This window comes from Sabethes cyaneus, chromosome 2 (genome assembly GCF_943734655.1).
Source record: "Sabethes cyaneus chromosome 2, idSabCyanKW18_F2, whole genome shotgun sequence".
Lineage (NCBI taxonomy): Eukaryota > Metazoa > Arthropoda > Insecta > Diptera > Culicidae > Sabethes > Sabethes cyaneus.
The window spans coordinates 104381161-104525339 of record NC_071354.1 but is presented as its reverse complement, the minus strand read 5'-3'; the positions used below and the strand labels follow the sequence as shown (position 1 = coordinate 104525339).

Here is a 144179-nt window from a genome sequence, read left to right as displayed (position 1 = left end):
GTGAGTAGCTGTCGTACGTTTCGGGGTTCTAACTGATTCAGCAACACCATGTCGCCACCAACGAAATTTGGCGAGCTGCAGTTCCAGGTACCAAGTTTCCATTTCCAAACAGTCCGCCGCCAATTTACAAAAGCCCGCCGAAATCGGGGGCAAAGCCCAAAAAGGGAAGCCCTCCGAGAACGGGGGCAATACCGAAGAAAAAGTCGACTCCACCAAAGTCTGACACTCCAGTTAGAACGCCGGTGGCTACTGCTGCTACTGTGTTACCTGACTCACTGCGAATATGCGTTGTGTTCGCGGGATCGTGTTGGTTCGAAAGCTTTCGAAAAATATCGCCCTTGTATCGAAAGTATCATTAATTTTGATCACTAAAAATAACGTACTTAAACATTATATTTCAAGTGCGAGTAGTACGCAATAATTGTATTGTGAAACTGAATTGTTATTTATGCAACTTTTTACAAATTAAATGCTATAACAAAAGCACAACCTATAAAAAATCGTTTGTTATCGATATTAACTGCATATGCGTTATAAACGAATAGTAGAATCAGGCCATTCGATGTCAAAGTGACTTTAGCATGGGTTTATTCTCTGGCCCCTCATCACCCTTCCTTCATGCTGAGTTCTACATTATCCCGAAGACGCTTCTTATGGTTAGTATACTGGTATGAGGACCTAATGAGGTAATGGTTTTGAACCTCAGGAGGACCAGTGCTAACTATAACGAGGCGAAACAGGTTTGGTGTAGTAGAACATGCAACGAAGCATGGGTAAAACCCTCAACACATAAGCACGCATAAAAAAATATAAGCTTATCGTTTACTCAATAACGATAAAGCACAGAAATGCAGTGCAGAATACAGCATACACCCGGGCAACATTACAATAGATCAATAATGTTGTGGTCAAAGTGATAAGTCCATACAAAAAAAAACGAATAAAACGTATGGTTACGTATTATTTCAATAATACGCATATTCGCAGTGAGTCAGGTAAAACAGTAGGTCAGCCAAGAAGGCGGGCGACAGCGGTAGAAAAAATCGACTGAGGACTTGGTGCATCGTCTTGCAGCGGGAGAGGACGAGTTATACGCGTTCGTCAACTCGAGGTCTAATGTCCATCTCGACAATGAAAAGCGGTGGGCCTGCGCTCTACCGTCATAGCTGCCGAGGTGGAGAGGCAGGAGCTTCTGCAGCGATACGAGATCGCTGAAGCTTTGTTCATAGCCGCTAAGGCTGTTGCCATGCCTAGTCGGGCGCGTACGCCGCTTGCCAAGTGCAAGGCGGCTACGCCCGATCATGGACCAACGCTAGTGGCCAAGAGGCAGCAGACTTCGGACCGCGCCTCTACCAACAAACACGCGGAGGCGGTCCCGGATGGTGCTGCCGGGACCGGAGATGACGACTGGCGGGTGGTTAGGCGTAAACCGCCTAAACCGAAACCGAGCGAGGCTGCGGCTGCAAAGCCAACGCCGAGGCGTGTCCATAAGGGCGACGCCTTAGTAGTGAAGCTGACAGGTAAATTGTCGTACGCTGACCTACTTCGCAAGGAAGCTGCAGGGTCTTAAGGCCAAAGTGGTGAAGACCCGCCGGGCCGGTGATATGCTCTTCGAGCTCAAAAAGGACCCAACGGTCCAGAGCTCGAACTACAGGGAACTGGTTGAGCAGTCCCTGGGCGAAGCTGGCCAGGTCAAGGCGCTGTCGCAGCGTGTTCTTGTCGAGTGTAAAAACCTCGACGAGATTACGACGGCAGTTGACCTGAAGGATGATCTGCGGGATCAGCTTAATGTTGATGTGTCACCCGCAGACATCCGGTTGCGGAAGGCATATGGCGATATGTAAACCGTAAACGTGCCAGAGGTCATCGCCAACAAAATGTTGGTGTCTGGCAAAATTAATGTAGGCTGGTCAGTCTATACACTTGCGTCCAAACGGCGTATCGAACGCGGTTTCAGGTGTATAGGCTTCGGCCATCGAGCAGGCAAGTGCAAGGCCCCCGATCGGTCTAAGCTGTGCAGGCGGTGCGGCGAAGACGGCCACTTTGCCAGGGGATATATCAATCCCCCCAGGTGCTTGCTCTGCACAGCCGAAGCGAGAAATTAGCATGCCACAGATGGCCCACTGTGTGTGGCTTATAGGAGGGCTTTCCAACGATGGGTACCCCATCCAGGAGGTGGTTTCGTCCGGTTCGTGATTGCTGTGGTCGATGGCGTCTGCAGCTGTAGTTGTTACCCTCCACCTAGGTGGTCGACCGAGAAGTTTGACCGGATGCTAGACGTGCTCACCGGTGAGCTCATGGGCCGCAAGCCCGTTGTCATTGGAGGAGACTTCAATACTTGGTAGGGATGGGCGAACGGCTCACGAGCCGTTCAAATGAACCGGTTCATAAACGTGAGCGAATGAGCGAACGGTTCACATCCTTGAGCCGCGGCTACCGTAACGTCAACAAACGAGATTCAAAAATCAGAGGGGTTGTGTACAAGACACGACCGCATATATAGGTGACGCAGGACTACGTAAGTCTCTTTGTAGTGATAGTAGCATGTATTCATGCGTGTAATCATTTGATTCTTCATGTATACATGCTATATGCAACATATATATATGCTACATGCGTTGTATGTAACATTTATCAAAGTAGTAATATTGCATACGTTCGATTCTGAAAATATTGTGCATTTGAAAACAATTTAACAAAATTAAGAACACAAACTATTGCTTTCCTGCTACCTTACTGAAATTAAAGATTGTTTTTATTACCCATGGTTTCCCACGATGAAAGGATTTTACCAATTCAATCCTATTTTATCAAAAGCACATCTTTTCACTACACTTGTAATGAAACGGCATCGGCAAGCATGCGTATTCATACAGAGTCGTATTATAACCGAACACTACAGCTGTAGCATATTTTTCCAACACAGATATCAAATTCGCCGAGGTTTAATCGTCTCGCAGTACAGAATTTGCGATCTGTTGGGACAATGAAGTTGTGTCATTTTTTCTGGTACACTTCCCTAACACAGGCATCAAATTGGACTAGGTTTAATCACGTTCGTAAGAAATCTGTTGGCACGAGGGGGCTTTGTCACTTTTTCTGGCGTACATCCCAAGCAAGGACATCAAAATGGTCTAGGTTTAACCGCGGTGTTAAGAAATCTTGTTGAAATGAGGAAGCTTTGTCACTTGTTTTGGCGTACTTCCCAAGCACAGATATCAAATTGGTATAGGTTTAAATCATCGTAAAGAATCTTCCAACCAATCACGAAGCGAGAATTCTGGTAAAACATAGGTTCATTATTTTGAATTTTTCAATAGTTCAACATCAAGAATCCATACTTTTCTTCATTTGGGTCAATTGTTAGAAGATTTACCGATCGATTGGTGTAAGAATATTGAAAATCGAAAACCGCTGAGCTATTAGCGTTCAAAACCTTTCATTTTTCGTGACGCTCGCATTTTTCGATTTTTTGGAATGACACCCTATCTCAAAACTTGCCGTAAGACGTAGTCCTACGTCAAAAACTCATCTCGTTCTATCACTTTATCTAGTTCCTTCACTTTACTGAACGAAGGTTCACAGCTCGCACCGTTCACACAGTATGGTGGTTCTTCCAACAGTTCGCTATCCACGATTGCTTTCGAGTTCGAAAGCTCACGAACGAAAAATAGCAGCGGCTGCCAAAATCTCTAATTATTTGATGCGACGGGAAAATTTCTTACACGGCGTGGCATGTTTAAGTTTTGCACCACGCAGCGTGGCGAAGTGTGACGCGATAACATTTTACAAGACTTTAGGAATGAAATCTGACAAAATCTAGCATAATATCTAAAATCCCGAAGATCTTAAGATTTATCTGCTTCCTGGTAGCTGGTATACGGTATTGAAAAAGCGGGAATTACGATTTTTCTGGCGTAATGGCAACCGTGCTCCGACCATATTACATCGATTACATCTTGATGAATGACATTTTGTTGACAAATATGTGCAAGTGTCAATTGCGATTGCGACCGCGAGTGCAAGCTTTAGTATCTCTTGTCTCAACTCTCAAGGTGTTAAAGTGAAAAGTGCATAAACTGACGGTTATAAAACTAAGTTCACCGCGGAATATAAATTGTTATTAGCGATAGCGTTTGTAAAAGATTACTAAGAGATAACACGCGACGTGAAGTTAGCTAAGTGCATCATAGAGTTCGTGGTTACTTTCGACTTTTTGTTGCTCTTAAAGCCAGTAAGCATCCGTGTTCCGCATCCCTTTGCTTTTTTTTGATTTCGCGTCAAGGTCCTGGCCACGTTCAGCTGGCATAATTTTGGGCAGCGACAAAAAGTTTATCGGTCTGTTACTGTTACGGTTCCATGTACGCTTGCTTGTGTTATTCAACGGAAAATTAAAGAACGATACCGTTAAGCGACCGTGGTTGCTGTTTCGCTGATTTTTGGATGCGAAGAAAAGTATTTGTTAACCGGTTTACCAAGTTTCGAAGTTATTTCGATTTATTAACGTAAGTTTTCTATTTATTATCTTTGCTATGTAAATAAAAAACTAACTGGGAACACGGTTATGGCTTAACTGTTTTTTTAAACTCCTTGTTAATTGGGTATTTTAATTTCCCCAAAAAAGTGGATTTTTTCACCTTATTTGATAGCTCGTCGTTTTCTGCATCTAACAGTTCTTTTTTTATTTCAACTAGGTCAATATTTAATAAAAAAATTAATAAAAATCAAAAATAGAATGATTTGCTGTTTGATAGATATCAATCAAGCTGATTGATTGAAATGATGTCAGAAGTTCTCTCCCTCCCTTCTATCTTTCTGATAGAGCTCATTTTGACCGAGCTTTTGACAGCTCCCGTATGAAACCTGTATCGTCCGATGACCATAGTTTATCTATTCACTGTGTTGTCTGAGGTGAGCTGAGAAGAAAAGTGGGTTACTTTTCAGCTATCGTCTTATCCCAAAAAAATTTTTAAATTAAAAAAATGCTATTTTTATTACATTCACTCGTCAAATTTGAAAAAGTCTTCATGTGACGATACAGTGACATCATATGTTACCATAATATGTGAAAATTTATATACCGCTAAAATACCCAATTGCAAATTAATTAGTGTTTACACGGATTTATTTGTATTTTTTGCGATCTGGCCTGTGGCCTAGTAAATTTGAGCTGAAATAATAGTGTTATATTTGTTCGGCGGTACCAGTTTCCAACAGGATTGAGGAATATTCTGAGTGAATTTCTAGTTCGTGCAAACCAAAGCTGGCGGTGCCAGCGGTCACCAGTAGGGCATTTGAACAATACCTATCTGAGTGATGACGTCTGTGATATGCTGTGCTCGCACCTCGAAGATAACAAACGAGAATGATCGTGTATATTGCTTCGGATGTGACAGAATATTGCACGTAAAGTGCTCGGATTTAAAGTATTCGGCTATTACTGCGCTTAACGAGAATGTTTCACTGAAATTTTTTTGCTTCAGTTGCCGTAAGAAACAACTCAGCTTGAGTGATATTCAAACTAAGTGCAATGAAATGCTCGACGTCCTGAATAGTTCCCATGGATTAAACGATAATTTTACTCGACAATTTTCTGCTAGCATTGTGCAAGAAACATCGAATCTGCTTGAGAACAAATTAAAACTCTTTGAACGCAGAATCATTGATCAGCTTACCGACAGTGTGAATACAATTCTCAAAAATGCTATTGTTATAACTGACGAAACTAACGTTAAACCGTCGCAGCGCTCGTATGCTTCCGTTGCTCGCTCACAGTTAAACAGTCCCTCGACGTCATCGAAACGAAAAGCTGATTGCACACCCGCTTCTAACCAGCCGAATAAGAAAAAACCAAATCACGGATCTACCACACACATCGAAGGAGGTTTGCTCCGCTCAGGTAAACGTCGCATCGTCAGCGCAGCCGATCTAGAAAAACAGTTAAATAATAATGAATCAGATCTGCAAGAGTGCCCAGTTTCGCTTGCCACTAAACCTAAACTTGTTGCTAAAATTGAACAATCAGTGCGCATTGAACCAAAAGCGACTCAGAACGTGGAGATTACTCGACGTGATATTTTTGATAAACTCGATCCAGTTTCACTTGCGATAAAGGAGGTTTACTTCAAACCAAATGGCGAAGCGGTACTCACTTGCAATTCACCAGCCTCGTCTGCGAAACTCTTAGAAATTGCTAATAAATCACTTGGCGATTGTTATGATTCTGAAATGCAAAAAGCATTAGAACCGAGGATAAAAATTTTTGGTTACACTGAAAAAACTGATGAAACGGATCTAGTAACTAAACTGCGGAAACAAAATGATCTGCCGAACGAAGCTGAACTAAAAGTAATTCGATCAAATTCAGGTTCTGTCATTATTGAGACGGACACCAAAACGTTCCACAAGCTGATTAATTTGCGTCGTGTTAACATCGGTTGGGAGAAATGCAGTGTTCGAGAATATATTGATGTGCTTCGCTGCTATCGTTGTTCCGAATACGGCCACATTACTTCCTCATGTTCAAAGCCTATATGCTGCCCTAAATGCGCTGAGGAGCATGAACGAAAAGACTGTTCTTCCGTTTTTGATAAATGTGTCAATTGCATTATTGCAAATTTAGCAAAATCGGAAAATAACGAAGTGCTGCTTAACATTAACCACCCTACCTGGAGCTCACAATGTCCGATTCACCAGCTAAGAATAAAAAAGAAGCGACAACTTATTGATTACTCATCGTAGCAACGAGCACTTAATTGTCCAGTGCAAGCCACAATCAATCGATGTACGTCCACTTCCCAGCCTGAAATCGGCCTTACTCTCGAGGGTGTTAACGGATTACTAGAGTCAGTGACAACTCCTGCTCAGTCAGGTAAAAATGCTTACAGTATATGTCCTGTTGAAGTTAGGAAAGATACCGCACCCGTTGTCAAAATCTTCGATTTCCAGTTTGGCTACATCGCATTAACAAATCAACAAATCGACGCACCTCTCCCCCCGCACCACTCGACAGGCGATCAGCCGGCGATAATTGTTGGAGAAACTGAGCCAGATGAATTCCCTGCTCTGTCAGGTAATGATTTGCATAGTATATGCCCTGTCGAAGTGAGGCAGGATTCTGCACCTGTTCTCAAAGATGTCAATTTCCAGTCCAATATTGCCGGTGAGCTACCAGATGCTATCGCCCCGATTGTCCATCCGCCGTCTGAGATACGGCATACTGAGCCCGATCGTGTTATTAGTCTGCTGTATCAAAATGTGAGAGGATTACGTACTAAAGTCGACGATTTTTACGTGGCGGTTGCAGATTCTACTTACGACGTTATCATACTTACTGAAACTTGGCTTAATGATTGCTTCCATTCTGCACAACTGTTTGGAACGGCTTATAATGTTTATAGAAACGATCGCAACCCATACAGCACGGGAAAGAGACGAGGAGGCGGCGTTTTGATAGCAGTGGCAAGTCAACTAAATTCATACATCTCTACGGTTCGAATTTCGGACGCTGTAGAACAGCTTAAGGTTAAAATAGTTGGCATGGATAGAACTATTTGTGTTGGAGTCGTTTACATAAGCCCTGACCATTCCACTGATATACTGTCAGTCGAATCTCACATTGATTCCGTCTTTCGGCAGTCAAATGCTTTACAACCCAACGATATGCACAATGTTTTTGGGGATTACAATCAGCCACACTTGTCTTGGATCAGATGCTCGAATGGAGCGGCATTCCCCGATCCTAGTTCGTCAACTTTTTCTCTCATCAGTGCTGCGCTGGTCGATGGATTCGCTCTTTTGAATATGAGGCAAATGAACACGATTGTTAATACAGGGTGTCGATTATCCAACTAAAATAAAATTCCCTGACTTTTCCAGGTGTATTTCGAAAATTTCCAGACGCAAAATATCTGCTTAATTTCACTTATCAAAGTGTTTATTTGGCTTAATTGGTTGTTTACATTTGAATTATCATTTCCTAATGATGTCAATTTTCCTTTTGAATTCAAATTCATCTTTTTATGCAAAATTTCTAAGTGTAAAATTAAAATTAATTCGACCTTATTAACGCACATCGAAATTAAAGAATCAAGCTAAATTGAAATTGCAAGATGTCTTTCCCAAAAAAAATGAAATAGTCTGCTGGTTTATCTGGTTGCCAAAGGGTTGTGGAATGAGCCATTTTGCCTGTTAGATCACATGTAATGAATGGATACAAATCGCTTCAAACATTTAACTATGCAAAACAATAAACATAAAGTTGGTCTTTAGTTTAGAACATAATTTAAAGATATTTTCTGACACTTAATAGTTCCTCAGGAATATAAAAATTTTTGAAACCAAATGACTCAACGAGCATAGCAGCAACGTTGTATTATTTACCTGACCTTCTGTTTTCATTCGACCTACTTGTAGCCAGCTTTTGATATTCAGGAAAACTTCGGATTTACGACTCTATCAACCCTCCGCTCGCAGTCGAATTTCGAGGATATGACTGATTTGTTAAACTAAATCGGAATTTTCTAGCTGAGATGGTCTTTCATTCGAATACGCATTAAGAGTAGGTTTTCACTAGTGATCCACATGAGAATATAAATTGAGGTCCGGGTTCTGGCCCGCTCAGGTAGAACATCGTAGTAAATTTTCAAAGGCTGATCTTGGTTTAGTTTGATTAGTCCTCGTTCCAGTTACAGTCCCATCTCGGTCCGGAAGTATGGAATCATCTGGTATGGCCTTTTTATACCACTTTCCGTACAAAATAAGCAAATTTTCTATCCACAATTTTTGATCTAAATATCCAAATAATATCAAAAAATCCAAAAGATATCGAAAATGATCGATTGGGTTATGAGTACTTCCCTTTGAAACCAGAATCGATCAAATCGGTTCTACCGTTGTTGAGGTTTAAAGCAGATCAGTCGCACTTTCATGAAATTCGAAATTTCGAAACTTGGAAATTTGCGCACAGCAGATTGGTTGTGTACGTAAGTAAAAATAACGTCTCATAAATCTATTTAATTTAGGCATACGAGAAGACCTTGAATGAAATGGTGCCAGATATTTGAAGTAAATGTTATTCTTGCGAAGTCTTAACTTTTCCGTTATATTTTCTTCCCTTGTCAAAAATCCCTGACTTCAAATGAAATTCCCTGACATTCCCTGACTTTTCCAGGTTGAAACAAATTTCCCTGACATTTCCAGGTTTTCCCTGATTTTCCAGGTAATCGACACCCTGTAATAGACCAAATCAAGGTGACGTCATCTGGCAGATACTGGCGCCCTTGTTTACAAACAGACCGCAGAGTCCAAAAAAGTTTCAGCTGTTTAAACGGCAAATTTGTTGTTTAAACCGAGTTTAAAGGGCATTAGGACTAAATTTAAAAGCCATTATGCCTGTAAAATGTTAAAAAAACACGCTACATTCGCTATAAGCGGAAAGGAAAGTTTTCCAAAATGTAAACAAGGGCGCCAGTATCTGTCAATTGACGGTATGATGATTTGGTCTATAGTATACGTCGCACGTTAGACTTGGTTTTTGTGAATGACGAAGCAGGCGATGCCTGCACTGTGTCTGAAGCACATGAGCCTATTATCGAAGCGGACCCTTTTCATCCCCCGTTTCTAGTTACACTTCGTATCTCACTGCCCGCAACCTTCGAATCTGTTGCAACAACTAACGATTTCAACTTCAGTAAAACTGATTTTGTTGCCTTAAAGGAATCTCGCGTCACTTTTCATTTCGTCCAATGTAACAAATGTAAACAAATCCGGTTTATCACAACAAATTATTGCTCTTTTTAAACTCTATGTTATACAAAAACACCTGCCCAAATAGAATTATTTTGAGGTGAAAAAATTAGCATTATCAAAATGTCCAATGTGCACATTCGAATTACGAATGACTGACTGTTACTTCGGTCGTTCTCATCTGATGTCCAAAGTGCAAAAAAAAATCAAAACAAACCCAATCTGTACATTGGACGTTTAGCAAGTGGAAGTTTTTTGACGTAGGACTACGTCTTACGGCAAGTTTTGAGATAGGGTGTCATTCCAAAAAATCGAAAAATGCGTGCGTCACGAAAAATGAAAGGTTTTGAGCGCTAATAGCTCAGCGCTTTTCCGATCGATTTTCAATATTCTTACACCAATCGATCGGAAAATCTTCTAAGAATTGACCCAAATGAAGAAAAGTATGGGTTCTTGATGTTGAACTATTGAAAAATTGAAAATAATGAACCTATGTTTTACCAGAATTCTCGCTTCGTGATTGGTTGGAAGATTCTTTACGATGATCTAAACCTATACCAATTTGATATCTGTGCTTGGGAAGTAAGCCAAATTAAGTGACGAAAATTTCTTAACACCACGGTTCAACCTAGACCATTTTGATGTCCTTGCTTGGGAAGTACGCCAGAGAGAGTAACAAAGCCCCCTCCTGCCAACAGATTTCTTATTAACGCTATTAAACCTAGTCCAATTTGATGTCTGTGTTAGGAAAGTGTGCCAGAAAAAATGACACAAGTTCGTTGTCCCAACAGATCGCAAATTCTTGACTGCGAGACGATTAAACCTCGGCGACTTGATATCTGTGTTGGAAAAATGTGCTACAGCTGTACTGTTCGGTTATAATACGACTCTGTATGAATACGCATGCTTGCCGTTTCATTAGAAGTGTAGTGAAACGATGTACTGTTGATAAAATAGGATTGAATTGGTAAAATCCCTTCAACGTGGCGAACCATGGGTAATAAAAACAATCTTTATTTTCTGTAAGGTAGCAGGAAAGCAATAGTTTGTGTTCTTAATTTTGTTAAATTGTTTCCAAATGCACATAAAAATAACTCTGAAATCTTTTGAGGATTGAACGTATGCAATGTTACTACTTTGATAAATGTTACATACAACGCATGTAGCATGTATATATGTTGCATATAGCATGTATACATGATGAATCGAATGATTACAAGCATGAATACATGCCACTATCACTACAAAGAGACTTACGTAGTCCTGCGTTACCTATATATGCGGTCGTGTCTTGTATACAACCCCTCTGATTTTTTCGCATTATTTATGCATTTTAAGTGAAACAAGCGGTCTAATATTGAAAAATAACCTCGAAAATAGCGTAGCACGGCAACGCACGTATTTTACGGTGATTTCGCTTAATTTATGTGCAATAGCCTGGAAAAATCAAACCGTCCAAAGTACAGCATGAGATGGTAAACAGTCCAATGTAACTTTTTCCATAATAAACCAAAACTGCTTAGTTTTAATTAGATTTTTAAAATCTCCGTTAAATATTGAATGTTATTATTTATCAACCACGTTGAGTGAATGACTGAAAATTATTTCATTTTGAAACAATTTAAAATTCAATTCGAAGAACTTCGATCTCGTTTTTCTCAATATGGTGGAATTGTTACATTGGACGAAATCAAAAGTGACGCGAGGAATCACTGCATAACGTGGACTGGACAGAACTTAACAATTTGGCTGATGTGGACTTAGCTGTTGACTATTTTGACGCGACACTTAATAGCTTATTTCGTATTCACGTACCGGCACCGCGACCGCATGCTAAACCTCCCTGGTCTAATTCCAGACTACGACATTTGAAGCGGAAATGATCTGCTGCTTTAAGAAAGTATACGAATAGGCGCAATCCCGTGACCAAGCATGATTTTTGCCAAATAAGTAATGAGTATCGGACTTATAATCGTCATCTTTATTCTTGCTATGTGAGGCGTATGCAAGACGATCTAAGAAAGAACCCGAAAAGATTTTGGTCTTTCGTTAATGAAAAGCGCAAACAAACTGGACTACCATCTAACATGTTTCTGGGAAATTTAACTTCCGACAATCAACAAACTACCTGTGACCTGTTCGCGAGACACTTTTCCAGTGTTTTTAATTCAACCACTGCCTCTACTGCTCAAGTTCACGATGCGATGCGCAATGTTCCTGAAAATATGTTTGATCTCGGTTCTGTTCGTTTCTGCGAAGCCGACATTAACACTGGTCTCTCGAAATTGAAAAATTCGTCAAGTGCTGGCCCGGATGGTATACCATCAATCGTTTTAAAAAAATGTGCTGGAGAACTATGTACATCCTTATTAAAGATCTGCAACATGTCCCTTCAACAACTTAAGTTCCCAGAGTCCTGGAAAAGGTCGCATGTTTTCCCGGTGTTTAAAAAAGGTGATAAATGCAACATAGAAAATTACCGTGGAATTACATCTCTATGGGCATGTTCGAAATTGCTGGAGATCATTGTCTGTGAGCTTTTGTTCAGCAAAGTAAAATCATACATTTCGATGGAACAGCATGGATTTTTTCCAAAGCGCTCCATAAGTACAAATTTATTACTGTTCAGTTCCTTTTGCCTCCGACATATGGAATGTGCTGCCCAGGTTGATACGGTATATACTGATCTTAAAGCTGCCTTTGATCGCATTGACCATCAAATTCTGCTGCGGAAGTTGTGCCGATTAGGAGCATCAAATGACTTCGTCTGCTGGCTTCAAACTTACTTAACGAATCGTAATCTCTCTGTAAAGCTTGGTTCGACCGAATCAAGCAGCTTCTGCAACATGTCCGGAGTTCCCCAAGGAAGTAATTTGGGACCATTACTGTTTCTTATCTACTTTAACGACGTGTGCTTTGTAATACCCCACCTGGATGCAAGTTATTATATGCGGACGACCTAAAAATATTCCTTGACATAAGATCAGTGGAGGATTGCAAACAGCTGCAAGATTTGGTAAACTGATTTGCTGATTGGTGTCATAGAAACAACCTCACTATAAGCGTGCCCAAATGTTCAGTCATCTCGTTTACCAGAAGCAAAACTCCAATCTTATTTGCATACAGGATTAATGGATCTATTCTGGAACGTGTGACGAATATCAAAGATTTAGGAGTGGAACTGGACTCCAAGCTTACTTTCCAGAACCACTTTTCCAGCATTATAGCGAAAGCAAACTTGGGATTCATAATGCGCATAGCTAAAGACTTTCGTGATCCTTACTGTTTGCGAGCCCTTTACTTCTCGTTAGTACGGTCCATTCTTGACACAGCCTCTGTAGTGTGGAGCCCGTACACACAAATCTGGATATCTAGAACTGAAGCCGTGCAGCGCAGATTCATTAGACACGCGTTAAGGTCTCTCCCTTGGTCTGATCCGATAAATCTGCCACCTTACGAAGACAGATGTAAACTGCTAAATGTCGACACCCTGGTTAAAAGAAGAAATGCTTCTAGAGCCATTTTCATCGCCAAATTGCTGAAGTGGGAAATCGATGCGCCGGATATTCTCGCTCTACTGAACATTAACATCGCGCCTCGAAACCTAAGAGCTCGAGATTTCTTCCGACTCGCATTTCATCGCACCTTATACGGAAACAACGAAATTCAAGCAATGTGCCGTACCTTTAATCGTGTTCACCATCTCTTCGACTTCACACTCTCAACTGACAAATTTAAAAATAGAATTTTGAACTGTGATATATTAGGTTAAGCACGATATTGTAAATTTGTTTTGTACTTTAAAATGTATTGTGTGATTATTATTTATGTAACTAAAAGTGCGTGAAAAAAGATGGGTTTTTATGCCAATTTGAGAATGATTGCAATGGTGTCAACTCAAATTGGCTTTTCCCATTCATCGGCTTCAATGAGAGGTAATCAGTTGAAGTTAAAACAATGAATAAATAAATAAAAAATAAATAAATAAAATTCATTTATATTACAGGTAATACAGCAAAGGTGTAGAAAATTTAAGCGGAAAATCGAGACCGCGTTCATAAAATTTAATTACCATTTTGGCTTTTTTTTGAAGATCCCATCATTTTGGTAAGTGAAAAATGGAACTTTGAATTCTTGTGTTGTTACTAAATAACCTACCTATAACCTATAGGTTACTTTATAACCTATTTAATCTTGCCTATCAAATATTTGTGTTTGATGTTAACTTATTCAACCGTTATGCATCAAATATCAAAAATGCTGGCTAGGTAACCGTACGACAAAAGTTCTCTTTTAAATTTTGTTTTTGAATAAAAAAGTTCCCACTGAATAATGTGACGCAATTACAGCTTCTGGAGAGTTTTGATCGTGATAAATCACCTCCTATTGAAAAACTGCATATATTCTATCACGTGCTTAGGCTGGAAACATAAAAGCTAAACAAAGTAAAACTTAGATGCTGCATTCCGAATTCGAAACTTGACCTTTTGTTTTGATACTACCTATTTCGTAGCCAGTTTTTAGAATACGTTGCGAGGCTGGTCCTATTGATTCTTCTCCCAGTCGATATTCGAACATGTGACGGCTGGCTTGTTAGACCAGTGTCGTACCTCGAGGTCAACTGGGACGAGGCCGAAAACATATTGAAGTTTAAATTGACTCCATCAACCAACATAGTTTCAATTATTGATTGAATTAAAGAGTATTCTAGCTTTATAGGCATGAGAAATGAGTAAATTAAAGTACAGTACAGCATATAGCATTTGAATATAGTATCATGAGTGTTTTACAAAGTATATAGATAATTAAAAGATGTATGAATGGATCAATAATGGGTCTTTACGTAGTTCAGATAAGTTTTTTCAACCTAGACGAATAAGTACCCAGGTAACCAATAAGCATTAATATAAGCAGTAAATCAATCGTTTATTAGCATCCCTGGCGTTTTATACTGCAGGTTGCTGTTTATCAGCCTTTTGACTGCATAACTGTTGTAAATTGGCATCCACAATTCTATTTAAATTCCTCTTGTCGGTAACTAGCTGCAAATAAGCATTGTCAGCACTATAAGAGGGCTAGCAGTAATGTAGCCGCATATTTTGCCAAAATAGCATTTAAGTAGCTGTTGCAACACCGCAGTAGCATATCTGGTAACACTGCGCTGCGGTACGTCAAATGAGTGCTGCCGTTAAGATAGAGATAGAAAGAAGATGTAAATAAACAAGAAGATGGAGTATGTGTAGATGTAGTAGTAGTAGTAATGCAATACGGTCCAGAAGGTGAGCATAAAATCGCCATCGCAAATGCTACTAAAAGTATACAAACTGTAGTTTGCTAAAAGTGAAATTTAAAAAGCCTTTTTTTTCGATTAAATAGTATTGAGCTTGGTTGTAGGAGGGACAAAATCGTTCCGTAATCCTGTGTCGAGACCTGAACGGTGAATCACGGTGTAAACCTGTAAAGGAAAATTATCGCCAAAAAGTTCCAAAGCTATAGGAATTTAGATTCGACAGCAAGATACCAAACGAAGGAGAAATACATAGAGATCCAAAGTTAGGGTAGCTGAGCCGAAGTTGGGCAACCAAGCAATTTCAAACAAATCGATTAAGAGCAAATAAAAGTTGAAAAGTTAAAGGAAGTTTAAAGTGGGAGAAGAAACCACTTTATTGTAAGTAGTAAGTAAAACTAAAGAAAATGTATACTAACGAAAATAAATTACAGTTTGAACGTCGTTAACAAAAATAGTTGACTGCTTCAGAAAGTTTGGTTCCGTCCCGGAACATTCTCAAAAATAAAGTGACACGTGAGGTGTACAGTGAGAAGTTCGGACCTTCCCCACGAAATGCCTTCCGACATCGAAAGTGAAACGGAGAAGAGCGTCGACTTGACGCAAACTCCATGTGAAATATGCGGTCCATCGACATGCGACGAGCCGATGATCGGATGCGATGGATGCTTCCTCTGGTTCCATTGCCGTTGTGTGGAAATCCAGGTAGAGCATGCCCCGAAAAAGTGGTACTGTCAAAACAAGGATTGTCAGGAGAAAGCCCAGCAGATGAAGGATGCCAAGAAGTCGTCTCGAAGTCGGAAAACAACCGAAGAGTCGGACAAATCGAAGAAGGGATCCTCTCTCGTAGATGCGAGGGTGAAAGCACTGGAAGAGAAGCAGAAGAAACAGCTTCAGGAGCTAGAGGCGGAAATAACGCTAAAGAGGAAGGAGAAACAGTTGCAGCGCGCGTTTGAACAGAAGAAGATGGAGATGGAGTTGAAAATGCGCGCCGAAGAAGAAGAACAGCAGATGGTGTTCCAGGAGGAAATGCTTCGGAAAAAGCAAGAGCAGATCGATCGAATGAAGGCGAACCAAAGGGCGTTCGAAAAGAAGATGGCGGATCTGGATAAAGAGTTGGCGAAGTTGTCGACAAGCAAGGTGCCGAAATCCACGCCGAAGAAGGCCGATGAAGGTAAAGCACGATCGTCCGGTGCAGGAAACAAGTCGTTGAAGCTGACCAAAGCAAACGTAAAGAAGCTTGCCGAAGAATTCGAGAACGGTGGTGCAGGCGGTGCGGACAGTGAAGAGGACGGGGAGCAGAGTGAAACCGAGGACGAGGAAGATGCTGATAGCGAAGAAGACGATGAAGAGGAGGACGAAGAGTCTGAAGTGTCCAGTCCGTCGGTGAAGAGCAAACCGACAAAGAAGAAAAGTGGGAAAGAAGTGAGTCAACAGCGGGTAGGACCGACAAAGGCTCAGCTAGCTGCGAGAAAGGGGTTGACCTTTAAACTTCCGAAGTTCTCGGGCAAACCTTCGCAATGGCCTCTTTTCTATGCGGCCTACAAAACGTCAAACGAGACCTGTGGCTATATGAACCACGAGAACCTAATGAGATTGCAGGAATCCCTCGAAGGCGAAGCTCTCGAATTGGTATCCGGTCAACTACTCCTCCCTGAGTCGATTCCGCGAGTTATCGAGAAGCTGCGTCGCCATTACGGTCGTCCGGAACAACTACTACAGAATCTTCTGGACAAAGTTAACCAACTGGAGCCACCTAAGCCAGATAATCTGCGTAGTTTCGTTCCTTTCGGGAATGCCGTGGAACAACTTTGCGGACACTTAGAAGCCGCGGATCTTCGGCAACATCTCATCAACCCGTTGCTCATCAAGTCTTTGGTCGCCAAGCTTCCTGATCGGGAAAAACGAGAGTGGGTGCGTTACCGGAAGACCAAAGGAGAGCCGACGCTTCGCACTCTGACGGATTTCCTTATGGAGATTGTCGAAGATGCCTGTGAGGCAGATGTCGACGTAAATCTCATGCCAGCGTACCAGTCCAAAACCGGGTCGTCGTCATTCGCAAAGAAAAAACCGAAGGAAAAGGGTGCGCTGTACTGCCATGCAGAGGAGAATCCAGCGCCCAGTCCCAGCGATCAAAAGAGGTTGAAGCCATGCAAAATGTGCCAAAACACAGGACACCGTCTTCGTCATTGTGCCGATTTCAAGAAGCTGTCGTACGCGGATCGGTTGAAGATAGTGACCCGTGATAAACTGTGCCACGTCTGCCTCAACGAGCACAGCGGTACCTGTAGGTTCAAAATTCGCTGTAGTGTCGGAGATTGTAGGGAGCACCACAACTCTCTAATGCATCCCGTCGGAAACACAGTCGGCTTGAGTGCACACATCCGATCTAATTGTACTGCTATGTTTCGGATGGTACCGGTACAGCTTCATTGCGGTGGAACCTCGATCACAGTACTGGCATTCCTTGACGAGGGTGCCTCTGTAACGCTGTTGGAGCGGAAGCTAGCCGACCGACTAGGTGTCGTTGGCGTACAAGAGCGACTGACGATTAGGTGGACGGCCGATGTCACACGCGAGGAAAGGGAATCTCGGCGAATGAATGTTTGGGCGTCGGGAGTCAGTGGCGGTACCAACGGTAAGCTGTTACTGCACAGTGTCCGGACAGTTGGAAAATTGATGCTTCCCCATCAAAGACTGGATGTCCAGGACCTTGCCGCGCAATATCCTCATATGCGGGACCTGCCAATCGAGTCATACGACGGTCAGCCGGAATTGTTAATCGGATTGAACAATATCCACTCGTTTGCTCCGATAGAAGCCAAGGTAGGGGCACCAGTTGAACCTATTGCGGTTCGCTGCAAACTTGGGTGGACCGTATACGGCCCACGGCACTCTACTACGGTTGGAACTGGCAATTTCATCGGCCATCACCAAGCCATAACGAACGAGGACCTACATGAGCTCCTCAAAAGCCACTACGCTCTGGAACAGTCGGTGGTAGAGATACCACAGGAATCATCGGAGGACAGGCGTGCCCGGGAGATCCTCGAGCGGACAACCAAACGAATAGGTGACCGTTTCGAAACCGGCCTACTGTTCAAATCAGATGAACCCCGATTCCCGGACAGTTATCCCATGGCTGTCAAGAGAATGAAGCAACTGGAAAAGCGACTACAGAAGAACCCGGAGCTGCAGAATAACGTGAGTAAGCAAATCGACGAGTATCAGGAGAAGGGGTACGCTCATTTGGCTACAGTGGAAGAGCTGACCGGATTTTCACCCGACGAGGTCTGGTATCTGCCACTCAATGTTGTACAAAACCCGAAAAAACCTGATAAGGTACGCTTGGTGTGGGATGCCGCAGCCACTGTGTTAGGAGTTTCGCTGAACTCGCTGCTGCTGAAAGGGCCAGACATGCTTGTACCGTTGGTAAAGGTTCTCTGTGGTTTCCGAGAATGGCGACTCGCTTTCGGCGGAGATGTGAAGGAAATGTTCCACCAGATGAAGATTCGCGTCGAGGACAGACAAAAGCAACGGTTTCTCTATAGGAAGGATCCAAACGATCCACCGAGTATTTACGTCATGGACGTAGCAACCTTTGGGTCGACATGTTCCCCATGTTCGGCCCAATTCGTAAAAAACAAAAACGCAGACGAGTTCGCTGGTCGATACCCGGAAGCAGCCGCGGCCATCATTAAACGGCACTACGTAGACGATTATTTCGACAGCGTTGAATCCGTCGAAGAAGCAGTAAAGCTGGCGCGAGAGGTGCGTTTGGTACACCGAAAGGGAGGCTTCGAAATCCGGAACTGGGTGTCTAACTCGCCAGAGGTGCTCCAGAGTCTAGGAGAGACGAAACCAGTCGCACCAGTACACTTTAACCAGGACAAACAAACGTCGAAGGAGCGAGTTCTAGGAGTGATCTGGGATCCGAACACAGATGAATTCGCATTCTCTACGACCCACCGCGAAGGGTTACTTCCGTACCTGTTCGAAGAAAAGAGGCCGACAAAACGGATTGTAGCAAGCTGCGTGATGGGGTTCTTCGATCCGCTCGGTTTGTTGTCACCATTTACCATCCACGGCAAAATCATCATCCAACACCTGTGGCGTTCCAGCTGCGATTGGGATCAGGAGATCGATACCAAGTGCTGGGAGTTGTGGAAGCAGTGGACCGAGCTGTTGCCAGAAGTGGAAGCCATACGAATTCCACGTTGCTACATCGGCGATGCGAAGCGCGCTGAAGTCGAGTCATTGGAAGTGCACATCTTTACTGATGCCAGCGAACATGCGTACGGATGCGTGGCGTACCTACGAGCGGTGGTGAGGGGCATGGTACATTGCAATCTGATGATGTCGCGAGCGAAGGTTGCACCGATAAAGCGGCAATCAATCCCTCGTCTAGAGTTAATGGGCGCGGTTCTCGGGGCCCGTCTGAGTCAGTCGGTTTTGGAAAACCATTCGTACGACATCTCTCGCACCGTCTTCTGGACAGATTCTCGCACGGTTTGTAGCTGGATCAACTCCGACCAACATCGCTACAAGCAATTCGTAGCATTCCGCGTTGGAGAAATCCTAGAGCTCACTAAGGTGTCAGATTGGCGATGGATACCGACGAAACTCAACATAGCGGACGTACTGACGAAGTGAGGGCAAGGCCCGCCGCTTCAGAGCGATGGTGTATGGTTCAAAGGACCGGAATTCCTGTACCGTCCAGAAGATACGTGGCCATCGAAAGAGTCGGTCGTTGAAGAAACGGAGGAAGAAGTACGAGGGGCAGTTTTGTTCCACGAAGTGGTGAATGTAGAAGCAATCTCTTCGTGGACAAGACTTCTACGAGTGACGGCTACGGTAGTGCGCTTCATCGACAATTGCCAGCGTAAACGTCGTGGCGAGTCGACTTTAACAACACGGGCTACGACGAAGCAGTATCGTATATTAGTGAAAGCGGCGGCGAAAGATGCGGCAGGTTCATCAACTGGAACAGTGCAAACCCCCCTCAAGCAAGATGAACTCAAGCGGGCAGAAAAAATCCTGTGGCGTCATGTGCAGTGGGACAGTTTTCCGGATGAGATGAGCATTCTCACGAACAATTTGCAACGCCAACCTGGGCAGTCGTTAGAGAAGGTCAAGAAGAATAGCCGCATCTACAAGTGTTCACCAGTGATAGACGACGAAGGCGTGTTGCGTATGGACGGGAGGCTAGCGAATTCCGAGGAACTCCCATTCGACAAAAAGTACCCAGTCATCCTATCGCGATCGCACGAGATCACACAGCGGTTGATTCAACACTACCATGAGGAGTTCGGGCACGCAAACTCCGAGACGGTTTTCAACGAAATGAGACAGCGGTTTCAAATTCCAAATCTGCGTGTGGAGATCCAGAAGGTAGCTGACAAATGCATATGGTGCAAGGTGCATAGATGCCTTCCAAGGTCGCCGAGGATGTCTCCATTGCCAGTTGATCGGGTTACGCCGAATCGACGGCCTTTCAACTCCGTAGGCATCGATTATCTGGGCCCGGTGGAAGTAGTAGTCGGACGGCGAAAGGAGAAGCGTTGGGTGGCCGTATTCACTTGTTTAGCCGTAAGAGCAGTGCACCTGGAAGTTGTGCACAGTTTGACGACGGAGTCTTGTCGGATGGCCATCACTCGTTTCCGTAACAGGTTCGGGGCGCCAAGTCATATATATTCCGACAATGCTACGTGTTTCCAGGGTGCAAACAACGAAATGATTCGGATGGCGAGCATCAATCAACAATGTGCTGAAAGTATGGCCAGTCCCTCTACCGCCTGGCACTTCAATCCTCCTGGAACGCCGCATATGGGCGGCATCTGGGAACGCATGGTGCGATCGGTGAAGACAGCAATGCGAGCACTGGATGATGGAAGGAAGCTTACGGACGAGATTCTGGCGACAATCCTTGCGGAAGCGGCCGAAATGATAAATATGCGTCCGCTGACCTACTTGCCGCAAGATTCGGCAGAAACGGAGGCGCTGACCCCAAATCACTTTCTCAGGGGAACAGTGACCTGTACCGATACAAACACGGAAGGTGGGCCAACGGAACTTGCGGAGGTACTGCGAAATGACTACCAGCGATCGCAGTATCTCGCTGACAAAATGTGGGCTAGATGGATCAAGGAGTACCTGCCGACCATCAACAGCCGATCAAAGTGGTTCGACGACCAGAAGCCGCTAAAAGAGGGCGACCTAGTGTTCGTGGTCGACGGTAAAAACCGGAAGAGTTGGAAGCGTGGCATCGTGGAGGCAGTGATCAAGGGATCAGATGGAAGAGTACGACAGGTGGACTTAAGAACTGCAGACCGTAAGATTCAAAGACGTGGTGTGGTGAACTTGGCGGTGTTAGAGGTTCAGTAAATCCGGATTTCCGGAAGTACCGGATGTTACGGGCGGGGGTGTTGCAACACCGCAGTAGCATATCTGGTAACACTGCGCTGCGGTACGTCAAATGAGTGCTGCCGTTAAGATAGAGATAGAAAGAAGATGTAAATAAACAAGAAGATGGAGTATGTGTAGATGTAGTAGTAGTAGTAATGCAATACGGTCCAGAAGGTGAGCATAAAATCGCCATCGCAAATGCTACTAAAAGTAAACAAACTGTAGTTTGCTAAAAGTGAAATTTAAAAAGCCTTTTTTTTCGATTAAATAGTATTGAGCTTGGTTGTAGGAGGGACAAAATCGTTCCGTAATCCTGTGTCGAGACCTGAACGGTGAATCACGGTGTAAACCTGTAAAGGAAAATTATCGCCAAAAAGTTCCAAAGCTATAGGAATTTAGATTCGACAGCAAGATACCAAACGAAGGAGAAATACATAGAGATCCAAAGTTAGGGTAGCTGAGCCGAAGTTGGGCAACCAAGCAATTTCAAACAAATCGATTAAGAGCAAATAAAAGTTGAAAAGTTAAAGGAAGTTTAAAGTGGGAGAAGAAACCACTTTATTGTAAGTAGTAAGTAAAACTAAAGAAAATGTATACTAACGAAAATAAATTACAGTTTGAACGTCGTTAACAAAAATAGTTGACTGCTTCAGAAAGTTTGGTTCCGTCCCGGAACAGTAGCATTTAAGGCAACTTAAATGCTTATTGGCTTGCATTTAAATTGCATTGGAAATGCTTATTGGTTACCTGGGTAGGTTCTACGAATAGATGTTCTGTACCATGATGACTTAAGTTTGAAATAATTTTAAAGAGTCAAGAAAAATTTATTTCCATTTTTATTATTGTCTAATAAACTTTGAGAATCAGAATATTTCTCGGGAGAAAATGAATCACGCGTCTGTTGTGCATAATGCAAACCTTTATTCTCTTATGACAATGTTGGTAACAAGAAATATAGAAAGGAATATCTTCAAAAAATAGAAATAACGACGAGGGGTACTCCAAACTTCTTAACATCCTCCCCCCAGTTGACATGGCTGTCAATTGATTTCATTATCTTCGATCGGTAAAATAGAAATCTTACTCACTCCTCGGCAAACTTCTCCGTTTGCAGTTCTCACCTTCACCGCCCGTACTAACTGATCGACGCCTTCATGTACTTCAGTTATACGGCCCAAACGCCATTGCTGTGGAGCGATGTTGTCCTCCTTGAGAACCACCAACATTCCAGGACGGATGATTAATTTGTTCTTGTACCACTTACTTCTTGGCTGCAATTCGCTAAGGTATTCTGCCGACCATCTAGACCAAAAGTCTTGCTTCAGCTTCTGCAGGTATTGCCACCTGGACAATGATGACACCTTCAACTCCTTGTAACTTGGCTCTGGAACTGCTGACAATTCATGACCCACCAAAAAATGCCCGGGAGTCAGGGCACCGAGATCATTTGCATCCGTAGAAAGTTGAGTTAGCGGTCTCGAGTTTAACACGGCTTCGATTTGTACTAATACAGTGTTCATTTCCTCGTAACTTAAAAACGCATTACATAAAATGATTTTCAGGTGAGATTTAGCTGCCTTTATTCCAGCCTCCCAAATCCCCCCAAAATTCGGGGAACGAGGTGGTATGAAGGACCAATAGATTTCCCTTGAAGAACAAAAACGGCTGATAGTTTCATTTGCTTGCTGAGACTGGAACAATTCATAAAGCTCATGTAACTGGGAATGAGCTCCACGAAAGTTCGTTGCGTTGTCTGACATCATTTGCTCCGGATAACCTCGCCGACCCACAAATCGTTGTAGTGCCGCCACGAACGCCTCGCTGGTGAGATCCGAAACTAATTCGAGATGTATGGCCTTGGTGCTCATACATATAAAAAGAGCCACGTATGTTTTTACCTTTGTAGGACGACGTAAACCTTGTCGGATGAGGAAGGGCCCCGCATAATCAACACCGGTCTTGCTAAAAACTGGAGAAGGGTTTACTCGACAAGCAGGCAGTTCGCCCATGAACTGAGTGACTTCTGGAGGGCGCATACGAAAGCATTGAACGCAATTCTTAATAACCTGGCGTATAACACTCTTTGCTCTGACTGGCCAGTACCGCTGACGCACTATTGCTAACAAACCTTGTTGTCCCACATGTAGATGCTCCTTGTGAAGTGACGTAATCAAAAGTTTAGTTACATGGTGACTGCGTGGTAACAACAACTGGTGCCTTTTTCCGAACGGGATTTTAGCATGTCTTAATCGACCCCCAACGCGTAACAAACCATCTCCATCGATGAAGGGAGCCAATGGAAGAAGCTGGTTCTTCTTCATTTCGCCTCGTTTTAGCATCTCTAACTCTTTCGCAAAACCTTCCTGCTGCGTTTTCGCTATGATTCTTTGAGTTGCCTGACGTAATTCAGCTACAGTCAGTAAACCCACAGCTCGATCAGCCCTCTCCTTTACACGACAATTTTTGACAAATCGTAATATGTACGCACACACCCGCTGTAGTTTTCTGAAATCACTAAACTTGGTTAGCAGCTCATTTGACTCTTCTTGTAACGAAATATGACTGTAGACTGTGTCTTGGATTTCTAGTTCTTCATCACTAAAACGTACTGTATCGTGTTGACTGACGCTGTGACTGATCTGAGATATTTCCGGGCCACTCCACCACAAGTCTGAAACAACCAACTCCGGTGTGCTAATTCCACGGGATGCAAGGTCTGCTGGATTGTCGTTTGTTCTAACGTAACGCCAATTATAATCTTTCGTTAGCTGATGTATTTCGCGAACCTTGTTACCCACAAAAACATCCAAGGAAGATGGGGATTTGTTAAGCCAGCACAGGACAATTTGCGAATCACACCATAATACTACTTCCTTCAGCTTTAATCGCATGGATTCGATGACAGACGTCGCCAATCTTGCCAACAAATTTGCAGCACAAAGTTCAGCTTTGGGAATGGTAAACGGTTGACTGCTACGCTTGCCCTGCTGCTTCTTCGGTAAAGGAGCTACCCGTGTCTTACTACTTAACAAATGCATTGCTGCTGTACCGTCTTGTTTAACACTCCGTAAATACACGCATGCGCCATACGCCTTTTTACTGGCATCTGAGAATCCATGTATTTCAAGGTACGACGAATCTTCGGCGATCGCATGCCTTGGAATTTTCAGATCGTTAATATTTTGTAAACCGTGCTTGAAACTACGCCAACGCCTTTCTTGTTCAGCTGTCAATCGATCATCCCAGTTTACACCGCTGGCCCAAAGCTCTTGAATAAAAAGTTTGGCCACTATAATAACTGGTCCTAAGAACCCGAGTGGATCGAAAATTTTGGCTACATCTGAAAGCACGATTCGTTTAGTATAATAATCTACACTGTCGTCGCTTACTCTAATATCAAACAAGAATATATCATTACGCGGCTCCCACAAAATACCCAAAGTTTTAATGACACCATTAGAGTCATGCTCTTTGATTGCTGCTTGCACTTCTCTTTTCGATTCCGGTATTTTTTCCAAAAGCTGTGGTACGTTGGCACACCATTTGTGTAGCTGAAAGCCACCTCGATTTAGCAATGCGATAAGTTGTGTCTGACTGTCCAATACTAATTGAAGCTCATCAGCCCCCGAAAGTACATCGTCCATATAGAAATCATTCCTAGCGACATTTGCTGCAAGCGGAAAATTCATCTCTTCATCGTCAGCCAACTGCCTCAAACACATAGTAGCACAAAACGGAGCACATGACGTGCCATATGTCACTGTTGTTAACTCCAGGGTGTGTAATTCGTCATTTACGTTTTTCCTCCAAAGGATTTTTTGATACGGTGTATCACGATCATCAACCCGTATCTGCCTAAACATCTGAATAATATCGGCTGTGAAGACATACCTGTACTTCCTGAATCGCAGAACAATCGCCATCAAGCTGTCTTGCACAGTTGGCCCAGGAATGAGAACATCATTTAACGACAGGTTTGTGTCAGAGCGTGCCGAAGCGTCAAATACAACACGTAGTTTCGTAGTCGAACTTGATGGCTTCAAAATTGCATGGTGTGGCAAATAAAACCCACCATCATCTTTCGTAACTGCGCGACAATGTCCTAATACCTGATATTCATCAATGAATGCAGCGTATTGCGATTTTAATGCTGGGTGCTGATTTAATCTTCTCTCCAATTGTAGAAACCGTCTCTCTGCTAAACGTCTCGAATTACCAAGCTGTAACACACTGTCACGAAACGGTAGCCGTACTACGAAGCGACCATTTTCTCTGCGATGAGTTGTAGCGAAATGTTGTATGCACTGTTGATTTTCGATGTTAACTATTGGCACATCTGGAATGTCCTCTAACTGCCAGAAACGTTGTACTATAACTTCCAAGTTATCCTCAGCTTCGTGTAGGTTACTAGAAACTGCTGATACTAACACTGTTCGTGGAAAACTTCGATATGATCCGCATACAATCCAGCCTAACTTGGATTTCCATAACATAGGCTGGTCACTCTCTAACTGCAGACGTTCAGTAGTCAGCAATCCAAAAAACAGTTCAGCACCGACCAGCATATCCACCTTTGCTGGTATGTTGAATTTGGGATCCGCTAAATTTATTTCACGAGGAACGTTCCACTGATGAGTATCGATTTTCTGCTGTGGAAGAATGCCAGTAACTTGCGGAACAATTAGAAATTCGCCGATCCAAGATGATTTTTCGTAATTCGATGTGATTTCTGCTATCGTTTGCTGTGTAGCGACAAGCTTTTCATTATTGATGCCAATAACGGGAACTCGAACGGCTTTGCGCTTCAGCTGGAGAATATTTGCCATATGCTCAGAGAGAAAATTAGATTGAGAGCCTGAATCTAGCAATACTCGGCAAGGGTAATATGCTCCATGTATATTCTTTGCATTTACTATAGCTGTCGACAAAATCACTTGTTTGTTTCCAACATCACGGGACATCAATACGGTGGCGGTAGGAGGGGTAGTTAAATTCGATGAAGAGAGCTGATTATTTGCTTCCACTTTCTGCGCTGTTTCGCTGCTTTCAGAATAAGTTGTTTCCCCTACTGTTTGCCTTTCATAATGTAACTGCGTATGATGCTTTTTTCCGCACCCAGCAATCATGCAGCGTCGTGCCTTGCATTGTCCTACTCGGTGTCCGCGTCTCAAGCAGTTAAAACAAAGCTGCTTATCTTTCACAGCTGCCGTTTTTTCTAATACTGTCATTTGTTGGAAAACGTTGCACTTATTTACGTTATGGGATTCACCACAAATAACACACACTTGTTCAGTTGTTTGCAGCGCAGCATGAACCTTGACAATAGGTGTGCGAGAGATTGAGAGAGGTCCCTTTTGCTTATTCATGTCACTCTGCCTGCTCGCATTATTGGCTTCGCAACGTTCCAACACAAAGCACCGATTTTGCAAAAACTCTATTGTTTGCTTGTAGTTTGGAAGTTGCTTTGGTTTAATCGTGTCTTCCCAATGGCCTATTGTCGATTTATCTAACTTGGATGTAAGAAGTGATATCACCAGCTGCTCTGACATGCCTTGCATCGGCTGATCATGGAACTCTAGAGCATCGACATGTCGACTGCACTCTTCTACTAATTGCCGAAGCTCCGATGCACTCTCTCTATGTATTTTTCGCAGATTAAGGAGGCCGCCTACGTGAATGTCGATTATTGTCCTTTTATTTTCAAATCGCTCTTCCAATAATCTCCAAGCCGCTTGAAAATTGTTTTCGTTCAAGATTTGTTCACTGAAGATATTTTCCGCCTTTCCTTTGAGTGACTGGGTTAGATAGTGTAATTTAGTTGCATCTGACAAATGATGATGTTTCTGCATCAGATCTAAAAACAACTGTTTGAACCGAAACCACCTTTCATAGGTACCATCAAAGGATGGCAATGGTACATTTGGCAATCCCACTGGTTGATTGACGATCAACGGCTGTATTTGTTCTCCATTCTCGGGTATAGCTATTTTCGGTGCAACGGTTATTTGACGTGCGCGAACATTTTCCAAAGTGGCACAAATCGATACTCGCAGCTCTTCGTAAAACGATTCAAAGGCAATAAAGTGACTCTCTTGCTCGGCGCGTTGATCAGGAAGCTCTGTGTAAACCTCGTTCTGGATAATGTTGTACTCGTCATAACATGAATCAATCCGTCGCAAAAAAGTCTCCAAATGATGAACGGTGATTGCATCTCCACGCTCAAGTGTTTCTCGTATTCGTTGCAGCTTCGATGTAACAGCTCTCCGTCTGAAATCGAACGCATTCATTCTCTGCTCACTAACTTGTAGTTGCTTTTTCTGCTCCTTTTTCTTTTTCTGTGCCGAAACCGGCGAATGAACAACCTTAGCACTCTTTCCTTCAAACGATTCTGCTTGTTCGTCGTCCATTTTGTGATGGTTCTGAATGTCTACACTACCAGTGTTCCGACTGGGTTGCAAACTATCCGTTTCGGTCGGCTTACTCGAAAGTCGACGCTTCTATATGCACAAAGTTCACTTTCTCGGAAAACGACGCATCGTTTTCACCGTAGTCCCAAAGAAGAACGATACGGTGTTGAGGTTATGTCTAGAGACAAACCGCGTCTGTTATACACAAAACTCGGGTTTCACTGGCGAAATTAAGTGGTTTCCTCTGAACAGCCACTTTGTCACTCGAGATCTACAATTTCGCACTATCCGACTCGAAATTTGGACCAAAAATGTCTAATAAACTTTGAGAATCAGAATATTTCTCGGGAGAAAATGAATCACGCGTCTGTTGTGCATAATGCAAACCTTTATTCTCTTATGACAATGTTGGTAACAAGAAATATAGAAAGGAATATCTTCAGAAAATAGAAATAACGACGAGGGGTACTCCAAACTTCTTAACAATTATTGACCTATTGAATGAGAATAACTGTAGTTTATATACATCGAGAACCCGCAGCAATCAATTTCCGAGGTATATGGGCGAAAGCGATGGCTGATTTCAGGGGTTTACGGATGGCCTTCATCGAAGATATGTTCCATGTATATCTTTTGGATGTAAAATTGCAAGACATTCTTGTTCTCGCTTGTTTACTTTCTTTGGGACTTCCCAAAAATACTCACTATAAAGCAAGTTAAGTCCACAATCGTGGCTCACACACAACAGTTGGTCATTTTAGCTTTAGCTGCTAATTTCAGTTTAAATATCACCTAATGATTGATCAAATTATTAGTGCTACGTATGAGTAACAATTTATCAATCCATTAATATAATATCTATTGTGGCTTACATTTACCTGTATAAGAAAGATTATAAAACAATATATACTTGGCGGATATATTATTTTTAATTTAACCACTTTTTCACAGTGGTTATAAGTCATTTTTTCTTTTGTGTATCCATGTATTGCTTTGATTTCATGTTCCTTAAATAACAAATATACAGTAAAACTTAAGTTTGTGTGCAGGTGCACAACTTTTCAGTTTATCATGTCTGCTATATGGTACCACTTCGAACGTGTTGAAAATACCGCGAACTCTGGCAAAATAGGAGGAAAATGTAATTATTGTAAAAAAATATTGGCCACATCAGGAGGATCTACCGGATGTAAGGTTTCCATTTGTGTAGGGTTCATCCCACAGTTCCTTTGGAAAGAAACCAAACTTCTACCAGCAGGTCTACAATTGAAGCTGTAGAAATTATTGAAGAACCCGTCGAGCCAACAGAAACGGGTCAGCGCAGCGACTGTGATGCACCAGTACATGAAAAATCTGGGAATCTAGTGACTGATTACTTCACTACCAGTCGAACAAATGTTACTAGAGTTGAAACTGTAAGTGCTAACAAAACTCGTGTGAACCCACGTAACGCTGCATCAACTCTACCTCAAGGACTTATGACACATTTCTTTGAAAATAATAAGCCTATGTTTTTGAGAAAGGCAAAACAAATCGATGAACAGCTTTTAAAAACTATTTGCAGAGAATATCATAGTTTTTCGATAGTAGAGGTTGCAGAGTTCCAGAAGTTTGTTTTAATGTTGAACAGTTCATATAAGCTACCTAGCCGTAAGACCCTCACGTGCAATATTCTTCCTGCTGTATATGAAAACTTGTTAAGCGAGGTCAAGGTAAAGATGCTGGAGGCACAGGCGGTTTGTATCACGAGTGACGGGTGGACGAGCATAAAGAACGAGGGCTTTTATGCTCTCACGGCTCATTATATAGACAAACGTGGAGTTTTACAGGCTGTGCTGCTAGAATGTTCCTCTTTTCACCAGCGTCACACCGCAGAAAACATTGCCGGTTGGATCGAAGTGGTTCTGATACGTTTTTCGATCCGATATAAAGTCACTGCGATAGTTACTGATAACGCTGCCAACATGAAGGATACTGCTACAATTTTGAAAATCCGGCATCTGGGGTGCTTTGCACATACGCTGAATTTAATTGTGCAGGATGCAATCCGTTCTACTGTAAAAAATGTGGTGGATAAAGCAAAAGCAACAGTCAGCTTTTTCAAAACCAGCAGTAGTTCCTTAGCAAAGCTTCATGACATGCAGACAAAAATGGGAATGAAACAACTGAAGTTGGTCCAGGAAGTTCCAACAAGGTGGAACTCCACCTACGACATGCTGGAAAGGCTTTTAAAGACCAAAGACGCACTAATCTCCGCTATAGCACTTTTGGGCTCTAGTGAGATAGTGATTGATGCTGCAGACTGGGTCACGATGGAACATGCTGTAAAGGTACTAAAACCATTCTACGACGTGACGACCGAAATATCCGCCGAAGATAATATCACGTTGTCGAAAACCGCTGTCCTTTCGCGACTGATGGTACGCTACGTGCGACAGTCACTATTAAGCAAAGACGTCCCTGCGAATGTTATCCGTCTAGGCGAAAATTTAATTGATGGACTTGCTAAACGGTTTGGAGCTCGTGAGACCAATGAGTTAGTAGCTCAGTCTATTCTATTAGACCCGCGTTTTAAAAAACAGGGCTTTGCTGACGAAGCTAGATATCTATCGGTCTATCAATCAATAGTGAGCAAAGTATGAGGTATATTTATCAACGCTTATACAATAGAGGTTTTCCGTCAAAAATTTTTTTTTCACTAAATGTTCGGTTTTGACTCTTAGAAATGATACCCATATAAAACTTTCTTTATTAAAGCCTCTAACTACTGTAAAAATGAAATACTAAAATACGTATATTTCAACCGGTCACTTCTCGGATGTCTTACATGCCTTTTTGTACCAGTGTCCTCTATTTTCACCACTTCGAAACCATTTGTGCCACTCTTTACTCTTGTGGCAAGCAACAAACGAAATGAAAAAGAAGGTAATCATTAGCTTTTCATTCGTTTTATCCTTTTCACTCTACCGCTGATACACATATGTCAAAAACTGTTATGCAATGCTGCCAGAAAATCTGAAAATTTTGATAAACAGTGCAGCCGAAACGAATTTTTTAAAACTCAACATTCGTGATTTGGTGAAAAGAAACTCAACATTCTTGCAATTTGCATTGTTTAAAAAATCGTAGTAAATTCTAGAGTCAACGAAAAAAATATATTTTTGCACCATTGTCACTCGTATTGGGAGTACTTTTGAGAAAAAATAAGAAAAGGAGGGGTATGATCTGACGGAAAACCTCTATTGTTGGCTGGCAAAGGGTGAACATGTGCATTCCATAACCTCTGTTCATTAACTCCTATTCCTACCTCCACGAGGTGCCGGCTGGGGTACGCAACTTCGGTTGTCGTATGCTAACAGGAAAGGGGGCACAGTGGCTCCCGCCCACATTAAGATGGCAGCCCCATCAGCGGGATAAGGACCATAGGTTAACAGCCTACTGTACCAGAACACACAAAAAGTTAATGAAAATGAAAGAAGAAATCTCTCCGGATTATTGGCAACGACCTTTAGCATGAAAAAACGGACACGAATCGGAACATGGAATATACTGACCCTTGCCCAGCAGGGCAAGCTGGCTCAACTTGCAAGGGAAGCTAGCCGCCTGAAGCTTGAAATCCTGGGGCTGAGCGAGGTCCGCTGGCCGGGTACTGGCGAACACAGGACATCATCCGGGCAAGTCTTGCTCTACTCTGGCATACGAGGTGAAAATGCTACTCGAGAAAGAGGAGTTGGATTCCTACTGAGCCCAGGGGCACATGCGGCCCAGATGAAGTGGGAACCAATAAATGAGCGAATAATCGTTGCCAGATTTAGAACACGGGTTAGGAACCTTACGGCAATCCAGTGCTATGCGCCAACAGATGCTGCCGACCTGCAGGAGAAAGAGAGCTTTTACAGCCAGCTGAACAGCGTGGTTGAGAAAATCCCGAAGGGGGACATCCAAATTCACATGGGCGACTTCAACGCGAAGATTGGCTCAAACAACGCGGACCTTGAACGCGTCATGGGACGCCATGGCCTAGGAGAGATGAGCGAAAACGGGGAGCTGTTTACAGAATTCTGTGGTAATAACGACATGGTCATTGGTGGATCGCTCTTCCCCCATAGACCAGTACATAAAGTCACGTGGGTTTCCCACGACGGCCGAACAGAAAACCAAATCGATCACATCTGCATCAGCCGGAAATGGAGAAGGAGCCTTCTTGATGTACGCAACAAACGCAGCGCTGACATTGCATCCGACCATCATCTTGTTATCGCTGAGATACGTCTGCGCGTCGCACGTATCCAACGACGGGAGGAGAAAGTTGGGTGCCGCTACGACGTCCGCCGATTGGAGAATCCTGAGGTGAAACGGGCCTTTGTTGAACAACTTGAATCTCGAGCCTCGGAGTTGCCATCTGGTGGAACCGTCGAAGAGCAATGGACCGGCATCAAGAACGCCTTCATCACGACCAGTGATGAAACCCTCGGCAAAGCGCGCAGTGGGCGGAGGGAGTGGATTTCGGATGAAACTTGGAGGAAGATCGACGAGCGGAGAGACAAGAGAGCCTGGACTAACTCCCTAGCCGAACAAGGAGAAACCGCCGCCGCCAATGGTGATATCCGTTTGTTGTACGATATTTCTCGCCGCCTTAGTGGTGCCAGGATGAGGATACAAAGATGCCGCTAAAGGACAGAGCTGGTCAGCTATTGACTGACCGTACAGAACAGCTTAAGCGATGGACTGAACATTTTGAACAACTCTTCCGAGTTTCAAATGTCAGAGACCAACAAAACCAGCAGCGTACGACGCCTACAGTTCGTCGAATAAATCGCGTGAACTCGGAGGCGCCATCGCTGGATGAAATTGTAGCAGCCATCAAGAGTATGAAATCCAATAGAGCGCCAGGGATAGATCGTATTTCAGCCGAAATGCTCAAGGCTGACCCATCTTTGTCAGCCCAGATGATGCATCAGCTTTTCAGCAATATTTGGGAAACCGCAACTTTTCCGGTGGACTGGATGCAGGGCATATTGGTCAAAGTCCCTAAGAAAGGAGACCTAACGGAATGCGGTAACTGGCGTGGCATCACGTTGCTCTGTATTACTCTCAAAGTACTCTGTAAGGTAATCCTCAACCGGATCTAGGAGAAGATCGACGCTACTCTCCGGCGGCAGCAAGCTGGATTCCGTGCTGGCCGATCATGTGTAGACCATATCACAACGCTCCGCATTATATTGGAGCAGATCAACGAATTCCAGTACTCTCTTCTGCTGGGGATCGTTGACTTCGAAAAGGCGTTCGACCGACTCAATCACGAAAACATCTGGGGCGCACTTAGGCGTAGAGGAGTTCCAGATAAGCTAGTCCATCTCATCGAGGCTCAGTACGAGGCGTTCTCGTGCAAGGTTTTGCACGACGGCGTCTTGTCCGACCCCATAAGGGTTACTGCTGGCGTGAGACAGGGCTGCATTTTATCACCGCTTCTGTTTCTCATCGTTATGGATGAGATATTAGTTGGAGCAATTGACAGTAGACCAAATCGAGGATTGCCTTGGAATCCTCTAACGATGGAGCAGCTAAATGACCTCGACCTAGCCGACGACATTGTCTTGTTCGCACAACGCCGAAACGATATGCAGAGCAAGTTAGACGACCTCTCCGAGAGCTCCCAGGCAGCAGGTCTCACAGTCAATGTAGCGAAAACTAAGTCTATGGTAGTGAACACTGACAATTCCACCAACTTTACAGTAGCGGGACAACAAGTTGAGCAGGTAGCCGTCTTTCAATATCTTGGAAGCCAAATAACGCCCGATGGTGGTACCAAGACTGATATAGCCACACGGATCAGGAAGGCCAGGGGTGCCTTTGCAGGTCTGCGAAATATTTGGCGCTCAAACCAGACCACTCTACGTACGAAAACCCGAATCTTTAATTCAAACGTTAAATCCATACTGCTGTATGCCTGCAAAACGTGGTGCGTCTCAGCGGAGACAACGCAAAAACTGCAGGTATTCATTAACCGGTGCCTGCGATATATTATTCGTGCCTGGTGGCCTGATAATTGGATATCCAATGAGGAACTCCATCGTCGGTGTCATCAACGGCCGATAGCCATAGAAATTCGTGAGCGTAGGTGGAAGTGGATGGGACACACCTTGAGGAAAGGAGCGAACGAGGTTTGCAGAGCAGCACTCGACTGGAATCCACAAGGACAGCGTAGAAGAGGCAGACCCAGGGGCTCATGGAGACGGAGCTTAGCCAACGACATCCGGGCTGTAGACGAGAACCTGTCCTGGCGACAGGTCATCCCTTTGTTCTGCCGGACCGGCGGACATGGACACATAAGTAAGTAAGTAAGTTATACAATTGTTAATTCTATTTTTTCTCGTAGTTGCGATCGTTCAACGTGACATCTGGGACGGATACATGTGCTGGAGGAGCTAAAGCAGTGGAAGTAACTGCCAGTGACTCGATTTGGCAGGAGTTTGATAAAACCGTCGAAAAGTTCCAAGCTAACAAAGATCCGAATGTTGCAGCAATCATCGAGTTAGACAAATTTCTAGCCGAGCCGCTCCTGACAAGAACCGGAGATCCCCTAGTATGATGGGAGGAGAGGAAAACTATTTATCCTGGTTTGCATCAAATTATGCTAAAAAGGTTGCACATTCCTGCGACATCGGTGCCATGCGAACGCATATTTTCCAAAACGGCAAATATTAACAGAAAAACGCAGTCAAATGACCGCATCTAACTTAGAAAAAGTTTTTAACTTAGTTTTTGTAAACGCTAACTACCGTTAGTTTAATTACTGAATGTTTTACCGTTCAGACTGTTCATTTTTGTTACTTGTTGACAATTTAATTTTGTTGAAGTTTTAATAATAAGACTAGTTGAACATTAAAACAGATGTGTTGCATTATTTAACATTTTTATCTCAAATACCTATTATCTATATCTTCCATTAATTTAAAAAAATATGAAGTTTGATGCATTGTTTCAGATTCGCAGTCAGTCAATGCCAATGAAATGAAACGGCACAAGGTAATAGCCTTATAACATCAGCACCCATTGACACTAGCGGGCATGGCCATTTTACGGAATGTAATCATATACTGTTTTTGTTATTTAACGGGGGTTAGTTCCAATCCGACCACGGAATAACCAAACTATTTTTTCCCAAATATTGCACGATGTTTTCAGGCAACTCTGGTCACATGCCGCAAATACTTGGGTAATATACAAAAGTTTGGCACTTGGGATGCAGAATTATTTCCAATATACGGTTTTAGATTAATGCTTATGGTTAGGTACTTGGGATCACAAATGTTCCGATGACGACTGACATGCTGCATATTACCAATCTAAACACTCGTTTACATAACATTCGTTAGCGAAAAACTATGGAAGTTTAATTATAATACCTAGTACGATTTTTTATTAGCTTTGTCAGGTCTTAACTAAGTGTAGGGTTTTTGCTTGAGGCTGTAAACCAATATATTTTCAGTTTTTGCTAAATTTGCTTTAAAATATTTAAGGAGAACGAAAAAGCAAAAGCATACTATAGGCGGTTACAGGATTGCGAAAAATCAAATGAGCTGTGAGCCATGAGCCGTTCAAATGAACCGGCTCACAGCGAGAAAAGAGCGGTTCAGACCCGCTCACGCAAAAGAGCCGTTTTGCCCACCTGGGCTGTCGAATGGGGTAGCAGCTGAGCTGAGTTAATGTCAACATCTCATCGACATGTCTGGACGCGGCAAAGGAGGAAAACCTAAAGGCAATGCAAAGTCACGCTCGAGTCATGCAGGTTTGCAGCTCCCGCCTCCCGGTCGGTCGTATTCACTGGCTGCTGAGGAACTATGCTGAGCGTATTGAAGCTGGAGCTCCAGTTTATCTGGCTGCTTGAATTGGCAGGAAATGCTACTCGCGACAACAAAAGACCAGAATTATCCCACATCACATGCAGCTGGCCCCCCGGACTAGTATTTCATCGTGCGACGATATTTTAGATCGCATAAGCCTTTCCAGTTGGCTCGTTGCAACAAGCCGCCCAAGTAACCACAAGCATTAACGCATAACCCCATATTGGCTGTAGCTCGGCATCGCTAATACCAGACAGCGGTATATCAGCAATTCGCATGGTTAAAACTTTTGTATAAACATTGGTAGTGCGTTTAAGCATTATCGTAAATTAGCATTTTTAAAAACACTATTTGCGTATATACCCAAGTAACAATTTCAGGCTGATCAACCGCTTTTATAGCTGATTTTATTCAACCTGTGGCTGATCTATGGTTTAGGTTTAGAAATAAAAACCTTTTTTCAGCTCTTAAACATCTGAATCTGGTGATTTTATCAAGCTTCAGGCTAATTAATAGCTGCTTTCGAAGCTGCAATGAAGCTTAATAGAAACTTTTTTGCGCTTTTAAATAGCCAATTTGCGCAATGCTGTCAATTCTATTTTTAGAACGAGAAATAGTTTTGCAATCTGCTTTTCCAATCGCTTAATCAACGCTTCGTCAACCTTTGTGCAGCCCAAAAAAATCTATTTTTAAATTTAAAAAAAATGGAACGCGGCCTTTTTTATTTGCTGCGAACATGTTTCGAACGCGATATTTTTAATTTCGAATAACTTTAGTTCGAATAATTAGGCTAGCTAATTAAAAATGCATGTCTTTTTTCCGGGAATTGAACCCGCCATCTTTTGATCCATAAGCACTCATCGTATGATCCGCTCCATTTGCATCTGCAGAAGAGACAGTGAGAATATCTTTACACCTGAAGCCTAGCCCGCCTAGCGTGAAGTAGTCGATAATGTCGATAACTGACAAACTTTTGCTGTCAGCCAAATTGCGAAATTGTACGATCTGACAGTGTGTGTGCTGTGAGCCGAAAGAAAACTTGGTAGAAGTTTGTAAAGCCACTTTAACACCTTTAAGCAGCCTTAAAGTACTTTGAAAGCTGTGAGCCTAATGAAAGCTTCCACTCTACACTTTAACACCTTTAAGCAGCCGTAAAACGGTTTGATGTTTATGGCTGTTTATAAACAGATTTCTTAGTAGAAAACTCCGCTATTAAGCTTGTTTATCAGCTTTTGGGAGAGAACTGGTTTGAAAAACTTAAAGTAGCTTAAACATCGCTTATTTAAACACCATTTAAGTGCTTACTTTATGCAGCTTTGATCGCGTTAAACCAACCCGTAAACAGCCATTGCTCTTGCAATTCAGCTACCGTTGTTACTTGGGATGTTGCTTACAAGCTTTAGGACAAAACTTTAAAACGTACCGTTAATGTTAATAAAATGCTTATACCTGACTTCGTTTTTGCTTATTTACGGCCACTACTCATGCTCTGTTTCACCTAACTGCTGCTGTCTTTTTTCAACCAATTGAATTCTAAAATCTCTCTAAATTGCTTTTTTTATATTGAAAGTTCTACAGCTCCTAAACAAGCAAAGATAGAGATATACTATATTTAACATAGTTGTGTATTTTTACTATTTGTACAACTTTGAAGAACTTGAAAAAGTCATACAGCAACTACAAAAAGGGCTAAAACAGAGTAACTGAGTTTAACGATTTTTTTCAATCTCCAGATTTTTCTATCTTCGCAGAAGAGATGGAAGGTTACTGTCTTCAGCAAAATTTTCAATAATAATATGCTCTAAAGGCTGGTAAATGGCTGGGTAATGCGTAACATCGGTACCCCGCGTACCTGCAGTTATAAAATAGACCCCGCAGTGGTCATTAGCCTCTTATCCAGCAACTCCTCTCCCTACCTCCTCGTGGTACCAGCCGGAATACGAGCAACTTTGGTGGAGATCGGGTAACCAACCCCGGTGGAAGCTAAGGTCGTATACCGACAGGGAAGGAGGCACTCATGCATCTGCTGAGTGTGGGGCAAAAGGAACAGCCTTGCCAGCCGTGAGCGTCTGACTCCAGGTTAGGGGCGGCTCGCGACGGTGATTCCACTGCACGGTGAATCGCCGTTTCCGTACCAGGTATGTGGCTGTATCCCAGGTTAGGGACGGCATACAACAGCGACTGATCCGGAGCGGACGGCTGACTTATGAAACGCTGTGTCTCGCCAACTATACCCAAGACAGCAGCCCTGTCCGCGAGACTAGGCATCGCAGCCCCAGTAAGGCAGTATGCTTAAACAACTTTCGCTAGGAGAAATTCGGGAAAGGAACTACAACCGGATAATCGGCATGGACCCAGCCAAAGGAAAAAGGACAACGATTATTGGAAACTTGGTACTTGGAATGTCAGGACTCTACTTGAACCGGCAAGCGCGGGTATCCTGGCAAGAGAGCTGCAGAAGATGAAGGTCGAGGTTGCAGCCATCCAGGAAGTGCGGTGGCCGAAGATGGGAGAACGTGAATTCCGCGCAGTAGATCCTATTGCGGGCACGACATTCAAGTATCACATCTACTACAGTGGCGGCGATAAAGCAGAGCATGGAGTCGGATTCGTATTACATGGAAAACAAATGAAGCGTGTCATTAGGTGGAGGCCCATCAATGACCATCTATGCGTGTTGAGAATTAAGGGCAAATTCTTCAACTACAGTCTGATAAATGTGTACGCACCGACGAACGACAAGCCCGATGACGTAAAAGAGGCGTTCTATGATCTTCTCGACAGAACATATGGAGAGTGCCCAAGACATGACATAAAGATAGTCATCGGGGATACAAATGCACAGGTCGGACGTGAAGAGTTCTTTCGTCCCGTTATTGGTAGAGAAAGCCTCCATTCTACCACAAACGACAATGGCCTGAGGCTAATCAACTTCGCTGCAGCCAGAGGAATGGTTATCTGTAGTACCCATTTTGCACGATGGAACATTCGGAAGCACACCTGGAAACACCCTAATGGAGAGGCCTGCTCTCAGATCGACCACGTTCTGGTTGATGGCCGGCACTTTTCTGATGTCGCAGACGTGCGATCCTTCCGGGGACCAAACGTTGACTCGGACCACTATCTCGTAGTAAGCAAGATCCGCGCCCGGTTGTCCAACGTATTCAAATCGAAACCAACGAGGAAGATACGACTGAACATTCGGCGGTTATCAGCTATGGCCCAACTAAAACGAAACTGGATGTCAAAATTGTTTGTCAAGTTAGAACTGACAATCACTCGTCAATTCTTTCAAGTGGTAAGCAAAAGCGTATCAACTTGTAATTAGCGTTAATTTTCAATAATCAATTTTTGAAATTTCCACAGATCGTTTAAAAAAGAAAAACATTCGCATACTACCCATTTCGCTTTACCAAACTTCGATTAGTTCAAAGAATTCAAGTCGCGTAGCTTCTGCTACATTGTTCTCAACGTATTGAATGATTAAACTCGGCTAAAGGGTCAAACAGAATGCTGCGTCAACGCGTCCGTCAGCGTTATTCTGACAGTTTTCCCATGGGTTTACTGTCAAATTGACGCTGACGGATGCGTTAACGCTGCATTCTGTTTGGGCCTTAAGTCTACGGCTATGCAAATCCACTTTAATACATCAGCATACTTGAATCTTTTTGAAAAAGTAGCTTTTGTATACGGCAGACTTCGCAGTTAGAGTGCAGAACTATTGCAGTGCTTCTTAGTGCATTCCTTATTTAGATATATGTATATGTATATTTATGTCCATTTTACACCTGTTTTCAAAACAAACATCTCATTTTATGCTTTAAACAAACAAAAATTCTCAATATCGATTCGATGTTTTACAAAATTGTAACACCAACAAAAATGATGCATGCACCCCTCATGAAATCTTTCCCTTCTGTCAGTTGGCCCAACTAACGAATCACTTTCACTAGTTGGGCCGAGGTGGTGGCCCAACCAGCGAAAGACGACTGTAGTACCTCCTAAGAAAAGATCCGTTTTGTCAAACCTTTTTCATTGGCGGAACTAGGGGGGGGGGGGGGCTTTGCCCCCCCTAGAAAAATTGACTTGGCCGACCAATAAAGCGGTCGAAAAAAATTCCGGGGCTATAGCCCCCCCTAGAAATGAGCGCTGGTTCCGCCAATGACCTTTTTATTTTTTACTTACAGTTAAACATGAAAATCTCGACCAACATGTCCAAAGGTCCAATGTGAAAATGAGAGATTCTCTTTACGTCTTCTCTCTTATGCTTATTACGGTGGCATAAATAAATTTCAACCCAATTTTTCTAAAGGATTAGCTTTATAACACCAGCAATCGTTTCATGCCAAATAGACGCATTCAACTGCATTGACAAGCGTATTTCCAATGTATTTAGTAAGTACAGGAAGGATAGTTATTATTAAAAAGCAAATTTGCGTAGGACTCGTAAAATTGCTGCCAGGTGCAATAATTATAGAACATTGAAGTTCTTCGGAGTCAGGCAATCAAGTAATAGTGAGATATTTACCTACACCCGAGCCTACAGCATATGTTATTGATATGCGCATAGTTGAAAAATAATGAAAATCATTGCATTCTAATTTATTCTATTTACTGATTAGCAATGTGCGATGATTGAATTTATTTGAGTGATAGAGTGAAATGAAAATGCTTGCTGGTTTGATCACCAGAAATGTAAACATAAAAATAATAATCATTTTGTGTTAGAAGTCATACAAGCAGAACTTGTTAGCAACTAAGGTTATTTCAGAACTTCATCTTCATGTAGGATGTAACATCATAGATCATTACACGGGAGCCCCTAACCACATCTATAGATCATTTTGCGATGACGTCATTTTGCCGTCAAATGACACCACTTGCTGGTTTGTTTACATGTTTTTTGTCACATCCAGCAGTTTCGATTTGAAATTTCGTGAAGGATTACTGCGTCAGGTGCTTTAAAATGCATGTAAGGTGTTTTCTCTTAAATAAAAACTATAATTTTTTATCATTATCTGCCGGACAAAGATAGAAAACTCAATTCAAACTTTAACACCATGTAAACAAACCACCAAATGCTGTCAAAAAAGTGTGGTTAGGAGCTCCCGTGTAATGATCTGTAATAGCTTTGAAATATCTATGAAGGACTCACAGCACTTCTTAAAGCATTTAGTTCTATGTACACTTGATATTGCGCTCTTCACACTCAATTGGACAGCACACTTATAAAGTGCAACCTTCAAAACTGTGATGAAAAGTGTGCTACTGATAATATCGCTAGTAATCTTATATCGATAATAGTCACGGAAGAGTATCGAAAATTGGAGGGTTTAAAGTGAAATCTTCTTGGCTTGTTATTATTTTAACATTTTTGTTCTATTTCTTACGTATTTTTGCTTATACTTTCATATTATCGTTATTAATTATTAACGATAAGAAAATGTTATCAATAATCGTTATAGATTTTGATCGGCATTTCCCATCATTACAACTCTCCCATCTGAGCTGACATTTGATTTAGCAGTGGCGCCAGTACCAGTTGTATGAAAAGCAAATAGTATTTAATTTTTCATTTATTTCATATATGCTGCATATTTGTTCAAATTGTGAATTATGCGCGGAATTATGTATTTAGAAACTATTTTTATATTATTCGTTGCGTCGATAACAATTCTACGTGAGAATTAGAATTGAAATAGGAATCAACCAAGATTCATGGGTTTTTACCACGAAATTTTGGCAACTTTTCTCACCTACAAAATGTGTGACTGGACAAGTGTGCTCAAAATCCAACTTTCAATGCAAAGGGCAATATATTACACTACTAATCAGCAAGGAAGGTCTACGGAACTGAAATTGAACCAATTGTGAACTTTGGAGTTCGCTTGTCAAGTAATATTCGAACTTTTGGTTGTATGTAATACACTCGAGTGTTTTTTTACACGGTTTGTTTTTTTCGATTACTCAAGAACGGTGCAATTTAGGGACCATTTACAAAATACGTGACGAATGTCGGGCCTCTCCCAAACGTATTGAGAAATAAATGAATGGTCCCTAAATAGCCCCGTTCTCAATATTTGAAAAAACAAACCGTGTAAAAAAAGTACTTGAGTGTAATACGATTTTTCATGTATACATGCTACATGCGTTGTACGTAATGTTTATCAAAGTAGTAACATTGTATACGTTCAATCACAGATAACAGACATCCATGCTAGAACAAAAAACTTCATGAACCGTGTGTAAAATTTTGAATTCCGATACTAGCGACATCTAACTGCTTATTGCCACTTGCATTCTAGTCACTCGTTTTCGTACCGGTCGTTGCTACCGCAGCTGTTATTTTAGTTGCCGTATTCCGTACCGGTAAAAAGCAAACAGTTGTTTTGAAGCCAATTTGTAAACCAATGAAAATTAATCATAAATTTAAATAATTGACTATTTAGACATAATGAGGTGGATATTGTTCCAGACACAAGTAACAAGTGGTTTAAACAGCTGAAACTTTGGACTCTGCCGTCTGTTTGTAAACAAGGGCGCCAGTATCTGCCAGATGACGTCACCTTGATTTGGTCTATGGAAAAGTGCCACAGTTTGCAGAGAAAGCAAAATTCTGGCTTTAGTTTTCAGAAGGTCGCATAATCAACCCTTTTGCAAGGATTGTGGGACCTTTTGAAAACCAAAGCCAGAATTACGTGCGCCCATGACCCGGCAGCAGTAATGTCGCAGCTGAAATTTTGGAATGGGTGACGAGAAGACCTGTATCTTCTGTAGCTGCTAGCTGGCTGTCCATATCGACGGAGAAATGAACAAACTTTTCTTCGGAGTTACTAGAGGTGTTTTGCTAAACATTCAAGCTGTTGAATTGCCCAAGAAAAGTGAGAAGAATGCCGATATTTCTAACAGTTGTATCAACCGTCCTTTTAAGGATGAAAACATGGTTTTATGCGGATGTAAAAGATTGTTATTCTCCGCTGATTACAATAAAGTTTATTGGGCCAGCAGTAGACATTAAAACAAAACATTGGGATTAGTTTTATGCGTTTTCCTGCGAATTGTTGCGGTGAATTAGTGTTTCATTTGGTGTTAACTTGGTTTTAATCGCTATCACTTGTTCACGGCAGACAATGTTTCAATGAGAAACTAAAATATCCGGCACCGCTCGTGTTGTCGTTGGTGGCAGAGCAATAGCAATCAACGAGAAAGGGTAGGATTTTATTTAGTTCTCTTGTAACTTTGTTATAGCAGAATAAATTGAATTTTCCATCGACTTTCTTGCCGATTCCTGAATTGTACCAAGACTTGTTCGAAAATAATTGGAAACTATTTCACCAATCACGAAGCGACAATTTCTAGTTAGACCGAGTTAGAGTTATTGTCAATTTTTCAATTATGCGCATTGAAAATCAATAGTTTTCTATATTTTCCAATATAATTTTCCGATCGAATGGTGTAAATATTCGAGAAATCTATTGAAAATTGACTGAATTATAAGCCGAAGCGTGAAAACGCGTTGCCACTTTGATGACGTCAATTCCAACAACCAATCACGAAGCGAGGATTTCTAGTTGGACAATGCCGCATTACAACCAATTTTTCAATAGTGCGCTATTAAAAATCAAATTTTCTTCATTGGCGTGGACGCATAGAAGATTTTCCGATCGGTTGGTGCAAACATATAAGATGTATAGTTGACGTATAGCTCAAAAAAAAAAACATTTTGCAGACAAATTAATCTGATATCCCTGCTTTCATGCTCGACTCTCTCGGCTCACATCACGGCTCCCACCTCACACCACTCACATCACGCTTGCTTGACGGGTTTGACAGTGAAGTGAAGTTTATATAAAGCTTGAAGTGAGAGAAGAAAAAAAGATTCGCAGCTCTACTGTCTGTCTGTTTGTCGAGTCTTTCTTCTGTCAGTTCAGTTCGGTTTTAAGCGTCTTTGCGAGTGGAAGAAATTATCGGTGATGGTATTCGGAGTGTTGTTTCGGGAATTTTGCATAACCGGCTTAGAAAATGTAATACATATTTTGGTTTTTGCAAATTAGTATTTAATTTACGCTTTTCTTAGTAAAATACCGGTTATTTGAAGTGAAGTGAAGATATATGAAAAGCAGTGTTTGTGTGTGAACCGTGTAAACCAAACCTTGGTATATAAAAGGTTGTAATCGTATAAGTGGTCACTGCTTCTGGAGGTGTGTATATAGTTTTAATGTATTTGGTGGGATCAATTTTGCTCGTGAATTTTGAAGGAAGTACAAAAATTTAGATACTAAAAACGAATAAAAAATTTCTTGGAACTGTATTTCATTTTATCAGGTTTTCTCAAACAATAAAATGCATTAGGGTTCAATGGTTGAAATGTTTTAGAAAATATGTATTTTATTGACTATAGGTAACTGAACTCATCATTTGTTAACTGACGACGTTTTTATGCTCCTTTTTGATAAAATACGGCTTAAACCAAAAACTGAAATCGAGCCAAGAATTTTAGTGTTCTTTATGTGCCTATAACTGTTGCATTACCATGTTTATCATTACGTTGAGCGCAAGCCAAAGGTTTCCCAATCTGTTTATATTAAAACAAAGTTTAATCATGGATCGTCAATACAAAAAACATTTTCATCAGTTTTTTCTTCAAAAAACACTATAATATCTACAACACTGCCTATAGCGATGTTACCGCGCGCCACAGCTGCCGTTTTGTTTGTTGTCAGTTAGGTATCTCTCCTTTTTCTACATTTTATTATTATTTGTAACTTGCTGCATTGAAACTAGTAAATAATGAAGGGTATATTAGTTTTTAATTAAATATAGGTGAAAAATTAATCGAGTTCCTTGATAATATAATGACGACATAATACATATATTATACAAAAAAATGCTTTTGTCCCGAGGCTGATAGAAACAGTTTACTAAGTAAACTGAAGTCTTCAAAGTTTTATAAAAATATCTTATAGTGGACGCATTAAAACCTCCAAACAAATGTAACAAATCGACTGCCCTTGCAAGGCGTTTCAGTTTGTTCTTCTGAAGACAGTCCTTCAAAAAACTAAAATTGAATCATCTATGCTGTAAAAACTGAAACATCCTCAACACATTTAAACATATTGTGTCCTGAAAAGTATTAGCGATAGAACTTTTCTGTCTTCTCCAAAGTTGTTTTGTAATAAGTATCTGTTAAAAATAGTGCAATATTTTTTTTCTTTTTATTATAGATTTTAAAATATATCTTGATTTAAAAGAGCTGGCATGATTTTTGTAAAAATTACGACAGTGCTGTTAAACACTCTTAAAAATACTGTACAAACAATTTTGATGAAGACGGGAATGCTCTATCGCTAATACTTTTTTCCGGCATTATGAAATTTTCCTTCTATTTGTGTCATCTTTGTGGTGTTTTCCTTAACCTGATAAAAAGTTGTAAACTGAAAGGTTACTAACAAATTACAAATTAAAAAAAATAAAACATTTTTTTAAGATGGTTGACCTTTATGAAGTAATGAAGACAATTCAACAATAACTACTAAAGTTGATAATCAGGAAAAAATAAAAATTGGCTGAGGTATTCTTAAAATAAATATTGAATTTACAAGCAAAATTATAAGCTTTGCAAATGTTTCGTTAAAGAACCGAATAGTGGTATGCATCATGCAGATGAAGAAAATGGCTGACAATTTTATTGCTTTCGTATAACAAGTATGTTCGTATTAGTTATGAAAGTAACATTCAAGTTTTCAGAAAACAAACCGTGTGATTGTATATTATGCTTTAGTGTTGGTGTATATGCTGCCAACACCATTTTCACATTCGGAAAAACAACGAAGTGAAGAAGTAGACGGTTTTATGTACTTTAGTGAGGTGTTGAGGGTGAGCGACAGTTAATAATTCACTAGAATGTGTGTGCAGGCTCGCCACCAAGCACGTAACGCGATGTTTGCATTGTGCTTTGGTTAGTTCGTGTTCCATTTTAAGGGGTTTCGTTCGTCACCGTAATCGTAACATATTTGCAGTATCAATATCAACATCAACTGGCACTGGCACATAGTGCCGAACGACGAACGAACGAGACGCAAGTCGCGAAGAGAATGCGAGAGTACTCTTCTACTCTCATTTGATCGTTTTCATTACACACACTGTTTTTTTGCAGTAAATGGTTATCTGAGTTCTTATATACTCCAACTCCATATATCTACATCTAGCCAGCGTGAGTCGCGCGTTTTATTCAGGTCCAACGAGGTACAAAATTTCATTTAATGAATATAGAAATGAATGATCCACTATTAGTCCTACGTTTGATTCTCGATTCTTAAACTTATTTTCAGAAAAACAATATTAAACATTAACCTTACATGTCAATTCGCATAAATGTTAGAATTTATTATAGAATTTACTATTAATTTATTATTTATTATCCTTCATTAAAATAGTATCATGAATTGAGTTCCATCACATACGCGTTGACGGCAGTAAAAGAAATTTCGTAGGCTGCTCGCACTTACCTACGGGAAATAATCTCATGCCGAACTGTCAACGTGTGGGTGATGACAAAAGCAAAACTACCTTCTCACGCAAAACCTAAACAACATCAGCAACACCGTACCATATCGATTTAGTCTTTTTTTGCTTTTCGATTTTAGAGTGTGTTAGTAAGTTCGCTCTTCCATCTTCTCTGCTTTACACGTTGATGTTTTTCGTTATTTTGAGTAAATCATGCAGTCTTTGAAAAATCGGCTGTTGATTTTGTCTTCCCATCTCCCATGTACCTACTTAATCTGGACTTAGATTTACTATCTAAATTGGCCATTGTTATATTATCTTTAAAGTTTTTGTCACCCCCCCCCCCCCCCTTTGAAATTATGAAAAATCGGGGGGCAAAACAATAATTTGTCGGATATAAGTCAAATTCTTTTTAATAAATTTATGTGGGCTCCACAGCTTAAAAAACTGGAAAAATGAGTATTAAAGCTTTTAACACGGAACAGAAATGGAAATTTCGAGCAACGGAATTACCGAAAATCGGCAAAAAAAATTTCATTTGATTTTGTCTATTCGTAGTTTTTTGCATGCAAAATAATAACGTATATATGAAAAGCAAGAATAGATTCAGTTTTCACGTTTAAGCTTTAAGTAAAAATGCCTAAAACGCAGTTTTTTTGCTTGATTAAAACAATCTGTCTTTTTTCGCCCCCCCCCCCTTCAGTTGGCCAACACTGGAAGAACAAAAACTTTTTTAAATATTTGTAATGGCCTTATCAAAGATGGAAAAGTCCAAACTTTTGCCACGATCAGGTTTCAATACATACATAATCGGACATTTTTGCCTAAAGTATGCCAAGTTTACTAATGAATGATGTTCTATCTTTTTGGATTATTAGGGTGCTCATTTAGGGTGATTCAAAAACTACAAGGTATACAGCCCTAAGGGTTGTACGAAAGGGTGACGTAGGACTATGTCAGATCATTAGATCAAAGACTAATAGTAAACTAGTAAACTGCATTTGTATGTTTAAAAGAATCTGTGAGTGCCATTGTTTAAGTCAGTGGTGCCCAGGCATAGGAATGGTGCGGGCCAAATCTAATCGCCCATGAATGCCGCGGGCCGCAATAATCTCTGGTCATTCCTGTGCATAACAAAATGTAAAATATGCGGCAACAAAAACCATTTTCTAGGAATCACCACAAGATTTAAACCGGAAAACATTCCGATTCACAACATGCACGAGTCATTACAACTAAACTGAGTGACTACTATGTCAGCAAAAAAATTTCTCTTAAGTCCACCATACTTCAAATCGGTCCGCAGGCCGCACGAATCATCGTCAAGGGCCACATGCGGCCCGCGGGCCGCAGTTTGGCCATCACTGGTTTAAGTGAATGTTTAACAGAGTAGAGCGAAATTTTCAGATTCAATTCTTCATTGAATGCAATGACACTTTTAAACGCCTTCAACCTTTGAGAAATAGAAGAGATTTCTTTTAAAATCAATTGTGTGCATCATAAAGGTTGAAATAGTAATGAATGATCAACCCACGGCTTATTATTGTATTAAATATGATTATGCGTAGCTTGACATGTTTCAATAATTTTACTTCAACTCGCTTGTGGCCTTTAAAAGGGCCATTGGTTACAAATAACCAATTAGAGCCAAAGCATGTTTATCGCAAATATGACGTGCCATTCGAAAATCCTTCTCTTTTGACATGAATGGGAATGCCAAATTTTGGTTCCATTTGCTTGATTAGTTCTTGTATTTTATTTGTAGAACCTCTTAGAAGGTGAAGGGGTCTCAATACACAATAGAAAACATTCTTACCTCCAAAAACTCCTATATGTCAAATTTAGTTCCTTTTACTTGTTTAGTTCTCGAGTTATGAGGAAATTTATATATTATTTGTATCAGAGCCCCTTCCTCCTCCTGAAGAGAGGAGGGGTCTCAATTCACCATAGAAAAAAATCTTGCCTTGCCCTCATGCCAAACTTGGTTCCATTTGCTTGAAGAGTTCTCGAGTTATGAGGAAATTTGTATTTCATTTGTATGGGAGCCCCTACCATAGAGGCGCTGGTTCAAAGGTACAAGTACCAGCGAACCACATGCCCTGGCGGGTGTTGTGGGTTCGAATCCGGTTGTAATCTCAGATTACAGCTTGGTTCGACTCATGCACCTTCCAGTATTGGACAAAAGGTAGGAGTCAAAATGACTACTTGTCAAGCATAGCTACTAATACCCCCCCCCTTCCTTTCCGCTCTTCCCCGCCTTCACCAAAAAATTTTCATTTCTTTCCCTACCGTCCCTTCATCAATTGCAGAACCATCGTTTCAAAAAATATTAATATATATGTATGACCGCATTTCAAGGTCAAGACTAAAAACTTGAGATTAGTCCGTTACACTTCTATTTTCTTTTTCACAAAGTTCTACCCAGTCCCAGTATAATAAACAAAGACGTAGTCCTACGTTAAAAAAAAAGTTTTGAATGCGTTCCAAAAATACAACGTCTACAAAAGTTGTAGAGCATACTAAAATAAGTAACTTTGTCTAATATAGTAACTATCTATCTCTTATGGTTGTCGGACATGGGCGTAGCGACGGGTGGGTGGAGTTGGGGGTTCAAACCACCCCCCCCCCCAGGCGAAAATTTGTTCTACATTTTAAAGCTTGAAATTTCTGCTACCAATTGCTTAGAGCACGAAAATTTACGGGACCAGTTGTACGATCCTCGTTGTCGCATACACCTCGTGCTGTTCAACGAGTCGACTGTATGCAACTCAATCTTGGGTTACTCGTCGCCTATTTCCCAGGCGTTAACCGCAAGACCAAGTTGAGCCATCTCGCACGTAGAGCCCCTCTGTTCTGGGTGCCCGTGGGGTTGTTAAATAGAACCATTTTCCTTATGACTGTCTGATCCACTGTAGTTTACCGTATGCTTCACCAGATGTACGATGGTAATCTCCCCAAGTTGTCTCTGCTGCTGCTAATGTTCATATACACGCACATCTCGTTTTACGTCCACTATTATGGGACGTAAGAACAATCGGTGTAAAAAGGGTGGACGTTAATTAAAATTTTAAACGTAAAACGAGACGACATTAATTAAAATTCCGTACCCAAAAATATTGACGCAAAAGGAAATCACGTAAATAAATGGACGTAAAATGAAATTATAGTGTGCTTCCACCGCTCTCCGCTTCCAGCTTTTGCTCCGTCAAATATCGTCCGCAAGTGCGGGCATGTCTTCCATGAGTAGCCATATCCATAAAAACTACCGGTCTAATAAAGGCTATGTACTTTGTCAGCATCGTACGGTGGCTAGCTATCGTCAGCTATCGTTTGCTAGCGGATGGAAGCATTTTGCGCAGGGCAAGGCAGACTCGATTTTCTACTTAAATGCGCTGCAAGATCTCTCTATTTTTGTTAACAGCGGCCACACCAGCGATCCCAACGATTACCGTCCACGAAAAGTGAACGTTCGTCTCTTTGTGCCTCTACCAATCATGTATTTGGTCTGCAAAGCATTTACTTTTAGCCCAACCCTACTAGCCTCCGCTTGCAGTCTAGCGCAGATGGCCTCCGCTGTTGCGAAGTTTTGGCCTAGTTTCAAAGTCATCTGTGTAGCCAAGAAGTTTGCTACCCTCACTGAAAATTGAGTCTCGTTTCGATTTTGCTCGCCGGATCATCTTCTGAAGGGCGATGTTGAAAAGCATGCAAGTTTAGCTGTCAACTTGTCTCGAGTTTTGCCGCGCCTGGAAGGGATTCGATTCTATTGATAGTCTCTCCCAGCTAAGATTTGAATATACATCGTATCACGATGTCAACTGTTCGGCGTTAAGGCAGACCGAACCAAATGACAAATTCTGATTTCGAAAAAAAAAAACGCATTCAAAGTTTGCTACTCTGTATGGTTTATAGCTATTAATCGTTCGAAATCATCTCATAACTCTGGATGTTAGCTATATTTATGTAATCTGATCAGAGTAAAATGTAGCTTAGAACATTCTTGATCGTTTGCTGTGATTAATTAATTTTTTTTAAATTTTGCGACTTGATCCGGTCTGAACCGGTATTAAACCGACGAACTGGGAGGCGCAATTTCAACATTTACCTTCTTTTATATCAATTTGATTTTTTTGTCAAATGAAGAACCGGGAGTATAAACCAAAATAGCTTATGAAAATTGAAAATAATTCTCCTTAAGGTCGCTATTGTCGGAATATAATGATTTGTTTGTTTGTAAAAAGTACTTAAAATCTACTTGTGTCAATAATTTTACACACCATCTTCTTGGTGCTTTCAGATGTTCTATAAAGTTTGTCAGTATATTAGAGTAGGTACACATTTTCATTGCAGACCGTTTATCGCTTGGATGCATATTTGACAAGTTATGCATTATTTTAATATCATGTAAAATAAACAAAAAACACTGCCTTTTCAAACTGAATATTACCCAATGAACCAATGTAACCAATGAAAATGAAATAAGATAACATATCACATATCACATCATTCATTTAACAAACAATATCATTTTAGCAACAATAAAAAAAGGTATTGTAACAAAACTGTTGAGTGTCGATTTCAAGAAAATTTAAATTCGACTGTAGAATTTAACATTCTCGTTTAATTGGCTGCCAGTCTGTTAATAGTAGAACAGATTTTGTAATCTTGGAAAGATTACAAGAATAACGTAAAACGAGAATATTAAAATTTAATGTTCTGCTACTTCATCAGCAAAATAAACACAACTAGTAACACTAGATTTACCACCATTTTACATATACCTAAGTCTACCAAAACCAGTCAAAATGACAACAGCTGGTGAACGGCTGGATAATGTGCAACACAGATCCCATAGTGGTTCTTAGGCTCTTATCCAGCAACTTCTATCTCCAGCTCCTCGAGGTAGGGTAACCAACCTGTTTTGGCCGGGGACGGGACACGAGGCATACAGACGTTAGGCATACGGACGCAAGGCATAGTACGCTAGGCATACAGACGTCAGGCATAATAGATATGAGGCATACTGGATGGAGGGCATATTTCCAAAAGGCATAATGGACGTGAGGCCGAATGGACGCAAGGCCGAATGGGCGCAAGGCCGAATGGACGAGAGGCCGAATAGACGTGAGGCCGAATGGACACGAGGCCGAATGGACGCGAGGCCGAATAGACATTAGATCACCTACACTACGATGAGGAACCGAAGTGGTTAGTCAGCTTACTAGCCAGATGCTGCAAGCAGATGATTCAGGGCGAACCGGTTCGCTTTCCTAGGACTACTGACCCTAGTTAGTTTTTCCTAGTTCTCACATCGACGACAAAGCCGCTTTCTGTTTTTCAAGCTAAAAACGCAGTTGTGTTCTGCTGGCACAGGGTGCGTCATCTAGCTTTGCATTTCATTTCGAAGTTTTATACAGCCTGATAGATCCAATTCAAAACTTTGTCTAACGCGAATTTCATTTTCTGTGATTTTTTGGTAACGGAGGTGTTACAAAAGATTTTATCACACTAGCCCGAATACCACAAGGCCAAAGGGCACTTGCCTAAATGTGACCGCCTACTTAGCTTCGAGGTACGATGCTGGTCTAACAAGCCAGTCGTCGCATGTTTGAATCTCGGCTAGACGGTGCTTGATAGAGTCAGTAGGGTCGTTACACTGGCCACGTAATTTTCCTGTACTCTAAACAACCGGCTGCGAAGTCTGTCGATAAAGAAAGGTAATGTCTAATGACGGTTTAAGCCCACGACTTTGCTTTTTTTGCCTAAATGTGACAGTAATCCGAATATACGACAATTTTCTCAATTGATCGCTAAAAACATTTGAGGCGTATTCGATAATTCAATTAAATTGAGGTGACAAAAGTAAGCTCAGTTAAGCAAGTTATGAGTTATGCTTATCATAAGATATGAAACCTTTTTACCATGTTAGTATCACGCGTTTCCTAGATGATTCAGGGCGAGCCGGCCGCAGGCAACGGCGAGTGTTCGCCGGTGACCCGCCGTCGGAAGCGCCGGCCACTGCGGGGGGGGGCAGCCCCCCTGCAGAAATCACATCTGTCTAGGTCTATTCGTTTTCCTAGGTCTACCGACCCCTAGTTAGTTTTCCCTAGTCCTCGTATCGATTTAACTTTTGGAAAATTTAAAGCGGCGAAGCCGCATTTTGTGGCTATCACACTGAATAAGCGGTGATCTGTTGTTAAAGCATTTATAAATTAGGTTAGGGCGGGACTAGTTTTCAAATAAAGTTTACATAACAAGTTTTCCTAGAGGATTGAAGGCGTAGTCGGGCTGCGAATATTTGATACTTTTAAAGGAATCATTTCAGTTTAGATAAGTAAGTATTCGATAAGATTATTACATCTAATTGTATCAATGTGCAATTATATAACTCTGGCGAGGCCGCATGAGGTTATCATCCTTGGTTGGTGCATTCTCAACAGCTCCTCTTACCAGTATATTAAGCCTATAAGGAACATCATTGGGATAATATAAAATTCAGCACGAAGGATCGGTAATGAGTGACCTGAGAATAATCCCGTCTTTGAGTAAAATGGTTTTGTTTCTTCAAAGATTCGCTCATCAAGTAAATTCTGCAACTTTGCGGTTACGAAGCCTCTTATGTTACATTCGGTCTTGTTATTCGGGCTAGTGGGTTTTGGGCTAATGTCGTGGAACTATTGCAGAGGGTACTTCTTACTTAACAAAAAAATAAAATTTGGATATTAGAACATTAAACCCAATACCGCTAAACACAAAAAATATCGAAAATGGATAATAGTTAAAGTTATTATTTCACCACTGACGTGTTTTCCGTGTTTTAAACGATACTGTGTTTTGCAAAGAAATCATTATGTTCTTTTTTATAAACAAACGGTTGGCATATTATATTGAGCCAATCGGTAATTGGATCAATTTTAGATTAACAGCGGTGGATTAACTGCATGTCACATCGTATGCTATATGTGTTGCTTTTGCTCTGCACATCTTTAGGCCATCGTATCTGTTCTGCCTAGCATGCACTCGGCCTCGTGTCCATTCGGCCTCGCGTCCATTCGGCCTCGTGTCCATTCGGCCTCGTGTCCATTCGGCCTCGCGTCTATTCGGCCTTGCGTCTATTCGGCCTCGCGTCTATTCGGCCCCGCGTCTATTCGGTCTCGCGTCTATATGCCTTGTATCCGTATGCCTTATATCCATTATGCCTAGCGTACTATGCCTCGCGTCTGTATGCCTAACGTCCGTATGCCTAACGGGGTGTCATCGTTTTGGCCATCATCTGCAGCTGTACATAATTTGGTCACTTACATTTGGTTTTGCTGTAAGTGTCCAAATCATGTACAGCTACAGATGGGGTCCAAAATAGGCGATTACCCTACCAGTCGGAATACGAGCAAGCTTAGCGGAGATCTAGTAATCAACCCCGATGGAAACTAAAATCGTATACCGACAGGGATGGAGGCACTGTGTTGTCTCTGCACTATACGATGGCAGCCCTATCATGGGACTCGGTAGCATACTACGAAAAATCAAGAATGCGACGAAATAAGGATTTGGAATCGATACTTGGTACCTAGAACTGTAAATCGCTAAATTTCGTGGATGGCGATAGGGTGTTATTCGTTCAGTTAGAACCGCAAAACGTGAGATGTGGATTTCACCAAAACGGTGGAACAAACAACGAGCTGGGAACAAACTTCGTAGTGATTGGCCGAATGCAGGATCGCGTAATGAAATGGAAAGCGATCAACAAGATTTTGAGGATAATAGGCTGTTTCTTCAGCTAGACCATCATAAACGTGCACTGTCCACACGAAAGTAGACTCGACGACGAGAAGAAAGCATTCTATGGACATTCTATGTCCATGACGAGACGTATTGACAACCGTACTGCTTGTGGTATAGAAACATCATTATCGCTACCTAGAACAGGACGTGCCATCTGGCTTCTTATTCTTCTTATTATTACCGCCATCCTGATTGAATATTCTTTGTTACACTGCACCACTGTTGCCTGTACATATTATTGACGTAGGACTACGTCTTTGAGATAGGGTGTCATTCCAAAAAATCGAAAAATGCGAGCGTCACGAAAAATGAAAGGTTTTGAACGCTAATAGCTCAGCGGTTTTCCAATCGATTTTCAATATTCTTACACCAATCGATCGGAAAATCTTCTAAGAATTGACTCAAATGAAGAAAAGTATGAATTCTGGATGTTGAACTATTGAAAAATTAAAAATAATGAACCTATGTTGTACCAGAATTCTCGCTTCGTGATTGGTTGGAAGATTCCTTACGATGATCTAAACCTATACCAATTTGATATCTGTGCTTGAGAAGTAAGCCAAAATAAGTGACCAGGATTCCTCATTTCAACAAGATTTCTTAACACCGCGGTTCAACCTAGACCATTTTAATGTCCTTGCTTGGGAAGTACGCCAGAGAAAGTAACAAAGCCCCCTCGTGCCAACAGATTTCTTATAACCGCGATTAAACCTAGTCCAATTTGATGTCTGTGTTAGGGAAGTGTGCCAGAAAAAATTACACAGGTTCGTTGTCCCAACAGATCGCAAATTCTTTACTGCGAGACGATTAAACCAAGGCGAACTTGATATCTGTGTTGGAAAAATGTGCTTCAGCTGTACTGTTCGGTTATAATACGACTCTGTATGAATACGCATGCTTGCGTGTAGTGAAAAGATGTGCTGTTGATAAAATAGGATTGAATTGGTAAAATCCCTTCAACGTGGGAAACCATGGATAATAAAAACAATCTTTAATTTCAGTAAGGTAGCAGGAAAGCAATAGTTTGTGTTCTTGATTTTGTTAAATTGTTTTCAAATGCACAATCTTTTGAGAATTGAACGTATGCAATGTTACTACTTTGATAAATGTTACATACAACGCATGTAGCATGTATATACGTTGCATATAGCATGTATACATGAAGAATCGAATGATTACAAGCATGAATGTATGCCACTATCACTACAAAGAGACTTACATAGTCCTGCGTCACCTATATATGCGGTCGTGTCTTGTACACAACCCCTCTGACTTTTTAAGAATAACTTCGTTTGCCGAACAACAGCTCCCGAATACACCACAGTTTATGCGACCAAAATCATGTTTTGCATTTCATTTTGAAAATTAAAATTCATGTACAAACAAAACTAATGGTGAACCAAGCATAGAACTATCGAATATAAAAGAAATCAAAATTCGGAAATAATAACTTATCGTATTCCCACTAATGAGTTTCAGCAACACTGAAAGCGATACCGCGTTATATTTTACAGTCAACGGTTGCTCGTCGCTTTCAGTCAAACAGAAATTGGGCCAATTTTGGGTCAACGCCGTGGTTGACACTTGGCACGTCCTGTCCTAGATCGCTACGGCAAATCAGCACTTATTCCGACCAATCACAGCGCGTGGATTTTTATTTAGACGATGCTTAAAATTTTTCAATTTTTCAAAAGTTTGTGGTAGGTTATAATGGATTTTTGGAAAAATTTCCAATCGAGTGGTACCAACATCTCTAGAATCTATTGACGGATGACTTAGTTATAAGCGTGCAAAGTATAACCACTTTTCATTACATGTTCTGTTGTAGTGAACCGACTATTTTAAACTTACTGAAAGGAAGTATTATTTCATAAAGATCTTACTACATATTTCTTTCCTTTGCAACTTCTAAATACATAAAAATGTGTATCCTATATCCTGGAATGCATTTATCGCTTTTGTATTGTCAATTGCAAGGAAAATTGTACCATCCAAAGTGCGATATCGATCATAAAAGTGCTATTTTGCATTAAATCGTTTCGGTATCTTCGGCGCACTTTTTCGTTATCTTTCCAGCAATAAGTGCGCCGAAGAGACCGAAACGATTTAAGCTAAAATAGCACTTTTATGAGCGATTGCGCACTTATTGATTGGACAATTTTCCTTGCAATTGACAATATTTCTACGAAAGATTTTAATTTAAGTAAAGCGACAAATTTCGTTCTTGCGTTATGCGTCGCATATCATGAACATTATGGCAGATTCATTGGAGTACGTAAGAACTTAATAAAATGTTATATTATTTTTGCACTGATTTGCTGGTATGAGCTGCACACTTTAGGTGAATTGTTCGCCACAATCTGCAGCATCATATTGGCGGATATTATTGGTATTGAACGACGAAAGACGAACGACCTTCGGTGTGCTTCGGTTAGGAGAGCAGCGTTCTAACTTCGACTCTCTCATTTGATCGTTTCGTCGTTGCGCACAGTGTACCTTCCAGTAAATGATATTTTATATACTTCACATATCTAGACCAGCGTCAAAGTAGTGTGTGAATCGCGCGTTTTGTCTAGTTCTGCAATGACGGGTAAATGAAATCAGTACGAAAAACATGCGGACGTTCGGTCCGTTTTTGCCTATTTATATGGGACATGTAAAGGCTGTGTTCTGGTAGAGGCACGTTCTACGGCGAGGCTGCGTCATTGACTACTATTCAGCTACAATGTTCAAACATACGTTTTTTCTCGTCATTTGCTTTAAGAGCTAGTCTATATAACGAAACATATCATAAAGAAACAAAAGTTTTTCTCTCTTTTGTCCGTCTTTTGCAACGACGAAATACATGTTTCGTATTTTCAATTCATGCTACACATTTTGTAGAATATTCCATTGTTCATGTGTTATTAACTTGCTATGGTGGCAATGGCTACGCTACTCTACACATGTATATTTTAATTAATTTTAGTTCGCTGTGTTTCAAAATTTCGTTACCTACCAGATGTTTTTGTTTTAAACTATATTGCAAGTTCGGAGGCTCTTTTTAAAGGATATTTGTAGGGTAAATTAACCATTAGTGGACCAGTCAGTACTTGAGTAGTTTTTTTCCACGAATTATTTTAAACTGGTAACGCTAAACATGCAACCGATGGCACTTACAGTACGAGTAACTTTCGATTAAGCCTAAAAAAATATCAATTTATGTTGCAAATCTCTATATTTTACATTTTAAAAACATTGTCAAAAGAACTGTGTAGATTATCGTGGAGTTTCCACAAAAGTTGTTTCTTATCTCCACAACTATAATAGCTAGAAGGTCACTTTCTTTGGCAAAGTTCTTTATAATAATCTTCTCAAAAATTGTGTAGAACATTGTTTTGCTCTATCTCTTACTGCTTGAAAAATAAAGTTTCTATCTTACTTTTAGAGGGGTTAGTCAAAGAATCGTTCGTACCATAAGCAAGCGCTTTTTACGCTGTGAAATTTCTCTGAACATACAGTGAACCAAAAAAGTATTCGGACAGCAGCGCATAAAATTTTCTTTTAGTAATTTTGCACAGTATTTTTGCAAAGAATGGTAATACATATTTTTTAAAACAATGTTTAACTAAAGCATATTTAGATGCACAACAAAAATTCGGGGAAAAGCTTTCCGTTTTGAAGATAGGGTACATATAGTTTGAATTGCTCAAAAATGCAGCCAAAAAAGTATTCGGACAGTTAACTATTAGTTGAAACAAATGTCCTCTCTCGCTCAACTACTACCTTGTAGGACCATTTACATTCTTGATGACCGGTTTTAATCTGTTTGGGATAAAATTAACAATTTTTCGAATATCCCTCTGTGAATTGCTGACCATTTTTTACAAGAGCTCGGTTTAAGTCATTGTGATAAGAAATCGAATGATTTCTCATTTAGAAATGAAATTATCTAAAAAGATGTTCAAAAGGGTTCAACTCTAGACTAAATGCTGATGTTTCGATAGGACAATTGTATGGTGCCTACCGCTCACAATTATCGACAGTATGTTTAGATTCAACATCCCGGTACAATATGTATGTACCACACAATTACAATTTTGTTTCAATTTCACCTAAAATTGTTCAAATAGTTGAGTTTACATTTAGTTCTATCCAAAAATATATATCTTTGCTGCCTCGAAGCTTTCCATACACCCCAACTTGGTTATATCCTGACACCCCAAATTGGAGTTAAACGTTTTAAAAGCGTATTATCCAGCAGTGTCGCCCTCCAAACTACTCGGAATGGCTGTTTTTGTGCTTTTCTGACTTGTCGTTAAGGCCTTAAGCAATATTCTGTTTCAACATGTTAACCCATGTTCCAAGTCCATGTAAACAAACCACTGATAGACGTCAAAGAAATGCAGTACGGGTCATACAGCAAACACCCGGGCGGTATCACAATAGATCAACTATACTGGTCGCAGTGATGAGTCAACACATGAAAAAAAACTACCCGAGGTCCATTATAGGTAAAGGGTCCACTATAGGTTAACTTACCCTATAGTAAATTGGGATTCTTTTAACGAAAAAAAAATTGAAAAAAGTATGGAGGTCTGTGTCTAGTGGCACGAAAGCTCGGTTGACGTAGAACTCGATAATTCTGGGCATTTTCAAATGTTCAGCAGTTTGTTGTGCAAATTTGCGATAAGGTTGAAGATGAAAGGAAAGTAAATTTCCCAAATGCCAGTGCCCTGTGTATCATTTTGATCAGTTTCTTGAAATTTACGGTTTCATAAAGAATTATTCACAGCGAAATTGAACTTGCTGACGTTTGCCGCACGCACACATCGACGCGCGGTTTGTTGTTGCTGTTGTTAGATTTTACATTGATCTTACACGTTTGTTTTTGTTTTCCCCCAGTTATATCCTGACGTTTGAGTGAAAAACGATAAGTTTTGTAGCCTTTTGCACTGGGCTTAGCAAACTCTATACGAAATTTGTTTTAAATTGAAAATATGCAAAATGTATTCAAAGCACATTTCTTGACATTTTGATACGTTCTGACCATGCTTTCAAGAGTTATTTTCAGAATACCTTCAAAAACAAGAATTCAGGAAAATTGGGAAACAAATTACAGTAATGTTCGGATTTGTCAGCCCCATGTTGAATTTTGGACTGACAAAATGGGGAAACTAACAAAATCGGGAATTTTTTTTCGAATTTTGTTTCAAAATTCAAGACTTAAGACCTTACAATATCGAAGACTTCTACTAAACATTACATTTAAACCCTGAATTGATCAACCGAAAGCTCAACGCATTCTAATCAACCGGGCACAGTACACTGGTCCAGAAACTTGGCGCGCTTAGAGATTTCTTATCTTATCTTATCTTATTAATACCATCACAGCCACAATGAAGGATTCCTGGAAATAATTTTAATTATTTCTAATCATAGAAATATTTCGAATTATTTTCTTGTCTCTATTGAAATTTGCAAAACATCTAAGACGTATTACAAAAGTCAAAACGGCCAGGCCAACTGTGAAGTATTGCCGCAAAAACAATAATACGAAATTAATCTTGTGTGAATAAATTATTCACACATAGATGCAGGGACGTTTCGTACCAACCGATTCTGATTATTTGCAATTTTAATTTCGTAGGGAGTATTTAGCTGGTAAAGTTTAAATAATACTCCCGACCCTCGGGGATGGGGCACGTAAATTTACTTTCTTGCCCTTGGTAAATACCTAGGGTATAGCACCTTTGGTCGCTCACTTGGTGCGCTTAGAGTTTTGAGTGGGAAAACTTGGTTTTAGGCTTATGGAACCTTTGGAAGAGTTTCTTAAATTTTAATGTATTTTTCAAACTATACAACACGCTATTGACATCTGTATATCGAGCTGCAGTAAGTGACAGCGACTGAATGTCCCGGGAGCAAAATTTGACAGCGGGCCCAAAACACTGTCGAGGCAGTCGAGTGAAACGTAGCGACGAAGTGCTATCTCATTTCTGCTCGCGCTATCATGTTGGCACCCAAAACGTGGTTACCTGCCAATAGGGTGCCAATCATCATAAAATTTGAAAGTTAACGGTTTGAAAGGCTGCCCTTTCATTTGCAATCAATTTCGTTCGAATAGGAATGAATTTCGTTTTTGCCTTGATATAACGTAAGACCCCGTACAAAGTAAACGCGACACGACTTCGCTCACATTCGTTTGAATACGCAGCCGTGCTATTGGCGAAAAAGTGCTGCGTATTTAAACGAATGTGAGTGAAGTCGCGTTCGCGTCGCGTTGCTGTCGCGTTTACTCTGGCGGTACCCTAGCGAACATAAAAATAAAGTTGCTTTATATCGAGGTATTACTGCACTCAAAATAATCCGCACATAACTAATGGAAAATTTCCATATGAAATTCCTTAGGATTATTATGTGCCACATATAAACACAATCCACCCAGAAGTACCCATGAAAATTATATGCATATGAATAGTATGTGCAAATTTTAAAGGTAAATTTTAAAAACATAAATGGTAACTGTTTGGCACATAAAGTTCATTTACTAGGCACATGGAAAAAATCTATGTGTGAAACACATGGAAACTATACGAAAAGTTTTCTCAGTGTGTACTCAAATAGCCCGCCGAGAGCCAATGAGGTTTAAAAAGGTGTGGAAGAAAAAGACATTTATGGTATTAGTAGCGAAAAATCAGAAAACGACGTCAAACTACAAAAACAAATCGCGTCGGACAATGGGGTTTGTTTTTGGAGTTTGACGTTACGCATGATCGTGATTGGTCCGTTTACGATTCCACTCACATCATGATGAAATTTCTTCATTGCACTAACACCACTTAACCAACATTGCCACATCTGATATACAGTAGGATTTCGAATTTGGCAACAAATGCGTGTCGCCTATGTTGCCAAAATCGGAACAGTGCCAAAATCGAAACCATTTTTTTGATATGAAAAAATTGAATGTAAATGCGTTAGAAATTGACTAAATGTTATTTCTCAACGATTGCAAAAACGGATACTTTTGTTGCCAAAATCGAACCATGCCAAATTCGAAATCCCACTGTATATCACATTGCACGAGAGCGTCAGGCCGACGCAAGAAAGCTTTAGATACACTGCCGTAAGATGTAGTCGCACGTCAATAAAAATATAACCTTTCGAAACATTCTACAACTGCAATTTTTTTTCCTGTTCTGACGTCATTACTTTGGGTCATTTGGAACATGTGTGCGAAAATTGATTAAAGCATATTTTTGAAAGCGAAATATTTTGTGCTTCCATAATCGGTCCGTGGCAAACTCAAGGCATGCCAAAATCGAAGTCCAACTGTACTTACATTGTACTGTTGCATAGCATTATTCGGTACTTACAAATAAATAGCCATTGTTTATATATTACGTTTTGTGTGCTATTATAATGTTAGTATTAGAGAATTTTAGGTAGCGTTAAAGTACTAGAATTTGACACCTAAATATGTTAAGTTTAAATCGTCTGCTAACTAACTATAACAGTACAACCTAATTTTACATATAACTTTACAGTACAACCTAATTTTACATAACTTTAGCTAGCATCAAAATATTGAATTCAGCGCAAAAGAAATCAATCTATAAGTTTTTAGTCTTTGTTACAAAAAAGTAATATTTTTATTACGTCATTTTACTTTGGTGTTGTCTAGGTCAGTGATATGTCGCTAGGTGGTAGCTATTGCGATTATATTTTTTTTATTCATTTAGTCAAAACATTTTTTATTTATCTTTTTGTTATTGTATAAATTATCCAAATAAAAAAACTGCATTTAATAGAGTTAATAAAAATTAATAAAATCAAGATTTTTTACAAAATCGTTATTTTATCATAACACGTATTACGGATGTTGTTGGTAAAACAGTTCTCAGAAAAAAAAACAAAATACGAGAGTTGTGAATTTTCTTTGTTTTTTGGTTGTTATGACCATGGTTGGTCCATCTTGTCATGAAATTTTCATTATTTCCTCATTTGTATAGTTTCGGTGTATTAGTTCTTACGGATCATATACGATATACAACTCCCAGAAAAAGACACATCAATAGCAAACATTATATTTTAGTGGTGGTGCGTGCCAACGCCTTTTTCTACAGAGACTATACGTAATTTTCTCACATTCGTGAAACTTCGAAGAGAAGCAAAAATATCGATTACATAACAACCGCATATTTGTGACTGTTTTGTTCACTCTACTTTGCCGTCTCTCAGAGCATGTAATATGTATTTGTATTTTTTGCGATTGATGATGCTCATTTTAAGTGGATTATTCTGTTCGTCGGAAGTTACGATATCGAAAAGTGACGAACGACGAACGAACGACTGTCAAGCGAAGGAGCGCCAATACAGCGCTACTCTCTCATTTGACCGCTCTTCGTTTCATACGATTGTTCCTTTCAGTAAATAGGATTTATATACTTCGCTATATCTATACCACAGCAATGATGTGTGAGTCGTGAGTTGTGCCATTGCAATAGGGGGCAAATGAACGTAAAAGTGGCATGCAAAGCATGCGGGCAGTCGGCTCGTTTTGATCGTACGATGTTGAAAATGTGTTTGCTTGCGACGAAATAATATATGGAAAACAGTTCTGTAGCAATGCTTATGTTCTTATTGTTTTTGCTGGGATGTGAATGCCGTACTTGGCGTACAGAATCGTTTGGTCGATTGTGCGTAAGTGTGTTAGTGAAAGCATGTAGATTATAGGTAATTTTTTCTATTGCAGTAGTTGTTCATTTTGTGTCGTGTGAGTATAGTCGTTTCGTTTGCATTTTATAGCAGAGGTACAAGCGTTTTGTAAAAAAAAACATAACTTGCGCGTCAGAAAGGTAAATTAACAATTTTAAATTATTGTTTTGTCAACGTGTTACTTGTTTGTTGCTTTTTATTTCACACAAGTATAAATATGTATAAAAATTAAAAATGGAATTTTTATAATCAACTATTGTAAAAAATGAAGTTTTTAGATATAATTTTCACTTAGGTAGATATTTTCCCGAAATAATGTGACTTTTCTTTTTTGCTATATTTTCAGCAATGCCTTCACTAATGCTAAGTTTGCCGGTTGGTCGTTACACGTCCTATTTCGATAACGCCGGGTCGGTAAAGAAGATCGATGTGAATCGAAGTAAGAAGTGTTCGCGTGTTCGATATTCGGGAACGGTTAAGAAAAAAAATTGTTTTCCAAGTGGCGAATTATTACAACAATTAGATGCCTGCCTTGAGGAGCTCAATGTTACGGTGAGTAATGGGATATAAGAAAGCATAAAAATGTTAGCGTTTTACCTTTGTTATACTATATAACAAAGGTTAAGAAATTGGTCGAAAAACACGAAATTGATCCGAAATCCGAAATTGTGGCAGGCCCCAGTTTATTGTACGCCACATCAGGGTGTCGTATCACTATTAGTATGAGTGATTTCCATTTGCTAATCGACGGCATTGTCCCAAGAAGGTATTATACAACGAATAAAGTTTATTGCCTTATTGGGAGAATTCATCCATACATCTGAGGGTTGTATTAAAGTCATGTCAAAGAAAGTGGTTCTTTTATCCCTACTATAAAACTGAACCTTGTCGTGGTGTAGGGCTTTTTAACTAATCAGTAAATGAACAGCGGTCACGTTTACTTCTGAATGTGGGTATATATCAAAATACTTTTGTGATTTCAAGTGGGACTCGGGGTAAAAATTTACCAAATGTGATTGTTGCGTTGTTCAGAAAATGCTTTTATTCCGTTCAAGAATAAGGCCAGTATGGGGATCTCTGACAATAGATGAAGTTTTCTGGGATTCATCCCTATTTATCACAACTGTCACAAATATCTCCGACAAATGTCGGATTGATTGAGTGAGTTGGTCGGGGGCTTAGGGTTAGTAAGGGGATATAAGCGGGATACCAGATCCGATTGGATGCCGAAGGACCACTCTGTCATGATTACGGGTAATAGCACTTCTTAGGCAGCAGATGGGAAAATTAGGTCAATTCGTGTCGCGTGTTCGAGTTTCGGCTAGGCGGTGCTGCTAGATAGAGTAGGATTTTTGCACTGGCCCCATGGCTGTCCTGAGCTCTGATGGCCGCCCGCGGGCTTTGTCGATGGGAAGGGGTTGAGTCTTAAAGAGACGTTTAAGCCCAGAGCTTTACAGCACTTTGGTCTCAAGGGTTGGAAGGCGGGCGAGTCTCTATATTTTGAAGCTTTTGTCGACTACCACGAACGTCCAGCTTGTGCTGCGCTGAATTTACTTTGTATCGTGGGAATGCACTGTGAATGCTAAGGGGATGAAAGATTAAATTTGCCCTGATAAGTTGATACCCACTAATGCTCCGAAATTTGTCTTACCTATTGGTTCATTTGTGGTTGTTTGTGTTGGCATACTGAAAGCGGGCGCGCGGTTGAAGACCGGTGTCTGGCGGGGCTGACGAATTCTCCACTTCTTCACTATACCACATATTGCAACTCGAGTGGTACAAAAAGTCCAAAGCACATTTACAAATTCGATCTATTATTTTTCTTATCATCATCATCGTCATAATCATCATTATCATCATCATCGTCATCATCATCATATTTAAAATATGACATTCCGGCCTTTGGCAGAGAGATCTTAGAGTCAGTTCGTGGAGTCCGCGCAGGGCCGAAACGCCTCCGCCTGCGGGTATAGGCGTGACGGCTATGCTTGGGGCTCTACCTGTGTTTTAGGGGGCGACAGTGCCTGTCTCGTCAGGTAGAACTGATGTTTGGGGTCTCCCTGACACTTTGTTGACATCACAAAAGGGCCCAGCGCAGAGTTTTATACGCTATTAAGCGACCAGTTGGATAACCCGAAAAAAAGGAAAAAAAGGAAAAAGGAAAAGAAAGTGGTTCTTTTATGAAGTAGTGCCACGCAATAGCCTAGTAGATGTTCCGCATTTTCACTTTCTAGGTTACAGAAGCGACACGTGTAATCTTCTAATTTCCCCAGTTATTTTAAGCGATCTTTGCTTGCATAGTGGCCTGTTACGAGGCCAGAGTGAGTACGTAAGTCCTTTTTAGACAGGCTAAGAAGTTTCTGGGTTATTGTTTTATTAGGAGATAAAAATTTCTTTGATTGTCGAGCTGTCAGATTTTTTTTCCAGACATCATCAATCATTGATTTTTCCCAGTTTTTTAATTGCATTCTAATGGTACATTCTGAGGCCCCACAGGATGGTTCTGGTCCAATGAAAGATTTAATCGATCCAACTTTTGCCAACTGATCCGCTTTTTCATTGCCTTCAATTCCACAGTGCCTAGGGACCCAAAAAAGTTTTATTATGCTTTTTCTAGCCACTTGCTGTAGCAATTCAATGCATTCCCAAACCAGTTTAGATGAACCCGAAACTGACTTCAGTGCTTTTAAAGCAGCCTTGCTGTCAGAAAATATGCATATATTTGCATGTCTATAATTTCGTCGCAGACAAACTGTAGCACATTCAATAATTGCCTGTATTTCTGCTTGAAAAACAGTCGGTCGTTGGCCCATGGATATTGATATGTCGACTCCGGGGCCCGTTACGCCAGCTCCAACTTTGTTGTTTAGTTTAGAACCGTCAGTGTAGAAGATTATCGATCCTGGTTGAATATTAGGCCCACCTGATTCCCACTCCGTGCGACTAGTTTCTGTTACATGGAATAGTCGTTCAAAGTTATACAGCCCGGACTCGATTATCCGGGTACTCATTTTTATTTTCAGCCCGGACAATCGAATCACCCGGATAATCGAATCATCATTTTTGGTAAAATTTTTTTTTTGGTCTGTCAAGTTTTTTGACTTTTAGGTATCAGAAATGTTTTATTTATTATTGATCTATCTTCCCAAAAGTCAGAAAAATCCTTTCTTACGACTTTTTCGGTTGATGATTTTTTTTTGGTACAATATTATTTTTTATATGTTATGTTTTTCAATATTTAGGTATTATACATGTTTTACCTTTGTTATACTATAACAAAGGTTTAAAAATTGGTCGAAAAACACGAAATTGATCCGAGGCCCGGAGGGCCAAGTCACATATACCAATCGATAGGGTTCGACGATTTGAGCAATGTCTGTGTGTGTGTGTGTGTGTATGTATGTAATGATTTTTTCTATCGCCTGTTTCTCAGAGATGGCTGAACCGAATGGTTCGCTATTACTTTTGTTTGAAAGGTGTTATTGTCTAGTAGATCACTATTGAGTTGCTTCGTGATACGACGTTTTGTTTAAAAGTTATAAGCAAAAATGTGAAAAATACGTGACACGGGTTTCTTCGAAACTACATGACCGATTTCATCGATCTTAGTATCGAATGAAAGCCCTTATTAAAGGTAAATTGTTCAGGAATTTTTAATTGAAAACAAATAAGTAGTTTAAAAGTTAGCCTTAAAAAACCTGTTTTGACAAGGTAATAATTATCGCCTGTTTCTTAGAGATGGCCAAACCGATTTATGCGCTATTAGTCTCATTCGAAAGATAATATATCCTAATAGATCACTATTGAATGGTTTTTTGATTGGATGTTTAATTTGAAAGTTATGAGCAGCCGTATACACCACACCAAAATTAACAATAATTTATAATGATTTTAACCAAGATAATTTACCTAATTTCAATTATTTTAATATCAAACGAGAGGTTATGACACTACGAATATATATGCAAAATTTCATAAGAATTGGTTTTACCGGTTAAAATATATTAACCGTCGAACACTCGCGCCAACTTTTGTAACACAGTTACTCGCGCGCACAATAGCCCCAAACCAAAGAAAACGTGTGCACTAGAGTTTTGACTGGGAAAACTTGGTTTTAGGTTTATCGAACCTTTGGAAGAGTTTCTTGAAATTGAAAGCTCTATCGTCTGGAGGAATTTAAATTTTTATTACTCCCCCTAAAAGTAAAATAAAAAAAATATTTTTCTTCAGTGTCAATATAACACATTGATGTGTTCTGCAAAATTATAGAGCATATTATTACAAGAAATTTTGCTAAAGACAGTAACCTTCTATCTCTGCAGCGAAGATAGAAAAATCTTATTTATTGTATATGAATTTGTAAAATCAGTTTTTCTATTTTTGCTCTTTTTGTAATTGTTGTATGACTTTTTCATGTACTACAAAATTGTACAAATAGTAAAAATACACAACTTTGCTGAAAACAGTATACCTGTATGTTTGCTTGTTTAGGAACTGTAGAACTTTGATTATAAAGAATACCCTAATTTTGACTCCGAATTACTCGACTACCAGCAGACGGATACATTTTAAACATTTTACATTTGCTGATAGTTTTTCTGCATAAATTTTCCCAACAATTTAAATTATTAATGCATTGAATAATTATGATATTTTGCTCACAATAAGTTTGTTGAAGAATATACGTTAGTTAAACAACGATTTGTAACTTTATAACAATATGGCGTTGAAAAACCTACACGTGTTGTATAAAATACAACAGCGTGAGTTAATAAAAATTGATGAAAATTATTCAAGAAAACTCTATTGATGTGATTCAAATAGAATGGCATTACAGGAAACTATACATAGTTCAAAAACCTATAAACTAGACCTTTACTAGACTATGTATATGCTAAAGGATAAGATTTTCTCTTACAACTTACTTTTATTTGCACTTACTCAGATTAATAATAACTTACTTATCCTTACTCAGCAATTTCATGAAAAAAGGATCTATCAAAATTTAAAAGTGTTCCTATTTTGTTCAAATTTTGTGAACTTTTCCAATTTTCAAACATTTTATGTTAACCAACGCACAACGATAACCAATAGATGAATTATTTTCCGAAGACGTGTCGATTTCTATCTCAAATAGCAAGTAAGACCGTATAACAAAGGTTCCTTTCACCACTAGGTGGATTAAATCGGGTTTTTTTATTATTGATCAATCTCCCCTAAAGTAATTAAATTCTTTTTTTGCAATTTTTTTACTGATGATTACAATGATGGTGGTGATGATGATAATGATGATGGTGATGATGATTTTTAACTAAAAAAATTGATTTCATCATCGCAGGATTTATTTTTGTTTTGTTCGTCGATAAAAGGGATATAAGAAAGGAATTTCGTAGCTTTAGGGAGGTGAATCACTGCTTGTCTAGTTGGAATCATCATGTAGCATGAAAACTATTACATTTGGGTTTGAAATAAATCAATGAAAAAAAAATTATTTTTTTTCACCCGGATAATCGAGTCTAAAAACCCGGATAATCGAATCCCCGGTTAATCGAATCCCCGGATAATCGAGTCCGGCCTGTATTGCCTATCCATCCAGTCCTCATGCGTTAATATGGGATTAATTTTAAAATCCTTTAAGATACTGAGATGACCCCTAAGGTCTCCATCAAAGAACTTTTTTGTTCTCCTTAACCTTATTGCATTTTTCTCAGCTTCTAGTTGAACAAATAGGTGCAGTGGAAGCAAACTTAAAATAGTGTCTAACGCTTTTGATGGCGTATTGCTAGTTGCTCCGGTTATGGAGATTGTAGCTAATCTTTGCAACTTCTCTAGTTTCTTCTAAGCATATTTAGTCTTTGTTTTCGGCCACCAAACTAAGGCCGCATATGTTATCCTGGGTCTTACTATTGCTGTGTAGATGCAATGATTCATTTTAGGTTTCAGTCCCCATTTATTTCCGAAAGTTTTTCTACTTATCCATACAGCATTCATAGTCTTATTTAACACTTGATCCAAGTGTAAATTCCACATTATTTTGTTATCAAGAATCACTCCTAGATATTTCACTTTGGGAGAAATATTTAGTTTTGTTCCTTCTAAGTACAAGTCAGGTATTTTGGTTTTCCTTCTTCGCGTGAAAGAAATAACAGTAGTTTTGTGAGGGTTTATAGAAAGACCCTCATCTCTGCACCACGATATTGTAGAATCCAGAGCATGCTGCAATCTATCTTTATTAACTTGTTCATATTTCCCACGAACTATAATTGTAATGTCATCAGCGAAACCAATTATTTCAAATCCTGACGCTTCAAGATGTGATAGTAGTTCGTCAACAACAAGTGACCACAACCCACAACAAAGGTGAAAGAACTCCTCCCCGTGGGCAACCCTTTACAGTCTTTACCATGACAGTTGACATTCCATGGCTACTAGCTATTTCTCTTTTTTATAATATTTGACAAATCCAATCTACAATAGCTTTATCGAAATTACGTTTTATCATAACATTTTTCATTGAAGTGTGAGATGCATTATCAAATGCTCCTTCAATATCTAAGAATGCAGCCAATAAAATCTCCCTGGCTTCAAACGTCTTTTCAATTGTTGTTACGAGTGCATGAAGTGCTGTTATTGTCCCTCCCATGGGTAGGTGGTTCGACGAGTCCTTCAACAGCCGCTTAGTTTTTAGTCCGTGTGTAGAATGTAATCTAGTTTAATTTAGTGTAGTTTGTAGTATAGGGGTAGTTCGGGGGTTGAGGGCACCGGGAGGGCCAAGTAAGTTCCTAAGGGAACTGAAACTAAACTCTACTCATCTTTTCTTTATTTTTTTTTCTCACTATTACACCCTACTTTATACCTCTCTTATAGTAAAATTGACAGTCCTGCATCACTAACCTACCAGTAGGTTACTTCCCCCCTCCTTTTTTTTCTTCTCGCTATGTAAGACTACCATTATGTTTATTTATTTATTTATTTATTTACTATTTGATGGGGTTTTCAACCGCTGGTTGGTTCGCCCCAAACCATTATGTGTTAATATAATCTAATTATAATTAATATAACTAATTATAATATATAAACTAATTATATAATTAATTACTCGATCCTTAGTTAAGATCAAGTGAAGTGGAAGCAGTGAGCAATGCAAAATGGAAGTGATGGAATATAACGGCGGAAAAGTGTTAGTAAGATTGATGGCCAAAGATGGCCACTGCTTATTCTCTGCAATGGCATGCCATCTGTTCCGTTCGGATTGAAAATCGGCTGACCATTACGCAAGGGTCTCAGAGCTAAGGAAATTAGTTGCCCAAAACATTCGGGCCCACAAGGAAGATTTTCAAATACTCCTTCAAGCGACATTATGGGAAGAGACACCGACAGAATCGATAGAAGAAATAGCAGTGAAAATTGACAGATTCCTGGACAGCGGAATGGGGAGGAGCTGAATCTATCATAGCTGTTACCAAAATATTCAATAAAAGGCTTGACCTCTATAACGAGAGGGGTAATGTCATAAAATTCAACGAAAACGGTACAGGAAACGGTGTTATCAGAGTTGCTTATAGGCTTCCGTCAAATACCAGGAACTCAACTGGGCGAAATCACTACGACAGTGTTGTCCAGGTCCTTCGCTTACACTGTGATCCATCAGAGAGAATTGACCAAGTACCAAATCGAGGGTACGACGCCCCGATCTATCAGATCTCCAATTGGCAAAGATTCCCCAGGATAAATGCATCGCAAATCAGCAATCGAACAACGACATCGACAATATCAGATTCACAAAATACGCGAAACACTTCAAAGTTGTTGGTGTCAACCTGGAATGTAAGGGGCTGTTCTACGGAACAAAAAAGAGAGGCAATCGACAGTGGATTGAGACAACACTACAACAGGGAATACAAATTTGCTGCGCTCCAAGAAACCCGCATGCCAAATTGCACAACGGAAACGTCCAACTACTTCTGGTTGAACGTAGTTTCATTGCTGGCGAATGAAGGGCAAATAAATGATAATATTTTGAAATTTTCATGTTTTTTTTTATTTTCATCAAAAATAATTTTTTACGGTGTATATAACTTTTTCTAAAGATGAGAATTATATTATAAGTATTATAATTCTCATCTTTAGAAAAAGTTATACACTGTAAAAAATTATTTTTGGTGAAAATAAAAAAAAACGTGAAATTTTCAAAATATTATAAAACTTATTTGCCCTTCATTTGCCAGCAATGAAACTTTCAGAAAAAGTAGTGTATATTGTTAGCTTTAACATGTCAAAAAAAAAAAATTTTTAAAAAATGCGCTTTTTTAGATATTTAACTTTTTAGTTTTATTTTCTTTATTTTTTCAACACAAAAAATGTTTTGCCCTTTACGCTGCAGCTGCTGCTACTGTTGAACAACTCCGTCAATTCAAAATTTATTTTCAGTTTTGTTATAAAATAATCAAACTTTTGGCTAGTAACAAAACCCTAGATAATAGAAAAAAGGTAGTGAATAATATGGTATATGACAATTGAGTGCTTACTTTTAGAGTGGTTGTAATCAGTGCTGAAAAATGTGATGGAATTGTTAGTAGCGAGGTGGCGATTGCCTTCAGCAGCTGAAAAATGTACGTTTTTGGATAACAATTTTAAATTCATCATATTTCTTATCGGAAACCCAGTAAATTGTGTTTGTGTGAATTAAATCTATGGTTAAGTGATTTGTGAAGATGTTCCTATCAAAAGATTTTGAAAATACATATGAATAAAAAAGTGCATTTTAGTTCATTTATTTTCAACTGATTAAAATAGTGACACCTGACACTACTTAACTCGTTCCTTACCCTACATCTGCTAAATTTGATAAGAAATGGTCTTACCGGTCTTGACTGATACGAATCAAATAGAACGCACAGCGGGACCAAACCTCAAAAATATGCGTAATTTATTTATATGCGTAATTAGGGTGGTACAAATTTTAGTTTTTTGGAATGCGCCCTACATTTTTTAGTTTGTTCACAAAAGTTGTAGAATATAGTAAAATAAGAAGATCGCAGTAAACAGTGCGTGTGGACGGCAGCAAAATTTTTCTTACAGTTTGTAAAACAAAATTTAAAAAAACGAATTATCGGTTCCGTACGAATTGGGAAGTTGGAAATAATCAAGCAGATTAGTTGTTAAAATAATCAAACAGATTAGTTTTTCGGCCAGCGGCAGCAGATATAGAATTAGCATGTGCCTTGAAGATAGTGACAAACAAGTTACATGTTTGGATGCAGACGGAATTACTGGAGGCAACTATTACTGGAAGCGGCCCGAATTTACGCTTGTGCATACGGTAGTCACTTTTGCGGTTTATGAAGTTCTGCCCCGGAGGCACCCAAAACCTAGCTTTCGAATAGGACTTTAAATTGTTTCAAGTTTAATCGAAAATGCTGTTCAGTGGCGGGATTTAATGGAATGGACGAAGAAACAAATGCCGGTGAGGTCGTTTCATAACTTCACTCGTTTATCTATTTGATTTTCCTGTATTCATATATTTTATTATTTCTAAATTTTATTCTTTTACTAAGCAATTAAAATGATGCCAGGTAGACGGAACTTTTCAATTTTCAGAGAGCGAAAAAAGGCGCTATAACCTTGGCCTATTGCAGCCAGACTATGGTTAATGCCATAAGTTCATCCCCGAGGGTCCGGAGTATCACTTAACCTTTATTAGCAAAGATACTCCCAACGACTACAATTTGTAATCTGTAAATTAATCAATATCTTTAAGGGAAGCGTTTGGTACGGGAGGTCCACGCTTTCTTCCTTCCCCTTGATTTCAATGAGTTGAATGGAATTAAGTATCATTTTTAATTCCACTTAATTCTTTGGAATTCTCTCTGCGGTACATGCTGCGCAGTTGGCTTGGCCGTTGACAAGAAAAATGACCGATTTAAGCAATCGGCATTTTCCAGGATGCCTTCAAGTATTGGCTGCGTTAGTGTGAGATAAGATAAGATAAGAAAACTTGTAGAATATAGTAAAATAAACAACTTTGCTGCACATAGTAACTATCCGTCGCTTACTGATAACAGAATATAATGATTTGCTTAATAATAAAGCAGTTAAGTGGGGACCGAATTCTGGTCGAAAAATAATAAATTTTGGTTAAGTATTGGGATATTTTGGTTATTGATTGAGGTATAATTCAAGATATTCTATATGTTTAGTTGCAAAAATAGTGATAATTATGCTTTAGGCAACTGGGCGCGTGACTGCTCTCCAGAAAACGATAAAGTGCTGGTCGTACGCGCCGGAAACCAAAAGAGTATCGAAGAAAGGGTTTCAGGATGATTGAAAATTGTAAACAAAAATGGCTTACTGTGAAGGCATGTAATTCCGATCACTCAACCACAATCAAAGTGGTCGATTTTTAGAAAATTAAATCAAAAATCATAGTCAGTGAGGAATGTCATAACCGAAACAAAAGCTGATCAACTATGACATTTAATTCAATCTTCTAAAAACAGCTACTTTAGTTTGATTGGAATTATATGCGTTCACTAAAATTAATTCAATATTAATATCAATACAATACATGCATTTTTATATACTTAATTCATTTTTACATACTGAAAAAAAATTTCAGCCAAATTTGATCACTAGATTCCGGAATACACATACCACCGCTGAACATGGCTTCGAAAAAAACTATAACTACGTGTACCGTCTGTAAAATAACTACAGTCAACTTTCGCTAATTGCACTAAGCTCTTAGCCCACTTAGTGAGATCCAAATCCGAAATTGTCCAAAATGTAAACAAGGGCGCCAGTATCTGTCAATTGACGGTATGGTGATTTGGTCGAAATCGATTGTTTTTGTCGAAATCGTCGCAGAAAGATTTATAAAAATATATACCCCCATTCAACACGGAGTCGAAGCGAAACTTAACCTTTTCGTTGTTGAAATTTATTTCTAGATTGTTTAACAAGTAAAAAGTAGAATACGACAATGTTAACATATATTGACATTTTTAACTGTTTTGCCGTGATGCTAAAAACAAGAGGATCAAACCTCAAAATGGTCAGGTAACGATATGATGCAACGTGATGCAACTGTATTCCGTTTAATTAATTTTAATATTTTCTAAATAAATTATTTTCTGCATTTGAAATATGTAGTTCATTCAAGAGCCCCACGGAAGATAAAATATACTGTCAGAAATGACGTTTGGCTTCTTTTTAGATGGGCTATACTGCCTATAATCGCATATCAGTCCCATCTGCAATATCATCGAGTTCAGAAAACAGCGTTTGAAGGTATTTTTCTTGTTTTGGTTAGTTTACCTGTTGAGCGCAGTTTATTCCTATTTTTTCAACACAATATAATGAAATAGTCCTTTAATAATTTTTTGTGAAAATTGCAATGAAAAATAAGGTGGATCAGTCATATCATATCATATCAGTCATGTGCGATCATATCATATCAGTTATATATCATATCAGTCATATGCGATTACTTAGGTCATCGAGTAGCTAAAGTAGCTCTTCTCAGTCGCAACCGTTCTGTGATAGAAGTAGTTATGCTGCGAATAGCATTTTTTCTCAGCTTTTCAATGGTGGTCTTAAAATGAAAATCGGTTGAGGTGCCCATGGTGAAAACGGCGATTTTTGTCATAAAATCCAATCAAGTGACCAAATACAAGATGACCACCAAAAAATTTAATTTTTACTTTAGGAATTTCAACCTATTCTTTTTCTTTACATAACTATTCCATTTATTAGTTGTATCATTGCAAATTTAGAAAATATTTCATGACATATATTTCAAAATTTGCTAAAAATTTAACTTTTTTTTAAACCATCGAGCCCCTTCGCGAAAGAGGGGTCCACTGTTTCGAGGTATTAAGAATTCTCATATTTTAACCATTTCCAACCAATCAAGTATAAGAGTTCCATTATTCGAAGACCTCACGTGTCATTAGTGGCCCCGTTCCAACGAAAATTACTCAATTAACTTTCTTTGAAACAACCCTGTATTTATTAATTAACTGATGGTTTTTAATAATTAAAAAGCGAAAAAACAACTACAAATATTGTTTATATGGATTGAAGTAAAATATATGGCCCTACCAAGCAAAAACATTTGGTGGGACTGATATGCGATTATTTTTAAGATGGGACAATTTGTCTTCATATTTTTTCAGACTTTTTGGAATAAAAACAGCTTTTTTGTATTCTTAATGGATAGTAAAGCAAGAAAAAGAGAAAATCTGATATTTAACTTAAAAACGATGAAAATGCATATGGGACTGATATGCGATTATAAGCAGTATAGCCCAATTAACGGGAGTCCGATTAAAACGTAAGCCACTTGAATATAGCCCAACAAACGAAAATTGACTGTATATGTTACGAGAACGCATATATGGCAGCACTGCAAAAATATCGTGCAGGATGTTTTTATGTTTTGGCTGAGTGTTTACACAGTTTGTGATAGTACTCTCCGTTTTGATTCAAAATTTAGCGGTTTTTAAGTACCAAGTCGCCTCTGTACTCTATAAGGTACCCCGGGGCAAGTGGGCCTAAAAAGGCATAGTTTAGGTTTATTCCACTGTGTTATCTATACCTATGATTATTTCAAAATTCTTTCAGCACAGAAACTCTTCACTGGTATCACTTCGAAGGATTAATTACGAAAAAGGCCTATCAATTTACATGAAATGAATCTGGAGGAGAATTTTCAAAATTATGGCGAAAGGTCCCAGTTGCCCCATTTGCCGAGGCAAGTGGGACCTAATATTCAAATTTGATCAAAATGCATAAAATAACAGAAAATTGTGTAATATTAAATACAGAAATGTTAAAAAGCATTGCAAGAAGCAACCAAAAACAATATTTTTACGAATGGTTCATTCAAAAATAGCGTAACAAAATCAGATCACAACGGGGGGCGACTTTATAATTTATAAAAAATCAGAGGGGTTGTGTATAAGACACGACCGCATGTTCAACGTAGGACTACGCAAAGTTAATGTAAAGGTGCGTTTAGAATGGGCAATTTTGGCTACGTTGGGAATGCGATATGTTGTTAGTTTTTGCTCAATGTTGCTTCTGTCACCACCTGCACATTTGTGGTATGTCGCCATAGTTACTTGGAAACATCAGCAACTGTTAGGAACAATTGCATGCCACTAGTTGCCAATCTAGACACACCTTACTAAACACACTTATGAGAAAATTGATTGCTGATGGAAATCATAATACTCTTCATTGACAGTTATGATGGTTCTGAAAAGAACAATTTTGAAAGTTTTAAATTGACTGAAACGATTGGATTGGCTGCTTTGTGCCGTAAAGAAAAAGCATAGTGTTAGCATTACAAAAGCATTACATTACATTACATATTGCAGAACTTCGCATCGTGAAAATTATAAGCAATCGGGCACATGCTAAACCGTTATTTAGACCAGCGTGGGGTCGAAATCAGACATCATGATAATGCTGATAATTTAAGTTTTCTGTTTGACACTGTGAATTAAAGTAATGTATGGTATAATCATAAATGACATTCTTTTTCTTACATCTGATTTCCAGTGGCAACATTATAGAGTTGATGTCGCTTGTCCGAATATTTCAACTGGATTGTTTAAAGGGTTCAAGGGAAGAAATCACACTGTCTCTGGTTAAGATAGTGGTGAATTAAGACTACAGAGTATGGGGGGCTCCGTAGCCGCAAGGTTACCGAGTCTGCTTTGACAATCGAGTGGTCGTGGGTTCGAATCTTAGTAGAATCAAGCCATTCTCGATGTCAAGTGACTTTAGCATGGGTTTATTCTCAGGCCCCTCCATTTTACCCTTCCTTCGTGCTGAATTCTATATTTACCCTCTGAAGCCTCTTAACAGTGCAAATGTCCCTCCTATAGTTAAGTGTACTGGTCAGAGGTACGAATGAGTCCTCGCCAGGGACGGCTATAATATGGGATAGTGCTGGCAGCGAGGAATAAGTGGGTAAAGTAGATTAAGCTTTGAAGGAAGGGTAAACCCCAATACACGCAAGCACGCATAAAATTTAATAAGCATATCGCTCACTCAATAGCGATTATAGCAAAAAGAAATGCAGTGCAGGTCATACAGCAAACACCCGGGCGATATTACAATAGATCAACTATACTGGTCGCAGTAATGAGTCCACACATGGAAAAAGACTACAGAGTAACAATTATTAAAAAAATTGGCTAATCAGGAAATTACTAGCCGTTAAAATCAGGTACATGGTGTCATCTCCTTACCGGTTGGTAAGGAAAAGCTCCTGGCACTAATGTCGATATGGAAATAATTTCATTACTGTCCATCCATGTTTCGCTGAGCGCAAGGATATCTGCCTGTCTGAGACCGCATCGGTTGAAATATCTGCTGAATGTGCGTGCGTTACATTCAGGCTCAGCAGTACAGCAAAATGGCTTACGTTAGATAAAAATTCTAGAAGTTCAGTACCTAAAGTAACCAATTTGTGGTTTTCCAGGCGCCTAAGTTCCGTTCATAATTCCTGGATTCTCGGTGATGCAGTTCCCTTGGCATGGTAAAACTTAAATATGCCTCTGTTATTCGTCAAGTACAATCCTTCAATCGATGTAACTCTTGACATTCCCACGTACACCAGCAGCTGTTCCTGTCCCTTGCCATACTCGTACACGATTTCAGAAAATGTGCCGGCTTGACTCTTGTGTATAGTAAGAGCATTCGCACCTACTAAAGGAAATTGTATACGTTTGCACTTAATGCTACTACTTAGCTTAACCCTCTAGTGCCCAAATTTTAGATTTGCTTGAAAAAATTTGAAAATGCTCATTTCGTGGCCAGAATAATGGAAAAAATATTCTCTATTTCCTAAGTTCAAGAATAGTTTGATTATTTATAAAAATTCGTAACCCGTCAATTGGCGGGGTTGGGCACCTGGGCGCAAAAAAGTTGCGAAATCAAATTTTTCGATTTAATTCGGGACATTCATTTCAGAAAATCTATAACAGTGCTAGTATTTACGGAACTAGTTATAATGAGCTTCAACTGAAATTTTTGGCCATATGGCCGATTCCAGGTCCCGGACAAGTTCCTTCGAAATCCGTTCCGTGCTTGAATCAGAAAAGAAACTCTCCCCGGGCCTGGAGCCGGTCGTACGGCCTCTGAGAGACATGAGATGATCGCCAATCGCTATTTTGTCGAGTGCTGATGTTTTTTGACATGCGACACGACATACTTTACTGATGGTGAAATGTCCCTTTTTATGAGAACCGGTTCCGGATTTATAGTGTCCCCCTGGATTCGGATGGCGCACACCATGACTCATAACTGCGGCAAAGTATCCAATCCAATCCAATCCAATACAGCCATGTCGCGGTTCCCCAAGGAACTCCGGAATAACTCCGGGGCCATAAGACATATGGCCATAATCTATAGTTATTATGAAAACAGAAAAGATTTCCGGAAAATCCCCCAAATATTGTCGGCGGTGACCAGAGATCCCAAATATAAAGTCATCAACCATTTCCAGTTCATCGTTGTCTATAGTCATTGTCCGTGTAAAGATTCGGTAAAATTTTAGAAAGGCGAATAACAACATTAGTAGCTGCTTCCAAGTCACGATTGCCTACACCATAATATGTTTTGGAACTGTAACCATTGAAAAACCATTGGAATCTGATAGAACATGAAACTTAAATCCTCATTTATGTGATTTGTTTGATAAATTGGGTTTTTCATTTCTGTTGTACCCGTTTGTTCACTACAATCTTTTATCGACTGGTAATTCACTCAATTTGTTCATTAACACAAACTTATTAAGCGGAATAGATTAAAATTTGCGGTTAAAATGGTCTATGATAGATCCCATTTTGAATAATTGTCTTGTTTATCAAGATTTTGTCGTTAAGCAGCAAAATTCGCCGGCATTCATTGAATCTGTTTATTGGTTATAGGGTTATGGTTTTCAAATACCATAAAATGCAAAAATGTCTTGTGATAAGCTATAAAGCGCTATATTGCAACTCGTCAAAAAGGCGCACTGAAAATTAGGTGATAAGTTCTATAAATTCTCCTTCCGTTTTAATGCCCCTGCATGTTTGTGTATTTTTCAAGGCATATAAAAGAAGATAACAAGGCCTATAACAATAATTTTTAGCTTAAACTCGAAAAAATCAATAAATACAACGGAAACAACACGTTGTCAAATTACCAAAAAAAAGATGACGTTAATGCCCAACCCCGCCAATTGGCGGGGTCAGTTCCTTGATAAAAATCGACCAGTTCCTAAACTTTTTATCGCAAATTTCCTTTTTTACCATAAAGTACAACTCATCAGCTACTCACCAATAATTTTTTTGTTTATTTATTCTAAGAAATAAGCAATTTACAACAATTTGAATTTCACTCTGCCGAGCAAAATAATTTTTTTCTCAGTTTTCTGGCATTTTTCAAGTTTCGCACGAAATATCTGTTTCAAATTAACGTAATAAAACAAACAAACAACTCGAATAGTTAGATTAGACTATAATGAGAAGGTATCAGTGGATACCAACATAAAACGAATAAGCATAGTAGATTTATAACGATTTTCCTGAAGCCCGCCAATTGGCAGGGTTGGGAACTAGAGGGTTAATATTTGCAGATCGCTTTTCAATAGGTGTCCAATCGTGCTGAAGAACGTCATGCTTAGAGTACACAGCGGGCCTCGATTTGACCCGCAAGAGCTTTCAAATGGAGTCGTTTTTAAATTTGAGCAATGATAATAAAGCACAGGTTGCGAGTATTTCACATATTAATATTTTGAACCTACATTATTTTTTATAATATTCTATCCGGCAAGTTGAAAGCATGGAATGGTGTATCCATAAACAAGCCGAAAATGTTTGATGACTGATCCCGTACCCTACATTTTTACATCTTTTCGGCTTCTATAGGACTCACCTGTTACGTTAGGCGATACGCTGGCCTCTACGTGCGCCGGAGCGGTCACCTCACGCAACACTTCAACGTTGGATGGACCAGCTATTTCGTGCGATGCACCATCTAACGATGTATTGCCAACTTCAGAATACATTGAATCACTGCGATTTTCTTTTCTTCTCAAACGGTAGAATTTACAGCGCTCTGCCACCGTCAACGCTGGCCGCTTAGCTGGTCCAGTTAATAATGCATGCTCACGGACTCGCTTGCGGTATTTACGCATATATTTTGCTTGAAGCAATTGAGACATTGTAGAATCAGATGCACAAAATCACTCACTTCTCACTTAAATTGATTGTATGTTATTAATAACAATTTCATATGGTAACTATGGCGACGATTGAACGAATACTGTAGGGAATTTGGAAAAATTGTTCAACTTTACGTGGAAATTCCAGAAGTTGCATACAAAATACACTCTTCTAAGAAAAACTATACAAAAGGCTGATATTTTGTGATTCGAATGGTATGCAAACCATAAAAATATATTCAGAATTGGCTGAGCTATAAGCGTTCAAAATCTATCACTTTGTCGTGTCGCGGTCATTTTTGCTTCTCCAACGTGCCACCCTATTAAAGTAAGACGTAGTCCTACGTCAAAAACACAGATCGTAAGCAATTACGCTGTAAAGCATTATTGTAATGAAATGTAGTTGAAATGTAGGCTGTGCTAATGGGCTCTTTTTTGAGGCCCGTTGGTTTAGTCCTTTTCGGTTTTATTTTAAAGTTTTACTGATATAAATATTACGTAATTGAACTGAAAATGTTCGGTAGTATATCTAAAGAATGTATTAGGATGGCAAGTTTTGTGCTGAAACACTTTATTTTTAATATGTCCCACTTGCCCCGGGTGCTTTGAGCTGCCAACCTTATTTCGACCCATTTTTTTAATGCCGTTCGTCAAATTTAGCAACTATTTTTCAGGTATAATTTGTTAATACATTCATTATATTTACCTACTGTCAGAAAAACATGTATTTTCACGTGAAGTCTGTTGCCAAAATATCATTTACAGAAAGGTGCGTCATACTTACAACGCAAATTGAAAATAACGCTCAAATTTAAAGTCCAATTTTGGTGTTTTTGGAATGGATGTCATAAATAATCTATAATTTTAATACATGCGTTTGAGTTGTATCTTTCATTTCTAGAAAAGTTCGGTTGGAGAAAATGAGGTAGAAGAGAGTTATGAGCTCCGTTCCCACTTACCCCGTATTCCCACTTGCCCCGGGGTACCTTACCTACTGTAGGTAAATCAAAACGCCATCACAGAAAGAGTTCAAAAAGCATAGTCAAAATTATTACAGAAAATTATATTCCAAGTACCTAATCAAGTCAAATTTCCCTTTTTTCACCATGCTCTTTTCATGATGTTCATTTATACATGTTCATTTGCAGAAATGGGAAGTGAGGTAGTTCAGCTTAAGTTGTCCTTAAGCACAAATAAATGTCCAAACCGTAAGTTTAATAAATAGTAAGCAGACGAAACGAAATAACATAAACTAAAGCATACGATAGGAAGAAGGTATAAACGATTATCAGCTTACCTACTTCTTGTAAGTTAACGGCCATCAATTTCTAAATATACTGCTTATTGCAAGAAAAAATTCACATTTAAGAGTGGGCAATCGCTCCTAAAACTGGTATTTTAGCTTGAATCGTGTCAGTGTCTTCGGCGCACTTCTTGCTTGGAATATAGCGAAAAAGTTTGCCGAAGATACTGAAGCGATTCAATCTAAAATAGCACTTTTATAAGCGATTGCGCACTTTTTAATGCAAATTTTTTCAATTTCAATCAGCAAAAATCTAACGCGCAAATATATGTTGTAGTTTGAGCATTATGAAACTTAATCGGTTGCTACGAAACATTGGTTCATATCCGGACAAACTAAAACATTAGAGAATAACTAATTTTACATTGTGTGTCATGAAAAACGTGGCTATTTGTAATAATATCGATTGGTTCGAACGAGAATAGGCAATTACGACAAAGCAGCACCGGACCCTATACTTATTTGTTTGTATGCTTTCAATGTGGTTTTGAAGAATAAGGTTTACTTGGATAATGCTGCGGGAGTATTTTTTTATGTGCGTTGACCACGGAATCAGCGAACTAAACTAGTAGTGGTGGTACTGGTAGTATCAGTGTGACACGATGCGCTTAGAACGGCTAGCGCATAAATACTATATCATCCGTTTAGTTTGTCTCAACAAAGATCGTAGACTTCAGCAGAGAAAAAAACATTGGCTTTGCATCAGAAAACGTCGGAGTATTCAATGCACAGCAATAACAGCAAATATCCATTTAGACTGGTTCAGTGGTTAATGTTTTGTCGATTCTGAACTTTAGCCCTTATAAAATATTATTAAGTTTCAATCAATCGCTTTTCTACGTACAGAGACCACAACAAGGCATAAAGCAAGTGAATTCACCGGCCGGTAGAAATACGAGCGAGGTGAATCCACCTTTTACCGCATTGGTGAGAAAGAGAATTGAAGAATAACACATACTGAGCAACGGCGTATACCGTGCGCCGACCTGGCAGGAGTGGCAGTGTCAGCTGCCAGCTCGCTTCTCTCGTTCAGTTCGTTTCTAGCATCGGCACGGCATACGACGGAAATAAGTTGTACAGTAGCAAGCGTTTACTCTTTGCTGATGAAACATTTTTCACATTTAATGGTTGGATTCGTTTGGTAAGTTTGTGCTCCTGTATTCTTTTTATAGTCAAAACGTATTTCGCTTCAATAGGCTGCATATTTAACGCGTAACTGTTTGAGTTATGAAATAGAAATTATTGGGAAAATGTTCTTATGTATTGAATAATGAGTCATCGAGTAGCACCAACACAAATTCCTTTACGAACCGAATATAGATGACTGCAAACCCGTGTAGTGTTGCGGTTATGTGTCTGAAAGATACGGTACATGTGTGTGAGGGGAAACGATTAGACATGGACTGTACTAGTGCAGTGAAAATGTATGTAGGTAGTGATTCGATTTGTACAGTTTGTGCACATTGCTCGTGAATTCTTATTTGTCGAAAAGGAACAACGAAGTGCCACGAAAAAATCACGTAGAACGAAGTTGGTAGCGACGATAGAAAACGGACATAAGTATATAAGTAATGCTGATTCCGCTTCGGTTTGTCGCTTGCGTTTGCGCTGAACTTTGGAATTTCATTTGCCAGATGGTTTTGGAATAATGTCGACGTTCAAATCTTTCCAGTTTTAATCCGCATTAAGAATGCAAGTTTATTTTCTAATTATGGGAACATATTGCTACAATTCAAGTACAGTGAAGTGACAGTAAATTTTTCATTTTCAACAGCGTTGCTAGTGTTAATCGATTTTATAAGCTGTGTTTGTGAATCGACCTTTAGTATTCGTTTGGCGGACGGAATTTGTCTGCTTTATTCTACGTCCGTAATTCTGAGCAGCGAATGTGATGTCACTCGCAGATGTTTAGGAACAAAAGAATGTGTGAATGTGTAGAAAATGAGATCAACAACTGGCGCTAAAAGTGTTTATAGCGTTTTTATTTTGCACAATGCTAGTGGTTCATTAAGCTTTGTGAAAGTATACACACTTATCAAATTTTAAACCTGACAATTATTGGACATGAACAGATACTTTTTATGTTTCTTAAAACATTATTTTTATATGTTTAAATATAAATATCAAAAGAAATTTCTTATTTATTATGAGGCAGCCCATAAAAGGTATATGACTTATATTATATTTATGTGTAAAATGCCATAAAAATAATGTTTCATATCCTATAATCGAAAATTATGTGCTCTTGTACATACTTTTAATGGGGCCATAAATGTTATTCATGGCGATACAAATGACTTTTGTGTGACTCGCACATATATGTTATTTGCCAGATCAAATTGCAAAAAATTATGTAGTTTCACACATAGAGTATACAGAAATTTGCCTTAGTGTATAGTATTCCGAACACAGGTGTTAAGCTACCATTCTCGGTAAGATTCTATAACGTTTTTATAGGTTATTTTCCTTGGTTTCGCTAGCATTCGTTTTAAAGTTAGGCGTTCGCCTGAGTTATACATGAATGAATTATAGGAGTTTTAAAAACACATTTTAGATTGGCAGTTTTTTGGATATTTATTTTTGCCAATATGCCAAAACGAGATGGATTAAAATAATCAGTAATAATCATTATTCATTTTATTTTTGAGTAGTTTATTTACCTAATGCAGCATCGGCTTGGTTTCAGCAAAAAAACATTTTTGCCGCCGTATTTTTTTTTCGGGGACTGGCCATTCCAAGACTATTCTAAAGGTGCAGCGGACAATTCCAGCCTTAGTTTAGTGAGTTTTGCAAGAAGCTTTATAATAAAATTTGAAGGGAACTGATTGTACTTTGATGCGGTGTTGAGATGCATTGGTTGGAAACGACTCTTATTCCATTCTGGCTCCTCTCGTCGTGTACTTGATAGTTCCACAAAATAAGCTTGATGATTTTTATAATATACATTGTGACATTTTAATTTTGTTTTGAATAATCAATAGCAATAGTAAGTAATTTAAAATTTTTAAAACCGTTTGGTTTTAGCAACATACATTTTTCTGAACTTCGACTCAATATTTTGTAAATGCGTCTATTATAGAAATCATTCACAGTATGAATTAATATTATTATTGTGATATCATTCGTTTCAGATCATGGCAGAACTAGCTGAACGCGAACGCGTTAATCAGGAGCTCCGTGAAGAAGTTCACAAGCAACTCGAATATGTTGGAAATTTATTAACAAATTTTCACGGTTCAGATAAACAGAAAAGTTTGTTTACTAGTCAGCTCTCGAAGCTGGAAGGGTTGACCAGCGATCGTAATAAAAGGTAAGTGCCGTTTCTGATTGTACCAGATTTTTTTAAATAGCGTGAGTTTTTCTCTGCAATGCATTTATAGACTCAAATCCGATACGCTGAGAAAATTGCTGGAGAGTCTTGAGATTTTGATCGAGAAAATCCAAAAAAGCTCAGAACCAACAGAGATCGGTGTGACAAACGCAGAAGTACCGCCAACTAAAAGTGCTGATTTAGAGGCTAAGAAAACTGTGCCATTTTCTGCAAGTTCCAATGAATCGGTTGCTAAGAATGCAAGCCCCGAGCCGTTGCTAAATGTGCCACCGACATCCACTCCGTCAGCATCGGCACCATCGACAACCACATCATCGACATCGGCACCATTGACATCTACACCATTGATTGAGTCTGAACCTCCTTTGACCAAATCTACCGTTGATGTTCCAATTCTGATAAAAGAAATAATTTCTGAAGAAGCAAAACTAAAACAAAAGGCACAAATTCCTTGGCGAACACCTAGTTGTTTAGAGCTTGACGAAAAGGAATCATCTGCCAAAGAAAATGTTCATTTAAACAAAAAGAATACGAAACCGACAGGGTTGGCCGAGCCAGTCCAGATTGCTGAACCAGAGAGGATAGCGCATCGATATCCAAAGAAAGCAAAAAAACGAGCGGCTGAAAATGAAGCTGATATGGATATTCCGTTTAAGAAGCCATTACCTATGCCACCCCATGCCACGCACATGCCACCAGAACCGCAAAAGCCATTGTTTTCGCGTCGTCATCAGCTTCCTCCGGAACCGCCTGTGTTCGAGAAACCGGATCCTCGAAACTATGGAGACTATTGTAGGCGTCGCCAAATGCAACAGCAAAATCGAGCCCGCTTCGAAAGCCAAAATCAGCAGTACTATCGTCAACGCCCGGCGCCGCCAGGTTCACGAATTCGAACGGAAACACCACATGCATTCGCTGTTCCTGCTTCAATTCCGGTTCCTCCAACTACAATGATAGCACCATGTCCGCCAGCTCCTAGGGCGGTAGTACCACCCACAATTGCGAAGCCTCCAACTCGTGTGGTACCACCGAATACCACCACTGTGACAGTTCGTCCGGAGCACAAAAAGGCAATTAATCCTGTGTATTCCAGCGATGAACCAATTGCGCTTGGAAAGAAGGACCAAGCGAAAAAGAATGTATCACCTGCGAAAGCAACTGAAAATGTCAAAATTGACGAGCCCAAAACCAATGAACGTCAAAAATCTAATGAAATATTAAAGACTGCTGATCCTAAGACGAAATCAATGCAGAAATCGCAAACAAATGAAAGAAAAGTGACAGAAAAAGTGCAGGATCAGAAGAAGCAAAATCCTATTGATACCAAAAAGAAAACCTCAAAAGCAAGCGATGGAAATTTGAGTGAAAATCAGTTAATGGATTTATTAAAAGAAATTGGCGATCCAGATAAGGTGAATAAGATTTTAAGCGTAATGAATAATAATTCCGACGATGATGATGTAACCAAGCGAAAGGAAGTGCAGATCGGCAAAAAGGCATCTGTAGCAACGAAAACTAAAACACCGGCCAAAAGTAGTAATAAAAAAGTTAAACGTGCCCAAGCGAAAATCGATGAAACGTCTTCGGAAGATGAAACACTTGAAAAAACGACAACCAAGAAGGGTCAGAAAAAGGAAAAATCGAAGCTCGTGAAACGTACCGGTGCTGGAAGCCGGGAGTTAAACCTGTTAATCGAGAACAGTAGTGAGTGGATGTCTAAGGGAGTTGAAATACAATCTACAAGGAGACGTAATGCGCAAACACATGCGCAAAGCGACAGTACACTGGCTAAGCCATCTGAATCGAAACGTGCAGAGGATGAAATTGAACATCTTACATCGGAGGAAGACGATTCGACAGGTGGTATCAAGAATCAATCAACAGAAGAGGAAGATTCGCTGCTTACGGTTGCTAAAGTTTCCCCGGTTCAGCCAAAAGGAAAGTCTAAGACCAAAGAAATCACTTATGTATATAATGACAAAAAGCAGGTTCATTACAATAGCAATTATTCTAGCAATTGTGCTCTCTGTTCCTTCAATGGTTCGGCGATTGTTGATCATTATGTGTATGATCATAAGCAATACGAAGTATTTGTAAGTCGTGTTTCTCCGAAGATGGCAGATATTATTCGAGCAGATCCATTCCTAACCAACGGACTCCTGTTGAATGAGAGTTCTGGTGAAGAAAAAATTCGTTTCAAATGTCTCTTTTGTCTTTCGGCACGCGAAATGGGGCGTACTGAATGGATTAAGCATTTAACATCGCACACGGGTGAATATCGATACCGTTGCACCAGTTGTCCGGTGATGTCTCAAGGCGAAGAACTACCCAATACCTTTTTCCATGAGAAAACTTGTTTGAAACCGGTGCTTGCTCTGTACAATGCTGCTGAGTTCCAGGACAATCATATGTATGGTTACATGTGTGAACAATGTAATTACATTCAGATTCGTCGCGTCAATATGGAAAGGCACCTGAAGAGAGAGCATCCCTCATCTGATGTGACCTGTATAAGGTTTAGTATTGTGAATTATAAGATTGAGACAAAACCCATAATTGACGAGGACCATGAAATGACCGACTTAACTCCTAGGGTGATGATTCCGCTGCAGCCTAAAACTGAACTTGCCGAAGCTTGTGAGATCGTTAATCAACCTTTCACGGAAGACGATGAATCCGCGGAATCGGCTGTTTCAGAAGGTCCTCCGGCTGTGCTTGCGCAAAGAACGAATATTCGACTCAACTCTGTTCACATTGGTCCTGCTGGCGTGTACGGACGATTGGAACATAGGCCGTTTGTATTTAAACAAGAACAGGAACTGCAAGGCGATCAGATTAGCTCAAGTGGTGGTTTCTTCGAATCACCTAGCTCTCCAGACATGATGTCTTCGTCAGAAGCTCAAGCGGTTGTGCCAGTTTTGCAGATAGATTCCGTGCAAGGAGGTTTTCATTTGGGTAATACTTTATTCAAGCGGGAACCGTGCGAAACCGACTATGATTCTGATGCTAGTGATAAAACGACTGACTTCAACATGTCTGATGCTACCGAGGAAGGTCAAAAGAGTGGTGAAAAGAGCAACACAGGAAAGGATAACACTAGTGGTAAGGGCGAAGGAGGAGGTGCTAGTGGAAACTCGGGTTCATCCGCAAACAATGAAAGCAACAGTGCTGGTTCTTCCGCCGGCGGTGGCGCTGGAGCTGGAGCTGGCGGTGGTGGTGATGGTGGAGATGAGCGCAGACCAGGACAATTTCCCATCCCAGTCAAGGTTAAAATAGAGAAAGAGGACGACGAGGAAAAGGAAAAGAAAAAGAAAGAAGAAGAGTTGACTGCCAGTTTCGGAAAAGTTGTTATAAAAACCGAAAAACCGGATGATATTGTAGAAGAACCACCGATCGAGTATGATTTTGTCGAGCTGGTGCTGGATAGTACCAGAATTGAACATATAGCTTACCTCGAAAAACAGGGCGACATACTGCATCTTTGCCTCATGCCCGGGTGCAAATACATTTCGAAGAATGCTTTAGATTTTACCAGCCATATTTCAAAACGACACAGTCAAATTGTTTGGGATGGTTACTGCTATCCCTGCCAGTCGCAGATTGTGATAATGGATACCTGCACAATTGCCAATGAATTACAGCACTTACTAGAAGTTCATGCTCGAAAGAAAACTCCAATTCCGATTACTGAAGTAGAAACGCGTCCATCTGCGTCAAATGTGATTCGTATACGTAAAATGCCAGGGGACACCTTGTCTGCAACCGAGACCAACCCACCGCCATTGGCACCACTTATATTGCCAGTACCATCGATTGTTCAGGGAGGTCCCCCACCCATCGCATTGGGCCAACCGGGACCGATGATTATACAATCTGGTGCAACCATCTCCCCCATATCTTTAGGCAACAATCCGATAATTGCCCCGACACACACAATTCCAGCTCAAATTCGGCCAATCGTACCGAATACTTTGCCAACGATGGCATCTTCAAGCAATATATCCTCTTCGTCCAACTCCGCTGCGTTACCCTCAGTTGTAAATCTCCGCATAAGTACAGTGCGTTTGAAACCCTGGACCAATATGGTTACTACGAAGAATCAAGAACACTGCCGTAACATGCTCGAAGAAGCCAGTTTACTTTGTCTGTACAAATGTATGGCTCGATCGTGCGCATTCACAACCAACAATCGCTTCTTCATGGAACAACATTTGAATTTGCACGAAAATCGGTACGTCTCCGGACCTGGCGCACCACGGAAATGTTGGTTGGAATGCGCTTACTGTGAACTAATAGCTCCTAACTGTACCGTCCTGCTGATGCACATCGACCAGGAGCATTCCACGTGTGGTTTCCAGTGCAACTTGTGCTTCTACCGAAGTCGCGATCCAACCAATGTCGTTGTGCACCAGAAAACTTATCATCCGACTAATCTTTCAACGAAGAACATCCTCATCATGCCAGACAATCTACGAAGCTTCGGCGACGACGAATGGCGGTCAATGCAGGAGTCATTACGGAAGAATGTCCTTCCGTTGCACTGTACCAGTAAGTATCCCGATCCTGGTTTCTAGAGTGGTATGGTGGTAAGATTAGTTTGTTTGTAAGCTAGTAGAAAATCCAGTATAACTGGTCGGTTTCGCGTATTTGTTCTAGTGTTTCTAGTACCTTAAAAATGCATTTTTTTATAACTGTCAAGCTATGATTTCTACAGAACTGATACCATCGGCGTTGTTACTCATCGAGAAATACCTAGGATGTATAATACTTAGAGTAAACTTTTTATTTTTATTTGCATTATCTTTTGCACTCTCATCTGCAAATGAACGGAAAGCCCAGCGTTACAATTTGAAAGAAGAAAATTTTTAAGAAACCAGTAACAATGTGTAGACAGATACGTTACATCTGAATGGTAACATCAACTCGTTTAAATATGTTAGACTATGTGTGAAGAAAACACAATAAAAAACGGTAGAAATAAAGAAATAACAAATCCATTGAAACAATTTTTTTATGCGGGGGTTTTAATCGTCAGGTGTTTCTACTAGAACAAACCATTTCCTAGAAAACCGTTTCCCTTAGTACACCATCATTCCCCAGAATATCTGTAAAAAGGTAGTAAAATCAATTAAGAACAAAATATTGAGAAATAGTGGGTTTCGAACATTTTTTTTTATCGATAACTAAGAGATATCCATTCTGCGAGGCAACATGAGAAACCAAATTTCGCTGTGCTGCTAGTCGCATATACTTTGGCGTTTTCTGCGAATCGAGTAACATGCCGCGAAAGGTCGGTCCGTCTTAAAACTTCAATTTTTATTCAATTCGGTTCTATAAACGCCGAACAAAACGCGAGTGGCAGCAAATGAAAATTTGCCATGTCACGTAACTCGCCTTGCAGAATAAGGCTCATTTATGCAGAATAAGGCTCATTTAAGTTTGAATGTAATTGGTATCAAAGTTGGTTGACACACCATAGGCGATAGAATCCTGCACCCTTACAGAAAAGAATACTTTAAATGGATTTCACAGAACATTTAGCGAAATATTTTCCTTCGACTGACTCAGCGTCCAAATATATGCTTTCACTCGTGCAAGACGCTTCCGTTTCCGATGACCGCACTATCGAAGACAAGCAACCGGCACCAAGCCGGTGAGGTATTCGTGGCCTTTTGCTGGTTTCTTACGCCTTTTCGAATCTAGGGATTATGCTTTAGTATTGTTTACAATAGCTTGAGAACGGCTGGAACTAAGAAAAAAATATATATGACATAATTTGTTAAAAATGATGCGTAGAAGTTGATTTTGCTTGAGTGTTACAACAAATTGTAGAATTTGGATATTTTTGAGAAACTTGACAAATTTCATAGACTTAAAAAAAATCCGAGCCGAAAGAGTCTCCACCGACAGCTCTTCACAAGATTTTAGGGAATAATTAAAGCTATCTTTAAAAAGAATTAGGCAAATGGGAAGGGATGGTTTTAATATAATTGACATTTTATGATTTTTATCATGGTTTTGAAAAATTTTTTCTTTCAGTGTACTTTTTTCCTGAAAATACACTTAATTTCTTACAACTTTTCCGTTGACGTCTTTTTGATCAAATAAGTAGTTTTCAAAATATGATATTTTGAAAAAAAGTAGGTAATCTCATTTCTAAATACGCCGTCTTGAAAAGTTACTCTTGTCGAAAAAAATCAAGTTTAGTGCAATTTTTACGTGGTATCCAACATATCAGGACAATTTCGTTTCAATCAAAAATAGTCGAGTCCAAAATGGCATTTTTTCAGCGTTTCAAGCTGGAATTGCTCGACCCAACTTTGTTCCAGTGGTCAGTATACCTAGGAAAAGGAATAAACCTAGAGAGGGAAGAATTCCGTGTGGCGCAGCCCCTCCGCAGTAGTCGGAGGGTCGCCGACAGCACACGCGTCGCAAAATGGGTTTCGTCGAGATGGCACACCGCAAAACAGCATGGACTTCAGTGAAATTTTATACAACCGCCGAAATGTTGCACCACACAATCAACGTGAAATTGAACTTTTACCAGCTTTTTGCACATTTTGTCGCACTTATAAGCCATCCGCGATAATTGATACAAAAACATTGACAAATCTTCTATCTATCAATTAGGGTAATGCACTCTTGTCGTTTCGTTTTGGGAAATGATTTTCTTATTTACTTAGTTGGCCTTACGTCTTATGACAAGGTCTGCGTAGTATAATTTCTTCATCTAATACGGTCCATGGCAGCTTTGTTCTCGGTTACTAGTGAGCAACACCGCACAGTTCGCTCCGGGGTACGAAGCTGGCCTAACAAGCCAGTCGTCGTATGTTCGAATCTCGACTGGGAGGTGCCGCTACAGAGTTAATAGGATCTTTGCACCAGCCCCGTAATTTTCCTGTACTCTAATAACTGGCTGCGAAGTCTGTCGATAAACAAGGGTTAAGTTCTGAAGCACGTTTATACCCATGGCTTTGCTTTGCTTTTGCCAGTGAACCAAGCTTTACAAACTCGTCAAACTCGTCGTTACAAACCTCAAACTTATCCCCGTTGATTATCCGTACCATGATACTGCCCAAGCGCGCCCTGTCGTGCTCGGTCCCGCCCACCAGCATATACTTCGTTTTAGACGTATTTATCTTTAACCCAATCTTCTCTGCTTCGCATTTTAGTCTGGTGACTAGATTCATTAAAAATCGTACCCCACATTTCGATCGCCGCTCATGTTATAACACCTTCAAGCGCAATGTTGAATAGCAGGCAAGAAAGCCCATCTCCTTGTCGAAGTCCTCTGCGAGATTCAAATGGGTTTCGAATACCTCGGGGTCCGCAATGGCAGATATAGCGGATTTACCGGTGCGCACCATGTGCTCCCAAGAGCCACCCGTATGGGGTGTCGACGGCGGATTGAACAGCGTTCGTCAAAGTTACGGCACAGTCCTCATGGATGTTCTGTAACTGGTTTGTCCCGTTGTCACTGTGGAAAGTTTCCGGGGAACTACGTCGTACCACAAAACGCCTGATAACCATCACGCACGACTGTGTAGATAGACTATGTACTACCTCCAGGTGCACAGCTCGAATTGCGAGACAGGTGAATAGCGTAATCCACCTTTTCACCAAGTTGCGCCCCTGTATGATCTGTGTTGGTTTCAGTTAGTCCACACCAGTGTTCGTGAATGGTCTGACCATCCCTGTCACGCGAACTTTCGGTAGAGCTGACATCATGGGCAGTCACAGGTCTTGCTAATGCGACAGATCACATATTGCTTCGCCACCTGACGAATCAATAGGTAGTCGGGATACAAAGAACCATTGACGTATTTCGTTGCAAACTGTTTTCCCACTGCTGTGTAGAAACCTGCGGTGGTAGTCCTCAGTTAGTAGACGTGTTGCCGGGTGCACAATTGGGAACTGTGTGTCATACGCCACAGACGGCGCGATGGAGATTCTGCTATTCATTCGGATGACAATCTGTTGATGCAGACAGCCGGCCAACTTGTCCGTTCCCGCTGCTTTGTTGTTCTTCAGTTGCTGGACGGCTTCTTTAACTTCACTTATCGCTTTGTGAGATTCGTAGAGTCTCTGATAGAACTTCCATGTGTCGTGCAAGCGGTACAGCTGCTCGAGTTCTTCGCACTGTTCCTCCTGGTGGCGCTTCTTCTGGAAGAGCCAAGTTTGCTGTCTCCGCTTCTGTTTGTATCCACGACCGGGGCTTTTTTGTCGAAGGGAGTTGGCGCAATGAGGAGCACGACAACAAATACAAGTTTACAACGGACGGCAAAAATTATCTACTACGAATCACCCTCGAGGATGGAGAACTCTTCGTAACTTCGAAACAGACCACAACATTACTAAATCAATCTCATTACGAGAGCAGCAAAAAGGTGACGATGTCGAGTTCTCTGGCATCTAGGCAGGCATTTATGAAGGAAAAATGATCGTTAAGCAAAATATTGGGTGGTTTGCTCCCATGGATGGATGCCTTGAATACTATTTTAAATAAATATATAGTTGACACTGTTGTACTCAGAGGTTTGACCACCATTTTAAATCATATCTGGCCTTAGGAAGATGGGTATTTTTGATAATAGGTATTATGCTCAGTACGCCTTATTCAGTCAGTAGAGTCAGCAAATTTAGGAACTAAGCAAAATTTCAACAAAGAATTTTATGTTTTCATATTTTCTTGTTTTTTAGCTTCTTGTATTATATGGTCATCTTTCTTCACTTTGCCTCACATATTCTTCGTAAATAGAAAGCTTCTTGAGAAATCTTAATTTTCTGAAGAATATCTGTCTCAACCTTAGCATTTCTCTTAGCGTTTCAACATTTAACTGGCAGCATAACAAATTTATCAATGCGAGAAACTCTCTGGGACGCTTGGTTATCTGGGATAAGTCATTCAAATCCGGGACTATCCCTCAAAATCCAGGGCGTCTGGTCAGCTTAGCCTGTACGCATTCGAAACAGCGTGAATAGGCTTTCGACTGCATGGAGACTCGGCGTTTCCTGAGGATGTAATCCTGCTCTTTTTTTTTGTTGGGGAATTTGACTACTTTGTCCATTGATTCGAGCTTTTGTAGTATAACCAGGTTTACTATACGTGCCATGCAAGCCAATTGCCATTTTATAGACAACTAGCCATTTGCTCCTGCATGTTCCCAGTCAGGTATAATATGGTTTATAAAACCGATAACCTTCCCGGGATTAGCAGACCAAATTTCACTAGGAGATAAGCATCTCTTGTCAAGAAATTCAGCTCTGCTCATGTAAAGCGCACTACAACTGTAAAGCAGATGCTGCGCGACGTTTCGCTTTCAAGATTGCAGAAGCGACAGATATCATTTTCAGCACGACCCATGTTCTTTATAAATGATGTCTACTCGGTGCCCTGTTACTAGGCCGGTGTATTTGCAAAGAGCTCTCTTGAGCTCTATGTGCTTTTTGTTGGTTTTTACGCTTGGATTAATCTTTTTGACTGGTTACAACCTCTGACAGCCATCCAATTGGCCGTCACCTTTTGTTCTTCCCAGTGTTTAAGTTCCATTTTGATTGTGCATTTTGATATATCGCAAAAAGTCTCCGGACCGATTAATTCCGAATTGGAGCTCGCTTTTGCTAACTTGTCTGCTATTTCATTACCTTCAATGCCGCAGTGCCCTGGAACCCAGTATAGATTTACTGTATTTATTTGGCATAGCTGCCGTAACGAAAGAATGCAATCCTAGATTATTTTCGATGTACATTTGCAAGCGCTTAGCGCTTTCAATGCTGCTTGACTGTCAGAGAAAATGCATATATTTGCATGTTTGTATCTTCTTCTCAAGTAAACATTCACACATTTAATTATTGGAAAGATCTCCGCCTGAGACACAGTTGGCCATAGTCCCATAGCCACTGATATTTTTGTTCCAGGGCCATAGATTCCAGCACCAGTTTTTGAACCAATTTTTGAGCCATCCGTGAAAAATATCGTTGAGCCTTGAATCCCCTTCTCTTAGTCGGAACGTGAAGTTTCACACACCTTGTAGGATAACTATGATACTCAGTTATCCTCCGGATTCATCTAATCTCCGTTCATACTTAACGCGGGCCCTATTTTGAAAAGATTCGGAATATTCACGTGACCAGAAAGATCCGAGATATGCATGAACCTTTTAAGCCTTAGAGCACTTTTTTCCGCTTCTTTGTACGAATTCATGCAAAGGAAGCAGATAGAGAATTGCATCTAGGGCTTTCGATGGAGTGCTACGCATCGCTCCCATTATTGCAATGCTCGCAAGTCGTTGAAGTTTTGCAAGTTTTGCTGCAGCGGTAACTTCTTTTGTTTTTGGCCACCACACTAACGAGGCACACTTTTGGTCGTATGATAGCCGTGTAGATCCCCATGATCATGTTTGGTTCTAAATTCCATTTTCTACCAACGGTTTTCGAGCACAACCATAATATCCTAATTGCCTTGCTTATCACGGTGTCGAGATGTGCATTCCAGTTAAGCTTAACATCTAGGACCAATCCTAGAAATTTGACCTGTTCACTAAATTGGATTTCTTTGTTTTCAAGCTTGAGAGGCTTCGAGTTGAGTTTCCTCCTCTTTGTGAATGGGACGATTACGACTTTTGCCGGATTAATGATAAGGCCCTCCTTTTTACACCAAATTTGGGTATGTTTCAGAGCCTGTTGCATTCTTTCCGAAACTGTATTATCGAATTTTCCACTTACCATGATGACCAAATCATTTGCAAAGCCTTCAACTTCGAAACCTTTTGCTTCAAGGGTCCAAAGTAAATTGTCTACCACCAAGGACCACATAAGTGGTGAAAGGACACCTCCTTGAGGACAACCTTTCATAGCCTTTATCATTATAGACGATCTACCAAGCTTGGAAGTGATTTCTCTTTTTGCAAGCATTGTATGAATCCAATCAACAATGCACTTGTTGAAGTTTTTTCGTTTCATAGCATTTTCCATAGATGTGTAGGAAGTATTATCGAAAGCTCCCTCAATGTCCAAGAACGAACAAACGGCGAGTTCTTTAACAGAAAACAGATTTTTCAATCTTTCTCACAAGCACAATTCTGCTCTTGATCTAACATGAAAAATTGGGAATTGCTTGCTTCAAAACCAAGTATCTTGGAAGCGATACGCAATACTTGGTAGCTATGAATGACTTTTATGTAACAAGCTCTGAGGAACACGATTGTATTTGTGTACGAAAAATGTGTTAATTGTGAGAAAAATCCAAATTAAGTTATCAAATTGAGAAAACGGAGGTGCAAAAATGTCGTGAATTTCTATGCCTGAACAGGAGTTTTGTGCCCCACCTCGATGCAGTTCCAGTGAAGATGCTGCTAGTTTCATTCCTGATAAGTGACAAGTCATTAGTTTCTACGTCAATCATTTTACACGATGGTTTCTTTCAAGTTGCAAAAAATCATTTGCTTTTCCCATAATCAAGCTAGAAAATTAGTAAGTTTTGCATGTGTTTCTGTGTGCTACTCTAAAAATGTATTAGATGCTACAAATTTTGCATATTGCTAGATTCTAGTTGTAGCTTTTAGTTAGGATAAGTTAGATGACAAAAGAAATAAATGATCAATTCTGGAACTTATTTTACAGTTTGCAAGGGATCGTACTACATCCTGTCAGCATACATGAGCCATCTGGCTGGGCATTCACAGAGCTTCGTGAGTTGTCAGGTGTGTAATCTGAATATAGACAAGAAAAGTATGGCCCGTCACTTGTTACTGCACTCCATCGGATTGTATGAATGTGTCTACTGTTTGTTTGGCGCCAACACTAAATCTACGATGGCGTTGCATGTCAGCAATGCCCACTGCTCAAAACCACTGTACTGCTGTGTTCGATATAACAAGAAGGTAAGACATTTCTAGATAAATTTGTTTCTTAAGCACCATTGATTTTTTTTTCATTTTCAGAGATCCGATGGTGTTGATTATCCACCGAACAAAATTGAATCTATGGAACTAAAAACTATGAGTTGTACTGTTTCACCGGATCTTTTCAAGCGATGCACTTATACCCCGGAACAATTAAACTATAAACCAATTGATCTCAATGCAAATCATGCGATGACATACATAAAGCCAGTTCAAACAGTTGTTTCAAGTGCTGTTGCAACTCCTGTGGCTAGCTCCACGGCGTCCAATGCTGCATCGAATATTCAAATTCAAATAACCGATGAGGCTGGCAGACCTTTGATCATTTCGATTCCTGTGCAGAACAGTGTACCCAAACCATCAGCGACAACTACAGCGCAGGCGCCTGCGCTTCCCGTTAACACGACACCATCAATTCAAATGCCAATGATTACTACCGTTCAGGGTGGCGTCCCTATATCACCACAAACCCAGCAGCAGCCACATAATCAAGGACCACTTCCGGTCATCAGCAGTGTTCAGGGAATGGCTACGCTGCCACCATTAACAGCCATTCAGCGTGTTACTGACAGTCTACCAGTAATTAGCAGCGTCCAGAGTGTTGCCCCAACGCCTAATGGTTCGCCACTGGCACCCAATAATTCGGCAGCTTCGAGGATGCCTGCGTTGACTACCATCAGTGCTAACAGTTTAATCAACCTACCAAATATTCCAGGTTTGTGTAACGTTCAAAATTTTTATTATAATTAGAAGGATTGTGCTCTAGAGACGACTGCATGGCTGACGTAGGACTACGAGAGACATGTTTTTACAACGGACCGTGGACTTGGGCTTGGGATTGGAGTGGACAGTGTAAAAGTCACTCCTGTAGTTAATTGTTTGGTTCAGAGGAATGCAGCGAGTTGTCGCCAGGGCTGGCTTTAATTAGAGATAGTACCGGCTTAAAGGAAGACAAGCTTTGAAGGAGGGGTGAACTTCAGTATACACAAGCGCTTGAAAAACCATTAGAAGCATATCGCTTAATGAATAGCGGTTGTAGCAAAAAGCACAATAACAAGATATATGGTCTAATGGAATCTTTTATTCTGTCAAGTTCCGGAGCGTCGTTTGCCTGCTGGAGACGGCAGTGACAGTGAATTCACGATTGATAACGATGAAAGTTTTTTGAATTTGAGAACACTATTGGAAAAACAACACAAACTAGTTTCTGGCGAAAATTTATCAATCTACCAAATAAAGCTCTGTAAAGAATCGGAGAGGAAAGTTGTTCTACTAAATACTCTTGTCCCAGTAATCGTTGATGGAAAACATGCTATCTGGGAAGCTTTTCCGATAAAAAAAATCAATCGAACGCTAACATAACAAATTTCGAAACAAATGTTACTTTCATATTTATTTTTTGTTAACTTGAAGTCTATGAGCAAAAGAATATTGCTGTTCCAAAGAAGTAATAATTTAATGGTTACCTCAACTCGAAATAAAAATGGTTATAACGAAACAATATAAATACCGGACAGTTATGCTTTTGTTTTCCATATGGGATAGTTCGAGTTTGATATTCTTTGGAAAATTGTTCGACCATTCCAAGTTTCGCAACCTTTTAGAAAAATTGGGATATAAACAATCTACTTTCATGTGGTTTCAAAATTGATAAAAATTCAGATGGGACAACTATGCTTTTATGAACAGTCAAAAAAGTATAAGCCTTTAAAATCTGATCACTTTTTCACTTTTTAGATTTCAATTTCGACATTTGCCAGAAAACCATTTGCTAGAAATCCGTTTTTTTTATTTTTGCCAGATGGTATAGACCACCGCTCAGAAAACCCTTCACCAGAATGTAAATCAGCATGGAACAAAGCAAAGTCCTGGTGCTACATTCCGTCTTCAGAATTTGATTTGTTGTGTGACAGACTCTGCATGCAGCCATTTGTTATTGTATAGGACAATTGTGGGAGACTTAGTACTACGTTTCTATTGACTCTAGTAGATTTTCCCACTGTGGATTTGAATATCCGGCGACTGGCTATCTCGAGGCTTTACACGCAACATGTAACCAATTATACGTTTTATCGGTTTTTGACCAATGCCTAGTTTACCCAATTGGTTTCCATCGAAAATAATGTAATGGAAAAAAATTTATTGAAAGTTTTTGATTCCATCGACATCGATGTTGTAGATTGTAAGAAGTGGAGCACTTCCCAGAACATTTAGCGAAATATTTTCCGCAAAAATACTCGCAGCCTGCGACCTTACTTAGTTAATTACTTTAGTGGCGACGGTCCGTTATCGATCCTGTGCCGAACGAACTATGGTCCTTCAGTACTGTGTACTGTCGGTCTTGGGCTGCCGTTATTCAATTGCTTCGAACACTAGCTGGCTGAACGTGCATCATCCTTGACAGCGCATCTCTTTTATCGGATACCAGGTCGGGTCAGCTACCAGTAAACTTCGTACTGCCTCAAATTAAACTGTGCTATACTTACTTACTTATTTTACCAGTCGAGAGCCGGGGTGGCTCTTGCTGTATCAAGAATTCCTCTCCATTGTACTCTGTCCTTGGCTACCCGTCGCCAATTCATTGCGTGTCTCGACACACCTTTAACCTGGTCAAGGCATCAAGCACATTGGGCCCCTCTATCCCTAGTGCCGGTGGGGTCCTTGAAGAGAGCGGATTTCATTGCACAGTTGTCCGGCATCCTTGCGATGTGGCCGGTCCACCGTAGTCCCCCAACTTCCGCAGGTGTACGATGGGAATTCGTAGTTCATACGCCTACGCTACTCTCCGCTATCTATTCGTATTCCGCCAAAAATAGTTCGCAACACCTTTCGCTCAAATACGGCTAGTGCACGTATGTCTACCGTAGGAAAAGTTACTGCCTCACAGGTCTGATTAGCGCTTTGTACACCATTAGCTTTGTGCTCCTTGGTCGAAGCATTTTCCGGAAAAGAAGGCTTGATTTCCAGCTTGAATGCGTCGTTGAATCTCCTTACTCGTATTATTATCGGCGGTGACCAGGGATCCCAAATATACGAACTCATCAACCACTTCCAGTTCATCGCCGTCAATAGTCACTGTCCACTGTCCGTGGGAGGCAAACGTTGCTCTCTCTGGAGCATCTTCCTACCATATATTTGGTTTTCGACGCATTGATTTGTAACCCTATCCTCCTAGTCTCCATTTTTAGTCTAGTGTAGATCGTTCCTCTCGTTTCGATGCCCGCTCGCCGGATCACACCTTCAATAGCAATATTGAATTACATACATGACAGTCCATCCCCTTGCCGCAACCCTCTGCGCGATTCGATTCGGACTTGAGTATGTCCCCGAAACGCGCACGTAGTACATCATTCGCTCCAGGGTAGCTTTGATTAGCCGCGTCATTTTATCCGGAAAACCCTACTCGAGCATTATCTGCCATAGATGTTCGTGTTCAATTGCATCGTATGCTGTTCTGAAATCCATGAAAATATGATGCGTGGGAACGTTGTGCTCCCGACATTTCTGGAGGGTTGTTCTGAGAGAAAAAAATTTGATCCGTAGCAGCGCGGGTCCCCGTAAAGCCCGCCTGATAGTGCCCTACGAATTCTCTGGCTATTGGAGATAAACGACGCAACAAAATCCGGGAGAGCACCTCGTAGGCGGCGTTGTCCAGCGTAATGCCGCGGTGATTACAGTAATCTAGCCGATCGCCCTTTATGTAGATGAAACAGACTACACCTTCTATCTACTCCTCCTGTAGTTTCTCTTCCTCTAAAATCCTTGGAATTATCCAGTGAAGTGCCGTTTTTAGTGGTTCTTAGTGGCATTTTTGTAGAGTTCTGCCGGGTGTCGGTCCTTTTCGGTGTTTCTATTATTTTTCAACTGACCGATTTCTCGCTGCACCTGTTGTCGATTGTAGGCACTCCTAGGTTAACTTCCGTTGCGTCTTCTTCTGTTAGCATCATTGAGATGCTCATCGAAGAACTGCTTCCACTTGTCGATCACTTCGCGCTCGTTTGTCATTAGATCTCCTCCCTCGTCCCTACACATGTCAGGTGTAGCCCTTACGTGTTTGGTGCACCTTCTGGTAAAACTTGCGCGTGTCGTTACCCCAAGCTTTCCAAGCTCTTTTTTCCTTTCTATCGCTTGTTGGCATTCCTCACTTAGCAATTGCAGCCTCGTTGACGGTCGAGCGTATCATACTTCCTCCGTTTTCAACGATCAAAGCTTCCAGCTCGACAGAGGATGGCAGACCTTCATCTAGTACGCGCGCGTAGTTTTTGGGAACTCACCGTTTGTCTAATTACCGAATGTCTAACCGAGGAGGGCGACTTTGTCGCGAGATATATACCGCCGATACTTTGAGCGCACATGATCCGTGATCCGAGCGGATATTAAGCGCCCCGTAGGGAGCGTATTTTGGTGATCGAGAAAGACCGGTCGTCGATGATCGATTTGGTTCGTTGGTCCAGGTGGCTTTGTAGATATTTTTGCGGGGAAAAAAAGATCACTAAGCCTCGGGAAGCTGCAAGTTGATACATCGCTGGCCACAAGCTAACACCATGGCTCAACACTAGCCACATTTTGAAGGAACCGGGGAGTATTACCGAGATGCGCACGAAACACATCACTCGATCCAATGTAGTTCTAAGTAGTTGCCTAGGTTTGACGGGAAAACCATATTCGTGCATTATCTACCATAGCTGGTGTCGATCATCATCATATGCTGCTTTGAACTCAAAGCTATGATGCGTGGCACGTTGTACTTCCGACATTTCTGTAAGATCTGTCGGGTGGTAAAAGTTAGGTCCGTAGTTGACTGCGAAAATGTGGAACATGAGTAATGTTTCGCTCTGGGTAATGGCTTTCTGGCGAATGATACATCCCGGGAAAAATATTTTTACGGAATCGTTTTCGAGCGAAATTTTTTTTGGGGAATGGCTTTCGGGTAAATGTTGTACTACCTTTAAAATTATTTTTCGACTCATTGCGTTTACAAAGGAGGACAAGGAGGAGGACAACAAAGGACACAACACGTATCGTTCTTACAAACATAAAAAATATTTAACTTTTACCGACCGCTTTCGTGTATTTGCATTTTATTCAATTTTTCTTGCTGCGTAAATTACCAACTGTTACATTAAACTATTTTTTTTTTCATTCTTGTAGGCATCACAATCACAGCCAAACCGGCCACAACGACAGTGTCCAGTTCCACGGTGACTAGTACGCAATCTTCGACTCCGGTTGGTAAAGACCGGCCTCCAATGGTTTCTGTGGCAGACGGCAGCATGTCTTCAACTGGTGGCCGCAAAGCTATAGTGGATGACCAGACAAGTGATATCTATGCAACAACCGTGGCTGAAGCGGATACCCAATCCAGCAATACCATGAACCCACAAGAAAACAACACAGTTTCGTTGGACTCTGATGATGAGATCCCTACGCATGCGGATGGTGATTCTAGTAGCAAAAACAGTACTCCTGTTCAGTCACTATCGCCAGTTTCGGGAGGCACAAATTTGAAGGGACCAGGACAGAAGAAATTTTCTAGTACTACTCAGATTCGAATTGACTTTCTGTTCAAAGGAACCATGGAACGGTTCGATCGGCTAGAGCGAAAAGTGGCCCAGATGATAAAGCATACAGGCTTCTGTGGTTCAGAGCTGAATGTGTGTGGTGTGGAAAAGTGTGACAGTCGTTTTAGTGATCCGGTTAAGTTGAATTTGCATCTGCTAAAGCATCACAACATAGGAAGTTATAAGTGCTATCATTGTCCGGAAAAATTCAAGTCAGCACATGAACTGATTACGCATATAAAGACACATGGCCGCCATCGGTATATGTGCTTTATTTGTGATCGAAAGAGTCATTTTCTGAAAATGATGATTCTTCACGTACAACACGACCACAGCAGCAAGGATGTGATTTTGACTTACCTGCACCCAAAGAAACGGGACATCCATAATGATCTAGTGGTTATCTGTCCACAGAATGTAACAGCCGCTCAGCTTCAAGCTTACATAGACAAAATCTTAAAGGAAGACGGAAGTGGTTCTGCTTCAGCGTCAGTCGCGGATAAAAAACAGTTTGGAGTTGAGGATATAGATCGCTTGCCGCCGCAGGATATCTACCTGGAAGATGCAGGATGTGCGTTGTGCAGCTATACGACAAAGATTAGAAAAAACTTACGAAGGCATCTCGAGAAACATTCGGAAACTTCAAAAGGAACGGCGTCCCCAGATATGGTAACTGCTGGATGTGCAAATGTTCCGCAGATGATTTTACCGGGAAAATTATATTTGTGTGGTATTTGTAAATTCGAGTGTCCTGTTCTCACCGACTTTCGCACACATCTTTACCGAATGCACCGGCAGGAGAAAGTGTACAAATGTCCCCATTGCCAGGCAACACTAAATGATGGATTGATTTGTATTGACAAGCTTGTCAACCACCTGAAACTTCACGGTGAGAATTTATTCAAGTGTAGCGAATGCGACTTTTATCGAGACGTGCAACATATCGTTGCAACCCACGTCAAACAGAATCATGGTTCTGTTGCTACCGCAACTGTGAAGATAATTCGCGAGGCTCCAGCCTTAGCTCGTGTAGCTGAGTCCTCCTGGCAATGCGATTTGTGCGAAACTATTTGTCGAACACGTGAAAAAATTATCGAACATATGACGGCCGACCATAAGCTAACAGATAAGCAGTACAAATGCTCTAAATGCGCATACAAATCTTCTGATCATGATTCCTTCAAAATACACTTTGCTGATCTTCATCCAAATAACGAGATCTTGATTATTGCGCTATTCCATGAAGTACTACCTAAAGAACCTGTAGCAGCCATAAAACCCGAAAAGGACCAAAACGTAAGTTTACCGTTTGATGATAATAACCGAAAGAAAAAATTTGCTTGCGGCAGTGAGAACTGTTCCTACTTCTCAACCGATTTGGAGTGGGCAAAGCGCCATTTCCTGGCCAGTCATCCTGATCAGACGCTGGCTGTGTACGATGAATCTATCACCGATAAGGAAAAGCGCAAGCGGTTCGATTACTTCGTAAAGTATGTTTGCAACCACTGTCAACTGCAATGTGACACAATCGACGATGTTGTTGAGCACTGGAGTCGGAAACATAAAGAGGAAGGAAAAAAACCTTTGATGTTCAAACTATTTAAACTAGTTCGGTGCTTCTATTGTGATAAACTGTCATCGTACTACGATATTAAAATGCACGCAACTGTTAACCATCCGGGGCAAACGTTCGCTTGCGTGGACCATCAAAATGTGTTTAAATGCGGCGAATGTCCGTTTGTTCTGACCGGTGTGAAGATCGACCTGCTGAAACATTTTAAAATCTATCACAGCGCAAGTAAGAATGAGGACCCATGCGACTACATAGACGACGAATTCTTGCATCGTATGCTGGAGCAGAATAGCAGTACGTACACGTGCAACCATTGTAAACTATCCTTTGATAGTCGCTTCGAGTACGAGAACCACATTGATGTGTGTTCTTTGGCCGGGTTGCCCAGCTCATTCTCGCTCAGCTCGAAATCGGTTCGTATTCGCTACATTTGCAGCTGTTGTAATGAGATGTTTGTCAACGAGTATAGCATTGCGAAACATATGCGAACGCATTTGGCTCAGTACAACTGTCGATACTGCAAACGTGAATTCAAACAGCTGGTGCATCTCAATCACCATCAGATGACTCTGCACAATGCAAAAGATAATGAATTTGTTATGAAGGACCTGAATCAGTATCGAAACTTTTTCCTGAAAATAAAAATGCTCTTCCCGAATGGGTTGCTACTAAGCAAAGTGGACGCTTACCGAACGGTGTGCGGTTCAGTTGAGGACATTATCAATTATGCCCGAAGCTGCAATGAAGATGAGCACAAGGAACTGATGTACGAACGTGCTATCGAATTGCCCCTCCATTACGAGAACAGTACCGGTGATCTCGTTAAAACACTGTGTAAGGAGTATCTTAAGACACAGCCAAAACTGATCTTAGAGCTGGAGAACCTCGACGACAAGCAGGTGGAACACATCAAAGAGCAAGCGTACTTACTGGCAAAAGCCTCTGGGGAAATGAGTGACGATCAAATTCTGGTCGCATCATCTTCGAACGCATCGACGCGTAGTACATATGGTATGGATCGGCGGAAACGAGCGCGTGCGCGGAAATCATTTAAACAGTTATCGAGTTCCAATTCGGAAACCGATGATGAGGACGATGACGATTGGCAGCCAGGAGCAAAGCGTATGAATTTGCGAGCGAAAAGAAACAAATCTTTTGCTGATGACGATTTTATAGTGTCGGATGGGGAATCAGAGTCGGACGAAGAATTCCTTATTAATCTTAAAAAAGAACGCTAGTAGAGTAATTTTCGCTATCTAATAGTAATAGTTTTCAAGCCAATGTCAAACTATAAACAGAAAGACCGTTAGCATTTCAAGAGAATCAAATAAAATTTAAGTAAAATTATTCGTAGCTCAAGTCTGTGTCACTATATTTCTCTAATAATGTCACAGAAGATTCCGGAGACTTTCCTCTTTTTTCTGTACCACTCATGCATATATCGTCTGTTGCATCTTGCGTCTGTGTTCAAGTGTGTCCAAGACCAAGTCCGATATCGCGATGCTGTTATACAAATTTCCGTTGCACACGTTCAACTCGTAGGTCCTAGCAGCTTAGAAACCAAACCCGACAACAATTCTCTAGTAGTGGACGTACTGAAGTGCAATACAATTATTTAAGACAGTGAGGATCCTTAAAGTTTCGACCAATTTAAAATATGAAACCAAGTTGTTGAGATACTTGGAAGATAATTGACTCATCATGTATTAAGCGTGATTAAACGTCAGTTTGGTGTTCAGCAGGATGCTAAGGTGAGTAACTCGGTCCACTCCACGTAACTCAATACCATCGATGGTGTTATTAAAGATGATCGTGTTTTTGGAGCGGTAAAAACTCATAGAAGGGCCATGCTTATAATGAGTCTGTTCCGTTTGCAACCGTCAGTAAATAAATCAAGCAAATCTGGTAAGCGGCGGCAGTTGTCTGTAGTTTCCATCAAAGCAAACAATTTCAGGTTATCGGCGTGCACTAACTTGCAGCCAATCGTTGAAGAATAGAAAGGAAAGTAGATGTCCCATGTTGGTTCCTAGAGAAACTGCAGACTCATTGGTAAACATCTACGAAACACTGCATCTGAGTTTCACACGAAGCAACCTACTATTGACGTATTAAATCAGTCATTTCATCATCTGTTAGTAAGCACCATGTTAAGGCAGTTTCCGTAATAGTATTGTATGATCACTTTGATCGAACACTCCTTTCAAGTCAGTACAGATATTGTCAATCTCAATATGCTTCTTATCTTCCATTTGCAGAGATACACATTGATGTAACAACTTCCAACAAATTAGTGCAATTAGATCTACCAAACATGAAACCGTATTGTACCGTTGAAGACAGTATCACATCATTCACGATTATCTCGAACATTTAGAAGACGCGGAAAGGCTGGTGTATTCTCGATAATTCCTTGCGTTAAGACGGGCGCCAGATTTATATAGGGGGAAGTCCTGTATGGCCGGGAAGTCCTCTATGCCCGGACACTAGCGATTTCACTAAAAAAAAAGAATTGATAAAATTATTTGTAAAGAATTGGACATTACTAGGGGAATGTCCCCGGTTATGAAATATTCGATTAAAGTAGGTTAAAGAAAAAGACACCGTTTAAACTTAAACTACAAACTTTATTAAGAACTTATCAATAATACACGTGTTCACCGTACAGTACAGTATATAAAAGAATGACGCATTTGCACTGCGCCTCTGCTCTGCTCTACACGCTAACCGCTAACTCTACACATATACACCGACACCGCTCAAAGTAACGAATATAAAGGTGGCTGCATCGTTGCTATACTAACACTCCTCCTCAACGATCGCTGCCATCATCTTACATCAGTCCCATCATCTTTGCAAACTTCATCTGCTTAATTGATCCTACAGGCTTGGTTAGCATATCAGCTGCCATGTCTTCAGTCGAACAATAATGCAATTCCATGACCTTATGAGAACATAACTCTTTTACATAAGATTCACGTGTCTCAATATGTTTCGATCTACGATTAACTCTTTCTGAACTAACAAAGTGGATACAACTTTGATTATCTTCAAATATTTTCACTGCACCTTTCTGTTTTTCACCGAAATCTTCGAATAAGCTCAGCAACCAAGTCAACTCCTGGCTCGCTTTACTAAGAGCCATATACTCCGATTCCATGGACGATAATGTCAAAGAACTCTGTTTTCAACTAGCCCACGAAACAGCTCCTCCGGCATGTTTGAAGACATATCCTGATGTTGATTTTCTAGTTTTTATGTCACCTGCTCAATCAGCATCCGAATATCCTAAAAGATTTTCATTAGGATCACCGTAGGACAGTTTCCAATGTTTCGTTCCCAATAGATAGCGAACAACTCGTTTAGCCGCAACCCAGTCGGCCTCAGTCGGACGAGGTACTTTCCTCCCAAGTATCGTAGCACTGGCTGCTATATCTGGCCTTGCGCATACAACATACAACAGTGCTCCCACTAGACTTCTGTACATCGTGACGTCTGACAATAGAGAGCTTTTATCAATTTTCATATGATAATCAATTTTCATATATCCCACTTCCATCGGTGTTTTTGCTATTTTAGCGTCGAGAAGCCCAAATCTCTCCGCAATAGGGTGTTTGCAGAGTGCATATGTATTGGAGATCTGTTGGGCAGGCAAAAGTGACAGCTCCATATAAAACACACGGACTGGGAAGAGCAAAATTTTTTAAATGTTCTATTTTCTTCATTTAAAACAGAAATTACAAATTGCTTCATACATATAGCAAGGTAATATATCTGTTTACTAAATAAAAAAATTATTTTCAACAAATAAGCTAAGACGAGGTAGCAATGATCAAAAATGTAACTATGACCTATGTTAGCGGGATAAAATTAAACAAATATCAATAGCCAGCAGTTGCTTTCGGCTAAGAAAGCTATTTATTATGCTAAAACCAATTTTAAATTCCATTACTTTCAACTTGGTCTATGCCGTATACTGCTTCAAAAAACAGTATATTTGGGACACCGATTTAACGCGAATTCACCGAAACCCTAGTTACCAAAAGTCAGCATATATTTCAGGGAACATTTGTCGGTTACTTTGACTATTAGTTGCTTTAAAATGATGAATAATTTTAGAAAAAATGATAATTTTATCCAGCACGTTTTTGCCGCATCGAATAGGAAAATATGCAATGTATGCCTAACAGATGTCTTGCATGTGTGTGTAGCAAAATCCCTATACGATGTATGTATCCTTCTACTGACACACTATAGTTTCCATTTTCTCGCTTTATTTCGAGACCCAAAAAATAGTTCGGCTCGCCAAGGTCTGTCATTTCAAATTTATCCTTGAGCAAACGAAATACAACATCTATTTCAAGTTCATCTTTACAGCAAACCGGCAAATCATCAACATATACCAAAAGATATATACGTTTTCCATGTACTATTTTGGTATACATATAAACAAGCATCGGTTGAACTCTGTACGAATCCCATATTCAGAAGCACACCATGCAACTTTTGATTCCAACATCGCGCAGATTGTTTCAAACCGTAGGGGAAGGGCGGTAAAGACGGACACTGCGGGAAAGACGGACACTTGTTATAGTTCATAAACCATAATTTTTTGAATCAAATCAATGATGGGAAATGTTTCTTTAAACTGAATTAACACTTTTGAACTAAACTGCCGATTTTTAGCAGCGCGGTTGTCAAATTTATAAGCAAAACAAAGAAAAAATGCGTATTTACGCTAACCGATGTAATTTTGCGTGTAGAGAAAATAGCTGGTAAATCGTTAAAAAACAACATATTCATGCTAAACCGACAACATTGCGTTAGTTTGATCTTTCACTGAATATCCATTGGAAACCTAGTGAATTTTCGAATATTCAGTGAAAAGTTATTGAAGTTTGAAAAAATGGTATCCAAGTCGGGAAAGACAGACACCCAACGGTAGGGAAAGACGGACACACAGATTTTGAACCAATTTTGCCCAACAACGATTTAACATTGCAAATACTTACATATTATATATGAAAAAGTAACCAGAAGTAATATAACAGTCGGAATAAGCCAACTTTTAGAAACGATTAATTCGTCACTACTTAAAATATTGAAGGGAACCGTTCTATTTTCTCGCTCAAAGGGGGGATCGGGAAGGGGGTTTTCCCAAACCAATTCTTTCCTAAATACATGATGAAATATGTTAACCTTTCTTAATACTGATAATTCGACGACGCGTGACACCTTTTTGCGAGTGTCCATCTTTCCCATATCAAGTGTCCGTCTTTCCCGCCCATGCGCAGAAACTCTGATTTATACATGATGTTTATAATATTAAAAAAAGCATAAATTTTGGAAGAAATTTTCCAGCACACGTTGTAACTTTATTAGACAGAGACTTAAAGGTTCGGTTTGTACGAAAATTGCGATCAATACAGTTATATTTGAGTAGTTATTGGGTCTTTACCTTAAGGTGTCCGTCTTTACCGCCCTTCCCCTAAATACTTTTGTTCAAAAGGCATACCATATGCTCTTTACCCTTTAATTCGAAACCTGGTGGCTGCCTCATATATATTTGTTCATTTAAATCGCCGTATAAGTAGGCCGTTTTTATATCGAAATGCTTTAACGTCATTTTTCTTCTGCTCGCCACTGACAACAACACGCAAAGAGTTGTATGTCTGGTCACAAAAAAGCAAAAGTTTCATCGAAATCTTCACCGAATTTTTGGGAATATTCTTGTGCTACAAGACGTGCTTTGTGTTTCACGATTTCCCCAGAAGCATTTCTTTTCAACTTGAACACCCAGCGGCAACCTACTGGTTTTCTGTCAGCAGGTAAGTTCACCAATTTCCAAGTCCCATTCTGCGCATGAGATTTCAACTCATCCAGCATAGCTAACTTCCAGTTTTCCTGACGAGCTCCACACATCGCTTCCTTGAAATTTCGTGGCTCAACTTCGTCATTTGAAAGCGTATCAGCAGCAAATATTTCCTCAATGAGCCTTGTTGGTGGCGCCCCTTTCGTGCGACGAGTGGATCGTCGCGAAATTTCATCTAACGGAAACCCCCGAAACGGCGGCGTTCCCTCAGAAGCATCATCGTAAGACAAAAAACAAACATCAGATTCCGAAAGCGGCATAGGAATCTCACTATTCGTGCCAACACATTCAATCAAATTTTCATTCGACGAGATGAGTGGAACCTCAACTGCTCCTCCTGTCCCAGCAGAATCACACTGGACTTCTCTGGTAACTTCTTTTCTGTTACACATTTCCAGGAACTTGGCATCTCGACTAATTGTTATGCGATCTGTTTCAGTGTTCAAAAAACGATATGCTTTACGGCCATCAGCATACCCGACAAAAACCAATTTTTCCGCCTTCACATCAAGTTTCTGACGTTTCTCCTTAGGAATATGGACATAAGCTTCAGCGCCGAAAATTCGCAGGTGCCCATACGATGGTTTCTTACCATGCCACAATTCATATGGAGTTGCAACCACTGCCGAAGACGGCAAACGATTCTGCAAATAGTTTGCAGTACAAATCGCTTCGCCCCAGTATTTATTCCCCACACCACTAACAGCAAGCATACACCGCATCATTTCAACCAGATAACGGTTCTTTCGCTCCGACACACCGTTCTGTTGCGGTGAATAAGGTGCAGTAACTTCATGTATTGTTCTATTATCCACGAAAAACGTTTTCAATGAAGCACTGGTGAATTCACCTCCACCTCTTATTTTTCTCGGGTAACGATTGTTCCGTCCTGAATTTCTTTGTTCGTTGTTCGTGGTAATTGAGTTTTCGGTATACTACCTCACCGGGGTCGCGATACCTACATCCCGCTGATGGGTCTGCCATCTTAGGTATAGCTTGCGGGATACAGCATTTCATATTCAGCCGCCCGTTACGAGACAGACGCTGTGTGAGCCGCCCCTCACCTGGAGAACAGGCGCTCTAGTTCGCACCTCCTAGCTTAGCTGCTTCAGTAAGTACGTGAAGCATTTCCGGGTAAGGCCATCGACCGTCATCATTTGACTTAGATCTGCGTGGAGGCGCCAGGTGGGAGCTTGAGAGAGCCAGAGCTATGTTTGACGCTCCTTCCAGGTAACTCTCTCCATTTCATACCCTCGGGTAACGATTGAACTGATTCTTAACCAGGTTAAAAAACTCACGAATTTTGTCCTCTGCATCATTTTTTCTTTTCAGGAGATACACTGCCGAATATCGACTATAGTCATCCGCTAGCACAATATAAAAACGATTTCCGGTCGGTGTCGACTCTTCCATCGTTAGGTGGCCCAAATCGCTATGAATTAAGTCCCCCACTGCACTAGACTTCCGCTCAGAAAATTTATGAAAGGAATCGCGGCTCATCTTTCCCTCGCAACATGATCCACACACAGATTGCACAGCACAGGGTTCAATTTTCAATCCGTATCCCAGATTGTCACGCACTACTTTCGATACAGCTCCCGGATCTCTATGCCCAAACCGACGATGCCACAAGTGCGCACACAGTTCACTGTGTGTTAAACCAACTCTGAAAGCTTTTTCTGAACACTGTTTCAAATGATACAGCCCGCCTTTGCGTTGTCCACCTAACACTGAATCGTTTCTTTTCAGCACTCGACACTTTTTTCATCAAATTGCACTATGAATCCCAAGTCAGCAATTTTACTTAAGGAAAGTAAATTACCGGCTAATGCAGGAACGTGGAACACTTTTTCAAGCTTCAGCTCTACACGACTTCCAACCCCATTAACCGAAACCGTTCGGCCTGTGCCACTACCTGTTGCTTTGATGGTTTTCCAATCTGCCAAGCAAACTTGCACTTCCTTGGAGCTGTCTAATTCCTCCAGTAGCGATGCATCATTTGTCATATGAGATGTAGCACCAGAATCAGGATACCACAAACTCGAATTTCCAGATACGCCTGCAGCCAAACCAGCTTCAGAATTTACAGTAACATTCGCTCTTTGTACGGTATTCTTCGCTTTTTCTTTCCCCTTCCTATTATTCTAAAATTTTCGGCAATCTCGTCGAAAATGCCCTTCCTTTTTACAGTAGTGACAGATTTTCGTTTTTTCTTTGTAGCTCTGGCTTTTATTGCCACCGCCAGTAAACTTGGGGGCGCCTATCACAAGAGCTTTCTCGGTTCATCAAGCAGCTTACCCTTAGTAAACTCAACAGTCAGGTCTTGATCCGGGCGACTCTCCAACGCAACAATCAAACCGTCGTATGATTCGGGAAGACTTGACAACATCAAGGCAACAAACCAGTTGTCCTTCACTTCTTCTCCGAGTGCTGTTAACGGCAACCGCAAAGCCGCAAAGCTGTCATATTTTCCAGGTGCTCAGCCATGTTTCCGTTTTCGGGCATTCGCAACATAATTAACAGACGCACTGTGTGAATAATACTAGATAGGGACGCGCGTTCATGGTAACTTTTCAGCGCATCCCACATCTGCTTTGCCGTCTCCATTTGCATAACGTGAATTAGTTGGTTATCCTCCAACGCCAACCCGATAATGGCCTGCGCCTTTTCATCATTCGAAAGCCATGTTTCATCCGGGTTTTCAGGCTTTGTGACTCAGTGACAACTTTAAGCACTTTTTCTCGCGTTAGCAACAAACGAATTTTAAATTTCCATATAACGTAATTGCTATCGGTTAGCTTCTCCACTGTTACCTTCGCGTCAGCCATTTTGTTTTTCACAAACGACTGCTCAAGTTCAGAAGCACAAACTAATTCGCAAAAGTTCACTGTCGTACAATTTAAATTCGCGCATTACAGACGACTACTGGGCCCATAACCTATTCGATTAAAGTAGGCTAAAGAAAAAGACAACGTTTAAACTTAAACTACAAACTTCATTAAGACCGACTTATCAATAATACACGTATTCACCGTACAGTATATAAAAGAATAATGACGCATTTGCACTGCGCCTCTGCTCTGCTCTACACGCTAACCGCTTACTCTACAAATATACACCGACACCGCTCAAAATAACGAATATAAAGGTGGCTGCATCGTTGCTACACTAACATGAAATAGGTTTTGTTTTTTGGTCATAGCTTTTGAACGGATTATTTAATTCCAAATCATTTTAAAGCATTTGAAAGATAGAAGACTCACGTATGTTTTTGCTAAAGACAGCATATATTTTTTGCTTGAAACAAAAAAGGTATAACGATATTGGGAGACATAGAATTTTTTGACCAAAAACAAAGTGTCCCCGGTTGTGAAACACTCCGAAAAATCCATAAAAGAAAATGATAATAAAGAAGAAAATAAAGAAATATGAAATGAAAATAAAATCTTACATTAATTTATTAACGGGAAACACCTTAAATGCAAAGTAATTTATCAGTTTCTTAATTTAATCATCTAAATCTAAATTGTAATCAATGTATGTAAAAACAGGAAGTTCGAGATCTCAAATATGCGGATTTGGCTCTCATATGCCTGAAAAGTGTGTTGAAAATGTTTGTTTTTCTTTTTGTTTCTTTTTCTGAATTTTTCATAAGCGAAGAACATCACTGTTTCACAACCGGGGCGAACGATAAGTTTGTAAAAATTTCTGTAATATTTTTTGAGTAAATTATTTCACTTAAAATTTGTCTGTGTAATGAAATGGAGGTTCAAAACGAAGGTTATATGCAATTTACTGCCTTTTTCTATATTATTCGATAGACAAAAAAAACCAACCTAAAATATTCTAAAAAACTTTTTCGGGCATGTTTTTCGAACACATTTTCTACAAAACATTCTAAAAGCTGTATTTTGATTGTTGTTTATTAAATAATACCGTTATTAAAAATAAAATAGGCCATTCGGCAAATGCCAGTGGGTTTGTATTGCCATCCTACACTTCTGAGCGAATTTTTAAAAAAATCGTTTGACGAATTTTTGAGTCACGCCCTTTTGAAGTTTGAAAGGGCAGATTGCTCATACAGTCAACCAAAAAAGTATTCGGACAGCAGCGCATACAATTTTCTTTTAGTAATTTTGCACAGTATTTTTGCAAAGAATGGTAACACATATTTTTTAAAACAATGTTTAACTAAAGCATATTTAGATGCACAACAAAAATTCGGAGAAAAGCTTTCCGTTTTGAAGATAGGGTACATATAGTTTGAATTCCTCAAAAATGCAGCCAAAAAAGTATTCGGACAGTTAACTATTAGTTGAAACAAATGTCCTTTCTCGCTCATCTACTGCCTCGTAGGACCATTTACAATCTTGATGACCTGTTTTAATTTGTTTGGGATAAAATTAACAATTTTTCAAATATCACTCTGTGAATTGCTGACCATTTTTTTACAAGAGCTCGGTTTAAGTCATTGTGATAAGAAATCGAATGATTTCTCATTTAGAAATAAAATTATCTAAAAAGATGTTCAAAAGGGTTCAAATCTAGACTGAATGCTGATGTTTCGATAGCTCTAGGACAATTGTATGGTACCTACCGCTTACAATTATCGACAGTATGTTTAGTTTCAACATCCCGGTACAATATGTATGTACCGCACAATTACAATTTTGCTTTAATTTCACCTAAAATTGTTCAGATAATTGAGTTTACACTTAGTTCTATCCAAAAATATATATCTTTGCTACCTCGGAGCTTTCCAAGCATCCCAACAAGGTATGACACTAACCGCATTGCTCGTTTACTTGCTGACGAGTGATTTTTCGCTTGTAACCCTTCTCTTTTAGTTATTCTTGCATAAGGGTTGTTGATGTCATACCTTGTTGGAGTGCTTGGAAAGCTCCGAGGCACCAAAGATATATATTTTTGGATAGAACTAAATGTAAACTCAACTATCTGAATAATTTTAGGTGAAATTAAAGCAAAATTGTAATTGTGTGGTACATACATATTGTACCGGGATGTTGAATCTAAACATACTGTCGATAATTGTAAGCGGTAGGCACCATATAATTGTCCTAGAGCTATCGAAACATCAGCATTCAGTCTAGATTTGAACCCTTTTGAACATCTTTTTAGATAATCTCATTTCTAAATGAGAAATCATTCGATTTCTTATCACAATGACTTAAACCGAGCTCTTGTAAAAAAATGGTCAGCAATTCACAGAGGGATATTTGAAAAATTGTTAATTTTATCCCAAACAGATTAAAACAGGTCATCAAGAATGTAAATGGTCCTACAAGGTAGTAGTTGAGCGAGAAAGGACATTTGTTTCAACTAATAGTTAACTGTCCGAATACTTTTTTGGCTGCATTTTTGAGGAATTCAAACTATATGTAGCCTATCTTCAAAACGGAAAGCTTTTCCCCGAATTTTTGTTGTGCATATAAATATGCTTTAGTTAAACATTGTTTTAAAAAATATGTGTTACCATTCTTTGCAAAAATACTGTGCAAAATTTCTAAAAGAAAATTGTATGCGCTGCTGTCCGAATACTTTTTTGGTTGACTGTATAAAGTAAATAAAAATCTTCAATGACACTTCCAAAATAAACGTAACTCACAGCTGGTATTGATTTTTGTGCAACATATGCCTATTGGCGACCATTTTAGGAGTTTTAAGTTGTATTGGGACTAACCGGGAATGTTCCGGATTAAACTAACGCTGTGGAAAATTACCAGTATCGAACATGAACAAAAACTTACCATGCAGCACTTCAAATTACCTAAAATTTAAAAACTTGATCAATGGAAGACAGATCAACTAGCTATCACCACGTTGGTTACCTTTGGACATGTACCTGGGACTTCCGAGAACACCCAGACAAGTGGCCAGTGTCGTCCATGAATAAAAACTTATCGTGCGACACCTTAAATCACACTAGAATTCAATAACTAGATCAATGGAAGCCAAACCTGCTATCTAAGGTCAGGTTTGGTCATATCTGGGCATATTTGGGGGACTCCGGGAACCCTTAGTGTTTTATTCAATGCAGACAGGAGGACACTCGGATTTAGATTAATAAAAATCACTAATTAGAACGAGTACATTTATTAAGTCCGCTCAGATATGCGCTCGGTTAGACACTGCTCTCGGTGGTTTTCTAAAAATTGCGTAATACAATCTTGCCGGGGGGATAACTAATAGTAATTATTACAACATTGCAACATCTTCCCTTTTTTCGAATAATTAGTTTTATGCACTACATAGTCTTTATATTTAGTTGGCAAACGGGATTCTCTCTTCGGACGGGTTTTATCTGATGATGTTGATGGTTTCGGTGTTCTGGTAGCAGAAACAGAGGCTGGGTCCTGAGGAAATGATTTTGTTTGTTTCTGGAGCTTCGCTGGTGATGGTGAACTGTATACAGCATCTGCCTGATCGAGTGAAGTTTGTGATGTCTCTGGTACCTCCAATAGTACAGCTGCTTCGGGATGAAACTGCTTGAACAACCGGTCCTGTAGTAGTTTGCGCACCGGCATTATAATGCCCTTCTGGAATGACTTGTTTATGAAATAGCGGTGACAACGGTTCTTTACGAAACTTGACGTTAACAGCATCACGACGGTACTTAGCACCATCAACATTGATGAGATATGATCTGTCGCTCAAACGATCGGAGACGAAACCAGGTGTCCACAGCTTAGACGTATCGGGCCTCAGTTGGACGTACACAGGTGAGCCTATGTCTAATTGCGGAAGCTCCCGCGATTGTTTGTCATAGTGGTACTTAATCTTTCTGTGGTTGTTAAGAATTGACTCGGGAACTGATTCTACCACCTTGGGGATCAGGCTTGTAGCTGGCATCGGAATACCACACCTTATGTTTCGGGAAAGTAATCGGGACGATGGAGAACTGCCGATTTTGTTTGGAGTATTCCTCCAATGCTGCAGCATGAACCAGAAATCCTCACCGCACTGCTCTGATTTCTTAATTAGTTGTTTCGCGATTTTCACCGCTGCCTCCGCTTTGCCATTAGATTGTTGGTGGTGTGGAGCAGATGTAGAGTGCTTAAATCCCCAAGATTTGGCAAAACGCGTCATTTGTTCATTGACAAAATTTGAGCCATTGTCTGTAACCAGTAGTTGAGGGGTTCCATGGCAGGAAAAATGACGTTTGCATACCTCTATTACAGAGTTGGGTGTCATATCCTTCAGCAGGTCCACTTCGAAATAATCTGAATAGTGGTCTACCATAATAAGAAATTTTCGCTGCTTTCCTTTGTACCAAACATAAAAAGCATCCATCGAAACTAGCTGAAATGGATAGACGGGAATAGGATGAGACTTCATTGGCGGGTTCTGCTGAGAAGATGAAAATTTGGCACAAACGGAACATTCTTGTACAAGATGTTTAATTTGATTATTCATCCCAGGCCAAAACACATTTTCTCTGGCCAGCTTCAAGGTGGATTCTATACCAGTATGACCTACGTGAAGTTTGTCCAACACAGTACGATAAAGAGACGAAGGAATCACGATTTTATCATTTCGGAAAATTAACCCATCTTGCGCAGATAGCTCGTGACGATGTTTGTAGAAGGGTTTGACTTCCATTGGAACTTGATCAATTTTATCCGGCCAACCTTGGCGAATGTATAGCAGCACTGTTTGGAGCACATTATCTTCCTCAGTCTTCTCGATGATATCGTAAATTCTCTCATCGCTTATATTCAGGTAGCTACTAATATGGATGTTTTCCACTTCGCCGAAGATGCGGTAGATGTTCGTATTACAGAATTTGTCCGATCCGGTTGTAGAGGGACTGGCAGCTCTAGACAGCGCATCCGCTACCACGTTGTCTCTACCAATGACGAATTGCAAGTCAATGTTATAGTGCTGTAAATTAAGAAGCATATGCTGAAGCCTTTTCGGTGCCTTCAAAAGCGGTTTTTTGAACACATTGATCAGAGGTTTATGGTCAGTCTTCACAGTAGTCTTTTTGTTCCCGATGATAAGTTGGTCGAATTTCACACAGGCAAAGAGGACCGCCAGTAGCTCTTTTTCAATTTGGGCATAGTTTTTCTCAGTTTGAGTGAGTGTTCGAGAAGCATATCCTATGACACCGTTTTCCTGATAGACTACGGCTCCCAAACCGAACGAGCTCGCGTCACACTCTATCCATAAAGGCTGATGTCTGTCGTAGTATTGTAAAGTATTTACATCAGCGACCAACCCTTTAACTTTCTCGAATTCGGCATTTTCTGTTGGTCCCCAATTCCAATCGACCTTGTCAGAGATCAAACGGCGAATAACGTGTAGGTTACAGCTAAGATTGGGTATAAACCGGCTTATATAGTTAACCATTCCTACAAATCTGTGAAGCTCTTTGCGGTTTTTTGGTGTACGATAGCTTCTGATTACTTCGATCTTTGATTCGTCTGCTCTGAGACCACCATTGGTGAGAGTATGTCCGAAAAATTTCACTGAAGATTGAAAGAGGACCATTTTCGTTTGATTGAACTTAACATTACATTGATCCAGACGAGCCAGCAACTTTTCTAGGCAGCGATTATGATCCTTCATAGCTTCCTTTAACGAATTACCTCTACCAACTACAAGCAAGTCATCGGTTAAACATTCCACCCCTTCTAAACCGTCGATGACTTCCCGCAGCTTCGCCTGGAAAATTTCGGGCGCCGATGATATTCCAAATGGTAATCTGACCCATCTGTATCTTCCGAATGGTGTCCAGAAGGTCGTTAAGAGGCTGCTTTTTTCGTCCAGCACTATATGCCAGAAGCCCTTTCTGGCATCGACGGTGGAAAACACTTTTGCATTGCCCAGTTCGGGAAGAATCTCATCGAGAGTATTGAATTGAAGATGGGGACGTTTGATGGCTTTGTTCAGAGGTATAGGATCTAGGCATATTCTGACTGACTCACCTGAGGTCGACCGGTTGACGAGAAGGATATTGCTTACCCAGTCTGTGTGCCGCTGCTCCTTTACTACGATTCCATCCTTTTCCATTTTGTTCAATTCATTCCGTAACTGCTCACGCAGAGCTATCGGGATTCGATGAGGGGGTTGAATACTCGGCGGTACGCTGGAATCAATTTCAAGTGACACCTCACCAGAGATCTTCCCAATGCCATTGAAAACGTTGCTGTACTTTTCCAGGATTTTGATCGCTTCGATCTTGTTCACTTTCCATAAAACTGATTCATTACTTTTATCTTCCGGTGGTTTATACGAAACAGTGTTACAGAATTTTACGAGTTCAAGCACTTCACACACATTCGCGGATAACACCGGACGATGCTCGACATCAACCACTTGCAACACAAGTTTGTACCTTTGATCCTTGTGACGGCACGGAATTTTAACTTCACCGAGTACTGGTATGTCACCACCTCCGAAGCTTTGCAATTTATATTTGGAGGGTAAAATCACCGGATCTTTATCAGCAAACAATTTTTTTAGCCAGTTCATGCCAATCAAACTTGTATTGGCCCCAGTGTCTAGCTCACATTTCACCTTCTTCCAAACACTACCAAACTTGAGTTGCAAGTCAGCCAAGACGTGTCCCTCACGAGAGGCATTGTTATATATTTTTCCAATTTCGCGTTGTGGTTCGGAATCATCACTGTCCGAGCTCGTTATTACTTCACTGTATTCTGCTTCACTGTCATCTGTTGTGCTTGATCCACCAGACACTTTTTTTACCCTTTTCTTATTTCGCTTCTTGATTCTATTCTTCGCACACATTTTTGCAAAATGATTCTTCCCTTGGCATTTCCGGCACCGCTGTCCATACGCGGGGCATGCATTTTTCTCGAAAACATGACGACTTCCACAAAACTTGCACTTTTGAAGTAGGACTACTTCTTTGATTTCTATATTGGGGTGCACTTTAGAAAAACGAAAAGGGAACATGTAACGAAAAGTGGTTATGGTTTGCACGCTTATAACTCAGTCATCCGTCAACAGTTTCTAGAGATATTGGTATCAATCGATTGGAAATTTTTCAAAAAATCCATTACAACACAGTAGATTACATGTTTCTCTAACAGACGTTTACTTGTATTTGAAACATTGTTTGCCTTTGCCTCGGTGTGCGTCATCAGTCGGTCGCCGGCTTTCGTTGGCGAAACATCAGCCAGCAGCAGCTAGCTTGCGACGCTTCGGACAGCTAGTTTTCGAGACACATCGGTGGTAAATTGGCAATTTTAAAGGTTGTATTTGAAACATTGTTTGCTTTGCCTCGGTGTGCGTGATCAGTCGGTCGCCGGCTTTCGTTGGAGACACATCGGCAGGCAGCTAGCTTGCGACTCATAACATCATAAACATAAAAGTCTATCTTGATTACAGATCCTACCAGTAACGTTTGTCCCATAAACAGTATTCCCACTATTAATCCACACACCAATAACCTATCTGATGGACGAAAATAGACAATGGACACCACGTGTCAGAAATTTGAGAATTCGAGAATAACAAACGGACCTTTGCAGGTCCACTATTTAAATTAGCTGAAGAGTTGAAATTATGAATTTCTCACATGTAAGAACACAATCCTTTACCTTTCGTTACTCGCGTCAACTCCGATTTATAGGCATGCAAAAACGTAACAGAATTCTCTCGAATACTAATGCCACTTGGTGAAAAACTTATGGAGCTTTTTCCACCATTTGTCTGCGGATCAACCTTACTGAAAACAGTAATTTTATTTATTGCTAGATTACCGAGATAAAGTCAACGGTTCACAGGTGTTGTACAAAATACAACAGCGCAAGTAAACCTTCCGTTACTGCGCAACTGGGGAATCTATTATATGAAATTCGTACAAAAATCACCGGTTTTGGCATTGGGAGACGAATTGCTCTACATTCGTAGTCCTACTTCAAGCCTGCGCCCGTGCCACTAGGCATGGACCCTTATACTTTTTTTCCTTCTTTTCGATTTTCGACTGAACGCGATTGCCTTTTCTAGAGTAATATCCTTGGTGGTGAGCCACCGCTTTCGCAGGTGCGGCCACTTGTTGGAAGTCACCGCCTTATAAATAATGAACTTATTTTCCAACTCACCCAACTGACACGGTTTAACAAGTACTCTCAGTTTGGTTATGTACTCGTCAATCGACTCTAGATCTTGTTTTGCCGCTAAAAAATCCATCAAATCGATATTAAAATTTCGCGGACGCACAACAGCCGCTTTTATTGCCGCCAATGTAGCTTCTGGGGTTTCGCGCTGAGCAGCCGTCAGTTGAAAATTAAAATATTTTTTCAACGCATCGAACCCAACTACTGATAAAAGGTAGCTCACTTTCTTCGAATTTTCTGCAGCAGGCCACTGATTCATACCGATAGTAATGGCGTAATTTTGCCAATTACGTTCAAAGAAATCGTAGTTAACTTCCATATCGCCTTCTAGGCACAAAGGCGGAGGTTGAGGTACAGGCTGTGACTGTATTGGAACTTGTGCATTTGGCGGAAGGTTTGCCATTCGTTCCATAATGACAGTAAACACTTGATTCTGCTGAGCAATAAGCTGCCGTAATTCTTCCATCGTACAGCTCTCTATAACACGAGTAACTGAAAACGAATTAAACTCACGAAGACAAAGTCCGAATCCGACCTACGATTCGCGACTCACGAAAGATCGTGTCAGCAGCAGCAACGCCTAAAATTTCCGTACAAGAACAATCACTGAATGGCAATTTTATCCTCGAATGTACCAATACCAGCAAGCCGACACAAAGGCTTGTCTCGACAACTCGTGTCTAACTGTACTTTTATAGTGTTTTCAAACCGAAAAAACACTAATTTTCGAGCGTTTCTTTAGGAAATTAAACGTTTCACAGTATTATGATGACTTCTGACACCATGTTTTATTCAATGCAGACAGGAGGACACTCGGATTTAGATTAATAAAAATCACTAATTAGAACGAGTACATTTATTAAGTCCGCTCAGATACGCGCTCGGTTAGACACTGCTCTCGGTGGTTTTCTAAAGATTGCGTAATACAATCTTGCTGGGGGGATAACTAATAGTAATTATTACAACATTGCAACACTTAGGGAAGTCAATAACATAATATGGTATATGTTTGATAATAAAACTATCCAGATATGACCAAACCTTACCCTAGATAGCAGATTTGGCTTCCATTGATCTAGCTATGAATTATAGTGTGATTTAAGGTATCACACGTTAAGTTTTTGTTCATGGACGAAACTGGCCACTTGTCTGGGTGTTCTCGGAAGTACCCGGAACATGTCAAAATTTAACCAACGTGGTGCTAGGTAGTTGAACTGACTTCGACTGGTGTGGTTTCTACATTCTGCTGTAATTTGAGGTGTCGCATGATAAGTAAACTCGCGTTAGAGTGCGGCATTGTTATGTCTACGGACGCTTTTTTGTTTGCAAGTTGTGTGGCGAGAATGAGAGTTGATTGTGTGTGTATAATCGAAAAGCTGAAAATGAATATTTCAAAACGCATAGAGAAACACCTACAAACAGATGCAATGTATATATATAGAATTTTCAAGGCATTTGACAAGGTTCCGCACCTGCTAGCAATCGAGAAGAAGGAGCGCATTGGCCTACCTGTATGGATGACAAATTGGCTTCTTCTTCTTCTTCTTCAGCAGCATAGAGCCTGGGTGGCTCGTGCTGTTTCAAGCACTCGTCTCCATTCAACTCGGTCTTGGGCCACTCGTCACCAATTTCCTAGTCGTCTCAGAAGTCGCAAATCGCTTTCGACCTGGGCGAGCCATCGTGTACGTTGGGCCCCTCTGTTCTTGGTGCCGGTGGGGTTGTTGAAGAGGACTATTTTCGTCGCACTGTCGTCCGGCATCCTTACGACGTGTCCGGCCCACCGTAGCCTGCTAACTTTCGCTAGATGTACGATGGGAGTCTCCCCAAGCAGTGCCTGTAGCTCGTGATTCATACGCCTCCGCCACTCTCCGCTTTTAGTTTGTACTCCGCCAAATATCGTCCGCAGCATTTTCCGCTCAAACACGGCAAGGGTGCGTTTGTCCTCCGTAAGCAGCGTCACGACTTCAAGTCCATAAAGAACTACCGGTCTAATAATGGGTTTGTACATTGTTAGCTTCGTGCGGCGGCGTATGCTTCCTGATCGTAGCGTTTTACGAAGGGCAAAGTAGGCTCGATTTCCCGCTTGGATGCGCCGCTGGATCTCCTTACTAGTGTTGTTGACCAGCGATCCCAAATACACGAACTCCTTTACCACTTCTAGTTCGTCGCCGTCAACGGTTACCGTCCGTGGGAGGCGCGCGTTTGTTTCCTTTGAGCCTCTTCCTTTCATGTATTTGGTCTCCGACGCATTTATTTGTAGCCAATTCTCCTAGACTCCGCTTTCAGTCTGGTGTAGATTGCCTCCGCCTTCGCAAAGTTCCTGGCAATGACATCGAAGTCATCTGCAAAGCCTAGAAGTTGGCTACTCTAGGTAAACATCGTACCTTTCGTTTCGATGCCCGCTCGTCGGATCACCCCCTCAAGAGCGATGTTGAACAGCATGCAGGATAGACCGTCACCTTGTCTCAACCCTCGTCGCGTCTCGAAGGGACTCGAGAGTGTCCCAGAGATGTGTACGAAACACAACACTCGATCCAATGTAGCTCTGATCAGTCGCGTCAGTTTGTCCGGAAAACCGTATTCGTGCATTATAGCTTGTCTCGATCGACTGTATCGTATGCTGCTTTGGAATCAATAAAGATGTGATGCGTGGGCACGTTGTACTCCCGACATTTCTGCAAGATCTGTCGGATAGTAAAAATTTGGTCCGTAGTTGCGCGAGTCCCCATGAAACCCGCCTGATAATTCCCTACGAAACCTTGTGCTATCGGTGACAGCCGGCGTAACAGGATCTGAGAGAGTACCTTGTAGGTGGCGTTTACCAGCGTAATACCACGATAGTTGCAGCAGTCTAGCCGATCACCCTTTTTGTAGATTGGACACACCACTCCTTCCATCCATTCCTCCGGTAGCTTTTCCTCCTCCTAAATCCTCGAACTAACCCAGTGTAGAGCCTTTGCTAGCGTTTCTCCGCCATGTTTATAAAGCTCTGCCGGTAAGCGGTCCTTCCCAGCGGCTTTATTGGTCTTCAGGAGCCCGATTTCTCGTTTGACTTCTTGGAGATCAGGTGCTAGGACATTACCATCTTCCATGGGCGCTCCTAGGTTAATTTCCGTTTCGCCTCCTTCTACGACTTCGCCATTGAGGCTTCCATCTGTCGACCACCTCGCGCTCGTTTATAATTAAATTCCCTCCCTCGTCCCTACACATGTCTGGTTTCGGCATGTAGCCCTTCCGAGTTTGGTTCACCTTCTCATAAAATTTGCGCGTGTCATTAGCTCGGAATAGTTGCTCTAATTCTTCACGATCTCTGTCCTCCTTTTGGCGTTTTTTTCTCCTCAGAATCGTGGTCAACTGGTTCCTAGCTCGTCGGTATTTGGCCAGGTTCTCTCTAGTGGCAATACTAAGATAATTTTTCCAAGCATTTTTTTTCTCCTCCACCGCTTGTTGGCATTCCCCATCAAACCAATCATTTTGTGTACTCCGAGGCTCAATACCTAGTGCCACGGTAGCGGCCTCTTCGATGGCCGAGCGTATTCTGTCCCAACCGTCTTCTCCTTGGAAGAAGGCAGTGCCTCATTCAGTACTCGCGCGTAGTTCTCGGCAGCTTGTGGGTTATCTAGCTGCCTGATGTTCAGCCGAGGAGGGCGGCTTTGACGTATCCGGTATACGATGGGCAGCTTTGAGCGCACATGTACTGCTACTAGGTAATGGTCAGAATCAATATCCGCACCCCGATGGGAGCGTACGTTCGTGATGTTAAGGAAAAACCGGCACTCTATGAGAACGTGGTCAATTTGGTTCATTGTACGTTGGTCAGGTGATCTCCAGGTGGCTTTGTGGATATCCTTGTGCGGGAAAAAGGTGCTTCGGGTCACCAGCCCTCGGGAAGCTGCGAAGTTTATACATCTTTGGCCGTTATCGTTTGTGTCGGTGTGCAGGCTATGGGGTCCTACCACCGGTCTATACATTTCTTCCCTACCGACCTGGGCGTTCATATCCCCGCTGACGATCTTGATGTCCCGTGACGAGCAGCTGTCGTACGTTGCCTCCAGCCTCGCGTAGAACGCTTCTTTCTCATCGTCGGGTCTACCTTCGTGCGGGCAGTGCACGTTAATGATGCTATAATTGAAATAACGGCCCTTTATCCTCAATACACACATTCTCTCGTTGATCGCCTTCCAATCTATCACGCGATCCTGCATTCCGCCCAGCACTACAAAGCCCGTTCCCAGTTCGTTGGTAGCGCCACCGCTCTGGTAAAACTGGGCCTTTCCGCCACGGATCTTCCATACCTTCTCTCCTTTGCGACAGATTTCCTGTAGAGCTACGATGCCGAGTTTGCGGGGTTCAAGCTGTTCAATGTTCAATCAGCACCCGCTCGCAACCTGCGAAATTTAGCGATCTGCAGTTCCTAGTACCGAGTCTCCATTCGTCGTCCTTGTTCCGTCGCCTAGGTCGATGCCGAATATTCCGCTCCGAATATGCTTGAATGTTAGTTTTTTAATTTAGGTGTGTAGCCGTACTGGGGCAACACTACCGAGTCTCGCAATGGGGCTGCCATCTTATAGTGCCGAGACTCACTATACCTCCTTCCCGGTTAGTATACGACCTTAGTTTCCACCAGGGTATGACAAATTGGCTACTGTCGTATTTAACAGGTCGTACTGCCTTTGTAAATCTTAACGAAACTGAATCGTGCTCTCTTGATATACCTTCCGGAGTACCTCAAGGCGGCATTCTAGGGCCATTAATTTTCGTACTTTTCGTTAATGCTATCTGTGATAGCATTTGTTCGCCTCTGAATGATCGTCTGGCAGTGGACTGTATGGTAACGGTAGCGAAAGCAAAAGACGTCGTGAGTAAAAACCAACTCTTCATATAGCGCTTAAAAGGGCTGGTAGGGTCGACTTTGCTCGCTCTCCTTTCCGTGAGAAAATCCAGTGGGAAAGTGGATTAAACAAACACCGGCTGCTATGCTAACAGACTTTGTTTATTCTTCTTCTAATTCTTCGGTCACTGCTACTGCTGCGAGGTGAACGGCTGGGCGGTTAAAAATGGAATGTGATCATTTTCTCTGGGTTGGCTGTTTTTATAGCTGCTGGATGATGAAAAACGGTGTTGCGCTATGCCAACAGTGTATGCTGCTAGGAGCTGGGTATGGGTTTTACTTTCGGCTGGAGTCGAAACAGACTTGAATCCGAAAAATTACTATACACCGACGATCTCAAACTTTTTCGTACCATCACAAGTTCTCTCGATCGCGATGCTCTACAGCGTGATGTGTATTTGAAACCTTTTGCACTGGTGCATTACAAACGGTATGGAGGTAAATGTATGCAAATGTAGCGTAATCAATTTTTCCCTCAACGTTTCACATATCAAATGAACGGAAGTGAAATGAAACGTTGCAGCTCTATCAAAGATCTGTGTGTTACACTTGACACGAAGTTGAAAGAAATTTGACGAGCACATCAGTATAGTAACATCAAAAGCTAATGCTGTACTTGGCTTCATACGACGGAATCCTTTGGATTTCAGAGACGTCTACGTTGTAAAACGCTGTACTGTTCATTAGTTCGCAGTATTTTGGAATACGCAGCAACAGTATGGGCACCGTACCAAACAGGACATTGGACATTAAAAGTATTCAACGCTCTTTCATTCGATTTGCTTTGCGTCATTTACCATGGCAGGGTCCTTTTTGCGTCTTCCTGCCTACGAAAATCATTGTCGACTGATAAACCTCAGCATGCATGCTGAGAGAAGACGAACTTTTCAGGGACTAATAATCTTTGACCTGCTGAGGGGAATGATCGAGGGGTGGTTCTACAATTGATGAAGGGACGGTAGGGGAAAGAAATTAAAATTTTTTTGGTGAAGGAGGGGAACAGTGGAAAGGAAAGGGGGGGGGGGATTTTGGTAGCTACGCTTGACGAGTAGTCATTTTGACTCCTACCTTTTGTCCAATGCTGGAAGGTGCCCCTACCGTCCCTTCATCAATTGTAGAACCATCGTTTTCAAAAAATATTAATATATATGTATGACCGCATTTCAAGGTCAAGACTAAAAACTTGAGATTAGTCTATAATCGAGGGGAATAAACGAGACAATCCAGATGAAAACTGGCATCTATTTGGAAAAACATCGGCATCCGGGGTCTAACGTCACAGCAGAAAACAGTACACTACTTGATGGTGAATCAAAAAACGGAGCACCAACATTAATGGGTTGTAAGCCGAAGAGCAAACAGTAAAAACTGCCCATATACTGCAACGCACTAGTAGAAACCCATGAGCACAAGTTCATGGAATGTACCCGAGTAACAACAGCGTGGGAGATGCCACTATTCCGACGTGGCTACACATGCCTTGATTTCAAGCAGTAGCAGGACTTAGAGGAACAAATTAAACCAACAAACAATACTAATAATAATTGCAATCTATAAATTTTTTTATTGATATGTATGGAGATGCCATAGATGTAGGTAGTTTGAATTCGATTGACAAAAAAATAGAAGAAACTTATTGAGGTGGCAGTACCTTTTCAAGTACACAGCGGATTTGTTTTTCTTTTCGCGAGCTGCTTAAGCCCTAACGGTCAGCATTAGTTTGTAATCTCCCGTTAGTATATCTGTTGAAAAGGAATGCCATGAATTCACCTAATAGTCAATGTACCGTGCCTTCTTTACTCATTATCAACTTACACTTCTTTGATAAATAGTACTTTCTGTAGCATCACGTGAAAATTTTTCGTTGCTGTTAACATTTTTGCCAGAATGCCATTTTTGTTCAGTACTTATAGTTATTGGACTTATATTATTAATTATCAGGCATATGTAACTTTTCCATCGATTTCGCACCGGTACTTTTTACAGCATTCGGGATATTTTTTGCTTAAATCTCGCTCAGTTTCCTTGCAATTTGGATCGTTGATAGAATATGTTATGCAGCTAAAAGAATAATTCATCAGTGTTTTGACTGAAAATCAACTATTTGTAAGCATACCTTTGATAGTCTAAAGACAGATCTTCGGTGCAGGCCATTATCATACATGCTCCAGGAACGGTTTTCGTTTCACCAGGTACTAAGACTGTTTTGGAATCTTTATGATAGCACTTCCCTGGGTGATCTATAAGCAACAATGCATTTATAATTTAATTCTGCTTAAAAATCGGTGTTACCTGGGTGAGTCGCGTTTGGCTCTATGGCTATCCCTGCCAGTGATACTGCAATCGAAAAAACGATCAACAAAACAACGCCAAATGTCATCATGGTTGGCGGTGATAAGATCTGTCGAGCACTGCAAATAATAGTAACGTCTGCTTCTGACGACGACAATCATTCTGATCGTTACTATGCTTGTTAAAGTTTTATATACTCGGTTGAACCATCCGGGGAGAAAGACTGAGAATCGATGAAAAAATCGTTATCAATCAGTGTTTAAAAACAATTCAATTGAAAGCTGTGGATGTTGTTGTTACATTTTGTTATTTAGAGTACTTTCATGCATTGTCGGGGGGCTAATTAGCCTTCTCTAGTATAAAAAACAAAACGGATTAGCTTTCAAAATTTAATTTTTAAGACCGCACTACTGAACAATTGAAAATAAGGAAACTAGAAATTCTCGCTTTGTGATTGCTTGGAAAAGCATGCTCAACAGTCGTTCGCTAATTGCACGATAGTTTCCACTATTTATTTTAAAACGTGAAACATTATCACCGTAAAAAAATCTTCACATGCATTCGCTGGAGTGACACTGGGGCTGGGGGTGGCTCCCATACAAATGAAACACAAATTTCTGCATAACTCGAGAACTAATCAAGCAAATAGAACAAAATTTGGCATATGGGTGTTTTCGGTGACAAGAATTTATTCTATGGTAAATTGAGACCCCTCCCCTCTTTATAAGGGGAATTATAACTCCTCTCCCCTTTAAGAGGGGGGCTTCTGTACAAATGAAATACAAATTTCCTCATAACTCGAGAACTAATCAAGCAAATGGAACCAAATTTGGCATGTGTGTGTTTTTGGAGACAAGAATATTTTCTATGATGAATTGGGACCCCTCCCCACTTTAGGAGGAGGGGCTCCTATACAAACGAAATGCAAATTTCCTCTTAACTCGAGAACTAATCAAGCCATTTGAAGCAAATAGAACCAAATTTGGCATGTGGAGGTTTTTGGAGGCAAAAATATTTTCTATGGTGAATTAGGACCTCTCCCCACTTTAGGAGGGGAGGGGGGGCTCCTATACAAATGAAATACAAATTTCCTCATAACTCGAGAACTAATCAAGCAATAGAACCAAATTTGGCATGTGGAGGTTTTTGGAGGCAACAATTGTTTCCATGATGAATTAGGACTTCTTACCTTTTTAGGAGGGGGGGGGGGGGCTCCCATACAAACGAAATTCAAATTTCCTCATAACTCTAGAACTAATCAAGCAAATGGAACCGAATTTAGGATGTGGGTGTTTTTGTAGGCAAGAATATTTTCTATGGTGAATTAGGACCCCTCCCCACTTTAGGAGGGGGGGGGCTCCTATACAAATGAAAAACAAATTTCCTCATAACTCGAGAACCAAACAAGCAAATGGAACCAAATTTGACATGTAAGTGGTTTTGGAGGCAAGTTTTTTTCTATGGTGAATTGAGACCGCTCTCCGCTTTAGAAAGCGAGTTATGACTCATCTCCCCTTTAAGAGGGTGGGCTTCCATACAAATGAAATGCAAATTTCCTCTTATCTCGAGAACTAACCAAGTAAATGGAACCAAATTTGGCATGTGGGAGTTTTAGATGGCAGAATTTTTTTCTATGGTGAATTACGACCCCTTCCCCTTTAAAGAGGGGGGCTCCCATACGAATGAAATACAAATTTCCTTATAATTTGAGTACTAATCAAGCCAATGGAACCAAATTTGGCATGTGGGAGGTTTAGATGGCAGAATTTTTTTCTGTGGTGTATTACGACCCCTTTCCCTTTTAAGAGGGGGGGCTCCCATACAAATGAAATACAAATTTCCTCATAACTCGAGAACTAATTAATCAAATGGAACCATATTTGGCATGTGAGTGTTTTTGGAGGCATGAATTTTTTCTATGATGAATTGGGACCCCTTTCCTATTTAGGAGGGGGGCTCCCATACAAATGAAATTCAAATTTCCTCATAACTCGAGAACTAATCAAGCAAATGGAACAAAATTTGGCATGTGGGTGTTTTTGGAGACAAGAATGTGTTCTATGGTGAATTGAAACCTCTCCCTGCTTTAGGAGGAAGGGCTCCTATACAAATGAAATACAAATTTTCTCATAACTCTAGAAGTTGGGGGAGTTGTTTTCTACTTTACTAAGAGGAAAATTTGTATATTAAAATACCCATGAACTCCTCAGAAACTTGCAAAACTCGAGATTGTGGCAAAGGTCAACCGAGATTCACGATTTATGTACAACACAGTTTAATTTGTGGCAATACGAAGTTTGATATTGCTAGTATATACATACTAGCTGACCCGACAAACTTCGTATTGCCACAAAATAACCTGTGTTGTACATAAATCATGAGATGATTGATTTATAGAGATGAATCTTACTGAAAGTATTCAGCTCTTTTTTCAAACGACAGAGAATCCCGTACTTCTTGGCAATCTTTTTGATGACATTGTCAATATGAGTATTGAATTTGAGTTTGTCAGACAGACAGACAGAAATCCCAGTGTTTTGTCCGAAAGCGGGGTCATGTTTACAGAAATACATTCACTGCATTTTTCTTGCCAATCTGAACACAACGAATGTATTTTCATGAACAGATTATTTGTTTCAAACAAAAGAAACTGCTTTTGAAATTTGCAGAATCGATGACGACTAATTTCACCTTAAAGCGATTAAAACTAACTCAAAGGATGGGGAATACACTCGAATAGCACCTATTCACTGCTAGATCCACAAAAATTCATTCATTTGCTATTGCGTAAAAGTGCACAATTTTTCAGCGAGCGTATTGCAGATTGCAAGAAAAATCCTCATATTGCGGTTATCTTGACAGCAGAACCAAACCATCAAAAGATAACCGCTTGATTTATTATAGTAATTTAGTATTTGAAAATTTATCGAATCAATTATTTTCTACCACAAACACGCTACCAAACTGATATTTTGTTGAACCACAAATCAGAAAACCTAAATTTTAATTTTGCGGTTGTATCGCGGTTATCTCCTGAGCGCGTTACCAGCGCCGCAGCAGGAGGACTTATTATAAGCGCTGCAATAATTTCTTACACTATTAGGGCGGTCATAAATTCACCCATTAGGGTGACACAAACATTTGTTTTTTGAATACGCCCAAAAAACTTTTTTTCTTCAGAAAAGTTGTTGAACACACTAAAGCGAGTAATAACTTTGCATCCAATTTATTTATTGCTTTCAATTGTTTTCAAAATTTACAGTATATTAAAATACACAGAACATATTACATGTGATATTACATTACACATTACATTACATACATATTAGTTGTAATTGCTTTAATTAGGTTGTACTACAGTGTGACACATATGTATTCGAACAAAAACAAAGTCCTATAAATATATTTTTAAATAATGGCTTTATTACGGATTTTAGTTTTAGAAGTTGTTTACCCATGGATACAGAACTATTGCATCGCCTTTTGCCTGGATAAGACACTTTACACGCTTTTTAAAGTCGTTACACGCGGCACGCACTACTTCCATCGTTATATCATCCTATATCTTGTTGATAACTAACTTAAATTTGTCCAAATTATGAAATTATGATATTTATAATCCTTGAGCTTCTGCTGCATGTATCCCCATATACAAAAATTTAGTGAATTCAAATCAGGAGAACTTGGTGGCCATTTGTTTTTCGGTATGAAATCCGTCAGATTGGCTTTGCACAATGTCTGCATAAGATTTGCGATGTGGGGTGCGGGCTGGAGCTCCATCCTGTTGAAAGCAATAATATTCTTCACCATACACTCCCCGAACGTAAGGCATCAAATTTTGTTCTAAGACCATTTATAGATAATATTTTGCATTAACTTTCACATCCTTGTCAATAAATACATTTCCCTTTCTTTGAAATGTTTCCTCAAACCATGACTGCTGATGAATTTTGGTATCGTGGTACATTCCGTTTGTGCTTTGGAACGTCGATTATCGAAACCGACCACAACCGATCATTTTGGGCATGACGCAGGGTTTGAAGAACAAACAACTTCTCACCAGAAAAGATCACTTCGAAATCACCGTGCCGACGGAGCAGCAGTTTGCATCTTTCCTGCCGTTTTCGTATTGTTGCTTCCGTTAATCCATGGATTTTACGTTTTGCCTTTCTACTATCTATACCTATAAAGAAGGATTTCTGTCTGTCTGTCTGTCCGTATGTTCCTTATAGAATCGAAAACTACTGAACCAATCGGCATGAAAATATGCATGTAGAGGGTTTTTGGGGCCAGGAAAGGTTTTAGTGATGGTTAGAAACCCCTCCCTCCACTAAGAGGGGGGGCTCCCATACAAATGAAACACAAATTTCTGCATAACTCGACAACTAATCAAGCAAATAGAACAAAATTCGGCATGTGGGTGTTTTCGGTGACAAGAATTTATTCTATGGTAAATTGAGACCCCTCCCCTCTTTATAAGGGGAATTATAACTCCTCTCCTCTTTAAAAGGGGGGGGCTTGCATAAAAATTTCCTCATAACTCGAGAACTAATCAAGCAAATGGAACCAAATTTGGCATGTGAAAGTTTTCGAGGGCAAGAATATTTTCTATAGTAAATTAGGACCCCTCCCCACTTTAAGAGGGGGGGCTCCTGTACCAAAGAAACACAATTTTCCTCATAACTCGAGAACTAATTAAGCAAATGGAACCAAATTTGGCATGTGGGTGTTTTTGGAGACAAAAATTTTTTCTATGATGAATTGGGACCCCTCCCCTTTTTAGGAGGGGGGGATCCTATACACATGGAATACAAATTTCCTCATAACTGAAGAACTAATCAAGCAAATGGAACCAAATTGGGCATGTGAAAGTTTTCTAGGGCATGAATATTTTCTATGGTGAATTAGAACCCCTCCCCACTTTAAGAGGAGGGGCTTTTATACAAACGAAATACAAATTTCCTCATAACTCGAGAACTAATCAAGCAAATGGAACCAAATTTGACACGTGGGTGTTTTTGGAGACAAAAATTTTTTCTATGATGAACTGGGACCCCTCCCCACTTTAAGAGGGGGGCTCCTATACAAACGAAATACAAATTACCTCATAACTCGAGAATTAATCAAGCAAATGGAACCAAATTTGACACGTGGGTGTTTTTGGAGACAAAAATTTTTTCTATGATGAACTGGGACCCCTCCTCACTTTAGGAGGGGGGGCTCCTATACAAATGAAATACAAATTTCCTCATAACTCGAGAGCTAATCAAGCAAATGAAACCAAATTTGGCATGTGAAAGTTTTCGAAGGCAAGAATATTTTCTATGGTGAATTAGGACCACTCCCAACTTTAAGAGGGGGGGCTCCTATACAAACGAAATACAAATTTCCTCATAACTCGAGAACCAATCAAGCAAATGGAACCAAATTTGGCACGTGGGTGTTTTTGGAGACAAAAATTTTTTCTATGATGAATTGGGACCCCTACCCACTTTAGGAGGGAGGGCTCCTATACAAATGAAATTCAAATTTCTTCATAACTCGAGAACTAATCAAACAAATAGAACCAAACTTGGCATGTGGAGGTTTCTGGAGGCAAAAATATTTTCTATGGTGAATTAGGACCCCTCCCAACTTTAAGAGGGGGTGCTTCTACACAAATGAAATACAAATTTCCTCATAATTCGAGAACTAATCAAGCAAATGGAACCAAATTTATCATGTGGGTGTTTTTGGAGCCAACCATTTTTTCTATGATGAATTAGGACCCCTTACCTTTTTAAGAGGGGGGGCTCTCATACAAATGAAATACAAATTTCCTCATAACTCTAGAACTAATCAAGCAAATGGAACCAAATTTGACATGTAAGTGGTTTTGGACGCAAAATTTTTTTCTATGGTGAATTGACACCCCTCTCTTCTTTAGAAAGCGAGTTATGGCCCATCTCCACTTTAAGAGGGTGGGCTTCCATACAAATGAAATGCAAATTTCCTCTTATCTCGAGAACTAACCAAGTAAATGGAACCAAATTTGGCATGTGGGAGTTTTAGATGGCAGAAATTTTTTCTATGGTGAATTACGACCCCTTCCCCTTTTAAGAAGGGAGCTCCCATACAAATGAAATTCAAATTTCCTTATAACTTGAGAACTAATCAAGCAAATGGAACCAAATTTGGCATGTGGGAGATTTTGGAGTGTTGAATTTATTTTACGGTAGTTAGAGACCTCTCACCCCTGTGGTAGGGGGATATGGACTCTCATATAAATAAAACAGAAATTTTTGCGAAACTCAAAAACTAATCGAACTCGAGAAATTCGAGACTCTTCCATAAAACATTAGTCAATACAAGACCACAAAACCTATCTATAGTAACACTAGATCATTCAGGACGAGACGGTCGCGAGTGTTGCCTGTGACCCGCCGTCGGAAGCGCCGCCCACTGGGGGGCTTGCAAAACTCGAGATTGTGACAAAGATCATCCGAGATTCATGATTTATGTACAACACAGGTTAATTTGTGGCAATACGAAGGTTGTCGGGTCAGCTAGTATAAATATATAGTATAAAGGTATAGAAATCACTCGAAAAACCGGAAATTGAAAGAAGGTCCTGCGGGCCGAATGTCATATACCATTAGACTCAGTTTCGAAAACTGAGCATTTTCTGTGTGTGTATGTATGTGTGTGTGTATGTGTGTGTGTGTGTATGTGACGCTTTTTAATCTCACTCACTTTTCTCGGAGATGGCTGGACCGATTTTTATGATCTTAGTGTCAAATGAAAGGTCTAGGTGTCCCATTGGTCGCTATTGAATTTCATACTGATCGGACTTTTAGTTCAAAAGTTATGTATAAAAATACGAAAAATATGGGACTTCATTATCTCATAGGTCCCTTAACTGATTTGAACAAAATTGATTGCATTTGAAAGGGAAGCCTTTCAAACCCTTAACTTCCCAATTTCATGATAAATGGGCTTGTGGTTTGAAAGTTACATAAAGAAATGTGAAAAAATAGTATTTAAAACATATTTTTGTAACATATAAGCATCAATTCAATGAAAAACATCACACATTTTATTATTATTTGAAAATTACTGCTGAGATCTATCAAACGAAACCGAGTTATTTAAAATCAGACGGTTCATTCAAAAGTTATTCAAACTTTAACACTTAAGCACCGTATATTAAACCGTTAAAACGTGTAAAATCCAAACATCAATCAAATGTTGATTGTATTCAATGTATGTATGTATGTATGTATGTATGTATGTATGTATGTACATATGTATGTAAGTATGTATGTGTGTATGTATGTATGTATGTATGTATGTATGTATGTATGTATGTATGTATGTATGTATGTATGTATGTATGTATGTATGTGTATGTGATGACAATTTGCAATTTTTAAATTTGCAATAAAATTCAAGAAAAGTGAGAAACATGTCAATAGTCTGAAGTTTTTGAAGCCTCTTAGTGGAATACGCACTCTGAAATAAAAGAAAAGAAAAAAACTTTTACCGACTAAATTCCACTATTTAATATTTATTCGCGACAGATACGTATACGCGTTGAAATAAGACACTGATGAAGCCTGCACGTCGTAGGCGAACTACGTATCTGTCGCAAATAAATATTAAATAGTGGGATTCAATCGAAAAGTTTTTTCTTTTCTTTGATTTCAGATTTCAATTTCTCATTTTCTTCACTTGCTGTTACTCACAATTGTACAAGAAAAGCAAAAAGCGGAGAAAAGCAGTTAATTTAAGTATATAAGTATAGTGGTGTATAGGATCAAAATACTAGTGAGTTGATTTTTCCAAATAAATTTATACAAATTTCATACAAATTTTTAATAGATGCTCTTTTCAATCCATAGATACTAGAGCTTAGAAATGTTATATGAAAAATATGAAGTAAACGTTGCACGGTACTAACTTTGTAAGATTTGTTTTCGTTAGTGACATTTTAAAGGACAGATGTCTTATGTCATGTATCATGTTTTAATAAATAAATCAAAAATGACAAGCACTGGAAATCATATCGATCATATTTCTCATTCTCAAGCATGTTTAGGGCGCAGTTTTTGCACTATTTTTCGACCTCATCTTGTTTTCCTAACCCTCTAACATTGTAAAAACGATGTGATCAAGTTAACGACTATCTTTTCATGAAAGTACATTCAAAAGAAGCTTAAGTTTTGATTTTCATGCAAAAATAATTATCTGAAGGAGCGCCAGCTAAGAAAAAGTTCAATTTCTCTTTTTCATATCTAATGCTCTATTCAGTTATTTTTTCTAATTCAGACATATTGCAAAATTGAAGCCAAGCCAACTAATAGTTAAATTTTTAAATTAATCATTTTGTTGTAGATATCCTTTTTCTTCAAAAGCGAAGTATAATAATAATTTTTCTGAACTCTTGTTTTTCAAAGGTGCTAACTTTTGAACGCATGGTATTATGTAATATCAAAATATAAAAAAAAATCTACCCTTTGGGTTAAAATCACTCAAAAAAAAATATCAAAAAATCTGCTCTGAACACATATTTCATATTGTCAGTTCAAAACAAGTTTCGTATGTGGCTCTGAAACCCGAAAGTTAAAGCCGACCGATTATAAAACTAAATAAGGTGTTCATCAAATAACATAAATGACGCTTACAAGTATTTACGCACCCAAGGAAAGAAAATAGAATTATTCTACGCAATACGTTGTGAATTTTAGTTTGAAAGTTACATAAAGAAATGTGATACAAAAGCATTTAAAACATATTTTTGTTACATATAAGCATTAATTCAATGGCAAATACTTTACAATTTATTGTTATTTGAAAATTACTATTGAGATCTATCAAACGAAACCGAGTTATTGAAAATCGGATGATTCCTTCAAAAGTTATTCAAACTTTAGCACTTAAGCACTGTATATTAAAACTTTCAAAACGTGCAGCCAAAATGTATCAATCAAGGGTCGATTGTATATAATGTATGTATGTGTGCATGCGTGTATGTATGTATGTATGTATGTATGTATATATGTATGTATGCATGTATGTATGTATGTATGTATATATGTATGTATGTATATATGTATGCATTTGTGTATGTATGTGTATATGTATCTATGAGTGTATATGTATGTATGTGCGTATATGTAAGTGTGTATGTATGTACAATTTGCAGTTTTGTAATTTGCATTGATATACAGGAAAAGTGATGAAGAGCACTTCCAGCTCAACTAACAAAACGGTTTGATTCGACTATTTTTGATTGAAATGAAATTTTGCTGATATGTTGGATACCACGCAAGGATTCATTTTCTATGAAACTTATTTTTTTTCGTCAAGCGTAATTTGTCAAACGGGCGTATTTAGAAATGAGGTTATTATGTTTTTAAAAATTCATATCTCAAAACCTACTTATTTGTTCAAAATGACATCAAAGAAAAAATTGTCGAAAATTAAGTGTATTTTCAATAAGGCCATTGCAAATAATTTCAAATGTTTTTGTCATCCCCCCCCCTTGGAAATTGGCTTGAAAAATCGAGGGGCAAAAAAATAATTTGTAGGATGAGTTAATATTTTTCATAAAATCAATTGTCTGTGGGTTCTACAGCCTGAAAAACTCGAAAAATGAGTGTACGAGTTGAGTTGATGCCTCTAGCACGTAACAGAAATGAAAATTCAAACAACGGAATTTCCGAAAATCGGCCGAAAAATTTTTCTTTCGATTTTGTCTTTTTTCGTAGATTTTCGCATGGAAAATAATAACGTATATATTAAAAGCAAGAATAGATTTGGTTTTCACGTTTAAACTTTAAGTAAAAATGCCCTAAATCAATTTTTTTTTGCTCGATTAAAAAAATCTCTTTGTTTTTATTCGCCCCCCCTCTTCAGTGGCCCAACAGCGGAAGGACAAAAACTTTATAAAATATTTGTAATGGCCTAACTGAAAGAGAAAACTTCAAAATTTCATGAAATACCATGATAAAAATCATAAAATGAGAATTATCTCAAAACATGTTCCCTCAGATTTGTCTCATATTTTTTTGAAGATAGATTAAGATAGATAGAGTGAAGAGCTACCAAAAAGAAATTTCAAATCGAATTAAAAAGTATTTGGTAGCACTGCTGTTAAAAAATAATATTTCTTAGGATTTATTGGTCAATTTCCTTTGTAAAGATGATTTTTTCTTAAACCAAATATTTTCGGAGATATAAGCAAAATAATTAAGAGGGTTTAACAAAAATTTCTTTTCTGTGAAAAGGATGTGCTCCCATCAACCGTGGGGGACAATTTTGAGTTTTTGTTTTTTGACCTAGGACGAATAGTGTTACAAAATTTTCTTTGAATCCGTAAAAGTCGATTACACGGTTCTTGGATACCTCGCGGAGAATTACCCTAGGACATAATTTTTAGATTTAAACATTAACTTGAATTAACAATAACTTGAGAACGGCTAGGCCTAAGAAAAAAGTTTTTGACATATTTTGTTCAAAATTATACGTAGAATTTGATTTTGTTTGAGTTTTATTAAAAGAAATTAAATCAAATTTTAAAGATTTGTTTCAAATTCGAAGGAGTATCCGTCTCGATAACACTTCACCAGATTTTAGAGCATAATTTAGGCTATATATTAAATATTGACCTCATTTCTAAATAAACCCTTTTGAACAGTTACAGAAAATGAATCCTTACGTGGCATCCAACACCTCAGCTAAATTTCTTTTCAATTAAAAATAGTCGAAACAAAAATAGCTCTTGTTCTAGCGCTTTTAAGCAGGAATTGCTCTAAAACATTTGAATCGTAATTTTCTTCTCTCACTGTTACCTGCAATCGGAAATGTTTGTGGCACTTTGGTTTTTGAATTATTGATTAACTACATATATTCATTCTGGAGTCTAATAAGGAAAATACAATAATTGCTCGCAGTAAATTTAAGTTTAAAATATGGCTAACTGAATTATAAATACATATTCAGAAACTAATAAATAAAAAATGATCTAGTAGAAAGGCCAGGTCACGCCGCTAGGTGGATTAATTCGGGTTTTTTGAATGCTTTCACATCCAGATCCATTTTCAAAATTCGACGAGATTCCCAGTTGTTATTCAGCTCAACTGCCATTTTCCGTGCGGACCGATCGCAACTACGACAAATTCACTCTCGAGCAACCTTTTTGACCTCTGCGGTTCTAGCGCTTCGTTTTCTTCCGGGTTTTTACGGTTTTCAACAGATCCCGTCCCGGAAAATCTTTTTACTATATAGTATGCAAATCCTTTTTTATGCCGAGATGTTTAAGGGCACGAAAAATAGTGCTGCATGCAGCACCGTTTCGGAATTTACTTTTTTATCAACTGAAGTTTTTGGAGCGTCTTAGTAGAATACGAAACCTAAAAATAAAAAAGAAGAAAACTTATCCAATTTAATTCTACTATGTGTATTTTATTCACGACAGATACGTATTTCGCCTACGACACTGAGGAAGCCTGCAAGTCGTAGGCGAAATACGTATCTGTCGTGAATAAAATACACATAGTAGAATTAAATTGGATAAGTTTTCTTCTTTTTTTATTTTTAGGTTTATTATCAACGACTGTAACTCGAACATTGGTACGTGTAGTATAATCAATATATATAGAATGCCAGTGTCGCTGGTGTTTCATGGATATTTTGGTAGCAAACAGGTTGCTGGTTCGTGTCTTGGAACAACATTGTCAAACTGCCCAATAGAAAATTTTCCTGCCGACGAAATACCCCAAAACGACCATATCGGGTGATTTATCCTACGTGATCTACGGAAAAGCAGAAGGATTTTTTATTGGGTTGCCTTTTTAGTTTGACAATCAGATTCCCGTTTCGAATCGATCACTCACACATATGCGCATACAATGTAAATACATAATTTTCAAATGTGTGATGTTTACCACAAGCACTGCAGCGACACTGGCATTCTATATAGAGTAGAACGGGGCATAAGTGCGATGTTTGAAGTTGTCATCAATTTTCGTGAGATATAAAGAAGGACAACAAAATAATATATTTTATATTGATGCAGTAACTCAATGTCTTCACATTCAATTATAAATCATCTGCGGTGATAGTGTTTTGCAAAATAAATTCTTCTTTCTTCTGATCAAGTGCTGATTCGCACTTTTACCCCACTAGCGGGGCAAAAGTGCAAACACCGCGGGGCAAAAGTTCGAAGCTAGAATCCATGTAATTAGCCCAGCAGTAGCTAACAAAACCGTATTATCTTCAATCTGCGTTATGTTTCGGTAAGGGATATTCTCAATTTGCACCTTTTCTATTTTGCGCTAGTGTATTGCAGCCTCCGTTACATCGAAACTTTTCAAAACGTTTGTTTTTTGTTTTATCAGTGGAAACACAATGTTTTTTTTCGGCCAACATCTGAAGAACACACAGTTTTCTGCAGATCTTTCATTTCTAGTATGTATGTATGTATGGGTATGAAATGGAGAGAGTTACCTGGAAGGAGCGTCAAACATAGCTCTGGCTCTCTCAAGCTCCCACCTGGCGCCTCCACGCAGATCTAAGTCAAATGATGACGGTCGATGGCCTTACCCGGAAATGCTTCATGTACTTACTGAAGCAGCTAAGCTAGGAGGTGCGAACTAGAGCGCCTGTTCTCCAGGTGAGGGGCGGCTCACACAGCGTCTGTCTCGTAACGGGCGGCTGAATATGAAATGCTGTATCCCGCAAGCTATACCTAAGATGGCAGACCCATCAGCGGGATGTAGGTATCGCGACCCCGGTGAGGTAGTATACCGAAAACTCAATTACCACGAACAACGAACAAAGAAATTCAGGACGGAACAATCGGTATAGGACACGGCAAGGGACAAGGAAACGATTAAGGGATAACGATTGGAAACTTGGTACCTGGAATGTCCGAACTCTCCATGAACCGGCACGGGCTGGCTTGCTTGCTCGAGAGCTGCATCAACTCGGAGTGGAGATCGCTGCTATTCAGGAAGTTCGGTGGCCAAATTCCGGAGAAAGGGAGTTCCGTGCAGTAGACCCTATTGCAGGCACTTCTTTTAAGTACCACATCTACTACAGTGGCGGTAAGAAAGCTGAACATGGAGTCGGTTTCGTAGTGTTGGGAAAACAAAAGCAACGAGTTATCCGGTGGAGGCCCGTAGATGACCGTATATGCGTGTTGAGGATTAAGGGCAAATTCTTCAACTATAGCCTAATCAACTTATACGCACCGACAAATGATAAATCCGATGATGCTAAAGACGAGTTTTACGACAAGCTTGAGAGGACCTATGGAGAGTGCCCAAAACACGACGTGAAAATCATCATCGGAGATGCAAACGCGCAGATCGGGAGGGAGGAATTCTTCCGTCCAGTTATTGGAAGACATAGCCTGCATTTGTCGACCAATGATAACGGTCTGAGGCTCATAAATTTTGCCGCGGCCAGAGGGATGGCCATCTGTAGCACCTACTTTCCACGTTTGAATATTCGGAAACAAACCTGGAGGCATCCAAATGGAGACTCTAGCTCTCAGATCGATCATGTCTTGATTGACGGTCGACACTTTTCGGATGTTATCGATGTACGGTCTTTTCGTGGACCAAATATCGACTCTGACCACTATCTCGTAGTGAGTAAGATTCGCGCAAGGCTGTCGAACACGGCGAAAGCTCGCACTGAAAGGACGCTGCGTTTCAACATCCAGCGGTTAACGGCAGACGGCGTTGCAGTGGAGTACGCCAGGAAGCTTGACCAGCGAATCGCAGAACAGCAGGTAGAAGAAGAAGATATAAATGGGCTGTGGAGGAACATCCATGGTGCCATCCAAACAACAGCGAGAGAGGTGGTAGGCACGACGCGTGGAAGACAGCGTAACAGCTGGTTTGATGCCGAATGCCAGAGAGTGACAGACGAAAAGAACCAGGCCAGGAGCCGCATGCTCACTGCGGCAACGCGTCAAAACAGAGAGAGATACAGAGAGACTAGAGCTGCGGAAAAAAGAATCCATCGTCTAAAGAAACGCGAGTACGAGGAGCACGTGCTTGCCGGCGCAGAGGAGCGATACGCCAGCAACGACACACGGAGTTTCTATAAAACGGTGAGAAGCAGGAATTTTGCCATGCCTGTGATGTGCAATGATAGTGCTGGCAACCTGCTTACCGACAAAACGGCGGTAGCAGCCAGGTGGAAGGAGCACTTCCAGACACTATTGAATGGAGAGGTAAATGAGGAGATCAGCAGGGACAGGATAGAAATTGTAAGCGATGGTCAAGCTGTGGAGCCACCAACACAGGAAGAGGTTAAGAAGGCAATCAGTGAGCTGAAAAACGGTAAGGCTGCTGGGAAGGACGGTATCCCGGCTGAACTTCTAAAAGCGGGGAGCGAGTGGCTGTACGAAGCAATCCACCGGATCATTGTCAGGATCTGGGAGGAAGAACAAATGCCGGAGGAGTGGTTGGATGGCCTCATTTGCCCAATTTTCAAAAAGGGACATCGAATGGAGTGTAAAAATTATCGAGGAATTACATTGCTCAATTCTGCCTACAAGGTGCTTTCCCGTATCCTGTTCTGCAGACTGAGACCGTTAGCGGAGTCCTTCGTCGGCGAGTACCAAGCGGGTTTTCGTGAGGGTCGCTCCATGACGGATCAGATGTTTACCCTGCGCCAGTTGCTAGACAAGTTCCGGGAGTACAACTTGCAGACACACCATCTGTTTGTGGATTTTAAAGCGGCGTACGATTCAGTTAAACGAAATGAGCTGTGGCAGATAATGCTAGAACATGGTTTTCCGACGAAACTAGTTACGCTGATTCGTGCGACGCTGGACGGATCCAAATCATGCGTTAGAATAGCGGGTGAGACCTCAGCTGCTTTCGTGACGTTGGATGGACTGAAGCAAGGGGACGCACTCTCTAACCTGCTATTCAACATTGCCTTGGAAGGTGCATTACGAAGAGCAAACGTGGAAAGGAATGGAACTATCATCACGAAATCTCACATGCTTCTTGGTTTTGCGGATGACGTCGATATCATCGGAATCAACCGTAGAGCAGTAGAAGAGGCCTTTAGGCCCTTTAAAAGGGAAGCAGCGAGATTGGGACTTACCATTAATACCGCCAAAACGAAGTACATGGTTGCTGGTAGGGAACGTGGGAGCTCAAGTGGTGTTGGTGCCGAGGTGGAGTTAGATGGGGAACGATATGAAGTAGTGGAGGAATTTATATACCTTGGTACACTCGTGACATGTGACAACGATGTAAGCCGCGAAGTGAAACGACGAGTTGCAGCCGCGAATCGGGCTTTCTACGGATTACGTAGCCAGCTGAAGTCCCGTAGTTTGCAAATTCGCACAAAACTGGCGCTCTACAGAACACTAATCCTCCCGGTGGCCCATTACGGACACGAATCATGGACGCTAAAGGAAGCTGATCGGCGAGTGCTTGGGGTTTTTGAGCGTAAAATTCTGCGATCTATACTTGGTGGCAAAATGGAAAATGGAGTGTGGCGCAGTCGCATGAATCACGAGCTGTACCAAGTATACAAATATGCTGATATAGTGAAGGTAGTGCAATGTGGCAGGCTGCGGTGGGCTGGACACGTGGCCAGAATGCCCGATGAAAGAGTAGCCAAAACTATTTTCAGCAGAGAACCAGGAAGAGGCCGTAGACTCCGAGGCAGACCCCGCACCCGGTGGGTGTGTGCTGTCGAAGACGATGCACGTTCAGCTGGTGTTCGTGGGGATTGGAGAACGGCAGCCCAGGACCGACGGTACTGGAGGACTATAATTCGTTCGGCGCAGGATCGGTAACGGACCGTTGCCACTAAAGTAAAGTAAAGTAAGTATGTATGTATGTATATAATTAGCGATACATTTTTGCCTTCGTACTTTTGCCCCGTCCGTGAATCGAATTCTTACCCCGCTAGGCGCTTGACGGGGTTAGATTAAACTACGGAAAAGCGAAATATATTTTTAAATTATTTTCACCGTATTTTCAAAACAGATATGTGAGTGATGTAAAACGTTGCTACAAATTTTCAATAAGTAATATACTCCTGTTGATATCGTATTTGCCGTATAACAAAAAAATATATCAAAACCGCCCTAAAATAACATTTGCACATAACTCAGCAACTATGCTTCGTAAGCAACCAAAGTTTACGTTAGATTCAAGCTGTCAAAGTAATCACCCATCCATGCCAATGTAGAAAATTTACTCGGAATCTGCACCGATAAATCACTGAATCGCACTTTTACCCGCATCGCACTTTTACCCCTCCTTACTCTATATTGATTCTACTGTGTACACCGAACGAGATATAATACGAAAGTGAAATTACGTCAGGTAAGACTTAAGTCATGATGACACACACACATGATATAAGTTTCATTGTATTAATCGTATATGCCGTTGCAAGCATAATATGATTTTTGTTCGAATAATACGT

At 40.2% G+C, this 144179-nt stretch overlaps 3 protein-coding genes across 3 annotated transcripts; all 3 read left to right on the top strand.

Annotated features, from left to right (window-relative positions):
• Positions 1 to 15589: 15589 nt before the first annotated feature.
• Positions 15590 to 21418, top strand: LOC128735803 (uncharacterized). Its single transcript, XM_053830290.1, has 2 exons — positions 15590 to 19627; positions 19709 to 21418. Exons 1-2 carry the CDS (start codon positions 15590 to 15592, stop codon positions 21416 to 21418), a joined length of 5748 nt encoding a protein of 1915 aa, XP_053686265.1.
• An 8146-nt stretch (positions 21419 to 29564) lies between these two features.
• LOC128735802 (zinc finger BED domain-containing protein 4) lies at positions 29565 to 34438 on the top strand. Its single transcript, XM_053830288.1, has 2 exons — positions 29565 to 30266; positions 34226 to 34438. Exons 1-2 carry the CDS (start codon positions 29565 to 29567, stop codon positions 34436 to 34438), a joined length of 915 nt encoding a protein of 304 aa, XP_053686263.1.
• A 9239-nt stretch (positions 34439 to 43677) lies between these two features.
• LOC128733927 (uncharacterized) lies at positions 43678 to 104888 on the top strand. The gene is made up of 7 exons (XM_053827803.1): positions 43678 to 43894; positions 63025 to 63230; positions 84334 to 84512; positions 84583 to 89081; positions 96156 to 96415; positions 96476 to 97151; positions 101588 to 104888. Exons 2-7 carry the CDS (start codon positions 63027 to 63029, stop codon positions 104806 to 104808), a joined length of 9039 nt encoding a protein of 3012 aa, XP_053683778.1. The 5' UTR covers positions 43678 to 43894; positions 63025 to 63026; the 3' UTR covers positions 104809 to 104888.
• Positions 104889 to 144179: the final 39291 nt, after the last annotated feature.

Coding starts and splice junctions, on each gene's coding strand:
- LOC128735802 (XM_053830288.1), top strand. CDS start 29,565: ATGCTGGAGGCACAGGCGGTTTGTATCACGAGTGACGGGTGGACGAGC. Junction 30,267..34,225: donor CTGTCCTTTCGCGACTGATG/GTACGCTACGTG, acceptor TTTTTCTCGTAG/TTGCGATCGTTCAACGTGAC.
- LOC128735803 (XM_053830290.1), top strand. CDS start 15,590: ATGCCTTCCGACATCGAAAGTGAAACGGAGAAGAGCGTCGACTTGACG. Junction 19,628..19,708: donor AAATCCTAGAGCTCACTAAG/GTGTCAGATTGG, acceptor CCGCCGCTTCAG/AGCGATGGTGTATGGTTCAA.
- LOC128733927 (XM_053827803.1), top strand. CDS start 63,027: ATGCCTTCACTAATGCTAAGTTTGCCGGTTGGTCGTTACACGTCCTAT. Junction 63,231..84,333: donor TTGAGGAGCTCAATGTTACG/GTGAGTAATGGG, acceptor CATTCGTTTCAG/ATCATGGCAGAACTAGCTGA. Junction 97,152..101,587: donor CAACCTACCAAATATTCCAG/GTTTGTGTAACG, acceptor TCATTCTTGTAG/GCATCACAATCACAGCCAAA.